The sequence below is a fragment of the Protobothrops mucrosquamatus genome, unplaced genomic scaffold, assembly GCF_001527695.2.
Source record: "Protobothrops mucrosquamatus isolate PMUCROS unplaced genomic scaffold, P.Mucros_1.0 scaffold31, whole genome shotgun sequence".
NCBI lineage: Eukaryota > Metazoa > Chordata > Lepidosauria > Squamata > Viperidae > Protobothrops > Protobothrops mucrosquamatus.
The window spans coordinates 1-135,474 of NW_015386415.1; the positions used below are offsets into that span (position 1 = coordinate 1).

The window sequence follows — 135,474 nt, forward strand, 5'->3', positions numbered from 1 at the left end:
CTCTCTCTCTCTCTCTCTCTCTCTCTCTCTCTCTCTCTCTCTCTCTCTCTCTCTCTCTCCTCTGTCTCCTTGCCTGCCTACCCAGCAAGCAGCATCGTCAGTAACTTTGGCATCCGGAGCGCATATGATGTTGCTGCTATGCAAACTGGGCTGTTTCAGCATGATTTGGGGCATGGTTTTCATTACAGCATGAGCCAAACACTCATTCCTCATTTGCTGCGCTTTCCAGCAGGCGATCTGATCTGGCTTGGGACGGAGGGAAGGCACCAGTTGCTTGTTCTCTTGGCGTTCTTTCCTCCCCGCAAAATGGGTTCCATTTTTTTTAAAAAGGGACTCTTTTTTGGAAGGATTATTCTCTTCCCCCCTCTCTCTCCCTCTCTCTCTCTTCCCCCTCCCCCTCTCTCTAATGAGAGTCAGAAACATTTCAGGGCCAGAGTAAGCAAACATTTCTGGAGAGTGTGAAGATTTCCAAGGTATTCTTTGGAGGCCACTGGAAATTCTCCTGGACCCAAAGCTGCCGGGCAAGGAAGCAGAGGAAATTCAGCCATTCAAAGCCCTGTCCTCCTACCTCCTGCACCAAATCAACTATGTGAAGGAAAGAAAAGAAAAGAAAGAAAAGAAGACAATTCAAAGAGCAGAGACCCAGGAAAGAAGTGTCTTGCTTTCATTTTCTTCAGGTGCAAACAGAAAAAGTTCTGTTGGATCTGGATGGCCGCAGGGGGATCTGCAGGCAGAACTGAAAAGCCAAGGGACATTCATCGTGCGGGCACAGAAATCATCTTAACTTTTTTTTAACCCCTTGCAAATATCTCTGGCTGGCTGGCTTTTGGAGGTTTATTTAGGTAGAAAAGGGTTTATAGAGTCTCTTGTCGTCCGGGACTAACAAAAATCAGGACTGCCTCAGTTAACACCGTCCAGTCCTCAGCCATTCTGCCTTTGTAAATCAGGGAATATTTGTGGTTCTTTCTTAAGGCACTTTGACCATGATGTGAGGGTCAGAAACACCGAGAAGCTATAACACAAACCTTTAAAGGAGGATTCATATCAGAGTTTTAAAAATCACATCCCTTTTCCACCCACATTGCATCATTGCTATATCACTGAGGTTGCTGGGGTTCCTCAGAAAGTTATGACACTAAATGTTTGCCCACCGAGTCCTCACCTGGATGTTGTGTCTCCTGAGGTTGCTGTTCACCTGATGCTTCAGGGATCTCTTGCAGAGTCCAGATAGTTTGTGATGGAGCACCATCTTGAGCTGTGGAGACTCCTCTCCATTTTCTTGAGACACCTTCATGATTTGAATCTTTCCTAGAGAGAGACCAATGACCCAGCCATATCCTATGGCTTCTCCAAGAATTCATCCTTCAGCGAGCCTCCCAAATCTTGCCAGCATAATGCCATGGTTTCTTTAGATAAGCAGTTTATCTAAATAGGGAAGGTGCAAAAAAGTCCAAAGTCTTCTTCAATGCAAGGCCCTGGAGGGCTTCTGAGCACTTCCTGTAAGTTGTCCTGGCACCCGCCTGGAAGTTACTGTTTTTTTTATTTTTGCTTTCTGGATTTCTTTTCCATTTCACTTGCCAAACTAGCCTACAGCTCTGCAATTTCCTGGTTGTCAACTTTCAAAGTCCTAATCTTGCCCAACTCAGCTTGGCTTGGCTTGTTCGGGATCATCCAAGAATAGCTAAGCGCAGCAGCCACGACATGCAGTCAAAGCCCCACCCCTCTGTGCATCCATCAACTTGGCTTGCACATACAGAAGGGCGGGGCTTTGCAGAATCATGCCCACCATCTTGGCTCTTGGCCATCCCCCATGGGCACTCCTGGCTAAAACACTGCCATTAATTGAGGCTTGAAGGAAAATTCCCTCAAGCTGAGCTAAACTCAGCCGTATGGACACCTTCCTCTGTTCTTCTTGACAACAGCAGTGATCGTTGTCTCCTTCTTCCAGGATTTTTAAAAACTTCCCATTGTGGGATTACTAGTAGTTTCCCATCATCCTAGTTTTCCCTTAAGCATCAAAGCCAATGGGTGACTTTGAGTCGGTAACTATCTCAGTGCAAACCACTTCACAGGGATGTTGTGGTAGGGAAAATAAGAGAGAAGAGCATTATATAAACTCCTCTAAGTTGTATAAAATAAAGACAGGGGTGTAAAGCTAAAAATAGACCAAGAAGGAAGGAAGGAAGGAAGGAAGGAAGGAAGGAAGGAAGGAAGGAAGGAAGGAAGGAAGGAAGGAAGGAAGACAAGTAGTAACCAAGTCTGACTCTGCTTTGATTTTCTTGAAGTCAATCAAAGTTGAGCAGACCTTGCTTGGTAATATGCACTATATTTAGTTAATTTTATTTCATTTCCACTGAAATAGTTGCTTGGTTCTCTCACCTTTTTTAAGATGTGCAGCACCCAGCAGGCCTTTGAAGAACCCAGGGTGTCTTTGGCCAAGGAAGACGATGCCTCTTGCCCTAACGTTTTGTGCAAGGGAAGGAGAAGGGAGAACCAGGATTGGAACCAGGTTAGATAGTCAGAACTCTGAGCATTTAGCCTAAGATAGCGGTTTCCAAACTTGGCAACTTTAAGACTGATGGACTTCAGCTCCCAGAATTCCTGAGCCAGGTTTGGAGACCCCTGGCCTAAGACAAAGGAGAGAGATACAGACCCTTCCTATACTGCCATATTTTTTTTTAAAGATGATTTTTAATTAAAAATCTGAACTGGCAGATGGCCAAGTGAAGCCCTACCTTCCAATCTCATCTCTTTCCAAGAATTTTTTAAAGACTTTTGTGGAAATAGAAGGAGATGCAATTTAGTCTTTTGTTTTGAAACAGTCGGGAATCTTCCTTCTTTTAAAGCAGTGAGGGCTCATATCAACTTGTTGTCCTATGGCCTGTTTTTGTCCTTTTTAAAAAAATATTGTATTTTAATTGGAGTGGTGGGATCTGGTGGTATGTTGAGGCATCAATGGATGTGAGGTGGGTGTGTTGGCCCCTTGAAGCGAGCTGGCCAAGGAGACCAGGGTTTGGAGGGGTCCATTGGCTGCCTTTGGGAAGAATTTTTAGCCAAGTTTGTGGATGTCTAGAAAAGACAGGCATCCCTGCAGGGAGGAGGTCAAAAAAGTCACAATGGCAATCGTAATGATGCAAGCAAAGTCCCAGTCCTTTTTTACATGCATAATGCATGGTTCTGGAGCCATCTTGACTTTTTCGACCCCTTCATGACTGTGGATGCGCTTCCTCTGTGATTCAGCATCAAGGCCAAGATTGCTCTGGATTCCCTTTCTTGTTTGGAAGTCTCATCGGTTTGCTTCTGCAAAATGGGCCCTGAGGCAGCTAACAAGGTCTTCAAAATTTTCCGAGGGCTGGTGCCATCACTGTCTTCCATTTGACTTCTTGGGGTAGTTATTTTTCTTTTTTTCCAGCTTCCCTTACGTGACTTTTTTTTTTTTTTGAAAAGGGTGTCTAGTGATAAGCCTCCTTCCTCTTTGCATGCTCAAGACAGCTGTTGGTCTGTGTTCCTAACTTGCCCATAACATTCCAGATGTGCCCAGATGTGGGGTTCCATTTCTTCCTATCTGGAATCCCAGTTTCAACATTTGTTTTGCAACCAACAATTTCCAGGAAGAAGTCAGAGGAAACTTATACAAACTAATGCTTTGTTTGTGCCAGGAATGAAAAGAAAGAAAGCTGTCTCGGGCCTGCGATGAAGCAAAACCGTTTCACTGAGCAAAATATTAACCCCACCACCACCTTAGCTTAACCGAGGTCCCGCCAGCAGCTCCAGACAACAAAAGAAGATCGGATGGAACGCAGGGGAGACAACAGCCGTCTTATGAAATATTCTCAGAAAGTGGAAACATGAGAGTTTGAGTCACGACAGTGATAAATGAGACCAGTGATGAATGAGAGCAGCCAGAGAGTCTCAAGGCTGGGAAAAACACACCAGGAACTATTTTTGTCTAGCTATGATTTCATGCTTCCCAGGCAGATTGTACCTACTGGCATTAATCTCCATGTCCATGCAGGCTGAGGATGATGGGAAATGTAGTACAACGCTTCTGCCTGCTTAGGTGTTCAGAAGGCCTACAGATCCAGCCTCTCACAATCAGATGTGCCAAAGTGGAAGACATTTTAAGAAGAATCTAATCTAAAATAATTTTGATAGGCCTAAGGGGAAAAAAGTATAATCTTTTCACCGGGGATTTCACGAAGGCCAGATATCTGCCCAACTCTAAAAGACATATTTGCAATATTTTCCAATATTGCAAAGAAGCTACTTTTTTTTACTCCTTCTTGCTTTACAGATCCACAATGGAAACAAAAGAAAGAGAGCGTTGAAACCTGGCACTTAACTATTAAAGTTGTTTGTTTCAATTGTTTTGTTTGAAAACTTCCCTCCTTGGTAGATGGGGCCCGGAATATTTTACAAGATTCAATTTAAAAAAATAAGAGTTTTGGAGCGCTTAAGTGGAAAAACAGGAATGGCAAGACATTTATTTCATTGGCTTCTTGTTCATCTTTTTCACTAGTTCTGCTTGTCTATTACTTAGTCTATTTTTTCATTTAAGGAAAAAGATTCTGTGAATGTGAGGACACCCAGTTCTTTAAGGGTTCATAAAGAAAGAAAATGGAAGGAGGAAATATTCCTTTGGCTTAGATAAGCAAGAGAAGAATTCCTGATGTTTTTGCACATACCCTGCACATGTCAAGCTATGGTAGAAGCATTGGTGGTACAGAGCCATATTTTCATCCTTCCATTCTTCCTGCATCCAAAGAGGACATTTTTGTTCAGTTTTGCAAATTCATCAGTCTCCCAAGGAGAAAGGATACACAGTGTTCTCCTTACGAGGCCGACTTCCTTTCCGTAGGAATTGCAAAAGAAATGGATATCATGTGCACCAGGAAGAAAACACAGTTGCCTCAGAATACCCAAGGAAGGAATGTGCTGGGGCATGATCTGTTTTTCACAAAACAAAGTCCCAAACCAAACAGATGAGAAGTTGAGAGGCTCCTTTTGGTTGTGATTATCTACTTTCCAATATTAAAAACACTCTGTCTGCTACTGCAAATAATTATGGAAACAGCAGAATAGAGTAGAGTAGAGTAGAGTAGAGTAGAGTAGAGTAGAGTAGAGTAGAGTAGAGTAAAAACAGAATAGGAGAGGAGAGGAGAGGAGAGGAGAGGAGAGGAGAGGAGAGGAGAGGAGAGGAGAAGAGAAGAGAAGAGAAGAGAAGAGAAGAGAAGAGAAGAGAAGAGAATATTCTTTATTGGCCAAGTGTGATTGGACACACAAGGAATTTGTCTCCAATGCATAAGCTCTCAGTGTACATATAAATAACACAGTGATCATAAATCATAGTTACAATCATTAAGCATAAGATACAATGTGATGATCATAAGATACCAATAGGAGAAGGTAGTAGGAAAGATGAGAAGATGACAAGGATAATAGCAATTCAGCCTACTACATGGGTAAATATCTATAGGCCCTAAGACAGTGCTGTGGGAATTAGGTGTTCAGCAGAGTGATGGCATGGGGGAAGTAACTGTCTTTGTGTCTAGTTGTTTTGGCATGCATAACAGCTTTTGGTGGTGAAGAGAAAACATTGAGATTCTTAACACTGTAGGAGGACAGCTTTGTTCCTCTTTGGTGACATCCAACGGAGTGAGCTGCTGTCCAAAAAAGCTGATCCTTTCCATAAAATTCGGTAGCTGGACTCCAAATAGCACAGAGCTCGTAACATTCTCTCCTAAGAAGACTCCGTGACTCCCGGAGCAAAATTTTACCAGCAGAAACTATGAAATTAGTAACCTCAAGCGTCTAGAATCCCAATCTGTGATGTTCCACGATAGGCATTTCATCCGATTATTTTTCAATCAGGGAGAAGCTTTCCTTCCTGGAGCAGAAAGAGTTGCAAGCAGTTTCAGATATTTTGGAACTTTAAGAAAGGGATGCTGCTTCATTTATTTATTTTGGAAGAAGAAAAGCTGGCTCTTGTGCAGACCTTTGCTATTTTTTGAATTTTAGGAGTTGCTGAGTGCAGTTGAGGTTTCCTTTCCAGCTGCCTTCCATTGTGAAATGCACACATTTAGTGGCAGCCTTGTGCTCTCAGGCTCACATAACTCTGACCAGCGATGATATGCAAGTCCCTCTCTGTCAGCTTCCCTCCCCCAATCTGCAGTGTCAGAATTATAACACTCATGTTGGGCGGTTGCGATGGTTACAGATGTGTGTTTTGAGTGCTCATTCTCAGGTTGCTTAAAAGTTGCCAAGTTGCCTTCTCCCATAAAACAAGACAGAAATGCATCTGGATAATCAGTCAAAAGAAACTGTGCAAAAGTTAAGATGTGTTTTAGTTTACTTATACCCCAGACGTGGGTAACTTCAGAATGGAAAGATTGCTTTATCTGAAAATGAAACCGTAGCTTACTTATAAGGCTGTGCTGAGAGTTACTCTTATGCACCAAGGTAGAATAGGAGATCTGCAGCTCCATTTGCATGAGCGGTGGACACTCGCCCGAGTGCGTGAAGCTCCACTTAAAAAATGTTTGGGAGAAATCTTTACGTGTGGATTGAGGGGATAGTCTGGAAGCAGGAGAAGAAAAAACCTGGACAGAGATGGAGGAGAAAAAGTGAAGAGCTGCGTCAGAGCTGGACGTGGCTATCGAGTCTCTCTCAAGCAGGGGTGACCACAGAAAGAAAGGTCATAAAAATCAAGATGGCACCAGAGCTGCATAATGAAAGCCCTGTGCATATGTTTGAAGAGCCCTGAATTTAAATGCTACAAAATAAGCGAAGAATGAATACTCTAGAATGACAACCTGGAACTTCTGTGTTTAAAACCAGACAGGCTAAAGCTGAATGATTTCACAAACATTAGGACCTCATTAATCCCAGAATTAATTAAAGAGAAGCTCTCAGCAAGTATGGCTAGATATTGTCCCAAGGCCTAACCAGGAGTTACATAGGCTCATTCAATGCTCTCGTGAATGAGCATTTCAGGAGAGGCGTGATGCTGACCCATTTTGCACTGCTCAGTGTTGGAAGGAACCAAAATGTTGCCTCTTGGGTTGGACCAGGGAAGACTTGCGGCATTGGCTGTCTGGCCAAATCTAAGGAATGGCCTTCGGTTCCAACCCCCGACATGGTTTCTGCTGAGTAGCCAAGCCAAAGTGGTCAAGTTAAATCCTATCAGGCCTTGCACAACTTGTAGGTTTAATTACAGGGCAACCTGAAGATGGATGGTGCAGTTGTGTGACAGCCCTGGAAGGAAAAGCAACAGACTGCATCGAAAGAAGTGCAGGAAGCATTGAAAAGTCTGGGTTCAGAGTTCCACCCAGCCCTGTCCTTCCAGGGCAAGGCAGTCTTCAAGTCTCAAACTGTGCACAGGGGAGCTTCCAAGAGAAGCTGGTGTGAAGGACTCTGGCACTTGGGGGGAGGGAGAAGTGGGGAGGGGAGAATCTGTTTGTGGGGGGGGGGGCTTATTTCTTNAGGTTTCCTTTCCAGCTGCCTTCCATTGTGAAATGCACACATTTAGTGGCAGCCTTGTGCTCTCAGGCTCACATAACTCTGACCAGCGATGATATGCAAGTCCCTCTCTGTCAGCTTCCCTCCCCCAATCTGCAGTGTCAGAATTATAACACTCATGTTGGGCGGTTGCGATGGTTACAGATGTGTGTTTTGAGTGCTCGTTCTCAGGTTGCTTAAAAGTTGCCAAGTTGCCTTCTCCCATAAAACAAGACAGAAATGCATCTGGATAATCAGTCAAAAGAAACTGTGCAAAAGTTAAGATGTGTTTTAGTTTACTTATACCCCAGACGTGGGTAACTTCAGAATGGAAAGATTGCTTTATCTGAAAATGAAACCTTAGCTTACTTATAAAGCTGTGCTGAGAGTCACTCTTATGCACCAAGGTAGAATAGGAGATCTGCAGCTCCATTTGCATGAGTGGTGGACACTCGCCCAAGTGCGTGAAGCTCCACTTAAATTTTTTTGGGAGAAATCTTTATGTGTGGATTGAGGGGATAGTCTGGAAGCAGGAGAAGAAAAAACCTGGAAAGAGATGGAGGAGAAAAAGTGAAGAGCTGCGTCAGAGCTGGACGTGGCTATCGAGTCTCTCTCAAGCAGAGGTGACCACAGAGAGAAAGGTCATAAAAATCAAGATGGCACCAGAGCTGCATAATGAAAGCCCTGTGCATATGTTTGAAAAGCCCTGAATTTAAATGCTACAAAATAAGCGAAGAATGAATATTCTGGAGTGACAACCTGGAACTTCTGTGTTTAAAACCAGACAGGCTAAAGCTGAATGATTTCACAAACATTAAGACCTCATTAATCCCAGAATTAATTAAAGAGAAGCTCTCAGCAAGTATGGCTAGATATTGTCCCAAGGCCTAACCAGGAGTTACATAGGCTCATTCAATGCTCTCGTGAATGAGCATTTCAGGAGAGGCGTGATGCTGACCCATTTTGCACTGCTCAGGGTTGGAAGGAACCAAAATGTTGCCTCTTGGGTTGGACCAGGGAAGACTTGCGGCATTGGCTGTCTGGCCAAATCTAAGGAATGGCCTTCGGTTCCAACCCCCGACATGGTTTCTGCTGAGTAGCCAAGCCAAAGTGGTCAAGTTAAATCCTATCAGGCCTTGCACAACTTGTAGGTTTAATTACAGGGCAATCTGAAGATGGATGGTGCAGTTGTGTGACAGCCCTGGAAGGAAAAGCAACAGACTGCATCGAAAGAAGTGCAGGAAGCATTGAAAAGTCTGGGTTCAGAGTTCCACCCAGCCCTGTCCTTCCAGGGCAAGGCAGTCTTCAAGTCTCAAACTGTGCACAGGGGAGCTTCCAAGAGAAGCTGGCGTGAAGGACTCTGGCACTTGGGGGGAGGGAGAAGTGGGGAGGGGAGAATCTGTTTGTGGGGGGGGCTTATTTCTTCTATAGATAGTCCTTGTATTACAACCATTTGTTTAGTGACCATTGAAAGTTACAACGGCACTGAAAAAGTGACTTAGGACCGTTTTTCACACTTACGACCATTGCAGCAGCATCCCCATGGTAACGTGATCAAAACTTGGATGCTTGGCAACTGGTTCATATTTATGACGGTCGCAGTGTCCCAGGGTCATGAGATCATCTTTTGTGACCTTCTGGCAAGCAAAGTCAATGGGGAAGCCAGATTCACTTACCAACCGTGTTACTTATTTAACAACTGCAGTGACTCATTTAACAATTGTGGCAAGCAAGGTCGTAAAATGGAGATAATTCACTTAACAACTAACTTGCTTAGCGATGGAAATTTTGGGCAAATAGGGGAGTTTCTCCTGGATGTGGAATTGTCTGCGTGCCGATTCTAGGATGACACTTGAGGTATGTGTGTATAAGTATGTTTATTCTTGTGAACATGACGTTATGCTGGAAGACCTAATTTAATGAACTCTGCTTGTGTTTACAGACCTTATCCTTTGATATTGGATTAGGTCTGGGTAACTTATTTGGGGTTTTGAGGAGGTTTGGGTAAAAGCTTTCCCTCTATTTGTGATTTTTATTTGATTAACTTAGTTTCCACTTGACTCTCAATTATCTAGTGGAGACGCTGATTCTTAGACCATTGTGGATTCTGTTAATGTTTCGAGGAAAGATGGAAACAGTATAAAGAATAAAATATATGTGGATATAAAACTTCCCACACCCTAATTGTTCTTTCCAAAGTTGCTTCACCTGAAACCACTTTCTCTGCTTCTCTTTCCAGATGAGAAACCCTTTGTAGTGGAGGACACCTACTTACTCTGCCCAGCACCTGTCTTACAAGAAGCTGGCATGTAGGTTTATGAAAATACAGAGTTTATCCACAATAGCTCTTTTCGTTGTAACTTTCACTGGTGAATTTTCTTTTGCTACTGTACTTTCTGATCTGCCCTTGTTTACCAAATATTAAGGTAAAAATGTTAAAAATCAATAAAACATTTTTTAAAAAAAAAAATTAGCTACCAGTTCTGCCAAAGTGGTGTGAACTGGCTGAATCCTGCCACTGCCCTTACAGAAATGGTCTTTGATTGCAGCACCTGTGCCCTCCATCTAGAAGGCTGGCTCCTGCCTGCCATGGAGGGCACGTTCTGTTGCTATTCTGGTCATTCAGCAAATCCAGTAGCCTTCTCCAGCTTGGTGGCCCTGCAGATATGATGGTGGACTTCCATTCTTCACAGCTAAAGGCCAAGCCATCTGAGGACCACCTACTTGGCGGTCTCCCTACAATACAAAGAATCTGCACCAGCCCAGATGCTGCTGTGTTTTCAAAAGAGGTGGATTTCTTTTGAGTCTTTCCTCAACAAGTCATTTCTCCCCTCCTTCCTTGTTTTAGGGAAGCTGCTCTTCAAGTGAGCATGAACGATGGCCTCAGTTTCATCTCCAGCTCCGTCATCATCTCCAGCACGCACTGTGTAAGTTTGCTTAGAAATCCACCCTTTTTGCTTAAATGTCTGTTGAAAAATCCCCGTGAATTTGAACTGGAGGGTCATTGAGAGGCCACCGATACTAGGATTTCAGGTCTGGCTTCCCTTGAAAAGCAGGTGATTAATGATTCTTTAAAAAGAAGCTGTTTCTCCTTTGCTATTTCAGTGCTTCACAAAAGGCAGGTTCCCCCTCTTTTGAGCTGAGAGTTTTAATAACATCCCTGCAGGGGTGCCAGAATTTCTGCAACGAAGAGAGTAAAATAAAGGCACTCAGAACATCTTGAACACAGGCATGCAACGAAAGAGAATGCTAATCTCCTCTAAACTATTGCGTTTTTATCCTGTTGGTTGTGGAATAGTAACTGTGTCACTAGTACCGCATTTCTTTTTAATGATACAAATAGAATTGAATTACAGCCATTTGTTTAATGACTATTCAAAGGTATGTGTGGAGGGGGGGAAAGGGGCATGAATTTTTTCACACTTACAACCGTTGCAGCATCCCCATGGCCATGTGACCAAAATTCAGATGCTTGGCGACTGACAAGTACTTATGACGGTCGGTCGCAGTGTCCCGGGGTGATATGGTCCTGTTTTGCCACCTTCTGACAAGCAAAGTCAATGGGGAAGCCAGATTCACTTAACAACCCCGTGTTACTATTTAACAACTAAAGTGATTCACTTAACAGTAGTGGCGAGAAAGATTGTAAAATGGGGCAAAGCTCATTTGCTTAGCAATAGAAATTTTGGGCTCAATTATGGTCGAGGAGTACCCGTATTTATATATTACCTGAACACGCGTGTAGAATATATTTGTAGGGTTTATATATTTATATTATACCTTGGAGGGAATCTTTATTCACTTATGAAGTGGTTTACAGAAGGATGAGTTGGGAGCTAAATTAATTTAGTTTGCATTGATGTATGTATCAAACCAGAGCACAGATATTGTTTCATATTTTTTGATCCTCTGAATTTTGCAATTTAAGAAAGCAAATTAGGGAAAGTCTGAATAAAAGATGAGTTCATAGATTGAAGAAACTAACCAACTAAATGTGTTATATGAGGGAATAGTTGAATAGCTGAAAAATTAAATAGTTGAAAAATTGTCAACAAAACACACATAATAAAAGGATCTCAACTTCGATGGAGCCAAAGTTTTATACTCCCAGTGACAAAAAACAGATGCTGAATTTGAATCACAGCATTTTCCACTTGACATAGCAGCTGTTGCTTAGATCCTCTGAAGTTTGACCTGCTATAGGATCTGACTTGTTTCTAAGACTGAATTCTTGTGAATATTAAGAGAAATGAGCCAACTATAACTATGTTTCTTAAACTACTTCGCTATTCCTTAGAAAAGTGAAATAACAGGCACTGCTTTGAGCTTTGTAGATGAGCTACCAAGGGCTATAATTCATCAGAAGAACATGGGGGGTTGTATAACAAAGCTGACATTTCCCAAAACTGGGTTTTTTATTTTTATAAGAGGGATATTTATGTCTCTGAATTTGTCTTTGATATCTGCAGATGGCTGTGGGGTAGGCAAGTGGAGACATGAGTATCCTGAAGTTATTGAACATCTAATACAATAATGAAATTTGTGCCACTCATGTTACATGAACTAACGCAAAATACAAAATTGTGTTCTGTGCTCAGTGACATCAGGATGAATGTGCCAATACTTTGATGTCATTGTGATTTTTAAGGGGTGCCAATGTTAGTAACGTGGGAATCAGAGCATTATTGTTGGGAAGCATCCAGACTGGCCAGCAGGAGGGATCAAGCATGGAGCTAAGCCTGGAGTCACTATGCCCAACCCTATCTAGGTTATTTGGAGCCTGATCTAATTGTTCCCAGGACTAGGCTGCTAGACTGGGGAGATTCCTGTATTATAGGTAGAAAGTAATAAAGTAGTTAGCTCAAAGTCTGCACATGTGATTCTGGTTGTTCACGCCTGACAATTGTTTTCCTTAAAGGAGAAAACAGATTCTTCTCATTCTTAGCCACTGTATTGATTGAGAATGGATGAGCCATAGTGCCAACCCACCAGAAGGCATCAGGCGAGGGAGTCTAACTCTGAATAAGTGACCATGTTTTCCACAGGGCATTTAAGGTCACTGCCCCACGAGAGCTAAGTCCACACATCAAGATGGTGTTTTCTTCAGCATCACAATCATGAGAGTCCACGCAAATCTCCCTGAATGCCCTTCCGTCAGATGACATTATTCTATTCTATTCTATTCTATTCTATTCTATTCTATTCTATTCTATTCTATTCTATTCTATTCTATTCTATTCCTGAAAGTCCGTATGTCTCTATTTGTTTTAAGATATTGGGCTCTATTTTCAACAAACAACAAACTCCACTCTCCTCCTCTCTCTGCCTTGCTGAAAGACAATAACAGTATAACAGAGCTGGAAGGGATCTTGAGGTCTTCTAGTCCAACCCTATGCCAGAGGTGTCCAACTTTGGCAGTGTTAAAACTTGTGCACTTCAACTCCCACAATGGCTGCCTGGGGAATTCTGGGAATTGAAGTCAACAGGTCTTAAAGTTGCCAAGATTGGACACCCCTGCCCTATACCATTCTGGACAAGTGGCTGTCCGGTCTCTTCTTAAAAACCTCCAGTGATGGAGCACCCACACATTCCAAAGGCAAGCCGTTCCACTAATTAATTGTTGACTTAAACCATAATGGAAAGCTGGAAACTGAAATATGTCACAGAAACCTGGCTGGGTCCTGTTTCAGGGCACCTCCCACAGAACAGTCGTCTCCCAAAGCCAGATGTCTCTTCGCCAAGGGTGAGAAATGACGCTAAGCCCCGGCAGCCTCGCAATTGGCCAGGGGTTTTGCTCTGAGCCATCCCACCTGTCCGATTCGAGCAGGCCTGGGCTTCATTACTAGCTGGAAACTGAGCGATTTCACAGCATGTTCCCTAATGTGGGCTTTCAAATCAGCTGCATCTCCTCTCCTGGAGTTCTTTGGCTTCAAGCGACACAGAAAAGAGAGTGGAAAGTTGATAGTTCCCCAGGCTGTCCAATCTTTAGGGATTCAGGGACTTCTATGAGTTTCTTTTTTCCCCAATCTCCTTCATCAGATGATGCCAGAAGACACTGAGAGCCAAAGGCAACTGGCAAAGTTCTGAAAATCTTTTGGCTTCTGCTGGCGTTTCTGTTTATTTAGGCCCCAAACTGTTTACATATGAACAGAATATCCAACATCCAAGGATAAATGCTCTATAACCTGCTGCAGGAAATTAAGAATATACTGTGTGTTCTGAAATAGAACCCCTGAAGCCATTTCATCCTAAGGTCTTCTTACACGTGAATCCATACTGGAGATTGAAGGTCCATAACCTGCCTCACCCAAAAAGCCTTGAAGTATCAAGGTTGGACTCCGTCCTCTCAGGATGGGCGATGAATCACATCCATAAACTGATGTCATGTGCCAGGACCGGAACTCCATTGACGGACATTGAATTGTCATGTACTTGGCCTCTTCTGGAACCGGGGAACCTATTTAATTACAACAGAATTATCTGTTGTTGGATATTTGGCAGACCTGCGGTCCAGCACCCTCATGGTCCTAATAACCCACAACTTTCTCCTATGCCAGTGCCTCAAACCTTGGGAGCTTGAAAATATGTGGGCCAACTCCCAGATTTTCCCAGCGTGCCAAAGTTGAGAAACATTTCCCTATGGCAGTGATGGCGAACCTTTTAGAGACCGAGTGCCCAAACTGCAACCCAAAACCCACTGATTTATTGCAAAGTGCCAGGGGCCGCATCAGCATTGTGGTGCTCTCAGGCAGAGCGGGGGAGCGTGGCCCACTGGGTGGGCATGGCCACTGGGTGGGCATAGTTGTGGTGATCATAGCTGCGGTGGTCACGGCAGACTGGGTGGGGGTGGCCGGGGTGGGTGGGCTGGGNAAAAAAACGAGCCTTTCCTTGGAAGTGGGACCCCCTGTTTAGAAAACAGAAGCTGTAGGGAGACTTCTGCGAAGAAACTTAAATTGGATGATCTATTGGTGTTTTGCAACTGGCAACCATTTTGTGAAGGTGCCCATGATATATATTGCTGGAGTTCCATATGTGTGCATTAGTCCAAAAGGGCAGGAGACCCACTGATTAGCATCAGAAGTTCTTCTCTTCCTCCTCTCCCTAGAAGAGGTGAACTCAAACTTCAGTTCCCATGATAGATTGACTATTGTTAAAAGGAATCTCAAAGTCTGTGAGTTCAGACAACCAGCCATGTAAAACAAGGGAGTCAGTGCTTTCAAATTCTTTGTCCCTGTGAAAGTTTAGGAAACAGGAAGCTCCTTTTGTTGCCTCTGAAGCAGCCCAGTGGGACAACCGGGGTAAGCCTTAAGATAAAGAGTGCTTAAAGCATCCCAATAAACTATGGTTTGTCTGCCACTAGTCTAAAAGTGCACCCTTGTCTCTCCATGCTGGTTTCACTTCCTTTGCTTCATATCCTGTCCTCGGCCTGCTGGGGATGGGGGGGGGGGAGCTTGCAAGGAATGGAACAGGAGCCTCCTTAACTCTCCACCATTTACTCTCTGTGCCCAGAGACCCCCCAGGCAATCTTTCGTGGCAGTAATGATCTTCACAGCTGTTCCAGCTGCTGGTGGAAACTCTGATTCCAGGTTGGAGGGAAAAGTGTCAAAGCTTTTACAGGGGAACCTGGAGACAGGCAGCTGTGTTGATCATTGCTTTGGCAACGCCTGGAGAGAAACCTGATGAAAACTCATCCCAAGGGCACCACCTCCTTGATTTATTACAGGGGGAAAGAGGTGGGCATAGGACCACCGCTGCCTTCCTTCCATGGAGATGTTCAGATGTGCTTAGGTTCCCTGTTGCAATTCCCCAGCTGTGGGCCATCCTGGATGGGGATAATGGGAGTTATGCTTTTGTAGGAGAATAGTCAAGTCAGCCTAGTTCAAGAGGGTTTGCAGTAATAAAATTTAACAACTGAGTTGCTGACCTTGTTTGTCACCCCAATGTTTCCCGAGGCCTAGAAATCTCTCTTTCTAATATTCAGCATGGTTAGGCAAACTAACATTAGTCTGATGGCAAAACAAGGCTATCCCTTCCCCCAAGAGAAAGTGGTCTGAGGTATTCCCTAGCTCTGGGCCCTTGCGAAATAAAAGAGAAAAACCCATTTAAACCTGCACAGAATGATGGAAGGGAACCCATTTCCTAGACCTCGAGACAGAGAGAGAGAGAGAGAGTCCTGCCACGCTGCGAATTTGTGGGTGTTGCCTTTGGTTCCCTTACAGCAAGGGTGCGGATTTAAAAGGCTCAGAGAGCCAGCGTGATTCCTGAAGGAGGCCAATGAACGGCAATCTTAATAAAAGCGGAGCAAATATTTCAGCCACAGAGAATCACCATAGTGATTGTATTTAATTAATGGGAGTGCCATCGCCTTTACTAAAATGAAATTTGCTCTGGCTTTGAGTCCTGGCTTCATCCGCTTCTTTCTTCTGGCTCTTCTCCCTTTTTGGAGCGGGGCCTCCAGCAGCCAAAGCCAAACAAGAGCTGTGAAAAAACCTGGACAGCTCATCCCTGCAGTTGTGGGTCAGAATAGAGGAGGCAGTAGCAGACACTCAACATAGGTTCAACCTGATTCATTGATTGTTCACTAGTCAATGGCTGGTTCTCTATTTGGAAATTCTGTTGTTTGCTAATGTATCCATCCTTCTCTCTCTCTCTTTCAGTGTGTATCTATTTAGCTATATCTCTCTATATCTGTCAGTCTGTATCTGCCAACCTATAGGTGCACACACAGAGACAGAGAAAAAGTGGCATACATTGGAATCATTTTTTTCTGGAATACCCAACCTGTCTTTCTTTAACTGGTTTTCTTCCATCATAATGAATTTTTAATCCTGTTCTGTGAAGTTTCCAGAGTTATTCCACTGAGAGGCAGACTGAGAAAGTCCAGACCCTTTCACATTATTCCTTTTCAACTTTCCATTGTGTTGGAAAGGATAGACATAAATCCTCTTTGCCTTTAGGACCAACCCACCCGCACCTCTGCAGTTAGTTTGTGCACATCTTGGTAGCAACCAGAGCCAGCCGAACAGCAGCCAAGGGCTGTTGTATGCAGAAGCTGGCCTCAGTTTCCTGCATGCACCTGTTGGCCTTCTTAGATTGCTGTTGCATTAACCATACTTAGCAGTCTATCGAGCACAAGAAATCGGGAATCCAGCCAGTTCAAACGAAAATATGTTTATTGTATGCTATTCCTATCTACAAGAATCTGAATTACTAACAGTCAAAGTGAGTTAGCGGCAGATAAAAGTCAAGGGAATTCAAGGTGGGCTGGACGTAGATCTCCTGTGGTGCCAAGGGACTCAGGACTGATGACATGTTTGACCCCTCCCCTCCCTTCTCAGCCTGGTCCTCTCCTACCTTGTCATTGCAGCCAATGTTGGCTAATTTCCTATCTTGGGAATTGGTGCAGCAGCAGGAGATGCAAGAGAGGCAGGATTCAATATTGTGAATGAACAAAATAAACAATGACATTCATTCATCAGGGCAAGGATGGATGCTGCTCCCGAGAAAGAGTGCAGAGAAGAGCAATAAAGTTGACAAGAGGTCTGCAGGCTAAACCATACAATCCCAAGAGAACTAGGTATCTGGCTCTAATGAACAGAAGGATTGGGGGGGACATGACAGCTGTCTTCCAGTACTTGAAGGGTGGTCTCAGAGATGAGGGGCTCAACCTATTCTCCAAAACACCAGAGGGCAGGACAAGGAGCAATGGGTGGAAATTTGTTAAAAAGAGATCCAGCCAATTAAGGAGAAATTTCCTGACAGTGAAGGCAATTAACCAATGGAACAGCTTTCCTCCCAAAGTTGTGGAGATTTTCAAGAACAGACTGGATAAGGACTTCTGCCTTGGGCAGGGGTTGGAGAAGAAGACCTCAAAACAGAGGGAGAGGATCTTTGCAGGTTCTAATTTGGAAACATGAGGAAATTTATGCGCTCATCTTGCTACCATTCTGGCAAAATTGCTTTGGAGCCATTTCTCCTCTAATGACTTCCGGTGTCTTCACAGCATCCCCCAGCCACACTGAGGTGACAGAAAGCCTGTCTTCATTGCTGTGATTTTTGGCAGAAATGATGATTGGAAAACGCTGAAGGTAGCAGTAGAGACTGCAGGGTCTCCAACCTTGGCAACTTTACGACTTATGGACTTCAGCTCCCAGAATTCTGGATTTGAAGTCCACAAGTACCGAAGTTGCCAAGGTTGGAGCCCCCCGATAGAGAGAAAGGAAGAGCAAGCATTCCCTGAGCAGGAACACCGGGGATGGGAGTGATCCGAAAGTGATCTTTTTCAGCTGGGCAGAGTCACTTTAAAACATCTGGCAACCTGAGCAACTTTGCTCCATAAGAAATGTGGTTCAGTATCACAGTGGGGTTGTTTCTGACAATTCCAAAGAATGCTCTAAAAATAACTACACAAGCTAAGTAGTCAGTAGAAAATGCTTTGAAACATTGCATTAAATGGCAACAAGATTAAAGTCATTCATTAACAAACTATTTTTTAAAAAAGCTAGAGTTAACGTGTCCTACTGCTGTTTGGTATGCCTTTAATTGAAAACAATTATCTGGCTCTTTTCCTGAGTTACATTCTGAATTTGTGATTTGAGAACCCCGTAGACTTTGCATCTCTTCTGGCTCTGAGCGTGGAGAATTTTGCGAAGAATTGGACCGGGGCATCATTTCTCATTTGGACTCTCCTCTTTGTTTAGTTTGGGCACCAAAGGGGTTCAAGGAGAACATTCCTAGGATGGAAACAATTTGAGGAGACCTCCAGGGGGGATAAATCAACGACAAGAAAAGAAATTACATACATTTTAGCCTAGAGAAAAGAACATTAAACAAGAAAAAAAAGAGATATTCTTTTCTACTGTAGAAAGCTATGTGCTTAGAACAACAAATACCTAAAGATGTAAACATACACTGAAGAGATGGTGAAGAATGAACTTAAATGGCCTTCTTTCCTGTAATTGTATTAAACTCATTTTCCTCTTGGAAATGAAATCACTCAAAGAATAATTAAGAGCACAGGACAAACTCATATGCCTGAGCACATGGGATCATTGAGGACAACTTGACCAGGGTCCAATCAACAAGGGTCGCATCCCTAAGCGTGCACGTTCCATGCACAAGGTCTGTGGGTTCATATAAACCAACTCAGTGGTGGCCCCTCTGAGATTAATATTGCTCATACTCCCTGGAACGCTGTGGATTGACTATGGCACTTTTGGTACACAAACTTAGGCGCTCTCATTAATCTCTCTGGGTCAGATGCTACTGTTTGAATTAAATTGAGTTGAATTGAATTGAATTGAATACTTTATTTGGCCAAGTGTGATTAGACACACAAGGAATTTATCTCCAGTACGAAAGCACTCATCACCATATTATAAAAAAGACACTGAGACTCTATATAAATTTAATAATAATAATAATAATAATAATAATAATAATAATAATAATAATAATAATAATAATAATAATAATAATAATAATACAGAGAAGAAAATTAGGGGTCTGGAGGCTAAAACATGAACAGTTTCAGGAATTGGGTTTGTCTAGTCTATTGAAAAGAAGGACTAGGGGTGACACGATAGCAGTGTTCCAATTTTTGAGGGGCTGCCACAAAGAAGAGGGGGGTCAACCTATTCTCCAAAGCACCAAAAGGCAGGACAAGAAACAAGGGATGGAAACTAATCAAGGAGAGAAGCAACCTAGAATTAAGGGGAAATTTCCCAACAGTAAGAAAAATTAACCAGTGGAACGGCTTGTCTCCAGAAGTTGTGGGTGCTCCATCACTGGAGGCTTTTAAGAAGAGACTGGACAGTCACTTGTCTGGAATGGTATATAGTCTCCTGCTTGATCAGGGGGTTGGACTAGAAGACCCCCAAAGTCCCTTCCAACTCTGTTACTCTATTAACCTTCGTATATCGACAATCCAATTCACTCTCCAGCTAGAAGGATCTTCGGCTGGCAAGTCAGAAGTTCTCAGGTTGAAATTCTAGAGAGTTGTTCCATCAGGATAGGCAGCAAACTTCCATTCTGATCGGTTTGCATTTTCTAACCATTCTTTAATGTGGGTTCTTTCAAGGTGGGGCCTTCCAAATGCTTTGGTGCTCTAGATGGGTTTTTCTCAGCCATGAAACAGGAGAAGTGAGAGTTGGGCACCCAAGACCACATCCATGTGGTGCTAAACTCTGGTGGTGCAACCGCTCGATTCCGCTTCCAGCTCCTGAGTGCTGAATAATCAACACGCATGTACACAGGAGCCTTCCTGTCATCAACCAACCCATCCTCTGGCGTGCCAGGATCAGCCAAGCTCCAGAGTGCTGTTTTACAGCAGATGTAACTTACCCGTGGGTCATTTTTGTTATTTTAAAAGTCTGGTCCTAGAAAACCAAAGTCTCTAAGTCTTGCCAGGCCTAATTTTGCTTGCTAGCTGATCCCCAAAGCCTGATGACATCAGTGAGGAATGATTCAGAAATATTAGCTGGTTTGGGGAAATGCATAGTCTGTACTTGAGATTACAGTTGGAAGCAAAGTGAAATAATCCATTTTCAGGGCACTTTAATGACAGGAAAACCTCTGGAAGAGGCGGTGAATCTGCTGAAATGGTTTTCAGTCTGGTATATTCAGATCTATTAAAATTTATATTCCATCCAGTGATTGCTGGATTAGCGCAAGCCGTAGTTTTCTGGGTTGGGAAGGAGATCTGTGAATACACACCCTCTCTTCTTCAAATTAAAATAATATATCCCGACTTGACCAGAGCAGTTTGTGCTTTCAAGCCAGGATGTCATTGCAGCTTTGTTGCTGTTCCTCTAAAACAGAGGTTCTTCAACTGATTGACACCATGAAGAAAATTAGGTTGGAAGAGATAGGAAAAATTAATGGCTGGTTCAAGTGAGCATTGCAGTTGACCCAAACTTTGGACAAGGATTGACAGATTGAACAGAATATCTAAGCCTTGTTCCACCCTGACTTAATTGTGATGCTTCCTTTGCAGTCTGATGGGACCATTCTGGCAATTATCTTGCTGATCCTCTTCATTCTGTTGGCTCTGGCGCTTCTGTGGTGGTTCTGGCCACTTTGCTGCACTGTGGTAAGTCCCTGGAATCTATTCTCACTTTGGCTGGTCTTCTGCGTCAAAAGGGGAGAAAATCACTCCCAGAGAAACCCACAAGGTTGCTTATGATGAATAGTTTGTAAGGAGGCAGAAGTCCCCCCTTTCAGTTGCGCTAGTTTGTCAGATGAGGTCATCTAAAAATATGGGTACTGTGGGTATTCCTTCAGAAGTGAGATTTCCGGGAATGTATGGGATTTAGGATTCCATCACTGGAGGTTTTTAAGAAGAGCCTTAACTTGTCTGAGATGGTATAGGTTCTCCTGCCTGAGCGGGGGGCTGGACTAGAAGACCTCCAAGGTCCCTTCCAGCTCTATTCTATTCTATTCTATTCTATTCTATTCTATTCTATTCTTCTGCACTCTATTCCATTCCATTCCATTTTGCAGTCTAGTCTAATCTTGATTAATCTCATTCTGTTCTATTCTGAATTCCCTTCCCTTCCCTTCTTCATATCATAATGAAGTGGATCCAAGAAAAACATACAGATCTCTGTTTAGAAATCAACAATGGAGCTGGAATCATAGACATCTGGATGGGGATCAAGAGAAGCAGACAAAAAACGGTGCCCCACAATTGCAATACAAACCAAAGGCCTTATTTGTGCCCAGTAGCATCCTGCAAGGCCAAAATGCAGTTTTGCACCCTGACTGTGCAATGCAACTTATTTTCAAATAACTGCAGTTTCTACCAGACCTCTATTCTTGGACTGTTTTAGCAGTTATATTTATCCTGAAGGCCAAATTCAGCAAATCTTCTCACAAAAGTTTAAATGCAAGTCAGAGCCACGTCCCCAGTTCTAAAAAGCATTATGGAAAGAAAGTGAAATTAACGAAGGCCGTATTCCAGAGAGAAAACATCTCATGGGAAATCATGTGGAAAGAAGAATCTTGAAAATCTCTGGTTTGCATTCCAGCCTTTAAGACAGGAAAAATAGGGAGAAGCCAGTGGGTCTGCTTGATGAATATTGAACGGAGCTGGGGAAGGAAACCAGGCCCTGGGCTGAATCCTCCAAAGAACCTTTCAAGATACAGCTTTCACGTTTTCCCATCAGTCTGGAGGAAATAATAATGAAGTTAACAATCCTTTGACAATCACTTTCCAGCCAGTTTGGCATTATTTCTCAATCCTATTAGGAAGCGAATGTGCGTATGTGGAGTTCTCCACAGAGACCATTCACATTAGCAGTGATCAACTCCCCACCCTTTTGTAACTGCATCTTATCGTTGCACATCCATTAAAAGGGGTGGAGTCGATTGCAAAATCAAATTGAAGCCAGTGACTGTCACCCCGTGAGGGTGCTTATGCATCTTTCCTATTGTGACACCACTGATGTCAGTGAGAACTTCCTAGTTCTCGTGTTGAAGGAGGCTGGTGGGCATGGATCTGATCTATGTGTTAATGCTTTCCTTGGAGGCAAGGCGTCAATATTTAGTCAGTACCTGAAATCCACAGATCTTAAAGAGAAGCAACCTGGAATTAAGGAGAAACTTTCTGAGGAAATTAACCAGTGGAACAGCTGGCCTCTAGAAATTGTGGACGCTCCATCACGATTCTCCTGCTTGAGCAGAGGGATGGACTAGAAGACCTCCAAGGTCCCTTCCAGCTCTATTCTAATTCTAATTCTAAAGTTGTCAAGGTTGGACACCCCTGACATAAATGAGAGGGTAGGGAAGAAAGCTGAGTCTGAGAAGATGCAACATTTTCTGTGAAGTTCTTTCTGTCAGGGCTGGGGGGGGTTAAATAATGACATTCTGGGTTCAGATTTTTCGCCAGCTCCTCAGAAGGTGACCTGCCAGATCTGTAGGTGAAGGCTGTGGTTTCAAACGGAGATAGAAAATGTTTAGAAATGGTCTTCTGAGGATGGGTCCTGAAAGTCAACATAAGGTAATATTCTGTATTCATTTCCATCCGTTTCAGATTATTAAGGAGCCCCCACCACCTCCGATGGAAGACAGCGAGGTAAGAGCTTTGATCCCTCGCAACATTTTGCTCAATGTTTTTCAATGCTGTGGTGGAATCCGAATTTTCATAAAGGATTTGGTTTGCGCAGTTCGGTTTTCAAGGTCCCTGGAAAAGGGATCAGCAGAAGACCAGCTAATTCTCCCTCTCTGGGCTGCCTAGGATTAAACCCTGCTAGCATGAACAGAAAATGGTAAATAGAGGGATGGTTTGGGTGACCCATCGCTGGGAGAGAAGCCGTTCGGAAAGTAAGTCCGAACTGGGACCCTTGGCAGGAAGAGCTCAAAAAACTCAAGATGGTGGCGGTAGCCACAGAACGGGAGTCTGGCACTCTTAATGCACCAGGCTGGTCAGTACAGGTAGTCCTCGACTTACAACCATTCGTTTAGTGACCAAAGTTACCAAAAGAGTGACGTGACCATTTTTACACTTACAACTGTTGCAGCATCCCCACGGACACACAATCAAAATTTGGATGCTTGGCAACTGGCTCATATTTATGACGGTTGCTGTGTCATGGGGTCATGTGACACCCTCCCCCCTTTTGCGACCTTCTGACAAGCAAACTCAGCGGGGCAGCAGATTCATTTAACAACCGTGCTACTAAGTGAAACTGCAGTGATTCACTTAACAACTGTGGCAAGAAAGGTTGTAAAATGGGGCAAAACTCACGTAGCAGTCTAACTTAGCAACAGGAATTTTGGACTCAATTGTGGTCATAAGTTGAGGACTGCCTGTACCCCCCCCCCATCCCAGATGCTTCTGGACCATGAGGACCCAAGGGCCAAGGCCAGAGAGCTTCATTGCGGTCAGAGTGCACGGAGGTCACCTGAGACTTCCAGTGGAGAGTTGCTGGTCCCCTGGTCCAATTACACGCTCCTCAAGCTTATTTCTTCATTTACTCCAGCATGTAAACATAGAGTAGCTGCTCGGAAGGCTGCATTACAAATGCCATTCATCATTTTCCCCAGTGACAGTCTGAAGTTAATAAAAGGGAGGCTTTCTGGTTAGATTGTCACTGTTAAGTCTTTGTTTTAATGTGCTTCAGAAATGGTTTGTTTACAGCCAGGAGATACATGTAATAGTAAGATGAGTCAGGAGTTCAAGTCCACATGTCTTAAAGCTGGTGAGGTTGAGAAACAGAGCAATAAACTAAGCTGTGGTGTGATGACACACATCGCCCTGGAACTCTTCAAGAAGTTTTAACTGTTCTGGGGAAACCAAGTATTAACCCAAAGGTTTCTCCTCAGTTTGGAAAGCGAATTGATTAGAACTGGAGCACCACTGCTTTGCTGGGTGTACTGGCTGCAAAAAGGGGTGGCCACAACAATGACCTCCACAATCATAGAATCATAGGGTCAGATACCTTATTTCATTCTTGACAAATGGTTGTCCAATTATTTCTTGAAAACCTCTAGGGAGGGAGCACCCACAACTCCTGGAGGCCAGTTGTTCAAGTGATAATTGTTTCCACCGTCAGGAAATTTCTCCTTAGTGAGACATGAGCTTAATGAGCTTCCACCCATTACTTCTTGTCCTTCTCTCTGGTGCTTTGGAGAACAAGTCAATTCCCTCTTCTTTGTGACAACCCCTCAAGTACTATAATAGAAGATAGTTATTGTGTCACCCCTAATTCTTCTCTTCATTAGGCTAAACATACCTAGTTCTCTTAAGCATTCATTGTACAGTTTAGACCCCCTTATCTTTGTTGCTCTTCTCTGCACCCTTTTTAGGACCTTGGTATTTTATTTTGTAATGTGGTGACCAAAATTGGATGTAGTATTTCAAGTGTGGCTTCACTAGTACAGTGTAAAGCGGTACTATCACTTCTCAAGGTTTTGTTGCTCTCTCTCTGTTGATGCCGCCTAGGACTGCATTGGCTTTTCTGGTAGCTGCAGCACATGGCTGTCTCCTCCTTAAGTGGTTATCCACTAGGAGGGACTCCTAGGTCCCTCTCACAGTTACTGCTGTTGAGCTAGGTACTACCTATTCCATACCTGTGCTTTTGGTTTTTCCTGCCTATTTTTCTCACCACTGAATTATTTCTTGTTGGACAGTCTGTCGATCTTTCTGGATCATGAACCTAGTTTCCAAAACGTTAGCAATTCTCCCTAGCTTGATTTTGTCTGCAAATTTGATGATCTCCCCTTCTATCATGGTGTCATCATTGTGGCTTCTACCCTACATTGTGGTTGCATGTTGGGTTTTAAGTACATATTATGCTTTGATTATATGTTGGATTTTCCAGGACGAGGTGTGTTTGTTTCCTTATAATTAGACATTGCAGCTTTGAGATCAAGGCTAAATTAATTTCCTTTCTACGGGTTTCAGTCTGAGCAAACCAACAGCCCAATCTTGCCATCACTCATGAGTCTTTGTTGACATCTGGAGACCACAGACTTTCTCACTCAGATGGTTCTACTACAGCCAAGTCAAGAACACCCACACCCACACACCCAAACACACAGAGAGAGTTTAGATCTGATATTACTCCATCCATTTAGCTACAAGACAAAGGTACTCAGCAAAGTTTTGGCAGGCCAGGATCAATCCAAAACAGAGCTCTAATTCGACAAAGATGATTTATGAGCTTCATCAAGGACATCTGCTTCTCCTCCCACATCTGCTTCTACCTTTGCAGTTTGAAAGGAACTCTTTCTGGGGGCTGCTGCTGCTGCTACTGCTCACTCCTCTGACCCAGAAGGGAGAAAATGTTGGCAGGGAGCCTATGGCATCTGCCCCCGCTATGCAGGAAAAAGGCATGGTGAATTGTTAATGGAAGATGGAAAAGTAGGAACAGAAAACCTTATGCCTTTCCTTCCTTGGGCTTTGTCCCCAAACTCATCTTTAATAGTACTAAGGAGAAGAGGGGATTCGGTTTCCGCTGGGATGGATGGCGTTAAGGGGATTTGCACAATGCTTCCTGTTAGTATGACCAAGAACTGATGTTGGAGAGGAGAAAAGGAAGCCAGCAGGCCATCTTCAGCAACCGGCCCTTAGGACTCCCCTAACAGAACCAAAAGGGAAGGTTGAAGAGTTGAAGTCTATACGTTTTAAAGTGGTCCAGATTGGAGTCCCCTGCAATAGAGCATCTTGGATAGATGACCTTCTTGGGGTCCTCTAGTGAAGGAGGTCTTATCACTGTATCCAGCAGCCAGTTCCACAAGCAAACAGCTGCCACACTCAAGAAGGTTTTGCAGATGTCTAGTCTGAATCTCCCTCCTTGTAGTTTTAAACCACTGGTTGTAATCCTGCCCTCCCTTCTGCTTTCAAAGATAGGATATAGCAAGGACTCTTTCATCTGGGGTTAACCCTGCACAAGTGCTAAGGGATTCTGGCCAGGCCTGCCTTCAGATGATGCAAATCATTTCAGATCGGGAACCAGCTGGAGGTGCACTTTTATCAGGGTTTATTCATATTTTCCAGATATATATTTGTTGAAAGGGGATTGCTAATGATCACCAGTATCAGCCCTTAATCCAGCCTAACTCATGGACTGGGGATGGAATGGAGGGGCCACAGAGGGATGTAGGAGGGGGGAAAAATGGCAAAGAGATGTTGGTAGCAAGTTGAGAAAGGCCCTTCAAACGGATGTTTTGTCTGCTAGCACCTGTCAATAAACATATGGGTCGTTTTGAACCCTTGCCAAGACAAACCCTAACTTCCTTTCTCATTGTGGGGTCTTCCAGATGTTTTGGCCTACAACTCCCGTTATCCCTCACTATTTTTGTTGGTCAGCACATCTGGGCACCAGGAAGATGGAAAGGGTATTCTGGTACCTCTTTTAACTTTAGCGACAAAATCTATTTTGGCTTTTAAAACAACGCCAAGATAAACCATTAGGTAATAGGTTCCTAGAAGGTCATTTGGAAATGGAATAACAGAGTTAGAAGGAACCTCAGAGATCTTCTAGTCCAACCCCCTGCTCAAGCAGGAGGCCCTATATCATTCCAGTCAAACGGCTGTCCAGTCTCTTAAATGCCTCCGGTGATGGAGCACCCACAACTTCTGAAGGCAAGCCATTCAGCAAAATAAGTAAACAAAATAATAAGCCTGGATATTCTTTCCCACTGGACAAACTGCATCTATGCAGGCTATGGTCAGAAACGTCTCCAGAGGAGGCAGCCAAACCTCTGAAGCAAAATGCTTTTGTACGTCTCCATCGTGGTGATGAAATTCTGCTGGCTTTGTTCTTCCAAATATTTCCCCTATGAAGTAGAAAATGGGGCACGCACAGAGGGCAGCCTGACCTGTGGCTGGATTGATGGCCCCTTTCCTTCAGTGCCACGATGGCTGGGCATTTTCTGTGCGGGGGGGGGACTTTAATTCTGAAATAACCGGGAGGCTTTTCACGTTCTGGCCAAGAGCACATTCAGGGTTTGGTATTTCCTGTTGTGTGTGAGAAAGCTGGCCTGGGCAGTGACAAAGTGAAGAAAGAGGGAAAAGAGAGGCAGCAGCGAAGGCAAAAAGATGGCTTTCCTCCCAGATTTCAGGCAGGAAAAAAAAAAAACTTACAAAAGTGTCTGGGCAGAAAAGGAGGGAATAAAGAGGTAGAACTCAGCTGGGTTTTAATTAAGGTGTAAAGGCAGAAAAAGATTTGGACCGTCGCCAACAGAGCAGGGGTCCCCAACCCCTGGGCCTTAGCGCAGTACTGGGCGGTGGCCTATTTCGAACCGGGCCCTGAGAGCGTGCACATGGCTCAATTTGCGCAAGCTGAGAGCTGGTGCACATGCCTACACGGGTGCAGCTCAATGTGCACAGGTTGAGCTGCACGCACATGCGGGTGTGCGCCAACCTGCTGCTCACACAAGTTGAGATGCACGGGTGCACATGCGCGCTATCCCATCACTCGCATAGCTCAGTTCAATGATGAAAACTGCCTTGAATGCATTTGGGTCAATATAAAAGGGGGGGAAATGACATTGCCATAGGTGTAGACTATAGGCCACCCAACCAAACAGAGGAAATAGATGAACTTTTTGCTAGTCAGCTAACTAAGGTTTTAATGTGAGTTAGTGCGCTCATAGTAAAAAATGACAATAAAGGTTTATCTTTATCTTATCTTCTTCGCAACAACTTCTTTCTGTCCGAGGATTAGAAGTTCTGATAGTTCATTGTTGATGCCTATATTTTCTCTCTCTTTCAGGAGGAAGATGATGATGGACTTCCCAAGAAAAAGTGGCCGACGGTGGATGCTTCCTATTATGGTGGGCGTGGAGTTGGAGGCATTAAGCGGATGGAGGTAGGGTGGTCTCTGAAGAGGAAAATTCCCCACAGTCCAATTTATGAATGGAGACCACACAATCCGCTTGAACCAAGTATATTTGAACAGCACAGGCTTCAATGAATACAAGGTTCAGCCCCCTTAAGGAGCGTTCAAACAACCTTTATATAGGAGTATAATAAATGCAGATATTTCCAACCCTGATCAAAGATGGCCTTCCCAGAGAGGGGTTCATTACTAATGTATCACAACTTTCACTCTTCTGTTTCTAACTGATAAAGCTAGTAATTAAGTATGTAAAACTTTCTGGCTAATTTATGTGCACCAGGAAAGGGAGGGGGGTAACTCTGAATCAACTGTTGACCTGGTTTAGTTCCTTGATAAGGCTATCTAGTGGCCTTCCAGGAATTTTAGGGCCAGGATGTGAGGTACAAGAATGAGAGGTCCAAGAATGATTGTAAACTCAAGGTTTTTCACTGGTATGTTGCTCCAAAGTCTTCAAATGTAGTCATTGCATTTGTGAACTTGATGAGATCAAAGAATCTCTGAAGCAAAATCCCACATGAAGTTACCAACCTCCACTTCTCCTTAGACAGCTCTGGATGGAGTCATTAGAGAAGAGCTTGAGATCAAATTGATGGAAATGTTTCCCTTTTAGGTTCGTTGGGGAGAAAAGGGATCAACCGAAGAAGGGGCGAAGCTGGAGAAGGCCAAGAATGCACGAGTCAAGATGCCAGAACAAGAGTATGAGTTCCCAGAGCCAAGGAATCTTGGAAGCAGCATACGCAGGTCCTCCTCACCACACAAGTGGTATTCTCCTATCAAGGTATGTCTCTTGGCTGTTGGGTTTATTATGCGAGCGAGATTCGAACAGCTTGATACAATGGTGAGATATGGGAGGTTCCATTCTATTCCATATGCTCGACGTATCTGCATTTGCGTAGCGGTAGAAGTAGAAGACTTGGCTCACATAATGTTTGATTGTTGTTTGTATAAGAGGGTGAGAGACAGGTACCTTGGTTCATATATTAAACAAATGACCCATTGGGAACCCCATATTAAAACACCATATCTTATGTGTGGCCAGAATCTGAAAACAACACTTAACACAGCACAGTACTTAAGTAAAATGGTTCGGATAAGATCAGCTTATGTGGGACTGATTGAGGTAGATTGTAGGGGTGGTGTTGAAATATAATTTTATCTTATTTTACTTATCTATATATTAAATTATTGTATTTTACTCCAATTTCATTTTAAATTATTTTTATAAGATTTTATTAATATTATATGTTTGGGACTCTGTATTCTGATATGGCCTGTGGGCTACTCAATAAATTAAACTAACACAGCTGTTGGGTTTATTATGGTGATAATAAAATTTTCATGCATATTGAGACATCACCACACAAATGATGTCTAAAAGAAGCATCCATGACTTCATCCTTGCTTATCCAGTTACTGTAACTTAATTGCTCTCTCGTCCTTGGAGGGGTCACAGGGAGAGAAGTAACCAAACTAAGTATTTCTTCTTGGATTTCTTGTTTTTCTTCTTTAGTGGTATTGTGTTGGACTGAGCTTTTATGATTGTATTTTTCAGTGTTTCCCACGTTACCTAAGTTGTTTTTCCCCTTTAGGATTTTTATCCATGGAATTTTTCTTAGGCCCTCTCTGAGTTTCTTAAAGTCAGCTCTTTTAAAGTTTAAGACCCTGGTTGAATTATATTCTATTGCTTGTGTTTGCATTATATTGAATTTCAGTATGACGTGGCCACTCTTGCCCACGGTTCCTGCAGTTTCAACTCCCTCTATCCCTTCTTCTCTATTAGTAAGAATTAGGTCTACTATAGCTTTTCCTCTAGTTCCCTCCTCTACCTTTTGGATGACAAAGCTGTCAACGAAGTTGGTTAGGAATCTGTTTGATCTCCCACTTGCTGCAAAGTTTGTCTCCCAGTTGATATCACGGTAGTTAAAGTCTCCCATTACTACTGTGGTATATTTCCTACATAAATTTGTTAATTGATTAGCAAAGAGCTCATCTATGTCTTCTGCTTGATTGTGGGGCCTGTAGATCTATATTATTTATTTTTTCCTTTTATTATATTTTATATTTATATTTCCTTTTATATTCACCCAGCAGTGAACCAGCAGCACTGCTTATAATTCATTACAATCAAGATTGTCCTAAAAATATCAGCCTCTTGGGCCAAGAAAAGCTGGATTTTGTGGCATGCATAAATTAGGCATTTCTAGCCCAAATATTTTTTTTTCATTCCTTTTCTTTTGCTTTTGGTTTTTGCTTGGCTTTGCATAATTAATTCTGCTTCTGCCAGACCTTGGAAGAAACAAGGAATTGTAAAGGTCACAAAAGTTCACTAGAAACTCGATCCAGCCACTTATTGGGATCTCAAGATTCCAATGTTGTAGAACGACTAGAATCTTATTCCTTTAAACAAGGAAGAAAAATAAACTTGATATTTTGGTAGCTGAATTCCAGGACCAGCAGGTTTTCCTATTTTTCCTGCAATAGTGTTGCACATGTCTACATATTAGCTTCCAAACTAAATTTAAATTATTTACATACCCTGGGTTCACATATCCCACTGTACTGCCATGTTTTGCTTTCGTTTTTCTGCCACATCCCTCTTCTTCTTCCCAGCCCATGCCAGAAGCAGATCTGGGGTAACAGTTTTGGAGTTCTTCGTGGTCTTCTCCCTAAAAAGCCAACAAGCTGATGTGTTTCACCAGTCTTTTTTCTGATGTATTGTCAAATGACGTGGGTGATCAACCAGCTTCTGTTGGCCATTCTAGGCCAAGTGAAGGCATGTCCCCTTTCCTTCCATTTGGGGGATGCTGTCCTCCAAGACTTTTCTGCTTGGACACTGGGAGAGTGCATCCTTCAATTGGGAGAGTCTGCAACCTTCAAACAATCCTCTTTCCTTGGATCCAATAAACTTCTGAGCTTTCCCTACCCAGAGACCTGGAGTAGCCCAGACAGCAATGAACCTGTTGAGATGTTGGACCATGAAGTGGGAGAAAAGAAGCTGCCTTTATCTTACATCATGGTTGAACTCTAGCACGACCCTGCACCCATCAGCTGTGGCTTGGGCTGTTTTGAACTCTGGTTGAGAACCTCTGGTCTACATCAGTAGATGGCTTCTTGTTTTGGATTATTTCGGGGATCCCTATCACAAGAAAGGGGTTGGATTAGATAACCCATAAGATCCTTCCAATGCATAGGTTTTGTTTTGTGTCTCTTCTCTTCTGTGAACTATTTTTTGAAGACTTTGCACATTTTCTTGTAGGCTGCTAGGTATTAAAACTTGCACTAGCAACAAAGAGAAATTTGGTACCAAAATCACACTCTGGGGAACAGGACCTGGTTTAAACTAAGCCTTGCAGATGGCTATTCTGATGAAGAGCAGCCTCTACAAGCATGTTAAAATAAGGAACAGCAAGGAGCCCATTTGTTCCCCTATCGAAATGACTTTCCAGTATTATTTTCTCCTTTATAGTTAAGAAATCTGGAATATTGCCATTGTGGGACATGCTTATTTATTTATCCACGTTTGTTTGAAGAATCTTAGTGGACTGACTCCTTCTTCAGCTGAGAGATAGAATGACAGACCCACAATCACTGTGGGACTTGCAGGATGGAGCAGGAATCTGACATCTGCTCTCTCTGGTGTGCTGTGCATCCTTTGGGCTGTCTGTTGTAGCACAGAAAAAATGAGACATGCTCTTCAGACAGGCCTGAGCTCTCTTCATGTTTACATTCACCACAATAATGTCTCTGCATTTTGGGTCAGAGTGGCCAACCAGGTGGAGCCAGGAAGCTCATAAGCATGCATGAGAAGACAACAGCTCTCCTCCATTATTGCTTCCACCTTCCTTGTACTGAATGTTTTATTTTCTTGTTTTCTGCCCAAAAGACGGAGCAGAGTATAAATACTAGAAATCAAGTCATTCAATGTTTGTAAGAGTATAGAGTGAACTTGGGACTATGATACCACTCCTTGCTGGACGGAGTACATAGAACAGATCCTTGTGAGAAAACGGAATTTGTCCATCGCCCATGAATCCCTCTGGAGGAGCAGGCACAGATGGCCCTGAAAAGGGGGAGTCAAAATGGCTCAGAGACCCTTTTCCAACTGGTGCCCCACTTAGAAATCTTAGGCTCCAATTCTTAGCATCATCAATGACTATGTTGGGGTACATAAAATCAAATGCAGATCTGTTTCCCAACAAAAAGTCTGAGGAAGACTCAGAAAGTAGCCCAATTGTTTTTAGTACATGGATGGTGTGTTTTTTCTTTCATGTGTGAGTCAAGGTGGTGTTTTGATTTCTAATTTTATCACATTAATGAAAAAGATGGATGTGTTTTTGTGCACTGGGGCTTCTGCCTCTTTTGCAAGCTGATTTATTTTGTGCCAGTCTTGTAGCAGATATATGGTACCATTTCCTTGTTTTACAGGGAAAGCTGGATGCCCTCTGGGTTCTTCTGAGGAAAGGTTACGACCGAGTGTCCGTCATGCGACCACAGCCAGGAGACAAGGTAATCCCCCTTCTCCTTCACTCACTGCATACAACTTCTTTGGGTCTCCTGCTTAAGCAGGAGGTTGGACTAGAAGACCTCCAAGGTCCCTTCCAACTCTGTTATTGTGTATTCGATATTGTTTGCCAGACAAATCCCCGAAGTGCAAGCAGCTAAGTTCCAGGGCTACTGATTATCTGAATCTGCATGTGGGAGGTTTCCTGTTCCTTTAAATTTTGTTCCATTGAAAAGCTGGTAAAAATCCCTCTGGACCAGTTTTATAACAAAGGAATGATGTAAGAATGAAGGCTAAAGAGATGCAAATGCTGCTCTATTGGATTCCTGCCAAGCATTCGTTTTGGGATTTTTGCTTCTTAGTTAACATGTATTTTCTGTGAAGTATTTTCTTGCTGCCTCACAAATTTCAAGTGCTCTGATAGAGAACACGAAACAAAACTGTAGATTAAAGGCAAACAATTAATTTCCATGTTCAACCCGTTTTGCAATCTAAAATATAACTATTGCTTAGCCTTAGCATCTTCATTGCCTCAAATTTGAAAGCAGTTCACAGTTAGCCAAATCTGCACAAGAGAACACAGACGAATGGAAACAACATTCAAAAACTGCACTTAGACAAGAACTTTGAACATCAGGCAAAATTTGCAAGCAGAATGTAAATCTTTGATGAAATATGCATAGCATACATACCAATTTAAGTGGAAATCAAGAACAGATCTGAAAAAATAAGAAACCAAGATCAACTTTTTAGGCGTAGTTGGAGAACAGTCCTGTTAGTCTATGAGCTCACAAAAGCTTATGCTACACCCCTGGTGTAGAGGCCAAAAACATCTGCAGAAAATATTATTTTGAAAACTGGTCCCAGTCAGACGCTGGTTGCATTGCACGCGAATTCTTGCCAACTGGGGTAGAATTTCATTTTCCAGAATCGCTCAGGAAGGCTGCTTTGTGCCACCAATGGAAGGAGATCCGGTAGGGGGCAAAGAAGTCAGGATGGCAGCCACAACACCTGGCAAGAATAAAGGGCAGAGCTGCCATCATGTGGTTGTGCCCCACAACTTAACTTTTTGGACCCAGCTCCCTGCAGAACCCCCTGGCCTGGCCAGTTTACAGTGGCAAAGGTGCCTGGGGAAATGTTCCTCAGCCCATGGTTCCCAGCCTCGCATCATTGAGGCAGGATTGCTCATTTTTGATTCTGCTGGTGAGGCAAGAGGCAAATCGCATTTCTGCAGCTGATTTTCAGGGATAGGGCTGAACAAAGTTGTGAAATGAATTTCCCTGAGGAAGGTTGCCACCAAGCACAGCTGTTTGCAATCAGAGCAAAGGACTATGGTCACGTGGTGGCTTACGGTCGGCTCACATTTTCAAGGGCCGAGGTTTGCAATTTTCTCGGCATTAATGAGGTTATTTTTACTTTCAAGAGGACAGCCCAAATGCCCACGTGCCTTCCCTACTTTAAAAGAGGCACGAGGGCTGTTTCCCCCCCCAAAAAAAACCAAGATTATTAATAGGATTGGGAATGGGGGCCTTAATTAATGGGTTGTACTTGTGGAATTCTGCAGCTGTGTTTTTCCTTTGCATGACAAGCGGTGGCTTTTTAAGGCGTTAGCTAGCCAGCTATTAGACGTGTTCAACCTTAAAGCTTCAGGAGCTCTTAATGCCCTTTATCTCTCCCCTCCCTCCAGTCTGTGCATTAAAAAGGGAAATTGCCAACTGCACAAACTTGCATGCAAAATAAGGTATGGAAGGAATTTCATTATCAAGAGCCGATATTCTTTGCTATATATGAATATTTATTACTTTCTATATAAAATACAGTTCTTTAACATCTAGGTAGCAATAAATACAGGTAGTCCTCGACTTACAACCATTCCTTTAGTGAAGGTTGAAAGTTACATCAGTGAAAAAAGTGACTTAGGACCATTTTTCACATCCCCACGGTCACGTGATCAGAATTCGAATGCTTGGCAAATGGCTCCTATTTACGACGGTCGCCGCGTCCCGGGGTCACATGATCAACTTTTGCGACCTGACAAGCAAAGTCAACGGGGAAGCCGGATGTACTTCACAACTGTGTTACTAGCTCAACAACCACAGTGATTCATTTCACAGTGGCCACAAAGGTCATAAAATGGGGCAAAGCTCGCTTAACAACGGTCTCACTTAGCTACATTACCAAATGCGTACGAGATCAATTCAAAACCTCCAAATTGCCATCCGGGTTTAGTTCACCTTCCTTCTGTGGATTTTGGAAATGGAAATTAAATAGGACACGCGGGACATTTTCATGTCAGTATATGCATTTATTTATGCATCCACAGCACGTATATTTGCAGCTTGTCAATATCTTTGCAGGGAGCCCCCCCTCCCTCCACACAAACAATATGTGGTCCCCCCAGTGCCAAGCATTTCCCCAAATGTGGTTAATGCTTAGGCAGGAACGGGGCCCCTGGATTTTAAAAGTTGAGCGTGTGGCACAGCCACATTCCCCCCCGGGGTGCAAATAGTTGATGTTTGTAAAACACAGCCTTGTGTTGGAGCATTCAGAGTCTCCTGTCTACTTTCTAATCCCCTCCATCCCCAAGAAGCCCACCCTGTCTTTGTTCCTCAATTCCGGGTCCAAATTCTGCTTTGTATCCCATCTGCTCTGGTGACCTCTTTGTGTTCTGGAAACATTTTACTTGATTTTGCAGGGGACCTCAGGAGCTCCAGTCAGATTAACCAGTGTTTTTTCTATCCCTCCTGAGCAGGCTTGTAGGCAAAACAAACTCAGGCATTGCTGTTTCTGGCTGGGGTTTCTGCCAGCGGCTATCATTTCTTCATGATTAAAATATCTGGACATGAAGAAATCCAACTGGACTAATCCTGCTTGAGCTGGCCTTCGGGGCCAAAGAGGAGAGGTGGGTCTGGATGGTGGAGACGCAGCTGGAGAACCATTGTGTTTAGTTTTGCTGAAGGCAAAGACAGACATGAGATCCCAGGATTATTTCCCGGATCAGAACGCAAAGGGCCTCGGAGAGCCAGCCCCGGCCAAAGGCTCTTGCGGAGCAAGCGCCAGATCTAGGGCACCGCTCTGCGTCACAAGCACAGGATGTCCTCGGCTTACGGTCACCATAGAGCCCAACATTTTTCTTGTTAAGCAAGATAGTTGTTAAGTGAGTTTTGCAGTTTTGCTGTCCTCTCCCCAAGGCATTCAGAATTGGCAGTGTGTCCTGTGTTTGCTTTGTCCTACTGGAAGGTCTCATTTTTTTTTTGCTTGTCTTTCAGGGACGCTGCATTACCTTCACCCGAGTGAAGACCTTCCAGGCACCACCCAAGTACCCGCTCAACAACACCTACCTCCCCCCCCCCCCCCCCCCCNGCTGCTTCCGCCCCCTCCTCATGCTCCTCCCCCCAACCGGGCTCCGCCTCCTTCCCGCCCCCCTCCCCGCCCTTCCATCTAAGGTCCAAGCCGCTCTCTCCCAGAAGCATTTCTCAAGCCATCCTCAACTGTACTGTTGCAACTCCATTCACAGACGTGGCCTTTGCGTTCTGGGCAATGAAAAGAAGAAACTGCCTTTATTGTTACTTTTTTTTAAGAAAGGAAAAAAACTCTGATGCCTCAACTTTACTGGAAATCTCAAATCACCTGTTTTCAGTTCCAAAAGAATTTCTGCAATTCGAAGGAAGGAAGGAAGGAAGAAAAGGAAGGAAGGAAGGAAGGAAGGAAGGAAGGAAGGAAGGAAGGAAGGAAAGAAGGAAAGAAGGAAAGAAGGAAGGAAGGAAGACTGTGGGATAAAGATGGGAGAAAATGGCATCACTGGGCAAAGCCAGTAGTCCCTGGAAAATGGCTTTCCCCATGAATTAGTGGTGGGAATATCTGGAGAAGAGCCTGCCTGTGATCACAGAATCCACTGCAGTCCAACACAATGCCCTTCCTATCAACTGGGCCGATGCTGCTGGAATTTTCCACCAGAGGGATGATAATTTTTCATGGGCCTGGACTGGGTGTGTTGCTGCAAGAGTGAGAGCTGTTACAGTGAAATACAGGTTACGGTAATGGATGGAGAGCAGAAAGACTCGGGGGGCCTTCCACTTTGCAAAACAAAAATGAAACCACATAGCTTTTCAGCTAACGACTGGCGATCGATGGAGGAAGCTGGAGAACCAGACTGGGGTGGGAAGAGTTCCACCATCCTCTGAGGATACATTGGCAGACATCCTGTGCAATGTCAAAATACCTGAGAGCGTCAAGAAGCAGTTGATTTTATAGGAGGACACAAAACAGCTGGAAATAGCCAAACACGCACTCCTCCTCAGATTCTTCTTAACATAGGTGACCAAATGGGTCAAATTCTGGGTGAAGTTTCCTGCTGGCCAGCTTAGAAAAATAACCAGCCCAGATTGACAGCAGGACACCAGAGTCAACCAGGGCGAGATACAGACAGAACTGGATTAACATTACAATTATATACGCTGAGTGTTTTTTTTTCCTTTTTTCTGAATAACTATGGTTAGACGCCGATTGTCAGAGACTTCCAGGTACAGTTTATATTATGCAATTGCTCTGCTCTAAAACAGATTCCTATGCAGGGGGGGTGGGGGGGTAGGGGCATTAAGACAGCTCTATTTCTATTTCTACATTGACCACTGGTTTGTTTTTTCATTTTTTGTTCGCTTGTTTTCTGTTGCCATAAAAATAGCAATCCAGAAGGGAAAAATGAAAGAACGAAGAGAGTTGATAGTGCTGGAAAACGATTGCCTTTTTGGAGGTGTTAACAAAGATTTTTTTTTTTTCCAGCGGGTTCATATACCAGTATGTTGACATGGTTTCGTGGATTGTGTAATGGATGTCTAGAATGAGAGCTGGGGCAGAGAGAATTTTTCTGGAGGTGTTCTAGATCTCAGTCTGAGTTATATTTTCTCGGAAATAGAAGGATCCCAGGAAATAGAAAGAGGCCAGCAGAAGCAGGGGAGGGTCTGATGATGTTGCCCTGGCTGGGTTCACTCATCAGATCAGCCCAGGTTCAAATGGGATGGAATGGGGCTGTTTTCATGGCCCCTCTGCATTTTGCCAAGGGAGGCAAACTATCCAGGTGCTCCAGGATGCCCTGATAGCATTTTGTTCTTCTTTGTGCGTTATAAATTGGGACAGGGGGTGAACCAGTTTAAGGCCACTGGTCCTGCTCAACATCACCGGCAGGAAAGCACGCAAGACCCTCCCTTGGGAGCCGAGGATGTAATAGGGAGCAGCGACTTTCTGAGTTCATGCACACCAAATGTTTGAATTTTTATGCCACTTTAACTAGTGGGTGCTTTCCGGAAGGACAACTTAAGTAAACATCGTCCTCTGCGCTCATCAGATTACTTCCAAAAGCTAAAGTTAAGCATTTTGCACTTTTATGGCTTCAGTGGTGCAACTTTTCATCCCTTGGCTTAAGCATCCTTCATTTAAGAATAACTCAATGCTACCTGACAGTATTTTACTTTGGTTGGCTTGAGCTCCTGAATTGCCACCAGGTTAGATTGCTCTTCAGGCATGGCAATGTGGGTGTTGCGGGTGGGGTCAAAAAACCCAAAAGATGATGGCTAGAACGACAGGGTTAAAGCACCACCTCTCTGCCTGATGCGTCTTGCATCCGTGTGCTTAAATAAGGGATGGGCTTTACTTGTGCAGTCATGGCTGCCATCTTGACTTTTCTGACCCTTCTTGCAAGGAGTCTGCAGAGGAATTAATAGGAACCTGCATGGACCATGTATCTCCCCGTCATATTTGTGTGGGCTCTACAGCTGGAAGATTTTTCTTGGAAAGCCTGGTTGTTAGGTGACACGTGTGCTTAATGTCAGCAGTAAGCCCAAAAAGAAGAGGAACATCAATTTGTACCTTTGCCAGGGCAGAGTTTTGCTCAAAGGGATAACATGCCCAACTGCCCTGTAATGAAATGCAGAAGGTTCTGTTGTGTGCAAAGCACACACCCATCTCTGCAAGGTGACGTGTGAAAGTCAGTTTTTTAAAAAAAGAATGGACCACTCATGGAGTCTTTTTGGGAGTTCCTACCTGGCTTTTGACTGCACATTACAATGATTAAACTCAATAGGACCTTTTCTAAGGCTGAAGCTGAAGCTTTCAACCCGATCTATTTTCATGCCAGCAGAGACAGATTTTTTTCAGTGATCTACTAACAACAAACTGTAAAACTATAAAACAAGCGATGGTCTCTGCTTATTCCATCCTCAAAGAACAAAGCATGAAAAGACATGGTGGACATTAAGCATGAAAACCCAATGTCCTGGGGGGGGAAAGTTCTCCTTTTGGGGGGACACTTACCCAGAGCTGCTTCTTCAGCACTACAGAAAGATTCAATTGCCTTTTTCCATAGATCTTTCTTCCAGAACAGATAACTGCTGTGTCTGCAGGCAGAACAGTGAAGATCTCCCTCAACACACAAGCACACACGTGCATCCCTTTGGCTTCTGCCATGTGAGATCCCTCTTGAGAAATATCCTTTCATTGGATTGCAGCTTGTGATCAATTTGATCACTGGGGTTTACCTCTTAGGGAAGCCGTAACACCCGGGTTGGCTGATTAGCAATGATTGGGCACAATCCACTTGAGTAGCTCCTTAAGTTTCTTCCAGATGGAGCTTGCTGGGTATCAAGAAGCCAGCAGAGATGGGTGGGAACTCCAGAAAAGTAGTTCCGTGGTTTTGTCGGGATTTGTCAGGAAGACGACTCAACAGCAGAGCGATATACCCAGCGGAGGTAAAATAAAGTCAAGTTGGTGATCACAAACTCTGTGACCAAAGCTTTACCTTTTTAGGTGTTATAAAAAGGTTGGGTCTTCCATTGCATGGCCTGCATCTTGACTTTGCCCCCTCCCCATGGATATCCTCTCTTCAGACTGTGCTCAGAAATATTATTGCTGTAGTCGTGTCATATAAAAGTAGGCTTTACTCACTATAATTAACAGTGCCTCAAAATGTGCCAAAATGCTTTGAAAAACAAACCCAGCATTTTTTATTGCTAACTGCATGGGGACAACTTGAGAGGGAGTTCAATTTTAAATAGCATCTGGTTTTATTAAAAGCTTTCGTCTTCTCAATTCTAGATTCAAAAAGAATATAAATTCCTAGGGTAACAGGGAAAGGATACGAAATAATAATAAAAAAAATGTAAATCCAGACAAAGATACACAAATACAAATATGCAAAAGTTCTGTGCACGAGTGAAAAGCAAAATTCCAAATCTGTGGTGTATATATTATTATTGTGTGCTTGCCATATTTTAAATGGAAGCATTTCCTATTCTGTATGGATAAAAGATCTTGTTTTTTTTTTCACATTGTAGTAAATTATTATAAAGCCAATGATATTTCATGGCATATTATTGTATCAAGCTGTGCTTGTTTATTTTTTTTCTCTTTATGGTTGTATTGCTTTTATTAATGTATAAATATTGTCTGTAAACGACAAGCACCTCCTTTACAAAGCATTAATGGTGATCACCGGCCCTCTTCCACTCAACCAGCAAGAAAGCTGCTGGACAGCAATTGAGGGCTTCTGTGGGGAACCTGCCCATTCTGTGCCCTGGACTCCCATTGATTTGGTTGAAGTCCCATTGCAGGAGAAACACCCACCCTCCATCCCCCTCCCCCACCCCCACATTAGGAGAGACTGACCCATGGCAGCACAAGCCAGAACTGGAAAAAGCCACAGGGTTTCGCATGCTGGGAAGGGCGTCTGGTGCATCTCCATTCCTTGGCGATGGCGATGACATCCTGCAGAAGCAATTCAAATGTCCTCATTCCCCATCTCAGGGACCCCCCAAAATTCAGGCAGCTGCTGTTACAGATTGTGCCCAACACTTCTACAAGGTGCTATGGATCTGAGCAGAATGAGCTGTTTGCAAGACCTGAATCCAAGCAAGGCTTGAGTAGGAGGAACCTTCTAAGTCTAAATGGAGGCTTCCAAGATGTGACCATGTCAATAGAGCAACGGGCGTGTTGGGCCAGCGCTGCCGAGAGTGCTCTTTCCCAGGGCTCGGGATACGCAGGCCCACAATTGCTAAGACGGCTTCTCTTTCCCTTTCTTAATGTTCCCGGGTGACGTAAGAGCCAACGGGATCAGCTCAAAGCATTCCAGCACCTGGAACTGAGAAGCCAAGACTGGAAGGGCTCAACTTGGGACGGTGACACTTAATGTTACGTGACGGTGAGGTTGAACTGGGGTTTGTACTATGTATGGACATACAGTACTATGTAGGTATTTTCTCTTACTAGGAAGCCCTTGGGCCTCATTATGTTAAACGATGCAAAATTAGCCATTCTAAAGAATTCTTTGCAGAATGGAACAAGATTGGATTCAACTGAATAGCACTGCATGGTTTATTTTCTCATAAAAGTTTTGGACATATTGTATTCTTTGAAAAGTTTTACAGATCAGCAGATGACAACCGATCAGTCTTGGTGAACGAATATGTCATCCATGGGATTATGAATTCGAGGAGTCAGAGTGGTCTAGGGACTCCTGCTTGAGCAGGATGTTGGACTAGAAGACCTTGAAGGTCCCTCCCAACCCCGCTATTCTGCACCCAGCTCAGTGGGCCAAACGCAGGAGACCAGAAAGGGCCACCAATCTAGGCCCTGTGGGAAGACCGGATGGAAACCACAGATGGGGCAGCCGGTGCAGCGGATGGAAATCAGGCAATTCATGATTCTTCAGCCAGCATAAACAAATTATTCTGGGCCTTTGGCTAGTTTGCATGAGTTGTTTTTTTTAATTAAATGCAGTCATTATTCTGTCAGTTCTGATGTTATTAAAAAAAAATAATCTGAGCTTTGGTTTTTATGTTCAATTTGTAGAAAAAAGGAAGTGATGGATGAGGCAGCCCCTCCCTTTCCTGCTCCCCCCCCCAAAAAATATTTGGTCTTGTATTTGTAGAGGAATCCTCATCCAATGACAGCAGCTGAATAATTTACACCAATGATTTAATAGCTTTATGGGCCCCATCGGCTCAGTGGACGTTTATGCGTGCAATTTTAATTCTAAAATATCACATCATTTAAGGGTTTATATAGAGACCATTAAGTCCAACTTACTGATCAGTGTAGAAATCCACATTCGTGTCAAAGACTTCCCAAAAAATAGCTGTGCAGCAACCTCTGCTTGAACACACACACACACACAGATTGTTAGATCCTTGTCAAGCACATATGGAGATTTTCCCAATGTTCTACCAGAACAACTTGAACAGTTGCTGGGACCACACAAGCTGCTCCATCAGCCACATTCCAGCATGGTGTCTTGTGTTTAGCCAAAGTTATCTTGCTTAGACCATTAGAGTTCATAGACCAGGCTCCACTGACAATGAACGTCTACTGGCCCAGGAGACGGTGTTTGAGGGAAACCCCCACCCCAAGAGATGAACCACATTAAGAGGCCAGAAATAGATGGTGAATACTTGGCAAGTTAGCCAAGAATGTGGGGCATGGGTGGTTTTGCCTGCCTTGAGGGGGTTCTGCAGATTCAGCCCAATTGGGCCAATTTGGGAGGTGACTGGCCATTTGCAGAGTTCGTCGAAAGCTGACCGGGTGGAATACGAAGCCGCCTCAAAGTTGCAAATATCTGCAAAAAAATTATTTTTTTTATAGCAAAAGCTTGGGAAGAAAGTGCAGAAGATCATGGCTGTAATAGTGTGAATACAGCTTTGGTCTCTTTTTTAGATGTGTAAAAACGGGGTGAGGCTTTGATAACAGAGTCAGGGCTGTTCCGTGCCTCAGTTGGAGAACAAAACCCAGCCAAAATAATATACCCTTTGCAGGGAATTCATAAAATGAGTCCAACCCATGATTGGGTCAGGATGAAAGGCAGGCCTAACCATGCAGGCCTTTCCCCTTTTACAATTTTTACCAAAGCCCACCTAAGACCAAATCTGAGTCATTGTGGGTGGCACGTGTCCCTGAAGGAACCCCAGTGATCCAAGGATGCTCAAGTAAAGAAGAGTATGCACTTGTCTTTATTCAAGGTACAAAAACAAAATCAGGAGAACAACTGAAATGATAAACGTTATACACAAAACGAACTATGGTCCCATCAACCAAGACAAGCTGAATACATTCAGAAAAAGAAAGTGAACCGGTTGCCCACCTCTTTCCATCGTCTCACACACACACACACACACACACACACAGGCCAACTTCCCTCAGCCCAGGCCAGCACTGAACTGACCCCAGGAGGCACAGGACACAAGGCCAGGTGCCCCGGAAAGCGGCCCCCAACCTTTCCGGTTTTGCGGACTGGTGGGGGGGGGGGGAGGAAAGGGTGCACACACTCCATTTGCATGAGTGGCGGGCACTCGCACGTGTGAAGCTCAGCCACTGCTTGCACAAATGGAGCTTCACACGCACGATATTGCCCCGCAGCTTGTGCAAATGGAGCTGTGCACACACGCTCGCCTGCCACTTGAGCGGCCTTGTTCCAATGTTGGCTTCCAACAGGTGTGGCCTCTCTTTTCTGTTCAGCGGTTCTCAGACTTAAGAGTAGCAGAGACCAAGCTGAGTGAAGAGCCCCCTGCAGCCCTCCTAAGGCTTCTGACTATGTTATGGCAGCTCAGATGGGAACCAGCGTCCCCTGAGAAGAATGGAGACCGAGCATCTGGACATTACACAAATGCCAACGTTGGCCAAGAAACTTCTTTTTATAATAACATTTCTGAACTTTCCAGTGTTCACTACAAACTACCATTTCTTTCATGAGGGAAAAGCATCATTTTAGGATGAATATGCGTGCTGTAGACTCCTATGCACTTAGCAAGCAGTCCTTAAATTAGCTTCTACCTAATGGATGCTGCTGGTCATCTTCCCCCCCCCCCCCAAGTGCACAGTGAGGAAAGAAGGATGGTCAATGTCTCTCTGTGTCATCCTATTAGGATAAAAAGGTGCCGAGAACAGGCCTAGATTCAGCTTACCTCTATATTCTGACACAGTTTAAATTTCTGTTAACTTTCTGTGCAATTTGCCTTTTCTCCACTCTCGAAAGACATCAATGAAAGCCTTTTTGGTGCCAATGTCTGTCCCATTAACTAATGAGAAGTTGAAGGGCGGCATATTTTGGTCACTCTGGATTTTTATTATGTTCACATCCTCTAGAGATTTCAGAGCTATATGATATGTTTCCTGAGGCATCCATTTATCTTTGGTCCTCTCCTTATGTCGAATGCCTTCCCTGCTGAATTATTCCCATTGGGGTCATTTTAGAATCATTTTAGCTCTTGCCCACCGCAGAAATATCAGCATAATATCCACAAGAACAGAGGACTGATCTAGTTTGAAAGACTGTTCAAAGCCAACACTCTGAACTGAAAGAAAAGCTGCCCGTTTCTGATAACTGGAGAAGCACGGGGCCTTGAGATGGGGTTTCGCTGAGGCCCCTCCAACTTAAAATCCAGAGGTGTTTTCCCTCTTTTTATCAGGAATAGGAATGCTACACAGAGCAGACCTAAAATATGTCCAGATGGAAAACACAACTCCCTTGTTCGTCCCTGGTATCCAGGTTCACTGGAGGACACCTATTCCGACTCTACTGCTGCCCCTGGAGTCCACCACCACGCACCTTCACGGATCAAGGGAAGCAGGAGAAGGACTGAAGGGTTGCCTGGCCAGGTGCTGGTTCGCCTTCAGCCACACCAGTAGTTCAAGACAGACTTTTTTTCTCATTGCACCTTCAAATGCTGACATTTCTCTTTGATGCATTGAAAAATAAATTCCTTGAAAAATGGAAATTGACCTTGTTTGGAGAAAAGGGATTTCTCTGCTCCTCACTTAAAAATGCCAAGGTTAAATCAACCTGCCGTCATTTGACTTGATTCCCATTAAAGAGTGACACAGGGCCTTCACCTCAGAAGGACCAGCTATGCAGATCTCTGTTTATGGATGGGGGGAGGTACTTTTACATCCTTTTGCAGGTCTGGGGGCGTAATACCAAACTCCAAAATGCAGCCTTTGCAAGCACTTTTGGGAAAGAAGGCAAGTCCTTATCTCTCATTTGCAATTTCATTTCCAACCCTGCAAGAGCTCACCCCCTCTGAATGTCCTAGAGATAACTAGGAAATGAGACAATTTTATATAACCGACGAGGATTACAACAAACAATTTAAAAGAAAAAAAAAGGGGGGGGGAACAGTACTCTTGACTTTGCTGCCACTGAACAATGCTACTAGGAGCTTATGGATTCAAATCCTAACTATCACAAATGCAACAATTACAGTATAAAGATTTTTCTAGATTGGAAGTAAGAATTGATCACAGGAGAAGGTTTAAAATCAGCGTTTTTCGGTACCAAAAGTGAAGGGGAAGGAATCTCTTGTCAACCTTGGGCAAGCATCTCATTCAACTGTAACAGATTTGGCCAAGTTTCTTGGAAAGTCAACCTGGAAGAATGAAAATGATATAAAAACTATTAAAATCTTTTTTCACAGTAAAAAATTAAGGATGCTTGATGGTTCCTCAGCTGTAGCTTAGCTCGGAAGTCACGAATGCCCGCTCTTACATTTAGCCTAGCTCAGGGGTAGGCAACCTTGGCTCTTTTATGACTCGTGGACTTCAACTCCCAGAATTCCTGAGCCAGCCATGCTGAGGGGAAAGGGAGAGGTTTCCAAGCTGAGCCAGGGCTGGCTGAGGAATTCTGGGAGTTGAAGTCCACGAGTCATAAAAGAGCCAAGGTTGCCTACCCCTGGCCTAGCTGATTCCCAGGAATTTGCTGTGTCCACTTAACCCCCTGACATCCTAGCCTGAAGTGAGTTATTGAACTTCTGGGGTTAACTGGGAAGAGGAGAGTGAGAGGGGCTTCTGAAGAGTTGTAACTTACATCGTAGCCTCTGAGCACAGCCAGGTGGAAAGCCAGCAGCTGTAAAGGAATCACACTCAGGATGCCCTGCAGACAGTCCACCGAATGGGGGACTTTGATGGTTCGCTTGTTATTCTTGATGGTCTCAATATCTTCCTTACCACAAATCACGACAGGCCGCCCCTATGAAAATTAAACAAAAGGAGTGAACAGAGAAGTCTCTACTGACTCAATCTAGCCTCAAAGACACCCATGGGGGCCATCCGTGAGGACTGGACTCAAAAGAGTCAAACTATATGGTTGTGCCTGCCATCTTGCCTTTCTTTGATGCCCAGCCCTCTCCAGGACAGCACCTCCTCTTTGCTGGTTCCTTAAGGGTCCAATTAAATTTGAATGGTTTGGGGAACTGTCTTCAATGGTGGGCTGGTTGGTGACTTGCTAGCCTTTCCGTTCCATTCCCAATGGACACCTTGACTTGGTGTCTCTGGAAGGTATGATGAGCAGTCAGCCTCCCTCCTCCCGTTCAGCTCCCTCCCCCCCACAGTTCATGGCAGACTAGCAGCTGGCGGATGCGAAACGCAGGCATAAGATGGCAGTTCTGACATCCACCAAGAAGCTCCCATGTGGGCCTCCTCCAGCTGAAACGAGGTCCTTCATCTTTCTGAGGGGAACATCTGCTTTGTTTTGTTAACAGCCTGCTATTTTTTTCATTAGAAAGCAGACAGCTTCACACCTGAAAGTGACTAAAATACAGTCAGCAGGGCTGATTACCCCATTCAATATTCCCAGGGGGGGGGAGAAGACACCACTTTGCTCACCTGCCGTGCCATCACCTGCTGCAGCGCATTCTGGCATTTGGCATAGGTGTTGTCCCTCATGATGATCATAATCACGGGCATCAGCTTATCCACCAAGGCGAGGGGGCCATGCTTCAGTTCCCCAGCCAGGATGCCTTCCGAGTGCATGTAGGTGATCTCTTTGATTTTCTAAGCAGAAGGACCCCTTCGTTACTCTCAGCTGCCTTGGTCGAGAACCAAAGTTTTCCCTGTTCTCGAACTTTCAAGACATCTACTATTTGTCAAGAGAAAGTCACTGTGAAACCTCTATGTGAATTCCTTGAAAAAAAGAGGGGCCCAGAACAACTCCTTCCCTTAAGCTTCCTTCCTTCTGAGAAAAGGGGAAACAGTGAAGGAAGAACATTGTGGTAAGGCTTCCACAGAGGATCAGCCAGAACAAACCCTTTGCTTTGTTCTCCTGTAGAGTGGAGTGGAATGGAGTAATAATAGTAGAGTAGAGTAGAGTAGAGTAGAGTAGAGTAGAGTAGAGTAGAGTAGAGTAGAGTAGAGTAGAGTAGAGTAGAGTAGAGTAGAGTAGAGTAGAGTAGAGTAGAGTAGAGTAAAATGGAATGGAATGGAATGGAATGAAATGAAATGAAATGGGATGGGATGGAATAGAATAGAATAGAATAGAATAGAATAGAATAGAATAGAATAGAATAGAATAGAATAGAATAGAATAGGACTACCAAGGAGACGCCACTTTCCGGACTGTGCCCCATCTCTAACATTTTGTGAACCAGCCCACTCAGAGGATGCTTCTGAATAAAGTTTGTCCTGCACAAGACCTATTTGAAATGAGGGCTATCTTGAAACACACTGGGATGGGTTTATCATTCCAGAAACAGGGATGACTGGAAGGCAATGGGGGGTATCCCCCCAAAAAGTCAAATGGTACAAATATGGCACTTACAACCAATGCAAAAAATCTTGATTCCCATCTGGGCAGATACACCTGCCCAGAAATTCCTCTGTGTATCTGCAAAGCATTAGAGGAGACTGAAGATAAACTCAGGTGGGGAGCAGAGCTCCAGTGTGGTCCCTACATCTTAAGTTCTGCTAGAAAAGAAAGCATCCCACCAGCTACAGAGCCTTATGCTTTGACCATCTTCAAGTGGTCAAAGTTGAGAAACCCTGGTTTAGATCTTTCGCTTTCAAAGCCTGTCCACATTCTGGTCTTTGGTACCCCTCCATGATTTATGAATGACCATGTCTGGCAGGCTTCTCTTTCACTACCACCCCCGCTTTATCTGCCCCAAGGGACTAGGAACATGTCTCTCTCCAACTGGTGCAACTGCAGCTGCCAGTGAGCCGTGTTCACGAAGATGTGGGTTCAAGAGGATGCTCACCAGGGCGCCCTCCAGGCAGGTTGCGTAGTGATAGCCCCGCCCCATAATGAGGATGGACTTCTGGTGGTAGAGCTCTGTGGCCAGTTTCTGGATCTCATCGTCCATGCTCAGCACTTCTTTAATCAAGTCTATCAAAAGCACAAGAAGAGGCAATGCGTCAAAAGCACACAACTCGCCCCGGCTACTGAGTGTTCAGAGACCTTTGAAAGGGGGAGGGGGGAATAGAAGATCTCTGAGGTCCCTTCCAACTCTTATTATTCTACGTTTTATGTTCTACCTGCCCCAAAGGCAGTTCACCTCCCTTCACACATATCTCCCTGTGCGGAGGACACACTAGTCAAAATCCCATTTGCGTGTATTTATTTAAATGTGTGCAGCATCTCGCATAATTAAACTCTGGGTGGCTCACCAGTGGAAGCAAGACTCAGAGGAATCAAATTAAAATATTCAAAATGACCTTGCTGGTCACGTGTACCTACCTGGCAACAGCTTGAGGCCTCGCATTATTTCTTTCCTCCGTTCTTGCATAGAAATTCTGTCGTCGCACATCATGAGCGCAAACATTACTAAGGACACAAACTGGCTTGTGTAGGCCTGGAGAAGAGAGGAGAATAAGGCGGCCTGTGAAGCAGAAGCCTTTAAGGGCCCCTTAAAGCCAGTTCAGGAAATGCCTGGAAGGCCAGCCGTCTTCTCCCCTTCCTCATCATTGGGAACGGAGGGACTGTAAGGAAGCCAGATTCACCTAACAATCACGTTGCTAACTTAACAACTGCAATGGTTCACTTAACAACCCTGGCAAGGAAGGTCGTAAAATGGAGCAAAATTCACTTAACAGCTGTCTTGCTTCGCAGCAGAAATTTTGGGCTCACTCGAGGTCATAAATCACGGACTACGACATTGTCAGCTTTTCTAAGAATTGTTTGGGTCAGGGGGTAGGCAACCTTGGCTCTTTTATGACTCGTGGACTTCAATGCTGGCTCAGAAATTCTGGGAGTTGAAGTCCACGAGTCATAAAAGAGCCAAGGTTGCCTACCCCTGGTTTGGGTTAACTTCCATTTCTTATCTCGAACGGTGACTCCATTCTCCAGGAATGCAAGCTCAGCTGGGAAAATAATTCAATGAGCCACATCTGGCCCTTCTGGGCTCTGGCCAGCAGGAATTGGAACGCTGACCACCCAAAGCTGCCACCAAGCCCAGAGTGCCCCCAAATGCCATCAGGACAAGAACCTTCCCCAAAGAACGCCAAGGAGGGAAGGCTGGACGTGGGTTGACCAGGCCTGGATTCCGGCCCCTTGCAGACGCAGCTCCCCGGAGCCCCCTGCCTCAAGCTAACCAGGATTGATTTGGCTTTGCTCAGCTCCTCAGAGACCAGGCGAGGCACAGAGGAAGCTACGCTCTTCTCCCGATAATGAGGGGTCAGGAAAAGGTTCAGCCCTCTGGCTGGTCTTTCGCTTTGTTCAACTGCTTTAGTCTGCTTGGGTTCTGGATGGCCTCCATCCTCCGCCAAGCCCCCTTCTCCGGGGCTCTGGGTGGGGCACCCCTGCCAGGGAGGCCCTTCTGCTGGAGAATCCGTGGGGAGTGGAGAAGCCCTGGGCCCCTCTCTCCGGGGCAAGGCAGCTGCCCCCAACCTTCTCCCTCTTTTTCAAGAACCCAGAGATCAATCTGTCTCCACCAAATTCCAATCCCCTTTTTGAGCTGGGAGGCACAAATGCATAGTAATCCAAAATAGATTTAGCCTCCCGAGTTCTGGGCTGGATCTCTCATTGAGGGTGGCACAGAGCTTGAGTTCGGAGGAAAAGACAGCTTTACATTTTGGTTCAGCCACAAACTATGAGTTACTGTTCTCACCTGTCCTGCCTTTTCTGACTACACCTAAAACAGAGGCCCTTTCAGAATGCAGGTGGAGGATAGTTAATTCTCGGGACCCCTCCTGTCCTTAAGAGCAGCAGAAGGGGCCAGGGGCCGTCTGCACGGGTACCGAGAGGGAGGCCTATTAAGATGGTGCACCTTGTGCAAACCTGCTTGTCTGAGTTCACTTTACGCACAGGATCCTCACCTTTGTACTGGCCACCCCAATCTCTGGCCCGGCGTTGATGTGCACCCCGCAGTCCGTCTCCCGTGAAATGGAGCTCCCAACGGTGTTGGTGATGCCCACCGTGAGGGCTCCCCTCTCCTTGCAGTACCGAAGGGCCATCAACGTGTCGGCCGTCTCCCCTGACGAGAGAGATGGACGTGGTCAATCAAGAAGGGGCTCCCACCAAGTGCCGAAGATCTGTCAGTGCAGGGGCCTTAGTCCTCCATTCATTGTGAACAGGGGACACACCTCAGACACAGCCAGATTAAGCTCTGCATCGGCTCTCCCAAGCGACAGGTTCTCACCCGGCTTCTTTGGGGCTGTCAGGGCTCAGCAGAAGCGCCAGGCTCTCGCTGGAGCTCAGTGCTGATCCTGGCACTTCTGCTGAGCCCCAAAGAAGCGCCAATCAGCTGGAGCCCTGCCCTTACTCTGCAGAGGGCAGATCCCCATCACCAGGGGTCTTCCTGCTGCACTGTTTCAGACAAAGGGGGGCTCCAGTGAGAAGGTGGTGAAGGAAGAAGATTTAAGCAAGGTTAGCAACCAGAGTGGGGATCCCCCCCCCAAACAAAGGTGCTTCGTGGGTAACCTCCCAGCATGACGGTTTTCGTTCTCGTGAGCATTTCTGTTGAGAATTGGCAGGGGGTGGGCTGTTTGGTTTTTATCTCCCCCCCCCCGCCCCGGTCTGCTGGGTGGTTGCAGATTTTGGTCACTTTTGTCGTGCTGGGTGGTTACCCATGAAGCACGTTTTTTGGGGGGGATCCCCACTCCGATTGCTAAACTTGCTTAAACCCTCTTCCTCCTCCTTCTCATACAATCATTTTGCTAAGAAGGCATATGGTGCAGGCACCCCCAACCCTTCTTCAGATGTTCTTGATTCCCTCAGCCCTAGACCACATGGCTAAGAGAAGGCATTCGTTATGATCTGCCATTATTGGAGGGCCGAATATATTCATACAATTCTTCTACCTTGAATAAAAAATATACTTTGCTCCCTTGGAGTGAAGTGCTAATAGAGACTTTAGCCACCGTAAAGTTGGATATATGCAGGTATCCAACTTTATGGAGGTGAAAGTTGGATTTATGCACTATCTTAAAAAAAAAAAAACAATCTACAAGATAGGCGTGTTGCTAAAACCCTGGGTGAACTCTGCACTCTTTTCTCAGCCGACCTCCTGCTCGCAGAGGCCTCCCTTGGCCGTCCCACCTGACTGGCTAATGAAAAAGCAGACGTCGTCGCGGAAGACGGGAGTATTCCTGTCCAGGAAGTCACTGGCCAGCTCCACCATGACAGGCAGTTCGGTCAGTTCTTCCAGCACTTGGCGAGTCTGGGGGAGCAAGGGGGGAGGACGACGGGGAGGGGAAGAAAGAAGCAGGACATAAGATTAAACTAAAGCATATTTTTGTGCATATTATTTATTCCACCCACAGGCTGGTAAATTAAGGATCTCATAGAAGTTCTTCCTGTTTTAATAGTTCCAGAGGTCTAACTGTTCAAAGCCTCAGAATGAGGTGCTTGGCACTAGCAAAACACCAGTGAAACACATAAAAAGGACACAAGGCTTCAGCTACATGGTTGTGGGTGTCATTTTGATTTTTTGGGACCCCCTGCCTACCATCGAAAAAAAACCTGGAGTCTCAATAGCATGACTGACGTTATCCTGGCCCAGGGCATTGCTAATAGTTCAAAAACTTTGAAATGCTATTTGAGTTCAGCTACTCACAGCAACGCCTGCATGGTAGCTTGTCCCACAAGCAATGAGGATCAGACGCCGGCATCTCTGAATCTCCTTGATGTGGTCTTTCAGGCCCCCAAGATTCACTGCGATAAATAACAATGCAAAGCCCTGAGGAAAATGGCCCAGAGAAAAGCAGGACAGCTTCAGAGCAAAGGACCCCGCAGGATTTCTTTAGCAATTCTTACCAAAGGCTCCACCCCTCACCCCAAAGAGAATTGGTCAGTAACAAAATATGCTCCAAGGCCTGCCAAAGCAACCTCCAGAGATAAACAGCACAACAGCCAGAGGCATTGATCACGGGACAAGTTGGCTCACAGCAAGTTTACTAGTCAAAAGTAAAAGAACTTTTGGAAAAAAAGAACTTGCTCACAAGCAGAGAAGCAGAGTTATCATCATGTTCCAGTGTTAGAAGAACATCTACAGATGTTCTCTGTGAATGAAATCTATCTTAAACCACTTAAACCATTTTTGGAAAGACAGGGTTTTGTGTAAAAATCTGATTTTCTGAGCAGAAGACAATTCGGAAGCTTTTACCTGTGTAGTCATCAAAGTTAACTCTTCCCCTCATGGTGTTCACGACAGATTCTGGTTGCTCAAATATTTCCTTTTGCATGAATGAACTGAAGTTACCTGGAAAGAACAAAAGGAAATTCATTAAAGAGAGGCAACATTGTCATTCTCATTTTGAAATGCAAGCCACCCTCGGTCCAACTCTACATCCATAACACAACAAAAAAAACCCATTTTGCTATTCTGAAAATGCAAAATTAACATTGGAGAGGAGGACCCATGACTGGACAATTAGGAAGAGTTCATGGAAGGATCTGAATTCCAGCTGAACAGTTATGAAAAACTCAATAGATCTACATATCAGGGCCAAATGGGTCCTATCTGAGAGCACCTGAAGGAACCTTCTAAGGATCTAGCCAATAGGTCACAGTAGAGCAAGATGGTAGCTTTACACAGGAAGGAACTGTGAACACGTCAGAACCAGCCTGGCAAACAAAACGTTTGGGAAGACCAAGCCCTCAATCCATACCCTTCATGATCTGCTGTAGCTCCATCTGCAAGGTTTGAACTGCCCGGCCAGGGTGATCTCCAGCAGTTCGCTTGATCCGATGTATGGAGAGGCGGCCCTCCACTACGGCTGCCACATCATCATCTTCTAGAAAAATCACTCTGTTGGTGTGTTCAATCACAGCGCTGTGAGAGAATGGTTGAGAATGGGTTAACAACCCTTGAAGGAACCCACAAAGCAGTTTAGAATGGGACGCGTATCAGAAAAAAAGGATTAAAAAAAAAAAAAAAGATGCTAAAACCAAGTGAGATCTAGAGAATTTATAGCATTATTTGTACTCCTTATATCAACCGTGCCTGCCAAAGTGATACTCAAATGCTTAACTTAAAATTCACGTGAAAGAAAAGTAGGGTGAATTATGAAGGAGAACCATTAATGATAAGTCTTAAATGTTCACGTAAACTTTGCTATTTCATCGAAAGGGACTTTCCAGCTTCATTTCCTACTTCTTCTGTCTCTCCTCTAAGGCAGAGTTCCCCAACCCTTCCGGCTTTGCGGACTGGCAAGGGATGGGGGAGAGTTCCACACTCGCAGCTCCATTTGTGTGAACAGCAGGCACTCATGCATGTGCACAAAGCTGCATTTGTGCGAATGGAGTTGCGCGCCTGCTTGCCTGCTGCTTGCAGGGCCTGGTTCCCGACAGGCTGCGGCCCAGTACTGGACCACAACCCGGGGGTTGGGGACCCCAGTATTAGGGAATTATCTGCCCGAGACTCTTCCAAATGAGTTATGTCACTGCTCAGAGTTGTTTTATGATGGGAGGCCATACAAATCTTATGAATGAATGAATGGATTTAGCCATGAAATGAGCTATTATCTGCAGCACGTTTTCTCTCTCCAAAATATGCTAAAATAAGAAAGAAAGGCCTTTGTGGGATAAATCTCTCCAGTTTCCACACGTGACCCCAGATCAAATGATGCTACTAACGTCCAGCCAATTCGTTGCCAAACGATACCAGCCGTGCCCTGTGGGGAAATCAGAGGGGCTGGTCTCCCTCGGCTTTCCTTCCCTCCTTCCCCCCCCAAATGGAAAAGCAGGAGCAGATCAGCCCCTTCCCTTCCTGGAAGTGGATCATGCTCTGGTACTAGAGGGGGGAGGGGACCAGGTTACAGCCCCCAAGTTGGAAAGCTGCCCCCCAAACTTTCACTAGAGATAGTCCTCGACTTACAACCATTTAGTGACCTTTAGAAGTTACAACAGCACTGGAAAAAACTGACTGGTGACCCTTTTTCACACTTACAACCATTATGGTCTCCCCAAGGTCACCTGATCAAAATTCAGCTGCTTGACAACTGGCTAGTGCTTAGGGCGGTCGCAGCGTCCCTTTGGGATCACGTGATCCCCTTTTGCAACCTTCTGATAAGCAAAGTCAATGGGGGAGGCCATATTCACTTAACAACAGTGCTAATAACTTAATTGCAGAGATTCATTTAACAACTGTGGCAAGGAAGGTCATAAAATAGGGCAAAATTCACTTAACAACTGTCTTGCTTAGAAACGGAAATGTTGGGCTCAATTATGGCCATAGGTCAAGGACCTCCTGTGCTTGAAAAGACTAACAGATCTCTTTAATGGCTGAGGATGTAGCCTCCCTCCGGGAAGGGAGGGTCCAGGCTGCCAGCCCCTCCCTCCTCTGGGAACCCTCTCCAGCGCCCTCCGCACGTGCCACAGACCTGGCATCCGAGGCAAAGTAGTACTCCACGGCCTTCTCCTCCACGGGAAAGAGGCAGGTGGTGCTGTCCATGCGAGAGAGGCTGCAGGTGCCCTTCTTGTCTTTGCCTGCAACACCAGAGACCCTCATCAGACCCCTGAACCCCCGTGGTGGCCGTGGGGCTCTTCTCACCCAACTGCAGCTCCAACATGAAGCTTCCCCTTCTCAGCCCTCCGAGGCAGGAAGGCTTCCCCAACAGGAAGAGCCTCCTGAAGACCTCAGAAGGACAGGTGCAGGAGGTGACTCTTTAATGCCCGCCCTGCCTCGGTTAGGAAGTGCCCCAGGGAGGGGTGAAGTGGGGCGAGGGGGGTGTCAAAAAAAGCCAATGCGGAGGCTGCAACGGCACTATTGAAGCCCCACCATGGCTTGGCTTTGATCACCCAGCGATAGAGGCCATTCTGACTTTTCCAAAACCCTCCCCGCTCCCCCATGGGACAATCACACCAAAAGGACCGCTCAGCTGGTTGGGACACCCCAGTCTATCTTAATCAAAGTCAGGTTGTCAGCCAAGCTCAATTAAAAGAGTTTTTACAGGGGACATTTAAAAAAAAAGCAAAGGGCCAGTTATCCTTGTCAGCAAAAAAACAACAGCAGATCCTTTGGGGTTCCCAAACTGGAATTTTGCTCAGGGAGAGTCATAAAGTCCCATCTCTGGTGGGAATTCCCATGAATGCTGATTGCTAGAGACTTTCTACAGAGATTCTCCATCATCCAGGTCACGGTTGTCCCAGAGGGGCTTTTCAAAAGGCAACTGGACTTTTTGGGGTTTTTTTCTTCGAAAATGTTTTGCTTCTCATACAAGAAGCTTCTTCAATTCTTGGAAAAAGCACCTTTGGGATTGCTAGAGAAGATGGACAGAATGGATAGTTTGTGCTAAGAGGGACAGAAATATAAAAAAAAGCCACACACCCATAGAGAGAGAATATATCAAAAGGCAGGCCTCTGGGCCAATCCCAACAGGCTTTATTTTTTCCCCCCAGAGTGAATGTTGCTGTACTTGGGAGAGTTCAAAGGCCCTGCCTCAAACGAGAAAGGAAGGGCTTAGAAGAACATGGCAAGCATATTCAGGCATTTAATGTGATTTGTGTAACACCCTGTCTGGAGGGCCTGTCTTTTAGGAGGCCATGAATGACGGGCGAGTGGGGTGAGTGGCCTGTTCTCAGATCGCCTGCCCTTCTTGGGGAGGGGACAGGAGAGCGGGGGGGGGAGACAGGTGGCCTGCCCTTCTCTAGGCAGGGCTTAAGGGAGAAACTCAAGGGGTTATCTGGGTCACCTTTCCCGATACTGGTACGGCCTCCCCAAATCAGAGAAAATATCTAAATATTTGAGGAAGCCAATGAATTTTTTTTTAAGTGGGAGCTGCTGCTGTTCCTTAAAGACAGAATACCTTTGTCCTTCACCTCAATGAATTTCCACCAAAACTGCTGAAACCTTTTCCATTTTGATCACCGTTAGCCAGCCAACAGTTACAAAGAGCATCAAGTGCATTAATGCAATCTGGAGGAAGGCATGAAATCTGTGCTGAAAGCGGCTTCCTAAGGCAGGAGGCCAGTGCCAGAGGCCGATCCAGCCCCCTCCCACCAGTAACAAACATCAGGAGACAGGAGGGAAATGAGATCAGGGCAAAGAAGGACCAGAAATGAATCTGGGAAGTGGGAAACCCCATCACAAGAACGGCATGCAAATTTCCCCCACACACGAAACCTCTTTAACGGGGTTCCTCCTGCTTTCCAGCAATTGCACAAGGTGAAAAGGGGCGCCCCTGTTCCTTGGCCCCCGGAAGCGCCACTGACGGTCCCCATTCCGGAGAACAGCCAAAGAGGCGGAAACCGAATTATGCGGTGCAGGGCCGGTTCCCTGTCTCAAGTGGAAAGCAGTAAACCACTAATTAAAAAGGTTGTCCGTGTTTTGATTTATTCTCTGAAATACAAGAGGACTGGTAAATTAAAAGTTTGGTCTCCAGCACCTTCTTCCAGTTTTTGGGACACGCCATCAAATGAATGATCTACAGACTGGGTGGCTGCAAGGGTGACACGAAAAGCAACTTCAGAAACTCATCAAGAGCAACAGGAATCTCAGCAAGGTCAATTTAGCATCCAAACCCGGAGCAGCTTCCCCAGCCGGGAGGAGTCCCTGAGACAGCAGCTGCTGGGAACACACTGGCCCACAGTGGTAGGAATTGGGGTCCCCACCCAACGTGCAAACCGGGAAAGGGGGTTTTCAGTTAGGAAATCAAACAGAAAACACTGTAAGTGGTGGAGGATGGAATTAGTACAACTACTCCAGGCCAAGAATGTCAAATTCTCTCCATACACGGATGCAAATGTCTCTGGTGATTGAAAAATGAAAGAAAAAAAAATACTGTATTTTACAAACAAAGCAATAGTTTTGCCATCTTCATTTCAGCCACTGACCTGGCAGCATTTTTCATTAGTGAAAATACGAACACAGGCAGTCCTCAACTTGCAACAATTCATTTAGTGACCGTTCAGGTTATAATGGCACAGAAAAAAGTAAAGTATGCCTGTTTTTCACACTTACAACCACTGCAGCAACCCCACAGTCACACCATGAAAATTTGGCAACTGGCGTGTAATGGTGTTGTGTGTGTGTGTGTGTGTGTGTGTGTGTGTGTGACGTGATCTCCTTTTGCGACCTTTTTTGACAAGCAAAGTCCACGGGGAAGCCAGAATCACTCAACTATCTGAACAATTGCAGTGATCCACTTAACAACTGTGGCAAGAAAGGTAGTAAAATGAAACAAAACTCAAACTTAACAATTGTCTTGCTTAGTCATGGAGATTTTGGGCTCAGGTTTAGGCATCAGGGAATTCCTCTTAGAACTGTCCCTGTCAAGTTCCCTTCAGGAGGACGTCTCCAGCAGACTCTCAGGGAAGAGGGCCTGCCCGTCATGGCTTCCAGAGTTCAAGAAGGGAAATCAATTTTGCCCTGACTTCTACCCCCACTGTGCTAATTGCGAAGTTATTTCATGCAGCAGTTCAGATGAGCTGCTACAGAGGCACTAACAACACGAAAAACCAGAGCATCCGCTCGGGGCGACATACCTGTCCGGTACAAGATCGGGATGTGGTCGGTGGAAAGCTTGTGCTCGCTCCGAACCCCGATGAGCAGAGGGCTTCCTCTCCTGGAAAACAAAAAAGGGACCCTCGGTTGAGATGGGCAGCAGCAGCCATTGGGGAGACTTACTCATAGTTTACTCCTGAGCAACTACTCAGCCCTGGTTATAGTGTGGCAGGCTCAGGTGCACCACTAGCCATGGCTAAATCTTATCAACTCTGTGCAAACCGTCAAGATGGGAGAAAGGAAGGACAGACTGGCGCTCACCTCGTGCCGACCGCCTGGCCTGGATAATGGACGCTTTTGAAGACAAGAGCGAAGGCCCCCTCCTGCGTGGGGACAGGAAAGAAAAGCAGGCATTGAATGTCCTTCCGTTCAGCTCCACGCAAAGAGACGCCCCCAATTCCACGGCACTGAACATGTAAGAAGCATGACCAGGCCCTTTCTGATTTCAAAGAAGTTATTTTAGGAAAAATAAATAGTCAGTAGAGACTTAGACTTGGCTTCCTTCTAAACAAGCACAGATGTGCACAGAAGTATGTTACACTCTTTTTAATTGTTTCACTTAATGACTGCAGCGTTCACTTAATTGGACAGCCACCTGTCTGGAATGGTATAGGGTCTCCTGCTCGAGCAAGGGGGTTGGACTAGAAGACCTCCAAGGTTCCTTCCAACTATGTTATTATGGTGTTCACTTAATGGCTGTGGCTAAAAGTCTCAAAAAAATCAGATCTGCTCACATGATGCCTCGATTTATGACTGCGACGACTTGCCACCGTATTTCCAGGCTCAATTACGGTGCTAAGTCAAGGATTGCCTGTATACAATTATCCTTAACAGTTTGAAAATAACTCAGCTAAACTGGGGGCATTTTAGTGGCCACAGCTGCAAACAAGATTTGCCCCCGGCTGGATCTTCCCTGGGAGTGAGATTCTTCTTGCATCTGAGGCTGAAGACAAAAGCAGCCATCAGAGAAGTAGAGAAGTAGAACACAGAACCACAGGACTGAAAGGGACCTTGGAGGTCTTCTAGTCCAACCGCCTACCCAAGACAGGGGACCTCATACCCTTCCAGTCCAGTCTCTTCTTAAAAACCTCCCATGATGGAGCACTCACAACTTCTGGAGGCAAGCTGTTCCGCTGGTTAACTATTCTCACACTCTTCCTTGATGGTGGGCTCAACAGAGCCCGACCGTCTATTATTAATCCGTATCAATGGTTTAGCAAAATATCTTTCACCTAGACTGTCCAGTGATTTGTGTAAAACTAGGAAAGTACCAGCTGTTGGATGACCCTCTCCACCAAGGTGGTGAAACTTATGTCGTCGCTCTCGCGGTTGTCATACATGTACTTGACGAGCTTTGCGATGGTTTCTGTATCAGTTTCCGATTCGAAGTCATAGCCTTTGCTCTCCTGAAAACACATGAAAAAGGAAAAGGAGGGCTAGTTTCGCACCTGGATCAGGAAAGAGAAGCAACAAGCGTGAACAGCGTGACAGATGTGGCTCAGTCGAGATCAACGGGGAGGGGTGCGAAAGGAGGCCCTGTCCAACTTTGGAAGAACCTTGGAGTCATTTGGGACAAGTCACCAAGGAGCAGACAAGACCCCAAGCACGAGCCCCGTTTTTAAGGGGTCACACAAAATACAATCCAAGGAGCTTGAACTTACCAAGAACTTTTTCAGGTCTTTGTAGTTTGTGATTATTCCATTGTGGATAACAATAAATTCTGAAAGGAAACGAAATATCCGAGGCTGTGATCAGAAACCATGCCACAAAAGAAGAAACATGGAAAAGAAATAACTCCTTGTTCAAAAAAGTCTTTATGCGGGGCGGTCCTAAGAGGGGGGTGGAGCACCAGGCGGCCAAAGGCAGAGAAGGGGGGCAGACAAGTGGCCAAAGAATTACAGGTGGTCCTCAAGTTACGACCACAAATTGAGCCCCAAATTTCTGTTAAATGAGACATTTGTTAAGTGAGTTTTGCCCCATTTTACCACCTTTCTTGCCACAGTTGTTAAATGAATCACTGCAGTTGATCAGTTAGTAACCCGGTTGTTAAGTGAATCTGGCTCCAGAGAATTGTTTAGGCTAGCACACCCTTTGCTACAGTAAAAGCCCCCACACCCACCCTACAAATCCTCCCCCCCCCCCAAGAAAGCCACTTTGTGATCCCGGTTCCAGCCTACCGTTGTCTTTGTCTGATCTCTGCGGGTGGCTGTTGACCGGATTAGGCTCGCCATGGGTGGCCCAGCGGGTATGAGCAATTCCAAGATGCACATCAAATTCAATGTCCAGATCTAAATCCTGCTGTTCTATGGAGAGGGGAAAAATATTTTTTCCATTGTAAAGGCTTTTTTATACTGGTCACAGAAAGAGGAAGAGGCAGCAGTTACAGTCTCTTGTCTGGTTAGGCTTAAATTCACTGATTTCAGAATTACAGGCATCAATGCAGCAACGAAGCAGGAACTCCGGAATATTTGCTGGGGTTTTTTTGTATAACGCTGATTATGCAGTAAGTAAAAAAGAGGAAAAACAAACCAAGAAAGAAAGAGAGACAGCAAGGAAGAAGAAAAACAGCCGGATCCCACAGCTGCCACCGTCCTCCCCCATCACCCGAACCACGGGAGACACACAGCCTCGGATCTTGTGCTCGTGCAAAATGCTTCCTATTACGGGTCTCGATCTTGGCTCTCCAGAGGGAAAATAAACTCTTACTCAGGATTATCAAAAGTTAAATTACTGGCAGTTGGGATAGTTTTGTTTTTCATTGGTCTTTTATGTTTTATGATCTCCGCTGCCCAGAGTCGCCTGGTGGAATGAGTGGCTACAAAAATCAAATCAAATCAATAAACTGAACGATATGGACAGCGCTATCCCTTGGCCCATCTGCTACGTCAGGGCCTTTTTTTAATGCAGCCCCCAAAATGAAAGGGTGGAAAAACGAGACTTACTGTTGACTTCTTCATCCAAAGCTTTCACTTTCCCTTTCTTCTTAATGAGCGTGATCTTGCCAGCGTTGGCCTCCCAATCTTTGTCGTTGCCGCCATCAATCCCAACACCTACCACACAACAGGGAAGGAAAGGAAGAGTGGCAGGCAAACCCGTAGCTTCCCTGGCAGGATTAGTGGTGCCCAGGCACACAGAAGGCTAAGGAAAGGCTCCCTCACATACGCACACCGCTTCTTCACATTCCAGAACACGTTAAAGGCCATCTGAATATACATGGACAGCTTTGTAGAAATATCAATGGTGGAACTAAGCACTGGGATCCAATATGGAGATCAACATAACATCTTAACATAGACCTCTGAAGGAGATCTATCCGGAAGGAGATCAAAAAAAGGGTCTGATTTTCAATAACCGCAAAGATGAAATGGTTCTATGTGAGCAGCAGACGTGAGTGCTTGCATGCAGCTCCCTTTGTGTGAGCGGGGGCACTCACACGCATGCATGAAGCTCCATCACACAAATGGAGCTTCACACGCACGCACAAGTGGCCACCACTCACACAAATGGAGCTGCACATGAGCGCCCGCCCGTCGCTTGTGCGGCTGTGTGGTCCCCCGGCCCAGTACTGGGTCACAGCTCAGGGGCTGGGGACCTCTGATCTAAACTACGGTTTAGCTTGAAATGCAGTAACGAAGGCAAAGCACGCCATGTGTAAATGGAGTTGGCAAATTTTGGTTTCTGCTTTTAATATAATCTGAACCAGGAGCCACTACTCTAATATGCAGACCACACAAAGAAGTTCAGGATGTAAGTGAACCATCCATCATACAAACAGCTTACCTGCAGAGTCATATCCTCGATACTCAAGTCTCTGAAGCCCCTTGATTAGGGTCTCCAAGATCTCCCGTCTGGTCCGGGGAACGTGGTAATTCAGGTAAGCAAAGATACCTAAAAGATTATTTAAAATGGGAACAGGAACAACATTAAAGGAATTCCTTGCAGGTCTAACGTATTCGTAGTTCGTCTCATTGGCAAGTACGTGTAAGCCTTAATAGTAGTACATCTAAGCCAGTAGTACTTTTAAGTTAGGGATCTCCAAACCTGGCAACTTTAAGACTTGTGGACTTCAACTCCCAGAATTTCTCAGCTAGGATAGCTGGCTAAGGAATTCTGGGAGTTGAAGTCCACAAGTCTTAAAGTTGCCAACTTTGCAGACCCCTGATCTAAGCAATGGCTCCTTAAACTATACAGATCAGTAATATCTTTTAATTTTGTTGAGGTGGACCCCAAAATAGTAACTTTTAATGCTTTTAAATATATATATATATATTTTTGGGGGAAAAACAGGACAATCTAATAGTCCATATCTCCAATTCACATGACACATTCAAAGCTGAAGCATTCTGGACTGGATGACATCTAAATCAAGTAAGGCAATACTTAATATGTGGGAAGAAAGTCTTATTATAAATGCAAATTCCTCTTCCAACTCTATCCAAGCAGCTCCTCCCAGCATCTGGTGCTCAAGGATGGCTCTTGCTTTGGGGCTTTGGCTTCCTGAAGATGCAATGACAAGAGTTCGCGGCCATTTTTGGCTTGGAATTAAGGACAGCTATGACTTTCTGGATGGGCAGAATTTAGGAACGATCCTAAAGATCGCTGCTTCCTTGGCTCCTAGTCCACAATTTTCTCCACATTGCATGAATTTTCTAATGAAGTTCCAATGCAGCAACATCCTCCTGGCTAGAAGCCTGCATCTTCTCATCTATGGCAGATATTTGAACTGGGTGCAATTGAGAATCTTCCAGTGGACCAACCAGCTGTAGGGTAATTTTTGCCCAGGGAAGAATCTGGAACCTCTTCCACCTTTGTTGACCCATTAAAGATGCAGCATAATGACAGAGATTTCCTTCACGATAGGCGAAGTTTTGGAGAAAATCAGAGAATTAAACAATGCACTGGCATTTTTAGATTAATGATACTTCAGAGCAATGGCTGGTCTACCAACAGATTATGATTGATCTCAAATGGAAGGATAAAACAATGGCAAGAGCTGCACAGAATTGTTGAAAGATATGCAAAGTTAATAAATAATTTTAGTTGGTTGCCAGGGTGACTGAATATACCTCCTTCACAGAACAATAAATGCTACTGAGGCAACTACACTTTACTAGAATCAAATTGCTACTTACGAAACTGTGATATATTATACAATTACAAAGCTACAAAGGTTATTTATGCATCTTTTCCATAGCATTTTTTTCCTGCTACTTCCTCCTATTTTCAGTACAGAGTTTCCCAATTGTTCCTCAGAACAGGTTTATTCTAAATTTAGTTATATGCAGTATTAGATATATAAATTCAGTTTACTTTGGCTTTTGGCTGTAAATACTTTACAAATCACCAAAGCAGCTGACACCTCAAGGCTGGGACACAACAGACAGCTCTGCATTTTCTAGCAATCCAAAGTATAAAATATAAATGGCGTAAAGCAAATATAAGATCAGCAAAACATTGAACACTGCCAGCTCCTCGCCATAGGTCACCTGCCCAGAAGATGCAAATGGTGCCCACGGCAGCAGGTCCACTGCTGTGGAAAGTGCAGAACACCCAAAGAGGAAGAAAACTGCACCGCTTGTTCAGTCTTTTTGCGCGCCTTGTAAGGTGCAGACGCAATAAGCCTTGGAAGCAACCTCCCGACAAAGACCTTCCTCTCTGAAGGACACCCCCGTCCCCCAACCTGCATAGACATTCAGATCTGCAGGGAAGCCTCTCCATGGAAATCTTTAGTAAAAAGCGAAAGACGTACAGTACACTCTATAATTTACGCATAAAATACATGAACAAATAAGTGTAGAAAATACAATGGTCAAATGTTTACCAATGTTAATAAATGCATTTCTAGATTAAAAAAAAAAGATCTGCAGGGGATCCTTGCTGAAAATGTCCAAAGGGTTCCGGAGGGGCTCAGAGGAGAGGGCCTTCTCCCCAAGATGAGGAATTGCCCTCCCCCTGCAGTAGCATTACCCCCCCCTTTTTTTTTTTATTACTGTCTATGTATTCCATTAGGAGCCAAAAGTGACATGGCACACAATCAATCATTTATTTACTCATAACTTATTTCCTGCCTTAGGAAAAGAACCAAGTCTGTCTCTTTCATCCTGCTTTTAACCGAAATTCCACTCTCTCTTATTTCACACCAATGAGTGTTGAATAACCACTGATTTAAAAAAAAATCATTCCACCTTTAATATTCTAAGAAAAACTGCTATGATGCTTTGATTAACAAGTGACTTTACAAGATTTACTCCCCCTTTTACGTTCCCAATAATGTAAACCAACCAAGACAATAATCTCATAAAGTGACTATCAGCATTAGAAAATGCTATCCACAGCATATTCACCAACAATAACATTATTAGAAGTTGTAATGCCGCACACAGCTGCGCTTCCTGTTTAGAGGAGACAAAGCCCACAACCCAGCTCTATTTTGACAGTAGCAGCAGGACTTAAAATGTATTTATTTATCCGAAACATTTATACAGCCACCCATATTACATTGACCTTTACATGGAACTCAGCAAAATACATTATGCTGTCCCAAAAGAAGCAAAATAACAGCAATAAAAATAAATCCATATGCTTTTTTAATATGCCACCATTCTATTTTCGGTCTAGCCCAAAATATTCAAATTCCTTTAATGTTATTCAAATGTATTTAAAAGGATGCATTGGGAGACAAAGTACAGCACAGACTGCCACAGAACAGGCAAGGCCTACAATGAATTTGAAGACACAATGACAGTCTACTCATAGCGAGTTATTTATAGTACCAATTGCCTCTTCTATTGTTAGCATTCTCACAGTTGCCAGTTGCCCTGGGAAATCACATCCTAATTCAACCCTCACTCCCCCCCTGCCCCCCTATTTGAAAAATAAACACAATTAAACACAGAAGCTGGTTTTGGCTTAGCTTCCATCCTGGGGGTGCAGAGGGGGGCTGCCTGCCATCTTAGGAACTCAGCATACCTGACTTAGTGATGTGTAAAGGCATGTATTGTGAGAAAATAATGGTTTATAGCTTAGTGATGTGTGAATCCAGGCTTTTACAACAAAGAGCTTCGTACAGGTAATCCTCAACTTACACTATTCATTTAACAAGTGTACAAAGTTACAACAAGGCTGAAAAGGTGACTTACAACAGGTCCTCACGCTTATAATGGTTGCAAACACAATTTGAGCGCTTGCATGTAGGCACCATGATGGGCATCCCAGGGCCTTGTGATCACCATTGCAAGCTTCCCGGCCGGCTTCCGAAAAGCAGTCAGTTACTGAACGACCACAAGATTCAGGTAGCAACTGTGGCAAAAAAGGTTCATGGAACGGGCCACGACTGAGTTAGCAACTGCCTTGCTTGGCAAAGGAAATTCTGGTCCCAACTGGGGCCATAAGTTGAGGACTGCCTGCAGTGACACCAAGTGAGCAGGACCACAAAGCTGTGAAGTCGGTAAGTAAGTGGTGATGAAGTGGGGGGAAGAAGGGTTAATGGATGCACGTAGGATCCTAAATAAAGGAGGACCGCAAGAGTAGATGAGAAAACCCAGTTCTTTTTCCCAATTCCTGTTTTGCCTCCCATGCACGTCCACACAGACACAGACACACACAAGTACACAGCCCACCCACTCACCTTGTCCCCAGCCACTGAGATGGCCCCTCCCCTCACACCTGCCCTGGCCTGCAACAGGGAGCCCGGGGGCGCTAGCCGCATATTACAGGGTCACGATCTACTAAACCTGTATGCCGCTTGGCCCAATGACTCCGGCCTCCAACCCAAGAAGCCTCCATCAAACCAACCGAAGGTAAAGGAGGGCCAGGAAGGAAGCCTTCGGTCTCGCCCTGCCTCGCCTGGGGGAAAAACGGGTCTTCCGGGCTCTTTTGAAACCACAACCCAGTGGGGAGATGCTAAATGGTGTGTTCCAATATACAACACATGCACACGAAGAGAGAGCACGTATCAGGGATCCAGTGCCTCCAGGCTACATTCCCAGGAGCCGCTCGCCCCAGGTGAAGGCTCCCGGGAGATCTCGTGTCCTCCACCCTCCGGGCCAAAGTTCTCTCCCTTTCACTCCGCAGGGAGAGCAAACCCGGGTCCTTTCCGAGCATTCAGACGAGCAGAGATCCCGGGTGGCACAAGGCTGCCGCTCTGCAAACCGGGCGCCGGCGAGAATCTTTGCCACCGCCCGGGTCGGAGCAAACCCGCAAGGGCCAAAGGACCCCCGTGCCCCCCGGGACTGAAGGGCCGACGCCGGCCGCGAGGGAGACCCTCCCCAGAAGGGCCCCCCTAAAGTTCATCGCGGGAGCCCCGGGCAAAGCAGGCCGCCGGCCGGAAAGCCACAGAAGCTCGCCAGAGCTTTGCAGACACGCGTCGGACGGTTCCCACATTTCTGGACATCCTTCCGCGGATGAGGGGGGGTTGATGCCTCCCGGGTTGACCTGCAGCGGTTGGGTTCACACGACCTGCGAGTCTCGTGTGCGCGCGAAGCTCAGACCCCTAACCCGGAGGAGCAACACTCTGCACATGCCCCAGAGGAAGAGCGCGCTGGGCCGAAGGGGCTCCATCGCGAGGACCGAGGGGAGGCCGGACCCTCCCCGCCGTCACCGCGAGGGCACTCTGCACATGCTCGGGAGACTCACCACACATAGCGCCGTCAATACTGCCTGCTGCTGCTGCCGGGCGGCGGGTCTGCGGCTGCCGGGCAGGGCGGGCGCGGGGAGCATGCGTGAAACTCGTGCCGCCATTGGCTCGCGTGCGGAGAGGCAGGCCGTCCGACGCCCCGCCCACGGCCGCCTGGCTCGCTGGCGCTGGGGACGTGGCAGCCGGATCCGCGTCCGCCGGGAGGGAGCCTCTCTGGGCGGGCGCAGCCTACCTGGTCAGGGGCTCCCCCGCTTGGGAGAGGGCATGGCCCGCCCCCCCCCGAGGCCCTCGCCGGGGATGGGAGACCTCGGGGTAATCCCAGGGCAGCGGGGGAACCGGGGAAAAAGCCGCCCGCCTCGCTCCTTGCAACCCGCGCAGTCAAACTGGGCTTCTCGGGATGCTAAAGAGGGGCGTTTCGTGCTTTTTCCTAAAAGAGGGGTGCGGGGGGGACGCGATGAAAGGGCTGGGCTCAGCTATCCGGGGTTCGGGCGGAAGCCCCCGCGCCCGCTCCCGACTTTCTCTGCCCTGCTGAGCCCTGTAGTATTGAGCCATGATTTAACCAGACATCTCTGGGCCATGAGCCATGGGCCATGGTTTAAAAATGATTGCTTCTGGTTCCAGGTCTGAATTATGGGGCGATTGCAATGGCTGCATTTGTGCGATGCCGCACTTGCACTTTGATTTTCTTAATCCAATTTTCTGAGATTGCACCATCAGTTGACTCACCCTGAAATATAGTTTGCTAAGTTCTGTTTCATCTGTCCTGCAAGGAGGACCTCTGAGGTGCAGCTAGAAGAGAGTTTTTATTTATTTATTTGAATGTTTAAGCAGCCCCTCTCCAATTTATCCATCTCATGTGTGTGCGTGTGTGTGTGCAAACTATGAATCCTCTTTCGATATCATACATCTCTTTTAAGACTGCAATTTGGTGCACATTTTGCTAGAGATCACACTGTAATTTACTGAATTTACCCCCTACTCTAGTGCAGTGGTTCCCAACCTTTCCTGCTTTGCGGACTGGGCTGTGGAGGGGAGAGGAAATGGTTCTGTTTGAACAGCAGGTGTGCAACTTGCACACACAACTCCATTTGAATGAGCAGCGGGCAGTTACACAAATCGAGCTGCACACAGTGCTTGCCTGCCATTTGCACAACACAGTTCCGAATGGGCCATGGCCCGGGAGTTGGGGATCCCTGCTCTAGTGGAATATAGGAGGGGAGACAAGGAGATTTCATTCCTTCCTATTTCTCTCCTGAATTTCCCCAACAACTGCCACCATGTTCATGCGATATACTTTCTCCTCTTTGCCCTCCAACTTCAAAAAAAGCCACCCAAAAAACCGGTCCTGCTGATCCTTTAAAGCAGGGGTAGTCAACCTTGGCTCTTTTAGGACTCGTGGACTTCAACTCCCAGAATTCCTGAGCCAGCTAAGCTGGCTCAGGAATTCTGGGAGTTGAAGTCCACGAGTCCTAAAAGAGCCAAGGTTGACTACCCCTGCTTTAAAGGCTGATCCGGGGTGGCCTGTGCTTGGCAGCTGGCCTGATGCGGATGGCAGCTGACTCAACTGGAACAATCCACACAGAAGCGGACAGGAGAGCAAACACATTTCATGCCAGGGAAACTCACTCCACAGGAGGAAGTGTTTGCTTTTGTGATCTGGAGGTAGTAGTGCTTGAACGGGCAGTCGGCAGCTAGAAAAAGATGACGAGGCTGCTGGCTCCTGGAACGGTCAGCCGTTGTTGAAACCAGTAACTCTCGCCATCTAACTTGCCCATAAATATAAATCTCGGCAGGAGAATGAAGCACTCCGGGAAAGAGGCTGCCTGGGTTTTAAATCACTTGTGAATCGACTCTCAAGGGTCAGTTTCTTGGATTCTCTGTGTTCCCTTTCCTGATCCCGATACTGACTAAACCTTGTAAGCTCATCCACCCACATGGCAGCAGAGAGCTCTTCCGTCTGTTGGCAGCCTCTGGAACCAGCGTCCACTGGAATGAGTGCTGGAGCTTATCTGATTGTCAAAGGGGGCTCAAAAGGTTTCTCTCGTATAATAAGCCTTAGTGAAGTTGGTCCTTAAGCATCCACTCTTGCATATGCATCCCCACTGCAGCTGGGTGGGATGGTGTCCTGTTCTTACTCACAGGGAGTATTTTAACTCTCCATTCAACTGACAGGTCTCCCCAGCTCCCTTCCAAAGATAAGCAACAGTCCGATCCAAAACACACGACTCCAAAGCAACATGACCAAGGTATTAGTAATAGTTTATTGAACCCATGGGCATTTTTAAAAAATGAAAAAATTTAAACCTCCTGATGAGAGCACAATTTAAAAAAATATTCTTGGAATCTAAGTACCAGGGGAAAATGCAATGCTCGTATGACCAAATCATCTCCAGAAAGTGATTACAGTGCAACGAGAGAAAGACTGCTAAATAAATAGATGATTGATACTCAGGAAGATAACTGGAGATAAACTTGAGAAAAAATTGAATCCAAGGGAGGAAGAAAGTATTTTAGAAACTGTTAGGAACATGCCTATTCTGTATGCTTTCCTCTTTTTGCTCATGGAAAGCAAAGATGGGCCACATTTTTATTATTCGCTTGTTTTCTTATACAATGAAACAAAAATTGAATCGGCCCAATGAAGAAACTGCGTTTGGGCCAATTTAGACAAACCCACCAGCCAGATAATTTCTGCCCTCGGTCCAGGGCTCTCCCTGATTCAGGTTGACTTCACTTCTTTTTCTTCATTATCATCAACAACCTGAAAAGCAACAGGCAGGCAGGAAGTTACACCAAGAATATCAGAGCCCCCCAGCGTTGAGAACCAAGCCCAGAAAGTAGGACACCTTTTAAAATAACCACAACATTGGAACATAAAGGAACGTGGTGCTTATTGCAATTCTTTTCAAATCAGAACAGGGCTGGGCAACAGGGCTGACTCGAAGCAAGAGCAAAAAATAGCAGACACAAAGCTAACCCTAGTTCTAAGGAGCCATTACAAGGTTATGCCTGACGTGTAATAAATCATGGTCACAAGCCACTTTTTAAAGTGCCGTGGTAACTTTGGTCACTAAACAAATGATTGTAAGCCGAGGACTGCCTGTACCGTAATTTTATCCTCTGGGCTGGAGTGAGGAGGGGTGGCCACCTGATTTGAAAGAGCAAGGCCACGGCATGGCACAGGTTCACACAATTTAGGCAAGGGATCCGTGCTGCTGCACTGGAGGCCAGCAATGTCTCCCAAGATAGCATCGTTCCCATCTTGCCTGGCAGTGCAGGCAGCCTCCAAATTTGTTCAAAAAATTCTGAGGTTCTGATTTTAAAAAAACCCAGAAGGAAATCCTAAATAGGTGTCAATATTTTAACTTTTTGCCCACACGGTGATGATTTGGGGGAACACTGAGAAGACAGGTGGAGCACAGCACGTGTCCTCCCAAAGGGGCTTACCTGCTCCACACCTTCCACCTCTGGAATATAGAACTGCAGCATGTTTTGTATTCCGTTCTTTAATGTGACGATGGAGCTGGGGCAGCTGGTGCACGAGCCCTGCAGTTTCAACTGCACGATCCCGTCTTCAAAGCCCTTAAAGATGACATCTCCCCCGTCCTCCTGAACGGTTGGCCTGAGGAATATTAAGCCAGAGGCACTGAAACCCACAGCCACAGGTCTGCGATGCACAAAATAGCATTACGAGTAGCAAACGCTCAAATGTTTGCATTACGTCTCGAAGTAAAGCTCAGATTCTCAGCCAACCCCAGGGCCTTTCTCCTCTCTTTTTACATACCCTTCTCTCTACCTTCCATGGGGCCTTGCTGATTCCTGGAGCAGCCTGCAGCTCGCTACGCCACCTTCCACTTCTTGCATTAGTAACTTTTTCCTAAGACATCTGAGCCAAAGCTGTGGATACTCTGTTTACCCAAAGCAACCTCTCAGCCACGTAGCCCTTACGAGAAGGGAATCTGGCAAAATTTAGTCGCGCAAATTTAATCAGCCCGCATAAATGTGCCATGTTTGCATTGTTTACTACATTCTGTCAGTGCCAATTGGGTTGAGATGGCCTGGAGAGTAGACAGTGGCTCCGTTTACGTGTTCTACTTTTGTTCCTACTGAATCCTACTCTGGCTCTGGAACTGTCACAGATCAAAAGGATCCTACTGGCCCAGTTAGAAATATGTAAAATTCATGCACTGGCTTGAATTCTGTAACTGAGAAACAGTCACTTTTCAGGTTAGTCTGTGAGCAACTGAAGAAGCTCCTTGGATGAGAAGCAAAATGTTTTCAAGAAAAAAACTAAGAAAGTCCAACAGCCTTTTGAAAAGCACCTTTGTGACTTTTACAGCAGGGGAGTCTGACTATTCAGGGAAGGTAAAACTCCATCTTTGTTCAAACTTTATTTTCCCCCCTGAAAACTGAAATACTGCAGAGGCCAAATCCCAGAGGACATACTTCTCTCCAACGCATGGAATGAAAGCAAAAATTGTTAACTCGACTTTATACACAGGATCTTTTGATACCCATTTGCGTCTGCAATGGATTCATGGATTAACTTGGCAGAGGTCATATTTACCTCCACGTTTTATCGCCTGCTAACACCTGATGCGTCACCTCAGCTGTCAGAAGCTGAAGAATGAACACACAGGGCTTAACGTGAATAATACTCCTTCAAGAATGCAGTAATTCCACTGCAATGGAAATCGGAGGCTTTCCTAGCTCTTGAAAGTAATAATGAACATCCTGTTTGCACAACTAACACATTTTAAAATCCTGTTAATGTAGGAATGTTGAGAGAAGCACCAGAATGTGATTACTGTTGAAAGAATTTTCAGATGATCTTCATGTTAACTTTTTGCTGAACAAAAGCAATTTCAGTGAAATATTTGAGACTTGAGAAATAAGGGTGAATATATAAGGACAGCAACATTTGTTATTACATTTATACCCTTCAAACACAATCATAACTCTGCAAAGCATACAATATTAAAGTTTTAAAAATACGCTACAAAGAGAAACGTCTGGGAAAAATAAAATAACTTTGCAAAACAAACAGCCCACTTTAGGCCAAGACCTGGGGAAGAGCCAGGTTTTAAACAAGGTTGGAGTGGGGCCATACGAATTTCTGGTGGCTTGTTGTTCCAGAGGGCAGGTGCTACAACAGAGAAGCATCCCCCCTTCTGTGTCCCATCAGAAGACCCTCATTCACGGATCGGGGCTGGAGCATTCTGCCTGATCATAAAGGGCGGGCATAAGCTGTGAGAAACAAATGGCCCCTCTCATTAACTCAGCAGTCTTCCCCAAAGGACTTAACCAATTGTAGTGTGGGTCAATTGCACCCACATGCCTACTGGCACCTGAAGCAGCAGTAGAACAGTATATGGGCATATTGGTGTATGCCTATGTTGCTGCATTACAGGACCAACTGCAGGTTTTAAGACACTTTCAAGGGCAGTCCCAGGTACAGCACACTGCAGAAGTCCAAATGCCGGGTGACCAAAAGGTGAGAGGCTGTCTTAAGAGGTCTTCAGGTCCACATGCAGGCATCAATGATGTACTAGACCAGCGATCTCCAAACTTGGCAACTTTATGACTTGTGGACTTCAACTCCCAGAATTCCCCAGCCAACATAAACATTGCCTTCTATCAAGCACACACAACAGACAAAGGTACCTGATTCTGGTATCCAGCAGCTCTTTTATCATTAATACAACTTCATCGTCCTCTTCAGATGGGGCTTCAGTGGTTTATGCAAAACAGAAACAATAAATCGTGTTTATCTCATTTAGCAAAGAGTAATTAAAATACAGATAATCCTTGACTTATGACAACTGAGCCGAAAATTTATGTTAAGTGAATTTTGCCCCATTTTACAACCTCTTGTCACAATTGTTAGGGGGCTTTGACTGCAGTGATGCACTGGCCATCTTGCAGATCTTGACCCTTTGGCAGATGCCTCTGTGTACAACTCTACCTTTGCAAGATGGGTGGTGCAGTGGAGCAGTGGAAGCCTCGCCCTGGCCGAGCCCAAAGGAGGTGGCTCCCCACGGTTGCCAGCATCTGAATTTGTCACTGTACCTGTATCTGTACGAGGGGCCTCTTCTGTAACAATGGGCAAGCCCGAAGCATAGAAGTCCATAATAGTGGCATAGATATCGGGCTTTATTAAGTTCCAATCCACATCCTCACTTTCCTATGAAGATTTAAAAAAACAGACCGTAAATATGGAGAAAGAACTTTACTGGATTCCTATTCCTGGACACACCAACCTCACATAAACTTCTGGGAATCTTACCAGCAGGGCAAACCCTCCAGCAGTTTGTCTTCATGCACACAGACTCTCTAGGACAGTGGTTCTCAACCTTTTTAATGCCGCGACCCCAACCGGTCGTAAGTCGAGGATTAAACCGGTCGTAAGTCGAGGACTAAACCGGTCGTAAGTCGAGGACTTTCCCTGCCCGGGAGTGCCGCGCATGCGTGGTTCCGCCCCCTGCGCCGGCCGAGGCGTAGCTGGCAAGTGGCAGAGACAGAACAGGCCGACCACCAGCTGGCCCAGCCCAAGGGAGGTAAGGCACCCGCCGGAAAAGGGGAAAAAATGGCGGACAAAAAAAATGGCAGACAGCCTTGCTTGGCGACCCCCATGAAATGGTCGATCGACCCCAAATGGGGTCCCGACCCACAGGTTGAGAACCACTGCTCTAGGAACTTGTCACTACACACACAGAGTTTCTACAGTCGTCAAGTATGATTTGTAAATGGGGCCTACCCATTTAATAGTCAAAAGGACACTGCTATTTTTCATCAATTATGTCTGGGGCTGGTTTGAACAAACCCGAAAAAAGGGAGGAGGTATGTATCACTCTTTGATCGCAAATTGCCCCGCTCATCCTTGTCCTGTACATGTCAGACTAATGTCAATCAATTCAACAGAAAGACATGAAAACTAATCTTTTGAATGTTCAAACACTTACAAATGGGCCTAAAATGCAGTCCAATCTCAAATAGTGGGGGGAGGGGGGAGAGAGAGAGGATATTACCTTCTGCCATAGCAGAACAAACATTTACCAAATGTTACACAATGTGTTTGTGTCCACTGCCAATTCATGCCCAGCAGACCAACACAGAAAAATGTTAAGCCTTGGACTTCGGCAAACCTACAGCAGGACAGAGCACCATAACTGGGTCTGTCTTTTGTTTTATATTTCAATTTTATGGGAAATATATTTTTACTTTAGGGGAAATGCACTTTCGTAGGTGTTTTCATGCTTTTTTAATTTTTATAGAAAATAGTTAAAAATTCTCAACACATTTCACTATTGAAAAGAATATTCTTTTTGAATTGAAATGTGACATGTAAACCAACAGTGCAGAATTCCAAATGTTATTCCACTGATATAAACCATCTCTGTGTTCTAATTCTGTAGCATATTGAGAGAAAAAAGTCCATTATATAGCTAGTAATTTAGACTATCAGGCTTTTAGATTTACCTTTGTGACAGTAATGAAGTCTGTTCCGAAAAATATGCTTTTAATGCCTTCAATCCGAAAGAGCTGTCTAACCAGAAAGGAAAAGAAAACGAAGACTTTGAAAAATAATGATCACCATTCAAACTGGTCATCGAAATCCCATTTCTTCATATTGGTTCACACAGGCATGTTTGTTGCTTCTTGACTGCAGCTATTATCCTAAATCCTAACTTCTTAAAATTCGTTAGCATCACCTTTCCAAGAAACATGGATGGAGTTTTAAACACATCACAGCAAATCAACTCTTTCTGCTTTATATTTAATCCAGAACCTGTGCTAGTAGCAATGACTTCTAAGCTGAAAAAACTTTGTAAATAGAGATGGGTCTTATTGTGGGCCTTCAATTTTTGACAAGCAGCTAGTTACATGCTAAGTATGAACAGCCACGCATGCCAATTGTGGGCTAATTTGGAAGACTGATTCATAAACCTTCCACACGCCTGATAATTATGCAAATGGCCTTTTCATCCAGGACTGTGATAATTGCACACCAGGAGAAAGTACATATTAAGACTGCAGCTGCATTGAATGGCACCCCCTCCCCCCTCCCTTTGGCTCAACCACCTATCCTTAGGAGATGAATTTTTTTCCTCCCTGGAAGAGCTGGGAGGAGAAACTCATCTGCACGATCCTCAGTCATATGGAAAAGGCCTGAGCATAAATATCAACTAAAAATCAAGCCAAAAATCACCCACCCCCAAAGATTTCAAAGAGAATCAAGCTGCGCTTCTCTCTCTCTAATATCAATAAGGTTTACATTAAATTGCAATCAATTTCTTAAAAGTCCTAAGAGAGGAAAGTTTTCCCTTCTCTGATTTCCATCCCTTTACAGGAATAGATTACATGGGCTACCCTCCGATTTTGGGGTCTCCAACTGCAGTCCAGGGTATCCTTGCCCCTAATCAGGGATCTGACTGGGACAGATTTCCAAATCAACATCACACTATGTGCCCCCCCCCTCCAAACCTTGCTAACGGAGAGCAGTAGGTGGAAGCAGGAGTCGGGAATTCCATCGTTCTGGACTCCAGGACTGGTTTCCCTGGAATAAACTTTAAGCTGTTTGGATTTGGAGTCTCCTGCGTCTGAATAAATAGAGACCTCACTGAAATTTAAGAAAAAATAAAATAAATTATTTCAAAACACAATCATTCACCTTGCCTGGATCAGAGTAAGCTACCTTCACTGCCCACCAGGAAGCAGTCAGAAAAATCCAGATGCTCCTAAGCAAGAGAGGATAGCAATGAAATTCTGAGGCCTTTGTCGCCAGCAATTGCGTATTATATGGCCTAGTTATTCAGATCTGCAAGACACACTTAACAGTAAGAGTACAATAGAGTTGGAAGGGTCTTAAACATTTGGACTGCTCATGGTGGTTTCTCAGACAAACCATTTTCTGTTTGCACAGGAGACGTTAAGCTTTTCATTGCACAAGGTCATCAAAAGCACCCAAGATACTAAGGATCTCATCCTAATTCACAAAATGCTCTTGTTCACACCTAACATTTCATGGGCTCTTCACAATACTGCACGATTTGGGCCATTAAAAAGAGATTAATTGGGTGGGTGACACTGCACCACCTGCCCCCAGTTTAATGAAATACACAGGCCTATCCCATTCTCTCCACTCTGAGGTTTGATGAAATGAGCAGATTTAAGATATTTATCTGGTTATTTTTCAGACGGGTTCAAATAGTAGCAACTATTATTCATATTGACTATTAAGTAAAATTGGACAGACATTAGTAACTCATGTGATTTGTTTAACCTTAACTGGTTAGTTCACAGAACAGATTTAACCCCAAACATGTTGGTTTAGTGAAATATGTGGATCCAACCTAGAAAAGAAGGTAAACATTAGACTCCTTTATTCTATTCTCATGCCTTTTCCCCAATTTATAAAAGCTGAAGAAAAGTGGCCTTAAATCTGAGAATAGGACAAACACATCTGTCCATCACACAAAGATGACATTCTTCTAACTTAGTGAGAAATTAGGCATGTGGGGCTGAAACATAATTATTCATCATGAATACATTTTAGAAAAGAATCATAAACATCATAAGCATTTTCATCGCACAGAACTGAAAATGCACAAGCAAAACACCCACCTGACATCTGTGGCACTGCAGGAAACAGGAAAGATTTGTGTGGTGTAACAAAACGCTGGGGTTGTTTAATTGATACATTTGTGCTCTTTAATCCCAAATGACAAAAGCTGAACAGAGGAAAAAAAATACAGCTAAGAATGTCATAGTTTGATTCTTAAGACAATTTAATGCAGGCATGTCAAACTGCCAGCCCGCGGGCCGGATGCGTCACACCGAAACTGCGATACGTTGTGCAACGTCACATGACATCGTGAGTTTGACATGCTTGGTTTAATGGAATTTCCCATACTTCAGCCCAAATAATAACGACTGACTCATTAAAGGCGGAAAGCCAACAGAGCTTGAATTTTGACTTGAAGCAAGGAAGAATAAATATTTCAATAAATAACACCATTGAGCAGTGAGGAAATCTGGGGACCTAAAGAATTGATGGCTGGAAAAAAATAAAAATTCTAGCAATTTTTGCTCTCCTTTCTCCTTTCGAATCTCCTTTCTCTGTTATGAAAACAGATGTTGAACAGGCTGCAGGTCCTATTTGTTTGCATGTAAAGTTGCAAAAACAGGTAAGGAGAAATCTTTCAGAAGAAAATAATGACATTTTTGGGTTACGCTTATGATTACCCTCAGCTTAGCACTACATGTGTGAATCCAGTCATTTACTTTGCAGGAACAGCCAAGAGTATTAAAGGACTCTCCAGTGATGTATAGACAAGATGAGGCTGGCGAATTCTGGGAGCCAAAATCCACACATTTTAAAGTTATTGGGGTTGAGAAACACTGCACATGTTCGCATTACAGACCAGGCAATCTAGATATCAGCAAGACTGTCTAGGAAAAACAAAATGAAATATATCTCTGACAAAATGAAATAAGCATCTGGCATGTTTGGGTGTGCTAGTCTTTGCATTCCTCCTTCACAAAACTACACAAAAGATTAGAGCTTTGGAAAGCATCTTTCTGGATATTCATGCGATTCCTTGCCCCTCCTGTTATTGTTTTTTTTATTAATGCAATCAGCAGGAAACTAACACGGTTCAAAGAAAAATGCTAGCTTTTGGCTCCATCCTTCTTTCTGTCATTGCCTTGGAAGTCAGGCCTGGGCAACAATCCAAAGAGAAAAAGGTGGCTCAGAGCCCTTCTAGGGACACACCTCTTCCCTTCAGCAGCACCTTAAATCAACCGTGTCTTTAAGACATTGCTCAGAAGTACGACATTTGCATTCCTGCATGCTTTGAAGTGCCCTCTCCCCTTCAGATCTGGATGGCTGCTCAGCCCCATTCAAAATCCTTTCCCCCACAGAAGCTGAGACCCTTGGAGAACAAGGAAGGGTGTAATGCAAGGGGCTGCTAAACACCTGTGAGAGACAGTTAAGCATGAAGTCTGTAATTCTGTCCTGCAACGACAAAAACAGTGACAAACTAATTGCAGGTTTTTAAACTAATCATTTAGGCATAGGAGACCAGGCATGGGGATCTGGATGCGCAGCAAAACATCCTCCGTAGTTGAGTGCAGATTTGTTTTTGTGTGTGGTTTTTCTTATTAACCTGCATATCCTTTTATATGTTTTAAGATTGCTTTGGTTCTTTGTGTAGTTTTTAATTGCTACAAGCTGCCCAGACTCATGCATTCAATGGAACAAACGAAGGTCCAGTATACTCCAGACCGCCCTAAAACTAAGGCACAGCACCCAGTTGACCAAACCTCCAAAAGAGAGAAAAAGCTGTTAAGAGCCCATTCAGCAAATTCAATGCAGGTGACCTTGCTAAGCCAGATCTTTGCTAAGCCAGGTTTAAACCTGAGCTGCTCGGAGGGGGGGGGAACAGAAGTGACAAAACTCCTGCAAAGAGGACCAGCCAGTGGTGCCATCTCTTCCCTACTTCCTGCACTTGGGGGGGGGGTCTCCTGGGGGGGGTGTCTCCAAACGTGACCACTTTTAAGACTTGTAGACCAACTCCAGCTGGCTGAGGAATTTTGGGATTTGAAGCCCACAAGTCTTAAAGTGGCCACGTTTGGAGACACCCCCCCCATCCTACGAGAAGCATCAGCACCTTTGCAGGTGTCCTATTTTCCGCCTCCCCCAAAGGGATGATTGACAGCTTCAAAGCAGTTTAGATGGAGCCTGTCGGGGAGGGGGGGGGGGTTGAACGATGAAAGGATACCCCTCACCCCCTTTCCCACCCCCTGCTGTGGGGTGGACTACAACACCCATAACAGGAAATAAGGGGGGACGCGAAAGAGGGCAGCGAGTGAGGCAGGCCAAAGTTTCCAAAAGACATCGGCTGAAGGGAGGGGGACAGTCTGGCTGGGGATAATGGGGGGTGGAGTTCAAGACTTCCCAAGGAAGATCCAGGCGTCGGCGTTTCCACGGGGCAGCGGGCTGGGGAGGGACGGGGGAGGCAGGGACGGGCAAGGGCGGCTGAGGATCAGGGGCGCTTTAATGCTGGGGAGCCCCGCGGAAAGGCCGCCTCAGCCCCGGGAAGGGGGCGGCCTAGGCGCCCCAACTTGGGGGAGGCGTCAGACGCTGCACCCCTCCCGCCACCTACCGGCCCCCCAGCGCCGCACCCAGACGCCGCGCGGCCGCCATCTTGCCGCCCTCCGAGGAAGGACCGTGAAGGGCTGACTGCGCAGGCGCCTGATGAGCCCTCCGCGCCCGCTATCGCGCCCAGAGTGGCCTCTACCGGCGAAAGAGGGCAATGCAGGCTGTTTGATCCGACGCTCCCTGGAGGAGCCGCGCTTGGGGGCCGTGGGAAAGTGGGGGTCCCGCCCCCCCCCCGGTGGGGTTGCAGCAGCTCCCCGGCCGTGGAGGAGCCGAGCCAAGGAGGATCCTTCCCCCCTTTTCCCTTTTGTCAGGACAGGCTATCCCGATTCTATCCCTGCGGCTGGCTTTGCCTTAATTGTGCCGTATTTATTTATTTATGGAATTACTTTTTAAACATTGTATTAAGATGTAAAGTAAAATACAAAGCAAATAATAGGGCACAATGGGGAGGAAAAAGGGAGAAGATAGTGAAGGAAATAGGGAGGGGGATTTCTTTTGGAGATGGACAGACTCCCTCCCAGCCGGTTCCAAGGCCTGGTGCACTGAGAGTGACCTATTACCTGCCCAGCACCTCAGTGTTCTCAAAACCTCTTCTCCACATTGCATTGGCTGCTGAGGGACTGGTCAGGAAGAATTGCTTTGTGCTTTGTGTGGGACTTTCAGATTCCATCCAACTTTACTGCAACCACTTTCTCTCAGTAAAAGTTCTTTTGATTCAACACAATGGATTCAAAAGTCTTGCTTTCCTGAGGGACTGGCTGAGGCAGGTCCTTACAGTATTGGGTCTCCTGCTTGAGCAGGGAGAGAAGACCTCCAAGGTCTCTTCCAGCCTTAAGATTCTATGATATCTATGAATGGGTTGCTTCTTCACTGCAATCGCTCACGTTTTGTTTAGCTGGAGAGATATTTCCCTGGCCATATTAAGATATGGTCCACTTTCTGCATCAAAGAGTGTCTCACAATACATCCCTGCACTGTGCCAATGGAAACTAGCCCTGTGTAGAGCTTGAAGTAAGAGTCTGACAGCGGATCCTACATAGAACAAAGGAGGCAGCCATCAGGCTCACGAAGTAAAGTGATACGGGTAGTATCTTCTGATCAGCAACCTGCCATTGTTACAAGGTCTAGTAATGTAATCCTGGGCAGCAGTCCAAGGGCAGCAGGAAAATAAGACAGACCAAACACTTGGTATGAGCTTTTGTCAATGTGTTCAACTTTTATTTCATTTGAACGCTTCAGAGAATACAAAATGCTTACATTACAAAAGGAAAGAATTCCTGACTATCGTATAACTGATTGTCATCCCAACGTTTTCTGACCGTTATTGGTCCTCTGGAAGTAAGTCCAAAGCCTCCGTCATTCCCCCTCATCAATATCCAAGAGGGCTCTCCCAAAGACTCTTCTGTTTCCTATGGAAGATTAGAGGAAGCCCTGCAAGTCAAAACTTCTCAGACTGGGTTATTCTAGTGCAGGGCTCTCCAAACTTGGCAACTTTTAAGACTTGTGGGCTGGCTGAGGAATTCTGGGAGTTGAAGTCCACAAGTCTTAAAAGTTGCCAAATTTGGAGACCCTGATCTGATGTGGGTACAAAAAGGAAGGGGGCATGCCCCCACCCTCCCTGCTTTGCCAAGTGGCTCATGACCAAGCTGGTTGGCCCCATAGGCCAGCTCCTCTTAGAATAGATGAATAAGCAAAGAAAGGGTTGTGGTATGCAGGGAGGAGAAAGGTGCCAATCCTGCTTTGTGGGTCACGATCCTGCCTTCAACCCATTCCCACAATGCAGTTCTCTGGTCTCCTTGGTGCAAAAGGAAGTTCCTTCCAAAAGGATTGGAAGTTTGTGTGTGTGGAGGCAATGGAGTGTGGTACGTGTGTTTGTACATCTAGCTCACTTGCATTCCCAAGCCACAGTCGCCTTTCCCCACCACAACCTTCAGCAGCTGCTATTTAAAAAATACAAACAGATTAAACGTGTTCACATGTTTAATGTTGCACCTGACTAAAAAGCCGAACACATGACAGAACTTCATCACCTTCCCTCCGTGCATCTCCATCAGGAATGACAGGACTTGCATGGGTCTTTCAAGAGTCCTATAGGAACTCTACATTTCAGGAACATTTAGCAGAATATTCCCCAAATTTAGATGACCCCCTTTTTCATCATTATTATGCAGCAATGGCATGAATTTAAATCTCACAAAATAAGCAATAAGAGATAGTAGCTCACGCATGCATACAAACACAAACCCAAGTGATTACTATATCAATACAGATATTATTACTCTGTATTTCAACTTTGCATTATTTGGCTCATAATTTTATTCTCCTGCTCTTGGAAGTATAGAGGTTTTTGTTTGTTTGTTTTTTTAATTTATGCCTACCTTTTTCCATCACCATCAAGATTAAGACAGGGACAGGGGCAGATATGAAAGGAATGCTTTAAAATGCCAAATAAATACAAGAAATCTATTAAGGTCTACATGTGTTGTGTTCTCAGACACTGATATGAACAGAGAAATATCTGCACCCAAAGGACTAATTAGGTAAGCTGGAAAATTGCAGAATTTTGGATTCTGTATTCTACAGTTTCTCAACCTCAGCAACTTTAAATCTTAAAGCCCACCGTGGGTGAGAAAACTGAACTACCGTACTATTAAAGTACCATCTGTCACACGTGAACCTTTGTAGAACTTTTAAACTATTACTACTACTACAATAATAATAACATTAATATTAATAATACTAGCCTGTTCAAAAGCATTTTCTTTGAGGAGTGATTTCTGCAATGATTTTCAAAGCACCCAACTAAAACTAGTAGCAGCTGAGTTAACTGATTGTAACAGTGATGTAAACATCAGAATTAGATCTGAAGGTTCTGCTTATCACCAATATAAAATGAAAACATTCCCACTGTCTTCAAGAACCATATGAAGAGGCCAAATTTCTATAGATCCCTAATGAAAGGACTATGGAAAATTCAAAATGGACATTTGTCTGCAGTTGAACACAGATCACAGGTATCTTCCTCAAATAAATCCCTTCCACATGTATTGGATATTCATGCTCCCAATCTGCTAGTCTGGCCAAAAGACCAACACATCTGGAAAACACCAGGTTGGAAAGATTGTGATGTTCTGATTCATCAAATGATGTCATCTTACACAGATGACCTCTTTGCATTTCCTAATTTTCTCACAATGGACATTTTGGCCTTAAATTATATCTTCCAGCTTATGGCCTGGGGGACGTTCCTAAGAGCTATGGTTTCTTAAGAGTGGGTCTTCCTGATGAGTTGAGGAGCCCTCTCAAACCACAACACGTAATATTTAACTTAACTGAAGAACACAAAACAGCATGGCAGTGCTCATTCAGAAGCAGAGGTGCAAAAGTTTTCAGAAGCAGAGGTACAAAAGTCTGCATCCGTGCTTTTGACAATTACCTCTCCCTCTTCCAAAAGATATCCAAATTTTTGAACAATTAAATTTCTTCCTGTAAGCTGTAATTGATATTATAAATTATGCAGCAAAAATTGGATTTAAAAACAAAGCAAACCAAAACCAGAAAAAAACCACTCCAGCACCTGCTTAAGAGATGAGGTAGGTGCACAAGGAGGGAGTCCTGGCCAGGAAGTGTTGTAAGCCCCATCGTGGTATTGGGCCAACCTACAGCCAACCTCCTTTTTTAGAGTCCAGGAATGTGTCAGCAGGTAATACCAGATGAGATGCTTCCATTCATCCAAAAATCATATCCAGCATCTATTTCCTAGGAAGGACGAACCATAACGTCTTGTGGGAAAAGCCTTCTGCACACGCTTAGATGGGTCTGTTTAAACAGAATACATGAAAGGTTGCAGATCCCAGCAGTCGACATGGGAAGACTGAATAAAAACGGGTCTCCTTTAGGACAGGAGTCCCCAACCCCCCAGGCCGTGGCCTGTTCGGAACCGGGCTGCACAAGCAGCAGGCGCACACTCAAGCACGCAGCTTCATTTGCACGAGCGGCAGGCACTCCCACCTGCACGTGAAGCTCCATTTGTATGAGCGGTGGACACAAAACTCAAAAATGGAGCTGCGAGTGTGCACACTCCCCCCGCCCCGCCGGTCTGCAAAGCCCGAAAGGTTGGGGACCATTGCTTTAGGAATCATTTTGTTTTTAGCATCTAAATTATCTACGTCCCTTCCAGCAGTTTCTGCTATCATTCTTGTAATACTCGTCTTTGAAAGATGCATTTTATTCTCCTATGATCATTTTCAAAAGTGCAAGTTCTCCCAGCAGACCAGAGAAGCTAGGGAATCCAGAAGCTAAAAGTCATTTGTCCAAAATGCTAAGACTGTGCATGCAGTTTACAGTCTTTTATAAAAGTCTCAACAAAATTGGAGCGTGTTATTTTCCCCGACTCGGGTCATGCCACTTCCCTACCAGATAAATGCAACAACACAGCATGGGAGAGTGGTAGAAAGTGCGTTCCCCCCCCCTCAAAAAGGAGACATCAAGTGAATATACTCCCCATTGCTAACAGGTTCAAATCTGAAGAAAAATACAAGTGTGATCTTTCATACGTTTTCAAGAGGTAAAAAATATGAGTATCTTGCCTCACGAGCTCAGCAAACACGCAATAACATTTTTTTCTAGAAAAGGCACATTGCAGCAGGGTTCACAGCTGAAAGTCAACCTGTGGCCACCAACTGAACTTCCCCAGCACGAGTCAGTTTGAGAATAGATCACAGTCTCGGTTCTTCTGGCTGGACACTGAGATTGTCCTAGCAAGGATTTAAACAGTCAATAGTCTTTTACAGAATCAGATTTCCACTTTCAAACGCTGTCAAAGAAGAGAAGTTTGCAGAAGGAAGACCTGCCCTGCGTGGAATCCCGGGACTGTAGTTAGAAGGGCAGGTGATTGAACGACTTTAAAAAAATATCATTCCGGATGAAACATTTCATTTGTCAATTGTGCAATGCAAAACAAAAACAAGGCTACTTGGATCGACTCTGAACATCCCGGAGATGTAACTGCACACAAAGTTGTGAATTGGCTCTCCTGTGAATCGAACAGCCATTCCCAAACACGTGCACCCTAGGTGGGGTGAGACAAGTTGGCTGGAGATTATGAAATTTGAAATCTAGCACAGGTGGAGGATATCAATTTGAGAGAAACTGGTATAAAAGGGGACTCATATGTGCCCTCCTTGTCACATCTCTTCCACCAGGACAGAACAAATTCAATGAAAGGTAAAAAGGTCTGAATCACCATATTCGATGGTGGAAAGTAGCACACCCAGACCAAGTGCACCAATTTTGGGGTTAGACCTACACGTGAACAGAGGGATGAGGGACATCTGATTTTCCTTTCCTCCCCCCCATCCACTGATGAGGGGCAGAAGAGAGGAGGAGGTGGAGAAAGTGGAACAAGGCTTATCTCATGGTTCACAAAAGCTTAGAAAAAGTGCATCGTTCCTCAGACGTTCCTCAAAGGTTCAACAAAGGACCTTCATTCTGCAGAGTTGGAAGGCATGACTGCTGGAGGCAGCTAAAGCAATTTTTCAGATCTGGGGACTGCAAATTCAGGGCTTCAGCGGCAAAAGAAGGGAAAAACATGCTTTGAAAGTAGGAAGCTAGGAAAACTCAGCCCTGGAGAAAGTGGAGTTCAAAGCCAAGGAAATGGGAATTTTTCCCTTAACAGTTTTTTGATAATCTCACCGGTCTCATAAAGAAAAAAAACTGGTTTTGCAAAAACTTACAAAAACTCCTCTTAAAAAGTCAGCAAAAACTCTTTTAAACTACCAGGCTTCCCAGGCTTCTACGAAGAACAGAAAACAACAGAAAGTGTCTATAGTCTACTCAATTGTCTGTTATAGTGTCAGGTAAGACTATAGCCTAAATCCTAGCCAACATTTGCCTAGAACAGGCTTAGGATAGGAATTCAATTCAGATAAAAAGAACTAATGCACATTGTAGAAGAAGACTTGTTTCAAATTGATCATTACTCCAGAACCAGTAAACAGTATTAGCGTCAACCAGAAACACATGCCGAGTCCTCTCAGCTTCTTTGTGGGACAAACAAAACAAAATCTGGTTGCCATTTTGTTTCCTGGTGCACATTTGACATGATGTTGAGATGTTCTGTTAACCTTCAGTTGAGGTAAAACCAGTCCTATCTATTAGATTCCCTGTGGGATTAGTAGCTTAAGGACAATATTTACCCAAACAGCTTTAGACTGGAAAATGTGTTGGTCAGTGAAAGTGGCTGCAGAACAAATCAAAAGTCTCCATCCTTGGCTATTAGTGCTTGGAGGAGAGGACTTCCTGGGAGCCAGGAGGGGCCCGCCCCAGCAAGAGTGTTGAGCATGATGGCCGAAGTAGAGTGCCTTCCGTTTCATGGGGTCCGTTTGCAATTTCTTGAAAAAAAGATACCTGTCGGAAGCCACAGACTGGACGTCATCACAGAAGAAACCATTTAAGGCTTCTGCTTCCCCAGTTTGGAGGGAAAGGGGGCAGATGTAAATGGGTCGCTAGTGGGCAGTTCCTTAGTCCTGGAAGAAAGAGAGGCGATAGAAACGGACCCAGCTATCACCTGCTTGTTGGTCTGAGATACAACTTTGTAAGCTGCTATGGGTTGGGCGCTGGTCCCCTGCCTGCCTTCTGGACTGTAATGTCGGGAGTACTTTGCTAAGGACTGTGGGTGGAAAGGCGGGCTGGTCTTCGATCCCAAGAAGCCTTCTTGGAGGACCAAGTGTCTTTGGAGTGTATCGTTGGAAATGGGACCGAGTTCTCCAGATGCACCTTTGGGAGGGTGGGCATCTGGACCATCACTTGCTCTTGAGGGCTGAACCAAGGAGGCCCCTGAATACTGACCTTGGGGAAGAAGGGAGCCATGGGTTCCCACATCCAGGTTCTGGAATGTAGGGGCACGGGTGTGCTGAGGAGCAACTCCAGCTGAGCCTAGGAAGGCCCCAGTGGGAGGAGGTTCCTTGACGACATTGTGACCCACCAGCTCCTCCTGGCTTTTCTTTTTTGTGAATGGAGCTTTAAGGAACACATCGCCTTCATCCAGCTGCGTAGAAAACACTTGGCTTTTGGAGAGAAACGGTGCTTTTGTGAAAATGTCCAAGTCATCACAGTGGCTTTTAGAGTTTCGGAAAGGAGCCGTGGCAAAAACGTCGGTCTCCTTTTCAGACGTTTCTGCAGGTTGTTGCGGAAAAGTGTCGAACAGAACCGACCCTGGCACATTCTGGGCTGGTTGGAGGTTCAAGTCCTTTTGGGAACCACGTCCCCTTTCCTGAAGCTGGGGGTTCATTTTACAAGCCTCTTCTTCCTCTTCCGAGTCCATCAGCAGAGGTCTGGATCCACTGCAGTCCAAGATGTCTCCCTCGTGGTCAGTCCCTTCTCCTTCGCTGCTGTGGAAGGAGCTGTTGCTTGAGAGACCATCCCTCGCCAAGGAGTCAGCTTCTCCTCCAGGTTGACTCTGCTGATGCTTATTCAACGGCAAGCCACTGGTGGCCCCTGGCCTTCGGTCTTGCTCAGTGCTGACCAAGAAATATGCAGCCGGGTTCCCCTGCAGTCCTACAAATTGTAAAACAAGAGTATTACTTGCTAATCTTAAGATATTCCAAGTAAAACTAAACCACAGAGGTGTAATGATGTGGGATTTAAAATCAGCAGCACGCATGTTGGGGTGAGGAGGAAGGGAGATGGAGGGAGAAATACATATAAAATAAAAACCATACAAAAGTGAAGCCAGATAGTTACAACCAACAGACACACAACTCGGCATTTCTTCACATTTCAAGAGTCCACAAAACGTGGGTTAGAGAGAGATGGAAGGTGTTAATAAAACAGACACACAAGCCTCACTCAAGACTTGGGAGGAGGATGAGAAGGGGGAGGAAATGATTGTCCCAGACATCACGAGCAGAGGGCGAGCTGGGCTTTCAAGGAAGGCAAGGTTCTAGATCTCATGATCCCAAAGGGGAAAATGGGAAAATAAGGAGGTCCATTTCTTCGCACAGACAAACTGCATTTCTGCTGTCTTCTCACAGGGTTCCCTTGCTTTTCTGTCTTTTGATCTTATAGCCTATGATTTTCACCTCTCCTGCATCAGACTTTAAGGAAAAATACTTGGGGAAATAAAGAGAAGATTCAAAATAAAATGTGTGCTAGCTTGCTTTAACCAAATCGTGCCTCCTTTGGGGCAAAATGTTTTAAATCTCATCAGTGTTAGAAATGAGGAAGCTTTAGAAATCATCTGACTGTACCGGCAAGCCCCTTTGGGAAAGGCCAGTTGGAATGCCTTCCGCTCCGGAGAGCTCTGGAAGGATCAAATCTACCCATTCAACGCTGCTACTAGTCTGGGTCTGTGGGTGAATGGGGCTCAATCAATAACCTGCCTCTTTGGGCTTGCCAGCTTTCTCAAAGAGAAAAAAAAAACCCTCTTAACTCAGGGGGAACACAAGTCTGTGGTGACCCTAGTTTGCTGGTGACAAGGAACAGGTGACAACGAACAGAGCTGCTTCAGTCCAACCCAAAGCCTGCAGATCTGCCCACCTTCCAAATGGTGGAAGGCACAAGCAGAAGACCTTGCTCTTGCTACACACATGGAAGATGAATCACACACATAGTTATTAGAACACGAGAGAGCTTACCTTCCACGAAAGAGTAGCAGGTTACAATGTTAGCGAGAGAGCAGGAAAAAGGCACATAAAAGCTAAACTTCAGAGAACCCATGTTTGCCACCATCCATAGAAATTATGGGGCATAATTATGGGTACCACTCAAATTCAGAAGGAGGGGGAAGAGGAATTTCTGCTAACTTAGGGAAGGCAGAGGATCACAGTTCACCAAGGGGCCTGGGCTAATTTCTGGCGGACCCTTCTGAAGTTGATAGTGATGTTCATCTGGTCCACACAAGGTTTGCAGTGTTCTTTAAGCAAACATGAATGCTCTACATCACTTCTGAAGCCCCCAGTGTGAAGAGAGGGCTCTTTATAAATTTAACAAAGGTCTGGAATACAGGATCTCTAGTTCTGTTTATAAAACACTTCTTAGCCAAGGTCATCAGCTGTTAGGATATTAAGCTGCTTCTCATGATCAAAGATAGGACTCATAGAACAAGCATCGGCATTTTATTGACAGAGCATTAAAACCTAAGTTACATGATAAAACAAAAGCCATGCCAGATAAGAGGCAGACATTTCTATGGCATGATGCTTAAAGTTCTTGATTGTTGATTTCTCAGCCATCCCATTTCTCCATTTTTGATTTGCTTATTTGCGCTGCAGATCCCACCAAGAAAAATCAGAAATGAAAACCAGCCAAGAATTTCCTCCTTTTCAAGAGTCATTTGTAGTGGAACAGGCAGTGTTATATAATAAGATAGCCTTTATTTTAACTTTCTTAGATGAATCCTTACTATTCCAAGTCTTTTTTAATTTCTCTGAAATAACACGAATTCTTAAATCAAATTTCAGCTGTTTGTAATTCTGTAAGCAGGAACTAAGGCCCTAGAATTATTTTAGACACAGGAACTTTTCACCAGTTTAACCCACAAACACTCCTGCAACCAGGCCCTCCTAACCAGAGTTCTTGGCAGTGTGCACTAATATGGCCCTGAAAATCTCTGCAGCCAATCTCTTTCTGCTCAAGGCTATTGTTATAATCTGGGGGAGTGAAGGGCTAAACATGTGAGGGGACTAGTGCCATATCAGCCAATAAGCAAACCAGAATTTGGGATTTTCCTCCCAATTGTTGGAGTGCTTAAAGGGCTTTGCTGTTTCAACCAGGTTAATTTTGTTTGGGGGAGGGATGTCACTCAACAGAACAGTCAACTCTGCCATTAATTTTTTGGCAGCAATAGCTGGTGGAAGGAGAGCTCCTAGGCTGTTAAATTGTTCTACAACAGGGGTATCCAACCTTGGCCACTTTAAGACCTGTGGACTTCAACTCCCAGAATTCCCCAGCCAGCTAGGGAATTCTGGGAGTTGAAGTCCATAAGTCTTGAGGTTGCCAAGGTTGGACATCTCTGCTGTACAACAAGAGCATTGTAGAAGCTGATGTTTCCCCTCTCGTTTTCTTTAAGCCACACAGATGTTTAAAAGTTGAATTTTATTTAATTTTTTTAGCCTGAGCATCATAGAGAACAACTTTCTCCACCACACAAATTGGAGCACCAGTCTGGTTACACTGCTGAAATATGACATGGGTAGAATTTGTCAGAGTGACTGTCTTCTGTGGCTCCTTTCTAGTATTACCTGAAGACAACCTCGCTGCGAATTCAAGCTGACCAATAAATTTTATCCATAGAGCCAACAACCATTTCCAAAATGATCTCTTGAGCAGTCCAGATGCTTGCTATCTTCTGTTGTCTTGAGCAAAATCTTCTTGCCTGTGATTCTTCTCTGGGATTCCTTTTATGAGATGGGATTTCTTATGTCTGTTACCCACCCACCCCTTTGGCAGAAGATCTGGCGATTTTTCCAAAAGGCAACTGGACTTTCTTGGTTTTTTTTAAATGCTTCGCTTCTCATCCAACAATCTTCTTCAGAACTAATATTCTTGGGTATATGCATATGGAAACACAAGATTAAACACTCACATCTCCACACTCTTCTCTTCATCCATATTTGCATCTGGAGTTCCAGATAGGGGATTTTGTGGGCTGATGTTTCCCAGCCGTTCTGCTCTCAGCTTCCAGAAGCTTGGAGCGAGGCCTTTCTCAACTTTTCTGGAGGTCTTTCAAAGGTAGAAAAAAAAAAATATGAAACGCAACTGTTTGATATTTCTCCAATTGACAGTACTCAATCAATCGGAGTATGTACCGGATGGGTGAAAAACAAATTGAGATATTCTAGCAAATGTTTGTACTAGTTCCAGTGGATTGTTAGCTACAATATCAGGAATTTTCTGCTTTAGAGCCCAGGTTACTTGGATGGCCTCTGTACCTTGACTTGGGAACATTGAGGAAACATTGGTACACTACTAATGACAAAATGTCTTAATAACAGCGATACTAATCTAGAAGGCATCTGGAACTTGGAAGTTGAAAATTATGGTTCCTGGAAATCTGGGGTATGTGCATGTGCATGTGCACGAGATGACTTCTAAACTCAGTTCTGATTGTGATCAAAATAGTCTGAGCTGAGCAGGACTAAGCTGTTCCTGAATTCTCAGCACCCCCCTGCCTGCAACCCTATTCTGCCCCAACTTCTAGCAATGCGTAGAGGAGTCCAGCAGACCTCCTGGTCTTGTCCCACCCTGGTGGCAAAGTGAGGTTCAGGGCAGGGCAGCTCCTCTACCTCCCTAGGGAGCTGGCATTCAAAACCCTTTGGCACCTGCAAGTCCATCTGCAAAGTCCTTCAACTAAAAAGGTTTAGCCATTCAGAAACAAATACACAGAATGCACCAGCTCATCTTTCAGTGTGACGTATGCCATCGGTACCCAAAACAGAGTAAGCAGGCCAGTCCCCATATGAATAGTGTATTAGAAGTTGTATCAGAATGCTGTAGGAATGAACCATAATTAATATAGCATCAATAGAAGAGAATATTTGTAGCTCAAGGTTGATCTGTGGAGTTGTTAAGTGCTCTCAGCTTGGTGTTTCATAACCCAACTAGTAAACTGATGATGTTATCTAGCTGACTAAAGAAACATCAGCAGGAAAACAACCAAGCTCAGAGAGCACCAAGGACTCCATGATTAATATAGCATATCATGTCTAGCTCCTTGGCTTTGAAAAAGGCATAAAAAATTATCACACACATATGCACACATATGTTAAATCTGCTTACCAATGCACAAATGCCCCTATTAGAAATGTGTTAATTTTATTTTTCCTTTGTCCTCCTTAGTCACAACTCAATCCCAGTCGTGCAATTTTTATCTCTAATTAGAATGGGATTAAGTTTGCAGGAGAACTAGGAAGTTGTGGTGGTGAGTTGTGGACTATCTGTATTTAGTAGATGACCTCTGGCCCTTTTAGCTAATCTCTGGTGCTCTGTGGATAAGAGAACTGGGTCCAATCCCAGATAGCAGAACAGGGAACCATTTCTTATGGGACATTTGTGTGATGTCCATCACACTGCAGAGTGCAGCTGAGGGATTGGGTATCTCTTCTTCATTCCCGAGATCTTTATAAAATGCTAATCTACTGGGCCTGGAATCTACTCTTGCTGGGCACATCTTCAGTTGCTGGGTGATCCAGAGGAGGCCTGTTTGGCTCAACCTGAACAGGCTGCTGTGATTATCACCACGGATCAGTGAGCTACTAGATAAGAACTACATGAGATCATTCTAGTACTGGAATCCCTGCAGTGGATCGCTGTCATTCATTCTTCAGATCTCACCCCAGGAATTGGGAGTCAGGACAAATCTTTGCCTTGGTCATCAATCGCAGTTGCCGGGAGGGGCAGAAAAATTACATCCATCCTAACTTGCCCTATGGTAAAGATCGGAATGGCCATTAGTTGGCCTCCCATGAATGAGGAACATCATTAACCAAGCCAAACGTTGTAAGCATCTATTTCCCAGGTTGCAATATGAAGAAATTCCAGGGACTATTATAGTGAAATGCAATAATCAGTGTTCTACATTTACTGTCTCTCTTCCTTTTGTTTTTCTGCTCAGAGACTATAAGCAAATGACTTTTGGGCAGGAGAGGGGGATTCCATCTGCTCCTTGTTTTCGTAAAAAAAAATATCAGGTTGTGTCCTTTTGGTCAAACAAATACTACTTTCACAAGGAATAGTAAGAGGCAATGATAAAACATGGCCAAAATTTTCAGCCCACTTTTGGGCAAAGAGAACCAGATAATGGCGCCTTTGATCTAAATACACCAATGGAAACATTAAGACAGAGCAAGGCCACCACCGACGCTCAGCCCCTCTGAGTTGGATCTCCTTTTGAAAAACAAAAACAGCTTTTTACAGCTTCTAGCAATGAGCCAACAATCCACCATTCCCAGGTCAACCTTATCATGGTTTGTCACTGAAGCATTTCCATGGTGACTAGTAAACTTTAGTTTACGATATCATTTCAGTTATCCAGCTAACAGGAGGAGTCATTTCTTGGGTGGATGGGAAAAGACCCACCCACCCCCCATTCATACTGATTAGTTAACAGCACTATCCTCACACAACCAGGTGCTTCTGTAAAATTCCTTCCAAAACTCTTCAACAAGTTAATTAAACTTAAAATGTTAAAACATTCTTTTTTAAAAGTACTTTAATTCACAGGGGGGGGGTGTTTTTTGGTTTCTAATATACAGCAGGTGGTTACTTTGTTTAAAAAAATCCATTCTTTTTTCCATATATTTTCAGTATCATCTGACTATACAATAACGTTCTATCTAAAGCTCTGTCCATGTGATCCAACTCCAGTTGCCTGCACTTCAGGAATCAAGAGTCAAGACAAAGAATCAAAGAGTCTGCCCCAAAATGTAAAGAACTATCGACAATTTTGCTACAATCGTTTTCATACTTTTGTCAGGTAAGTCAGGAAAGTGCAGCAAAACGACCTATGGACACACACATCACACAGAAGCAGTAACTGTTTTATAATGAAGAGCGTCAGCAAGTAGACTTTAGAAAGATTCAAGAGAGGATTGACACGACAGTGAAATTCTATTTACAGAATTTGTTGAGCTAACTTCTGGAAGGCAGAGATTTGAATGGGGTTCTTGGGAAAGCTGGAGAAAAATACTCAGGGTTACATCAGAAGGTCTTTCAATCTTGTAGGAGAGGCTGATACACCTAGAAATTGAGCCATTCATACACTCACACGTAGGGAAACTGCACTTTTTGAACTACTACAATACATTTGCACATACACAAAGTTAGCATTAAGCTAGTGATTATTCCACTACGGAGTAACAGTCGTCCTCCTTTTCAGAAGAACATCTTGGAAGGGACCATTAATTTTGGACTTGAAGATCAGAAGCCAATAAAACAAGTTTACCATATCCAATAGTTTGAGGAAACTGAGCATATCAACATGAAAATAAAAGATAAAACTGTTCAGACACACCTAAGCTGGAAAGCACTTACTGAAAACCGGTTGGCAAGGAGTTCATGCTAGTTCAATAAAGAAAGAAGGATCTAACTTAAAAAGTACAGTCTGTCTATCAAGAAGGGGGGATGGCTTCATATTACTGTGTTAATACAATATGCAATTACAGAGAAGAATAGCAAAAACTGAGAAAGGAAAACAGAACAAAACACCAGTCTTACCTTCAAGAAACTCTGACATGTGCATACAATTTATACAAGTCCTCCATAAACCAAGCACCCTAGTCGCAAAGGCCTCCCCCCCTCCTAATGTTAGTTCATCCAACAGAAAAGGTCTTAGCCATGCTGTTTGACACAATATTATGGTTCACATTAACCATTTTGAGTAGAATAAGTTCCACAGCTTTAGTATCTTTATTTATTGATTGATTTATTTTAAGCACAGTCCATTCCTAAGCAGATTGCAAAACAGGAGTTTATGGCGCAAAACTGTCGTCTTTCAGGGCTTGAAATGTCTTTTATCTAAAACCATCAGGCCTCAAACTGAATTTTGTCTTTGGAAGACCCTCTGTCCAGGCCCCAATCCGTGATAGGACTTCCTAGCACGCTCCCCCTGCACTGGAGAAGGACAACACTACTTCTCTTCACTGCCCTTAGCCTCCCAGGTCTCGCTTTTTTTTTTTAATCAAGAAAAAAAGTTTGACAGACAATTTTAGTTAGCATTATTTAGGCAGATTAGTCGTATGTATTTCTAGCAAGGATCATACATAGATTACATGGGTTTTTTTTTTTACAATGATAGTTTTGGTGGCACTAAGGGATAAATCGTAGCAAAGTGATTAATACATGGTAGCACTCCCTTAAAGATAGCAGAGAATTGCACGAGAAACTGTCGCAGGCTGCATCAAGGCTGCGCTGGAAACAAGTACAGATAAATCCTAACAGAGGGTACAATTTCAGAGCAGGGTCCTTCCACCGGGCGTTATTTCAAACAAAACAAAAGCAAAAAACCATCCAACAACTAAAGATTAGCTCTGTTAGGAGAAGAAAAAAAAAAGGAACGAAAGGATTTTAGGTACGTTACAGAAACCGCCTGTTACTGAGCGACTGCTACAGGTCTATGAGCTGATCCACCAGCAGAAGAGACCTGGCTAGGTTAGGAAGACTGGATTCAGAGCTTCCACTGCTGTTTCTAGAATGCCCACCTGAAAGTGTGAGAGACAGCAATTTAGTATCCGGCAAAAGACACAGGTGTAGAAAGTTAGCTTTTTAGTTAAAAAAAGAATTAGGAGAAAGTCATCCACACACAAAAAAGAAGAGCCAGATAAAACTGAAGGGACCTCAAGTCTAGGTGGCATCTACCCAAGCTTTGGCTCTGTTAGAATTGCTGTCTGGAGGGAGAACTTTTGCAGAGCTTCTCCAACATTGAGACCAAAGAGGACTTTCCAAACATCAAGCCATCAATCAAAGCAGCCACCGAACTCAACATCAGAAGCAAGAAGAGGAACTGGAGGCTGGGTCTGCACCTTCTTCCTCCCTTCAGCAATTTAACTGGTTTTTCTGGCTCAATCATCACCACAGACATTAATTAAGTAGGGCAGGATTGACACTGGCTTTGCAAAAAGGACCCTACCCCGTCACTTGATGGCTTGGACTTGTTCCTCTCAGAGGAAAGAACAGAACCCAAATTTAGAATCCGAGTGAGGAGGATGGAAAATCCAATGGGTCACCTAGGGAAACAATCTCACTCTTGCCTTTTACGACAAAAGATCCTGCCCTGGGAATCCCTCTGATAAGACTCATTCGGTGTCCTGCTGGAAGCCCCTAGGTAGGGGATTCATACTCTAGACCTCCCCCAAAGCCAAGCAGTCAGGATTCTGATCAGCAGAAAATTAGCACAGAGGTCTGGTGCAGGCTAGATCTGAGAATCTCAACCACTTGGTGGCAACATTGCTTTTGAGAATGAAAGGATCCATTCAGTGATTTCAAGTAACCAAAATATATGGCCCTGGAAATGTTATTCATCTTACAAGCACGGATGAATCAGAACGAAGGACAGCTGGATTTTTTTTCAAAGCTGTAGACTAGAGTTGCAACACAGAGTTTCCCTATGTCCAAGAAACCCAACAGAAGACTAGGGAATGCTCAACTCTATCTTTGCCCCATAAACAGGTTTGAGAATTGAAAACAACCTGGTACAACCGGACGCTCTAAAGCACGGGTGTCAAACTTGCTGCGTCATGTGACATGGTGCGATATATCGCAACTTTTTTTTTTTGCATTGCCGGAGCTGGGGTGGGCGCAGCCTCCGCATGAGGCAACCGGCCCACGGGCCGGCAGTTTGACACCCCTGCTCTAAAGAAATTGAAACCAACGAACACAACACAGAATTCTGGGTGGGCAGGAACAGTGCATGCAAACACGTGACCGTAACGCATTGCTTGGGCTTCTCACTTGAAATGTGCCTGCTTACCTTGTGAATTTTTGGATATTAACACAGGGATGGGGTCAAACTCATCTTCTGCCACTTTTTCAGAGCCATCAAGGACATCAAAGCCTGATATCAGGTTAGTATCTTCTGCAGCATGATGGGGGAGGGTTGAATTTTAAAAGGATGAAAAAGAGCAGAGAAAGCTGGTTAGAAACCACCGAAACAACATTTGCCGTATGTGTTTTGCTGCAAGGGACCGTTAAAGCAAACTGGGGATTTAGAAAGCCAGGGAAAGGAGAGAAGTGGATGAATATATGAAAATTATATGGAAGGGAAGCAGCAGCGGAAGAAGCTTGTCCGAGAGGAAATAGCCAAGTTGCAGCAGAGGGTTAGTGATGAAAACATTTCATAGGGAGCCGAGTTGAGATAATGGAAAGATGAAAAGACTGGGATTCTCATCCTGATTAGATGACTTCCTTTGTACAACTGATCTCACTCTACTCCTCAAATGCACGTGAGGATTTATAACACAGGAGTTTCCCACCACAGGTGCTACTTGTGAAGGGCTGGGTACCCCTTTCAAGATGCTGCAACTGCTTCCCCCTCATGGCCAGTTCTTGAGACTCTTGGAAGAGCACTGCTGAGACATCAATTTGCAAACATTTAGCTCTGCCTTCAAGGCTCACATACTGAGGATGAACTGGATTCAAACATAATGGACTGACTCAGTGAACTGATTTGGACAACAAAAAACTGGACTTTTGGCCACCACTGGAGCCTCAACAATGCCGACTGAGGGTGCAGTGCAAACTTACACAGGCATAGCTCAGCGTCAAACTCATGAAGTAACTGCATTCATACAAGAACAAGTTTGTTTAACTCTGCTTGACTAAATAATTCACAGTAGCTGAACAGCATTAACACTCCAAGCCAAAAACAGTCGACGAAGAGCGAGTAGAATGTTGGCTGTTCATTTGTCTTTTATTTCATATTTTAAAATGTGACTGAAGGGAAAGATGCGCTTAATGTTATTAGAGTAAAGAAATATAGTTAGGGACACAGAACATAGAATCATAGAACTGGTAGTCAACTTAGAAGTCTTCTAGGCCAACCTCCTGCCCAAGGCAGGCATCCTTATTCCATCCCAGACAAATTTGATTTAGCAAAAAACAGCAGAACTGTTAAGACACATTTCCATATTCCAATGGATAGAGAGCCATCAAAGCATTGAGCAGAAATCACCAACCCAGGAACATTCTTACATACACCTGCCTGCCTTCCATCGTGATCTATTCAGACCTTTGGGGGTTTTTTTTGTCTCGTCTCTTCGTTCAAATGACACTCTAAAAAGGAATTTACCTTTGTGAGTTTGGGATGAAACAGCCAAAGGAGCGAACTCATCCAGGAGGTCAGTGCCGGGGTTAGAAAGCAGAGAGCAGTCAAGCAGGGACTCCTCCGCAGTGATTGAATCTGGAACCAGGAGAGCAAGCAGATCACAGCACAGAGAGGAGCAAGGAGACGCACCGTCCCTTGGGTGGTGGAGGCTCATTTCCAACTCTATAGAGAGCCATCCTTTGGTTTTTTTTAAAAAAAAATAATGACCTGAACTGGGGCTAAAGTGCCATATATAGAAAGATTATTAGTTAAATTCCTTCCAAAGTCAGCACTATATAAAAGGTGGGGCTTTGATTGCATATCTGTGGCTACCAGTTTAAGTTTTTTGACCCTCCTATGGGCACCCCTGGACCTCACCTACAGGAAAGGTATAAGCTGTTTTAATTTATTGAAACAAAGCTAAGAGTTCCCCCCCTCCCCCATACTGACTTTGGAAGGAATCTTTGAAATTCCTCTTAACTTGGGGCAGGTTCTAACAGATTTGTCTCCTAGAATGTAAGAACTGGGATAGTAGCAGCTTAATGTTTTGCACCCCTGAAGGGCCCATCGGTATTAGTCCTACCAGCAGAACTTAAGGATGCGCTGAAGGTTAAAGCGAAAGGCTGTCAAGAAAGGAGCCAGGTTCAGTTCCCAGGAAAATCCCAGCGATGGGAAGGGAAGGTGGCTGCCTCCATTCCTTCCCAGATCACCACATCAGGGACCGAGCCCCAGCTGTCTCACCAACCTGCTCTGCTGGAAGCCACCGAATCTGCCTGGGAGGATCCGAGCTGGGGCACAGGAGCCTCAAGGCCCGGGATGAGACTCTCAGCGGTCAGCTCAGCTTTTCCTTTCCGAAGGCACAAAAGAAGGAGGAGAGCAGAAACCAGGATTAGCAGAGGCAGGAGGAAAAAGAAAGCAGCAGGCTGGGAGGGAGGACCCTCCCTCACTCAGAGGATCCGTTTCAGAATGTTTGAAAGGAGCCCTGGTGGCAGAGTGGTTAGAAGGCAGCGTTGCAGGCTAATTCTGCCCACTGCCAGGGGTTCGATCCTCACTGGCTCAAGGTTGGCTCAGCCTTCCATCCTTCCGAGGTTGGTAAAATGAGGACCCAGATTGTTGGGGGCAAATAGGCTGACTCTGTAAACCGCTTAGAGAGGGCAGTAAAACACTGTGGAGTGGTGTATCAGCCTAAGTCAGGGGTAGGCAACCTTGGCTCTTTTATGACTCGTGGACTTCAACTCCCAGAATTCCTGAGCCAGCCAGCTCAGGAATTCTTTTAGAAAAATGTTTATTGGCTTGATTTTCAACAGTCTACCTGTGGTTTTGCTTTTATAGACATTGAGCCTCCTGGATTTGTCAGATTTACCTGATTTCCTTGGGGAGGAACGACCACCAGCGTTTTCTGTTCACCCCCCCCCCCCGGTCACATCTCCTGGGGTGCCATCATTTGGATGCACTGCATGTGTGTGTAAGTGTGCAAAGCATGCAATCTAGACAGGTCAACATGCAGGGTGGGACAGGAAAGAACAAAAAGGGTTCTAGGTTTTACCATTCATAGCATCAGAGGTGCTACCGAAGGGATCGGCCAGAGGCAGGATATTGGGGAGCAGGAGCGGAGGCTCAGGAGATTTGAGGCCTTCGATCAGTTTTTCTGGTAAGGAAGCAGGAAGGAGCGAGAAAGAGGAAAGAAGCAAAAAGAAGTAAAGCAAAAACACAGTAACAAGAGCTGGTTCATTTTCAGGGACGCTGCTCAAGTGTCACAAGCAACTCCGGGAAAGTCCTCCTCCTCCACGCTTGGTCATCCTTTATCAACATTTACTGATTTTGACAGAAGAGAATATTTGTAGTTCAGGGCTGAAATGAGGTGTCCTTGGTGTTCTCTCAGCTTGGTGGTTTTCTTGCAGACAACCAACTAGGTCAGACCTTCAGTGCTAGCAGAATGATCCTACTTGGGTAACCTAGTAGACACGACCTTCTTGCACTGATAATGTGACCTAGTTGGGTAATGAAAGGTCTGCAATAAAACAACCAAACACCTTTATTGATTTAAACATCAAGCAAGCATCTTTTATTAAATTTCCAAAGCTTGATTTCCTCTGGATTAAGTCCACTGCTCAGTGGGAAGCACAAACATTTCTCTATAAAAAAAAAAAAGACAAGAGGAGACATTCTGATAACCCAGAGTCCTCCAGAGAGATGGATCTTGTATGATCCAATCTGGGTCGGTCAACGGGACCAGAGGTTTCGTCTTCCAAGCTTTCAGACTCGTGTTGGAGTCCATCTCCAGGGAACTTCTCTCTAGCCTAGGGTGAGGTTAGAGAGACGTTCCCTGAAGATGGGCTCCCATACGAATCCAAAAGCTCAGAAGACAAAACCTCTGGCCCCGTCGACCGACCCAGATTGGAGCCCACAACATTATCCTGGGACTCGTACATTTGCCTTCAGATGAACTTGTGGTCATGAAGGCTTGGAATTAAGAGAGGTGGTCCAGGATCTTTGGAAGGCACCATTTTTGAGACGTTTGAGGAAGGCATTTCCAGCTATTTAACTCTCCCCAAAATGTTGCCTATCACTATTCATCTTCCTGAATGTTTTGGGACTCTTACTCTTAGGGACCAAGGCATCTAATTGGCCAATGAAAATGGGATAAAATATGCTTAAATACAAAGTGGTACCTCAGTACTCAGCGTTAATTGGTTGTGGGAGGTGTGACTAGTACTAAAAAGGATGAGTCCCAAACGAACCATATGACTTACCTTGTGACCCTTTTTTCGGCCGGGAACAACTTTCTGTCTGCCCCTTTTCCTATGTCAGCGCCCTTCCCAGAATGGCTGGCTTCCTGTCCATTCCCCATGGCTGTCCCCCTTTTCCTATTATAGCGTGCCAAGTACTAAACAGCCAGTAGTACTGGGACAACATTTTCACATCAAAATGTGTCGAGTATCAAATTCAATGAGTTTTGAAGCAGTCAAGTTCTGAGGTACCACTGTACTCCAAAACAAGGTTCAAAAACAGCAACTGTGAGAGGAACCTTGGAGTCCTAGTGGACGATCACTTGAATATGAGCCAGCAGTGTGCAGCAGCAACCAAAAAAGCTAATACAATCCTGGGTTGTATAAACAAAGGCATAGAATCAAGATCACACAAAGTATTAGTACCGCTTTATAAAACCCTAATAAGACCACACCTGGAATACTGTACTGTAGCCAATTTTGGTCACCATATCACAAAAAAGATGTTGAGAGTTTGGAAAAAATTCAGAGAAGAGCAACTAAGATGATCAAAGGCCTGGAGACTAAAACATATGAAGAACGGCTGCAGGACTTGGGTTTGGCTAGTCTAAAGACAAGAAGAAATAGGGAAGACATGATAGCAGTGTTCCAGTATTTGAGGGGCTGCCACAAGGAAGAGGGGGTCGCATTATTCACCAGAGCACCAGAGGGAAGGACGAGAAACAATGGTTGGAAACCCCCCCATGGATGTATGGCTTCCAAAGGGGTGTGACTGAATGGCGATAGAAGCAGGTGCAGTTATTATAGCCTTCCTGAGCTGCTCTTCCTTATTTTCCACTGACAAGCAAGTAAAGATGCATGACTTGATTTCTCCATTTGTGACCTCTGTAACCCCCCAAGCTGACAAGAAATCTTTGCCTTTTGTCCCCTTCAGCTAAAATGCATAATTAATTATGCAAATCAAGTTGCAGAAGGGCTACAATTAACTGGGGTCTGTGAAGACTCTTCCAGCAGCTGTGTGCAAATTTCTGCAGGCTGATTTGCTGAGGTTGTGAAAAATGGAGAAAAGCAAGCTTGAATTGACCTAAGAATCCACCTACCCCCAAAATAAAAGGGACATCATCAGACATCTGAACATGAGACATTTTTCCAGAATGCAAGGCTCTTTAAGATCAAAAGCTCCAATGCTGGTGCTGAATTCAGTCACCTAACTCAGTCCCACTGACTGCAGGTAGGCAGAGGGTTGTTGTGTGTGTGTCTTTGAATAATATGAAGGGAAAGTGAATCTGAAAGGTTCGGACCACTTCCAAAAAGCTCTCTTTTCTGCAGTGGTCTGAAATATGGGGCTTGTAGCAAAGCAGCTGTCTTCAACCCTTAGGACCCACTGGGACCACACCTTTCACGTTTCAAAGTAATTGCAAGAGCTCCAGAAGAGACACAAGCTGGGGAAGAACTGACCCTTCTGGATCCTATTCAAACCTGAATTTCATACATTTCAGAACCTCCAGAAAATAAAAGGGAACATTTGGTTAGGAGAGAAGGGTTAGGACGTCATGCTGAGATTGACATACTCCGTTGGCACTCAGGAAGAGGGTTCATGCAAGAACAGATGAAAAACTGGCTTCCCCGGTTTTGTGGAACCAGATTGACAACTGAGGCTTGGAATTTCCTTATTGCACTTGATTAAGAGGTTTCTAGTAACTCAACAAACCAGAGTCAACAAACCTGCTATATCATTACAGCATTCTATCATAGGCCACCCATCTATATACCCACGGTCTGAGCCTTAAGTTAATTTTCATATTTGGAAATATAACAGAAGACCTTGGAGGTCTTCTAGTAGTCCAACCCTCTGCTCAAGCAGGAGACCCTATACCGTTTCTGACAAATGACTATCCAATCTCTTCTTTAAAATCTCCAGTGATGGAGCACCCACCACTTCTGAAGGCAAGCCCTTTCACTGGTTAATTGTTCTCACTGTCAGGAAGTTTCTCCTTAGTTCTAGGTTGCTTCTCTTCTCCTTAGCTTCCATCCATTGTTTCTTGTCCTGCCTTCCTGTGCTTTGGAGAACAGGTTCATTATAGGAAGGATGTATCTTCCCAGGGCAGGTGTAGGCAACCTTGGCTCTTTTATGACTCGTGGACTTCAGCTCCCAGAATTCCTGAGCCAGCATGGCTCAGCTTGGAAGCCTCTCCCTTTCCCCTCAGCATGGCTGGCTCAGGAATTCTGGGAGTTGAAGTCCACGAGGCATAAAAGAGCCAAGGTTGCCTAGCCCTGTCCTAGGGGTTCTTGTTCAACAAGCCCCTAGAGATAAATTTCACCTCTCTATCAAGTACCCATCTGTCAACGGTTTTTTTTCCTATGTGAGGTCACAGGGGCCAACGGGGCTGGGCGGGAAGTGTGAATGCACATCCCTGACAGCTTCAACCATTTCTACCAGCCTAATAGATCGAAGCTACAGCCAAAGTAAAGCTCAGAAGAAAGTGAATCCACACACATCTCCACCGTTGCCTTCACCCAAGGCTTCAAAGCAGGAGAAGGAGGGTCCGTTTCAATATTTTGGTGCTGTTAGAAAAGTGTCTGACAAGCTGCTTCAGCACAGGCTGTTGAAATACACTCACAGCCACCTCCCTTGTTTTATAGCTGCCCCATGCTATCAAGATGCCCTAGCAAAAGATTCAATGTAAATAATCCATAAACACAAATGCTGGGGGTGGGGGGGACAGCGAGCGAGCGAGATGCAATCCATTCAGCAGCTGTTCCACTATTTGGTTCACTTAGAATCAAGTGCACCAACAGACTTTGCATACAAAAACACACACTTCAAACTAGATTACTCACTCTGCAACTACAGAAGGTAAAAAAGAGGCAGCTAACCCAGTACACACACACTGCAGCAGAGTCCTTTTCTTTGGACATCAGCTGAAGAGGAGAAATTATCTCATCAGAATCCAGTCCAATAACACATTTGGGAGAGCTAAGGCCCCAAGAGGATGCCCTCAGATAAAATGTCCCGAGGTTCAGAAACAAAATGAGCAGGAAGGACAACATCTACTTCAGAATGATCAGCATCAAGGAACAGCTGGACTTTGCCTTTGTAGAAATCATACATAATCCCATTTTTGCATATATTACTATGATTTTGCATCATTTACTTCAGTTTTGCTAGTCTTGGGTAGGCAGTGCTGAGTTGCGTAGCAACCATGGAAACATGAAAGCTTTGAAAATGTTCTTCAGCCACCTAGGTGGTCTCCAAGATTTCAGGAGATGGGCCTGATGCAATTTTAAGCAGGCCCTTCAACCAGCCACCAGTATTAAGATGTCCATAATTTGCACCAAGGTACCAAGGACGTCTCAAGATTTAGCTAAACATCCACAAAAAAGACTGAAAAACCGGTTCATGACTGCACAAATTCACATCTCCTTACTTCAGGTATCTTCAAGAAGAATTGGAACTGCTTTTTATTTTGGTAGTCAAGAACAAAAATCTGGATTTGACCAGCCCTGTGTGATGTGCACAACACTGAATCAAATTCGCACTGGCCGTGGTAGATGCGCTGACGCCCTCGATCAGTGGGGCAAAATACCATCACTGCATTGTGACTGTGGGGCCGAAAAACAAACCATCCAGCACACAGTGACAGAGTGTCAAAATAGAACCTATAAAGGAGATTTCACTAATTTCCTGGCTGTGGCAAATGAAGTAAAAAATTATATTTGCAACTTAGATATAAGTTTGTAATCTTCCTGTTAAGGTTACAGATTTTATATTTTATGTTTTGAATTTTACCCCGTTCCTTTTTAATGACATCTTACGTGAATGTGCCATACAATAAATACAATAAATAATAGGCTGATATTTAAATAGGCTTTGAGATTAACCTACCATTGCCTTCCCCAAGACCTTATGATATGATGCTCCCAATCCCTTCCCTTAAATTTTGCCATCGTACAAGAGCTAAGAAACCAGCCTTTTTGTGACAGTCCCTGCCCTATGGAATACTCTTGCCCCTGATGTTTGGCAGGACTCTGCTCTCCGAAAAGCAGTGAAGATCCAGCACTGGCAAAGGGCGAGAGGATTTAATATGGTATTATGTTGTCTTATTTTTTATATGGTTTTAATTGTTCATTGGTAACTGCCCAGAGTTCTCTGTAAGACAGATGACTATATAAATGTTTTAAATAAGTAAATAATAAAAATGGATAATAAAGTAGCCTATGTTAAAATATTACAATACTATTTAAACAACCCTAAAAATCTTATCAGTGTCAAACATAGATGGAAGGCCATGCAAACAGATATATAGCGAAATTGATAAAATTAAAAACAGAAGTCATACGTGAAAAGTCTAGTATCTACTGACCAGCAAAGAGGAAACAGGATGAACCTTGAGAAGAATGATTTTCCACAACTATGCCACCAAGAGGGCCCTGTTACTTTTGCCCCCTTGTTGAGTGGCATGGCATTTTAACAGGCCTAAAAGCATTTTGCTATGTCATCTTGTTCATGTAAGTCATAATTTACCTGGTGTATCTGACAGTGGAAGAGGAATGAAAGGGTCAGGAACAGCCAGAAGTGGAGGGCTGGTATCCAGAATATCTTTTGTTTTTTCAGCTGGAAGGAAGGAAGGAAGGAAGGAAGGAAGGAAGGAAGGAAGGAAGGAAGGAAGGAAGGAAGGAAGGAAGGAAGGAAGGAAGGAAGGAAGGAAGGAAGGAAGGAAGGAAGGAATTGAGAATGAAAAAAGGAGTCAAGCAAAATAGAAGACAGCAGAGAAAAAACTGGATTTGTTCAATGCCTTTTTAATATGCTTTTCTTCTGGATATCTTAAGCTATATTTCCAGACACAAACAAAATAAGACTCGCTTCCCATCTCAACATTTTGCATCATTAATACAGGAGTCACTATGTATTTGTCTAGATTTTTTCTTAAGATTTCAAGATTTTCTAGGTACACAAATAAAGCCCTGGGTTGACATAAAAGCCAAAGAAAGCTGCATCACACAGGTAGAGAATGAGGGTGTAGATTTCCTTTTTGATTGACAGCATTAGAACAAGTGCACCGGACTCAGAAGGAAGCTAGGAAGACATGCAGAAGAGGCACCCCTAAAATAATCTCAGCAGTTTAGAGTTTTAAAAATCCAGAGTTCTGAGTTATATAGAAGCAAAATGACATTCAGGAATGAATCCATCCATCCAATCTCCCAAGAAGCAGCTTCTGTGCTAGCTAAATCAGGAGCGTCTAACTTTGACCAATTTTAAGACTTGTGGACTTTGGGAATTGAAGTCCATAACTCTTAAAAGTTGCCAAGGTTGGACACCCCTGAGCTAACGTTTCCAAAGTAGCCATTGTTGAAGCACTAGATGGCTGTCACGTTGCAGGATGTGTACCAACTGTCTTTCACAATTCTTCTCTGTGGATTTGAAAGTTGGTACACAGTTTATCTTTAATCTGTAAGATTCCCTCTTGCAAAGGAGATCATTCCATCCCATTTCACTTTCTTGGTATAGCTCAAGATGGGAAAAACCTGTGCACCTCCTAACGCTGACAAAACAAACCTCCCAGTATTTTATTCACCGTGATTAACTAGGTTGGCTTAGGCTGATGGGAGCTGTATAGCAACATTTGGAGAGCCACAGGTTCAATAATCTTTCTACAAATCCACCATTCCCAACTTGACATCTGCAGTGATGGGACTACAGTTCACATGTCATTTTTAGCCAGCATGGCGGGACATCCCCCAGCCTCTTTCTGCTGCCGTCTGTTTCCTCCAATGGCTACTCACACAATTCGTAGTTGTGCTTGAGACGAGAGTCAGCCTGACAAAAACCCAAACCAACTTACCTGATATGGGCGCAAGAGGAGAAGAGCCAAATGCGTCTGGCTGCGCTGCGGAAGGTGCGGGCTGAAAACCTGGGATCAGGTTCTCCGTTGAACTGTCAAGCTTCTCAGGAGGCTTACCTGGAGTTCAAAGAGCTCGGTCATTAAAGGTTAGGTGCACGACTCGCCACTTCGGGGTGGGGGTGGGGGTACAACTACACGGAGATCAGGGAGTGAGAGACGAGGACAACCTGCAGGAATTCTGTGGGAGAGTTCCAGTGAGGAAAGGTGGAGCAAAGGAGGGAGGAAGCGCCAAGGAAGGGCTCCTTGCTCCTTGCATGCAAGGGGAGGAGGGCCTCCTGCTAAGCCAGGGGAAGGAGTTTCAGGGCATTCATCAGGAAGCCAGTTGCCAGAGAAGGAGCTACTAAAGGAGCAAACAGGGCTTTGCAGGGGAAGTCCAGCAGGGACACACACACAGGGACACACACACACACTCCCTCCTTCTCTTTCTCCATCTCAGCCCAGAGGATTGCTTTGGCGAGTGCAAGATACAAAAAATGGGGGCAGTAAAAAACAAAGCTTGTCTGTTGTGAACCTTTCAGTTACTAAGAGCCACCAAAATGTCTCGCTTTGCCTATCATCTTTAAATAGCCAGCTTTGGTCCAGCTTCTGTACCCATCCCAAACTAACCATCACTTAGTTTTGCAAAATCCTTATTCAGCAGCTCCTCTGCGGTGAGCTTGGAGAAGTTGTCATCATCAAAAGGGTTCCAAGTAGAGACATCTGGTGGGTTGTAGACATTTTGCTGTGAGGTCCTCGGAGACCCCGAAGGGGTAGTTGAGGCAGACCTAAAGAAAGCCACCCCAAGAAGTCAAGAGCTGGGAAGGCTGAGTCAATGGTTGACTGTTAACTAAAGCCACTAAGCCACTGCAAGAGTTACAGACAAAGCCAGACCTGCCCCTGAAGCCCTGTCAAGGCTATATACCCAATCCACTCAGAGTCACCTGAACCACAAAATGGCAAATAAATTGGATAAATAAAGTAAAAAATAAATACAAATTGCCCACAGCAGTCTGGAGGTATATTTGGAAAACCAGGAACAGAAATTAAGTTGATTTCCATATTATCTCCAGTGACGTCAGACACATATTTTTAATTTGGGACATAAACAAAGAGAGCGCTAGGTTTTCCCAGCTCAGAACAAAAGAACGTGTTAACTGCACACCTTTTAACACTTCAGCTCTGTTCGACAAAGCATTGAAAGCACAGCTGAAAGAGAATCTCTTTTATTATGCATTTTGAAGAAAGGGGGAGATAAAAGACACCCTGGGTCTTTTAGTTGGTATAAGAGCAAGTCCATTGGGGGTAACACCAGGATGATCCCTTCAACTTTTTTTGTATAATCAGATTCTCATTAAAACTTGGTTGCCTGGTGAAGTCCTAAGAGCCCCCTCCCTCCCTCCCTCCCTCCCTCAATGGGAGGAACACTCCAGTTATTTGTACTGCAATCCAAAGGGAGGCTTTGACCCAAAGCAAGACAAAGAAACCACAGGCTACACACATCCACACCTGCTTGGAGCAATCCATCTTTCTCCAGGATTGTTGTTTGCGAAGTGAAAGACAGTTTCATTTTTATCCTGTTTGCACTCTCATGAACTCACGGTAAAGTTCATAATGGCTTCCCCCTCTCACTGTTTCCTTTTATTTTTACAACATCCCGGTGAGACACATGAATTCAAGACCTTGAAATTGACAAAAAAAAACCCCTCTCCATGGCTTTTACAGCCAAATATGTAGAGATGCGAACCCTCGGTGCTCTATTGTCACAGCCGTGGGCTCTTCCGCATAGCTTGTTAACTGCCCTGTTCCAGCCCTGGACTTGGCATCATTTGCGCTACCTGATGGCTGAGTTCTAATGCTGCTCTTTGAAAGCTGCCTTGGAAATGAAGCAACAGAAAAGTCAAGAGAACACCAAAGCCAACAAGCCAACAAATAAAGTATCTGCCTCTGGAGTGGTCCTCTCCTTACAGCAGGAGTCCCCAACCTTTCAGATTGAAGATAGCTGGAAAAGTATGGCAAGATGACTTCTTCTGAGGGGAATATGAGAAAATCTGGACTGGATTATCTGCTGTCACTTCCCTTGTTCTCCCCTGGTCTTACGTCTACTATAAACTCCTTAAACTTCCCATTACATTACTTTCAGTGTCATCCCACTCACACATGCTCCCCAAGAAGAAGAGACGATAGCCCCAGACTTACTTGGACTTATTGAGGCTGGCTTCTGCAGCTGCTGCCTGTAGCAGCAGTGTTGATTTACTGGCTGGGACCCCAAAGACGGTGCTGTGGGTCACATCACTTAAAATCCTCCGGTGTCCACCTCGCTGAGTCTTGGGGGAGGATGGTGGTGTGAGAGACCCCACCTTCTGCCCCTGGACAGCCGATGGAGGAATAGTTGGTATCTTTTGTTGTCTTGGAGGTGCTTGCTTTTAGGAAAACAAAATGGGGAAACAGGGATGAGAGAGAAGAGGGAGAGAGGGAGAGGGAGAGAGAAAGGAAGGAAGGAAGGAAGGAAGGAGAGAAGGAGAGAGAGAGAGAGAGAGAGAGAGAGAGAGAGAGAGAGAGAGATGGAACATGGATGCAAACGAAGGTGTGCAGAACTTATGGAGAGGTATAGAAATGCTGCTCATGTGAACTTAACTAATTTCCTTTTCTCATTCCCTTGTTTCCTTGTCTCAGTATTTTTTACTCCTTTACTGTTCTGTTTTCCCTAAATTCAGTGCAAAGAGTGCAGTGTGTGCCTCTCTCCCTCCCTCTGAGCACTGCCCATACACTTAAAGCTGCCCCTTCTGTTTCTGGATGAATCCTGGGGGATCGTATTCCAGGCTCTTGAAACCACACACAGCCTTGATGATCTTGACCGCGTTCTTCTGCCCTGATGCCCATGGAATTAATAAAACTGATAACTGAAGAAATCTTTTCACTCGGGCACATTTTACTTCCATTAGCAGGAATGTCTGGGGGAAGCAGGGAGGGGCTTTCCCCCCAGACCGGCTCTTGAAACCAGATGGTTTCAGAAACTCAGAGCTTTACAAAGTAACGGGAAAATTGTGCGCAAAGACATCCAGCTCTGGCTGGAACACATTTTTTTTTTTTTTGCCATTTTTATTTGAACACATGCAAGAGCCAGAAAAGCTGCATTTCAAAAAGGAACAAATGGGAATGATTACAGTGGAATATAATTAAGAGTCAGTCTATAGGGGAGGAAGGGTGTGTGTGTGTGTGTGTGTGTGTGTGTGTGTGTGTGTAGGGATGAGGAAATTTACTTGCCAGCATCTGCAGGGATGGGAGTGGAGACCCCTGGCAAGTCTCCAGGCCTTTTATACAGAGGCAGCTGCTTCCCTTGGTGCAGGGAAAGCCCTGGTTTTCATTAAGCAAAGAGCTCTTGTTGGAGATAAGCACACAGATTATAAACATTAAATGGAAGGTTTGTTAGGATGGGGGGGGGAGGGTGCCCTGGAAGTAAGAAGCAAGCAGCAAGAGCTCAAAGGCTCCTGGAAACTAAGGGGCTTCAGCACGGCTAACCCTAAGAGTACATCCCCCCTCTCCCATGAGCTTTCCCAGGTGGCCTGGGGGATTCTTAGTCCCTCTAAGAACCTGGTTCTATTTCCTGAGGGTTCTGGGTGTTGGAGATAGACTGGTGAGCCAGGGGAGGAGTCAAACAGGGAATTAGTCTAGAATTCCTACATGGGTAGAAGAGGCGATGTCTGACCCCTCTTGAATGCCGCTGAGCCTCATCTGGTCTGAGCCAGTCTGAGATTCCTGTGTACAGGGCTTGGGCAATATAACAGCTGACTGAACTCTTCAGATATGGATCTGGTTATTGGATGCCTGCTACTGGGCATCCAAAAGACGCCTCTTGCCTCCCTCCTGGTCAAGCTGCTGTTCATTGTGGAGTGTGGAGGTGAGAAGCACTGTGGATCATTTAGCTTTTCCTGTCTGCAGATCTCCATGTACCTCCCTCGCCTCTACTTTTCAGAGAACAGAGAAAGCATTTCCCTGCTGAAATGGTTTCTCTACCCCCATTCCTTCAGAGGGCTAAGCTATCTCTGGCCTGACCGTTGTCTAGGCTGCGTCTCTTCCTCTCGTCTCCCGAGGTTCTTCTCACAGCCCATTATGCAAAGAAAGGCAAGGGAGCCCACCAGCGTTTTTCACTGACTCTGGTCAGAGGGGACACCAACTGCAGAATAGGGACCCCGGGAATCCATGTAGTGCTGGGCCCTCAAGTTGGCCCCCTCTGAGCTACATGAGCCCCAAAGAGAGACCTCCAGCAAACCTCTCCGTGCTTCTGAAGCCAGCCAGTTCTTGCTGTGTGCAAAGAAGACAATCTGGGCAAAGACCAAGGACTTCAAATTCAATCCCAGTTGAAGGGACGATCAGCCACATTTCAAGAGGTTCTCGCTGGAGTGAAAGACACCTGGCTGCATTTGCAGATCATGCATCCCAGAATAAATACGATCAAAGTTTCAAGGTTCACAGAGAGGCATAAACCAACCATATGAGGTTGGTCCATACCCCGTGCTAGGCTAATTTGCAGTTGCCTGTCGTTTAATGAATGGTTTGGTGTCTTCTCCAAACACAACTATACTTGTCTATCCCTCTGTTCTGGAGGGTCAAGGGTTCTTCAGTTTCCCGTCTTCTTTGGCATTTGCTCCCCAAAGCCTGTCCTATTTCCAACCAGGGCACTGCCAACAAAATGAACATTTATACAACTATGTAATGCAGAGTAAAGCCTAAGGAGGCCTGCTAAAGCTCTCCACTGAAATTGAACTAACTTCAGTTTTTGATTCCAAATATGGAATCAACTCCTTCAAAATTCTTTTTGAGTAATTTGGAATTTTGCAAACAATCCTGCCCATCCCAGCCCCTACTGGCTCTGCTAAATGAAGGCCTTCTTCCTCCCTTGTGTCTCCAAGAGCCGCTCCAATCTGTCCTGGCCCACCAGGCTGAAAGGAAGCCAGGCCAGAAAAGAGATGCTGCCTTACGCAGGAGAGGCTTCATCCACCCCGCTTTCTAGCACAAAGCAGGGTCAGTTGATCGGTCAATGGTTGGTCAAATAATTTATTTAAAAGCATTAATGTTATGAGGCCAGAACTTATGCCAATTATGAAAACAGATACATGAATTATCTAGCTGTAGTTATGGCAGAACTGTAATATTTATTTTGATCAATCTTTATCCGCCCTTGCTTCAGGTTGCCCATCAAAATGAGTTAGTCCCACAAATCTCATCGACTGAAGCTTGTGGTTGTGGGTCAATCTGAGCCTGGTTCTAACGATTCACACCCAACGGTAGCATCTGGCACTGATGGAGTCTGTATTCCTCATGTGGGAATCCCTGCAGTGCTTGTAACTAGCTACAAAGAGGCACTTTGCTGCTCTTCTACATTTGCCCCAGTAGGAAATCTACCCCGGACTCTACGCTCACATGTCCTCCCATAGGTGACATCAAAAAAGAAAGAAAAAGAACCCTCATTTACTGTACACTGGTCAATTGACCAGCATCCTCTCCAGCCAATGAACGGTTGCTAAATGAACGGTTATAAGTCAAGGACTACCTGTATTGGTAACAGACCTTCCCAGTGCCCTTCAAGGCCACTCCTTCTGCCCTCCACAAACACAAGTCACAGCTGCTACATGTTCAACACAGTGCTACTAAAAGCACATTTATTAGTGCCTTTTGCCCAACGGTTCCACAGGTTTCACTAGCTGGAGTAGCCTTTTGCCCCTGGACCTCGCAGACCGGTTCACATGGCATCTTCCAGAACAGCACCGGGTTGACCTTAAAGAAGGTTAGCTGGGAGCCCCTTCACCAGCAGGATCTAGTTCCGGTTCAAGCTACTAAATGCTTGCTGGCTACCTTCAGACTATGCCTAGTCAAAGATCTGGTGGCTGCACTCAGACAACATGCCAAACTTGGTTAGCGTTCTTAATTTGCCTTTCTTCTTTATGGCGTAGACCCTGAGCACCAGTTAGCCCATCGGGTTGCTCTCACGGTGCAGAACATGGCGGGCGTGGCGTCCAAACCCCTGGTGGGAAAGGTCTACCTGTTCCTTACCGGGTGCTCCTGGTTGGGGGCTGCTGGTGCAACTGAAGGCGGCATCTGCGGTTGGGGCAAGAGCTGCGCAGGGGGCTTCTGCTGCCCGGCAACAATCTTGGGTTGCATGGTGGCTTGCTGAGCCAACAGTTGTGGCGGCAGCGGCTGGGTGGCAGTCGCTGTTCCCTGCTGAACCACCGGGAATGGCGGCTTTCCGGACGTCTGGGCAGCCTGTGGCATCTTGTGGGTCTAGGGGAGGAAAGCAAAACCTTCATCGCTGCCTGCCATTTTCTGGAAGACATAAAGCTGAGCGCTGCGAGAGGTTCACCCCGTGGCCATCCGTCACGGAGGCTGCAAGTGGGATTAAGTCCCAAATCCAAGAGTCTTTCCAACCGATTCTGCTCTGGTCTACCACCTTCTTCCTTTTCTTCCTCATTTGCGAGAGGATGGTGGAGCAAATGCAAGCAAAGACTTTGAGGACTAAAGCAGATGCGATTTGCTTTCCTGGCCGAACTGAATCCAGTGGGGCACCAGGACTAACCCAGAGAGCCTGTGTTTGCACAAGGACACTCTGTGGGCTTGGATGACCCTCTCCCTAACAGTATAAAGTTAGTTCTCTTTTAGCCACCACAATTGTGATCAACAATTTGTTCATTAAACAAAGCAGTCGCTAAGCAAAACCTCAACTGTGCTTCTGATCTTACTTCAGCTTTCCTTTGCTTGGCAGACTTATGAAGGTCAGAAGCAGGAGGACTGGTCACCAAGTTACTTTTGTGCCACTGTTTTAACTGCAAACAGTTGCTAACTGAGGCAAATGGCTGCTCAGTGAGGACTGCCGTAAGCAGGGCTGCTGACTTTCATTCTGCAAGCAGACACGCCAGCCCTGCTTTGCCTCTCCGGCCCTCGTGCCAAAGGGAGAGGGACGCGGCTGACCAAGCCAGGAAAAAAGCTGGACCTTGCCAGCCTTACCTGTTGAACCTGCAGCAGTGGCATCTGGGGGGGCTGCTGATAAAAGAGAGCAGAGACCGGCGGCTGCGGCTGCTTGAGGAAGAGCTGATGCTGCGGCGTGGCCTGGGCTGGAGGGAGCTGGGCTTGTGCGGTGGCAGCGGCAGCCACCGGCTGTGCACCGCCAGCGGGCTTGGGCTGAGTCGGTTGAGGCAGAGAGTTCGGCTGAGGAACTGCTGCAGGGAGGGGAACTGCTGCCAAAGGAGCCGGAGCTGCAAGCGGAGAGCAGGATGGGCAAAAGGTTAAACGGGGCACAGGGGAAGCGATTCCTTTAGGCTCACCTCGCACATTTGGGAGCAACTGCACAAAAGCCAGACTAGGAAGGGCTGCCCAGGGAAGGAATGTAAACGAATGGGGCCAGAAACACACCCCCCCCATAAGACTGGGAACCCTTTGGGACTCAGAGGTCCCCATGGATGACTTCTCAACCAGACATTCTGGCAGGAGAACTCAGGCGGGCACCTTTGTCCACAGGATGCAAGTAGCAGGATGCCACCACCGCTGCCCTTTGGAACAGCATGCAACATTGCGATGCACATACCAAGGGGGAGGGGGTTGCACTGCAATTGTGTAACCTGGCATATACTGTTTGTCCTCCCCACCCTCTGTGCAAAAGGCCAGGCCCTCATTAGGAGTCAGTATCGTTTCTAAGCCTCTTTCGCCCTCGTGATTTTCTTCATTTTTATAGGCTATCATATTTACAGCGACCACTGGGTATAAGACTGCTTTATTGTTTTATTGTAACTTGGTGGTTTTAAAGATCTTTTCAGGGCCGAAAGGACTGGGGCATCAGTGACACGGCGCTCTAATAGAGGCATTCATCTGGCTAAGCCCACGAGGCGGAACTATTTTGGTGCCGGCCTTGCTTGTGGTGGAACCCTGCCCATTTTTCAGAGCCACCTCCAACCCAGTGTGATATTGACACAACCGCTTCCCACCCAGCCGTGGGCTCTGAAGCACAGCCTTTAGGAAAACAACAAAATGGGAGGGGAACAGCTACACAAGAGCACAATCTCTGCCCAGGCTGAGGGAGAAAGAGAAATAGAAATAGGGAGTCCACCTGTGGTAAAGCATCCAGCTTTCTACAGTCAGTGCTCAAACCCAACACAGGACACAAAAAAGGCCTTGGATTCGCTTCCTCTCCTATTCCAGAGAGCACCAAAGAGTTCCTAACCTACGTGGGTTCAGAGATGTTCCCAGAAGCCTGGGGGGGGGGATGCCTGTTAAGGCCTCAGAATCCAGAACCAGATAAAGTATCCAGATCTGGAGAAGTGGAAATTAAACATTTTGTGTCCGCTTGCTCTCACCGAGGAAGGCAAGGACAGAGGAATTAGGCAAAAGCTGACAAAGCTACACCAGGACTAGAGGCTAGAAAAAGAAGCCCACAGCTCATCTTAACAAGAGACATGGGCTGCCTTGGTAGATAACTCTCATTCTCCAGGGTTCTGCACAGCTCTAGCTGTAGAAATCTCTGGGCCTGTCAAACTGGTCTCTCCATAGCTTTCTGCCCCAAGGGGAAAGCTCCTCCCCCCCCAAGGTGAGACTGGCTCCCACCCTCTTGTCAGAGCTTCAAAAACTGGCTCTACCAGATGACTTGGAGAGCCAATGGGGGAGTTCCACAGTGGAAGTGGTTGGCTAATTAAAAGCTAATTTCCCCCCCTCCCCCCCCTTCAGCTCTCTCTTTCACCATCCTGCGTTAATGATCTTATCTACTCTGCCATTTTATGTCCGATGATCTTAATGTTTTTTTAATGTCTTTATACTGTAAGCTGCCCAGAGCCATTTGATACGAGATGGGAACCAAATACATTTCGTAATAAATACTAAATAAATAAGGATTCCCACCTTGTGGCTGGACACTGGCCTGGACTGCAGGCCTCTTCCTGGGAGTCAAGGCAGGTTGGATGGGCAGAATTCCTGGATTTGGCTGAGTTTGCCCAGCTTTGGGTCTCTGACGTGGTGTGATGGATGTTTCTGTTGTAGGAATAGGATCTGTCAGCCTGTCAACCACCGACACACAAAATAAAAGGTTAGAATAATATACTGCTTTTGAGGAACATCACTGTGGGCCCAAGTGTTTAGAGAAACTCCTGGTCCTGCAGATGGCAACAAAGATGTTGCCCCTAAGACAACTAATTCCCTTCTTTTTCTGGAACAAAAGGATCAAATCGAGAAAGCAATGAGCACAACATTCTACAATTTACAAGGGAATTCCACAAACGATAGAAAGATGCAATGCTATACATATAATTTTCGCTGGTTTCTTGATTCATGCCAATTGCAAGATCCTACATGTTCACAATCCAGAAATCTGAAGTGTGGAATCCCAGAAGGAAACTACGCTGCTGGCTTTGGCAACAGTGGCCAAGAAGGTGAGGTTCCACAAAAGCAGGCTCTGAAGGACCCATGCAGTTGTCCATTCCTGGAAGTTTGCCTTTCCTAGAACATATTTTCAGTCCCATCGAAAAGACCTGGGACACTTTAAAGCAGGAGCCTCAAAACTTGGCAACGTTAAGATTTGTGGACTTTACCTCCGTTGGGCTGGCTGGGGAATTCTGGGAGTTGAAGTTCACAAAAGTGGCCAAGCTTGGAGACCCCCCTGCTTCAAAGTCACAGAATGCATTCACACTTTGAAGGCCATCTCCTGTTTCATATGGGCACTTTTACATGCAGGGAAGGGAAGACAAGATGATCCCAAGTTCACTCGGAAACAGCTGCCGGAGTTGAGTGCAACTGTTGTTGATGCTTCTATAAAAAGGACTTTTGTCCAGATTTGGCCAGATTGCTCTAAATTGCTTTGGTTCCCTTCCAGTTCTATGAATACACCACAAAGAGCATCTTTCAGCGGTCACGGAGACAAGCGAAACCTCCCAGAAACATTCAACGCAACGAAGACCAAGCAGAGACTCAAAGGGGAGCGGCTGTCCTACCATAAGGAGCCCCAATATTAATACTTGGTCTTACATGAGCACACACCAGTCTCCACTTCACCCTCTTTGGCCCCAACCCCCAAGAGAGACCAAAGGCGAGCTCACCTAGCTTTGGGCTGGGTTTTCTTAGCAGCAGCTTCGCTAGCTTTCACAGGCTCTGGAAGTTTGGCAGGAATTGGAGAATTCTGAAAATTAAAAAAAATCCTGTGCTCATTAAAGCTTAACAGAACAAAACAGAACGACAAAGTTGGAAGGGATCTTGGAGGTGTTCTAGTCCAACCCTCTGCTCGAGCAGGAGATCCTACACCATTCAACTAATGAAGGAGAGAAGCAACCTAGAACTAAGGAGGAATTTACTGACAGTGAGAACAATTAATCAGTGGAACGACTTGCCTCCAGAAGTTGTGGGTGCTCCAACACTGGAAGTTTTTAAGAAGAGATTGGACAGCCATTTGTCTGAAATGGTACAGGGTTTCCCACTTAAGCAGGGGGTTGGACTAGAAAACCGCCAACTCTGTTATTTTGTTATTTCAGACAAATGGCTGGCCAGTCTCTTCTTAAGAACTCCAGGGATGGCGCAACCACACCTTCTGAAGGCAAGCCATTCCACGGGTTAATTGCACACCTTCACACCACAAAAGTGGTGTTAAAGTTCAAGTTAATAAGTTAAAAGTAAAGTAAAAAGTTAAGTTAAAGTGATGTTAAAAGTTAAGGTGCACACCTTCATGCCATAAAGCTACCGGTCCCTGGTGCCCAAAAGGTTGGGGACCTCTGTTCTATGACACGAGGGACCTTTTCATAATGTCAGAGCGAGGGGCTTTTAATGACAAGGGGTGCTGTTGTTTTTATGGGATGTGTGGCCTCTCGGCAAACCATCCTCTGCCTTCATCGTCCTGTGATGTTGGGGAAAAGGCCTGCAGCCCCACAGCAGAGAGGCGTCACTCACCTGAGTGTTGGGGACAGGACATTCCCTCTTAGCAAGCTTGAATGCAAAGTAAGAGACCTGATAAATGTCAGGCCTCTTGTCAGGATCAGGTTCCAGCATATACCCTAAGAAAGAGAAGGTTGGTTGAGACCAGACGAGATGGCCGCATCAATATTCAACTGGATTGCTCTACAGTAGCCCCCAACTTTGGTACGGGGAGTGAAGCAGGTTGACCAGACCCCTCCCAAGGACTTGAAGGCCTGCGGTTGCCTCCTCTCCTGGCTTCTCCTGCTCCTCTGGTGCAACCAGAGAGATGAAGCAGAAACTTCCATTTTGAAATAAACCAAGACAAGGTCAGTCTCATAAAGAAATAAATCAAGAGCAAGCTATCTTTCAGAGTGTGTTTCAATAAACAACTTGTAAATCCCAAACCAAGAACCGGCTCCCCTTCCAAACTGGATACTCACTTATTAGGCAGTGCATGCCTTGGGTGTAGCGCGAGTTGTCAGGAATGGTGAAGTTGCCATCGCAAATTGCCACTTGGCTCTCCCCAAATGGCAGAGTAAAGTAGCAGAGTTTGTAGAGCAAACATCCCAGGGCCTGAAAGGAGGAGATAAGCCAGTCTTCAGAGTCTCATAAAAGCAGCCACTGCTCATCAACACCACTAAACAGAGCTTCCCCACTCTTGCCTTGTTTTGATTCTCAAAAGAAGCTTTCTCCAGAAGACAACTGGATTTCCTTCATTTTTTTCTTTGAAAACATTCTGCTTCTCATTCAGTTCTGAAGACATTTCTTGGATGAGAAATGAAACATTTTCAAAGAAAAAACCAATAAAATCCAGTTGTCTTTTGGAAAAAGTACCTTTGGGATAACCATGACCTGGACAATTCAGAATATCCATAGACATTTCGATTCTCAAAACAAAAGGATCGTACTAGTTTCATCTGAATTTTTACAATGGTACTGAACCTGGTAAGATATTTTCAAAATATTCCCGAATTACAGCTCTCAGCATCCTAAACATTTGCCAGACAGACAGAGTAACACTGTTGGGAGTTTTAGTTTAACAACACTAGTTGGATAAAGGATCGTCAACTCTGATTTAAAAATACAAAAGTGAGGACCTTCTTTGGTCACATCATCCAAAGAGCTAAGAGCTGAGAATCAGGAGATTTCTGATCAATTTCTGTCCTTGGGACCTCAGGACACCCTTGGCCCACCATCCCAAGGCTACATACCCAGATATCAGCTTTTGTGGTGATCAGTTTGCCGCTGTAAAGGTTGACCATCTCTGGAGCTCTGTATGAGAGCGTGGTATACCTACAACAAAACCCAAATTCATGTTTTTGCAATCAAAGAGTAAGCTGCAACACTTTTAGCAACCTCAGGGTGTTTCCCTCACATAAAACCAATCAGTATTTTCTGTTCCTTGAACAACCTTTAGAGTTAATATCTGAAATGGCTGAGCAGGTTCAAAAATAAATGATTTCAAGGAGACATTTTCTCCTACCAGAAAAGAGGACCACTGCACTTTGGATAGTCAAAACAACCCATAATAGTTAGATAATGTAAGTTTTCCCTCCTGGTCCTGAGATAAAATGTCAGGTTTATGTAATTACTGGTGCCAAAATAAAAAGCAGACTGTATGGGATTATTTGAACCTGAACTATATAATAATGGCCTCCAATATAAGCATGATTATTAAAATTCTAGGAATCTATCAACATCTTTATTCCAATTTCATATTCATTTTATGTGCATGCTAGAAATTCCACCAGCAATAAAGAGCAACCACACAAAGGATCATTCTCAGGATCTCTTATTCAGTGGGAATAATTATTTATTTTAAACTTCTGCCATGTGGCCATCAAGTAAATCTTTCAAACGTTCCATCAGAAAACTCGGCAGTTCCTAGCCTGAAATAACAGAGTTGGGAGGGACCTTGGAGATCTTCCAGTTCAATCCTCTGCCCAAACAGGAGACCCTACACAGTTCTGGACAAAAGGCTATCCAGCCTCTTCTTAAAAACCTCCAGTGATGGAGCAGCCACAATTACTGGAGGCAAGTCGTTCCAGTGATTAATTGTTCTCACTGTCAGGAAATGTCTCCTTAGTTCTAGGTTGGATCTCTCCTTCATTAGTTTCTCATCTAATTCTCAAAGCATTCAAATATTCTCAATTTGCTGTAGTTTTTTCAAAGTTCCTCAAAAGGTACAAATATTTGCTTTTTCTGGAATGTCTGATGTCACCATTTGCTCTTAATTTCTAAATCTTGCTGCTTAATCCTCAGCTCTTACTATTTTTTTTTTCCTGATGAAAGTTTACTTAAAATCTTAAACCTTTGGGCTATTATAGCTGGTACTCATATTCAAAGCTTGCACAACTGGGGATTTGGGATTCATATGGATGTGGTGGATCAACGCAGCCGTGGAACACCCAAGAGTAACTGTGGTATTATTTTGAGTCTGGTAGAGGTAAAATGTTTTAGGTGCAAAAAGTCTTTTAAAAAAACCTGGAAAACAGACAGACTCACTTCTTGATTTCTTCCTCCACTACGTTCACTCCTTCCAACTGAGGATTCTGTGATTTATTGGTGGCGCTCCCAAAGTCACAGAGGACATAGTGGCCACGATCGTGTAAGAGGACATTCTCCACCTGGAAACAAAACAGGCAAGTTGCTGTGATAAGCTCAGGGCAAACAAGTGGGCAGTGGCTTTTTGGATAATGGATAACTCCTGGAGCGCATGCTGCCCAGAACCAGGTATTTCAACAGACAAACATTTCAAGCCAAACCAGTTTATGTGATACTCCAGTGGTTTCTACTTGAGCTGGAACAGATGGAGGTTGTTGGCCAAGAGCAGGGGTAGGCAACCTCGGCTCTTTTATGACTCGTGGACTTCAACTCCCAGAATTCCTGAGCCAGCATAGCTGGCTCAGGAATTCTGGGAGTTGAAGTCCACGAGTCATAAAAGAGCCGAGGTTGCCTACCCCTGGCCAAGAGCTATCTTTGTAATTATTGCTGGTGCTCTTATTCTGTTTTTCTCCTCTTTTAATTGTCAGAGTCATTCATATGGAATATTATTCACGTTCTATATGAGATGGGCAGCTACATAAATGTAATAAATAAAGGCAGGAGATCGGCTGTCTCTAGTTTTACAGAAGTATTTCAGAATTTACTTCCTGCAGGGGAAGCAGGCAGTCAGCAATTTCACTGTGATGAAAAAGTAGCTTTGCAACCAGTCTATGCATTGATAGCTTTTGTAAAGCAAAGGAAAGCAGAAGGAAGATGGTCAACACCAATGTGGTTTCACTTAGCAACCACTTTGTTTCACTTAATGCTCAATGACCAGGTTGCTGGTCCCAATTGTGGTTGCTAAACAAGGACTATCTAAATGCTTTAAAAAGTGGTCTAATCCACCACTCCCGGCGTTCTTTGTGTAATCTCTTGCCAGCTGGATAAGACCCTTAAAGATTGTCCAGGTTGAAAGGCAACGACAGCTATTGTGCCTTTTCATAAACACATCCAACCACCCCAGGCCTTTGCACAAGACCCTCAGCTGCTACCTTCAGGTCCCTGTGGACGATGGGGGATTTGAACTGGTGCAGCCTGGCCACAGCTTCACAAGTGTCACAAAAGATTTGCAGAACTTCATTTTCCGTAAATCCCATCTGCAAGCGCTGGTTCATCAAATTCACTACCTGGCCTCCTGGAGAAAGGAAGAAAGAGAAGGAATGCCAAAGCCATCAGGCAGATCCATACAACACCTTTTAATCCAGGTTAACAAAATGTTTCCCATGTTCCCTTGACCCAGAAGCAAGCCACTGGGGGGGTCTGGCTTGAACGAAGTCACCAAACAGAACAGTAGGGACTGCACACCTTCAGCTATCCAGTCTCTTTTTAGCCTAAGCTGGCATGTTGTGCAAAGCTGGCCACCAACTCTGCCAAGGCATCAGGACACCAAGGGATTGGGGGGGAAAAGGGACAAGCTGAAATGTCCACCCTGCTCAGAGCTCCTTCTTTCCAGAGGCTGCCTGCAGGCTGTTTCTGAGCCAGGCTGAGAGAAGACAAGAGGCCCAACTGCACATCTTTGGCATGCAAAATAAAGGCCCTTGGATGCATGGCGAGAAGAATGCGTATTGCTATTTCTAGCACAGAGAGATATGAAGCCTTTAAGAGGAATGATTGATTCTCTGTTCCTCCTCCATCAATTCAGACTTCTAAAGAAGGAAAGCTGGTATTGATGGAAGCTGATGCAGAGATAAATAAAGCTGCTGTCAAAAGTCCAGGTGACTTCACTAAATGAGGCTAATTCCTGGATCTTTCCCCATTTCTCTTCTAAGCTGACCAACTGATGATTCCCAGAGGCAAGAGGCAAACGTTTCCCAAATGTTGCCTCAAGTTAACCTGGAAGCCACAATTCTCCCCTCCAAATTCTACTGTACACAACTACAAAGGACTTGGATGTTTTTTCTATATTGATCTCTAAGAAAATGGGGAAACTTCCCCTGAAAGGACCCCCCACCCCACCCCTTCCATGCAAACAGCAGCTACTTTATTAGCTGGCAGGAAGCCAAAACTGTTTGCAGGGTGTCTCAGAGCTGAAGATTTGGGGTTAGAAATTCACAGCTATCTTCCAAAACCAGGTTCCACCCACTGTTGGCAGTCTGATTATCTTTTTGGATAAGTAAGAACTTTGCAGAATTCAAGGAACAGTAGACAGCTTGCAAATATGGTTCCCATGAATGTTTACATACCTCGGCAAAAATCCATCAAGATTAGGACTTCCCATACATCTCCGCTGCTCACTGAGTTTATTGTGGAGTCAATGTAGCCAACAATGTTCTTGTGCCCCACGAGATCCCTCTGGGGAAGAACAAAAAGGCACCCTTTTGCGGTAAGCCACAGCCATAAACAAACCTACATGCAAGACCACTAGTTTCTTAATTGAACAACGAAAATCCCTGGGTTTTTTTTCCCCTTTAACCAGCCTGTTTGCTGGTTGTTCCTTGACCCTTAGCTTTACATCTGAACTCCATGCCCCGATTCCAAGTTGCTGAGTTTAAACAAGTCGCTCCTTCAAGGTTTAAAAGATCAACTAGCATTGCACAACCTCGCTCAATAATCGTTGTTTTCCCCCGCTGTTAAAAATCCTTATCGTCCCATGTAAACATGCAAACATATAAAGCGGGATCCCAAGGGCTGCACACACCTACCATGATCTGGATTTCCCATTTGCAGACTTGTAAATCGTATTCGTTGTTCACGTACATTCGTTTGAGAGCACATTTCATCCCATTGCTGGTCTTTACCAGAAATACAATAGCGAAGCCACCTGCAAATGCAAGCGAGAATCCAGTTCAGCTAGGATAACCTAAAGGATGAACTACGGACCTGGCCCAGAGCGAGGAACGACGTGAATTGGTGTGGGAATAGCGGAGTAGTCCGTTTAGATGCCTACAAGACCTAATGTTCTGGGATTAGAAGACCTGGTTTTGCCAATGGGCCTGGGGAACCCAGAGAGGGAAGAAGCTTATTAGATGGCTGATATGAGCGTGTGTTGTCACTGTTTTATTGTTTTTATTTCTTCTACATTGTGTTTTTATTTTCTGTAAGCCGCCTAGAATTGCTGTGAGCAAGTAGGCTGGCGATATACATTTTCCAAAATAAATGAATTAAAAATGGGGGTAAGCAACTCTTGTATACTAACTGTAAAAACCACCCCTGCCCTACAGAATTGTTCCTCTATCATTCCCACATCCTGCAAAAGCTTCCTGGTTGCCCAGAGAGGTTCAAGACAGTCTATAATCCAAACCGGAATCAGACGTCCTCGGGAATAAAATTAACTCAATTCATCTAGTAAATTTGTAAATGGCAAAAGTGTATTTCTGAAGCAAGATGCATCCTTCGTCTTAGAGATCTGTGTTTTTCAACGTTGACGGCTTGAAGATGCATGGACTTCAACTTCCAGAATCCCCCAGCCAGCTTGAAAAACATTGCTTTGGATGATTAACATTTTGGAAGAGGCAAAATGCCTCTTGATGATGCTCTCTATAGTTTTCCAAGATTAAAATTAGATTACTGTAATTGCAGTATTTTGCTTAAATAAGAAAGGCTATTGCCCAGTTAATTAGAGCATCTTTTGTATTTCACAATCCACAGAAAATAAGAATTTTGGAAGCAGAGTCAAATTGTCAACCCCGCTGGAAGACCCAGTTTCTCGGGCTCTTCTTCCACCCTGGAACAGGATCCAGTTGATTAGTACACAGGAATTCCCTTTTAGTTTGAGAACAGGTGCCTGAATTATCTTTTTCCCCCTGCTTTCTTCTCCATTCCCCTCCCTTTGTCATTTTTTCAGGCTAAAACTTTTCACTGATTGTATACAACTGCCTTACATGCCATTTTCAACAGCAAAATTCAAATACAGAAGTACATGTGCACGTGTTTTAAATCAAATAAATGTGAAAATGAATACTATGAATTCAAGCAGTTTAAACCAATTTTTAAACAGTTCTGTTTCCAAAATGGCGAGAAAAACAATGGAATTTGTACATGCTTTTCCCACACGTGAAGAGTACATTCGGTTTAGCAACTCCCTCCTTCTCTAAAGTAGCTACCGTGATATTCTGAGAGCCACTACAGCTTCTATTGTGCTGTGCCACTAACTCACACAAACATGTAATGGTTATTGAGTGGGTTTATTAATATTCCCCAGCAACTCCCTTCACCAAAACCCCAGAACTGTCCCAATTAAGTCCGGCCAAAAGCAGACCAATGCTAGTCCACAGAGCAATGGCCGAGGAGTCCACAAGGCACCTGAAAGTTTCCCAAACAAGATAAATCCATCAGGCAAAATTAAATCCACAACACAAGAGGGTTCATGAGACAAGAAAAGTGCAGAATCCATGATCCAAAGCAAGGCAGGAATTACAACAACCAGGAAACATGCGGCTAGGAAATGAACACGTTGTTCCCCACATCATCTCCATCTGTCTGCTGTGCTAAATAGCCAGCCTCTGGTGCAGCCCATCAAGAAGGATGAGGCTGCCTCCTCACAAGTAGTCGGGCTGATCTTAGCTGCTCCTGCTTTTTCTCTTCCTGACATGTCCTCAGATCAGGTGCAGAAGGCAAGCTCCTCTTTTTCATCACTCTCAGCCAGCTGCTCACCCAGTTTTTCTCCCATCAACCACTCCCCCTCACCTGGGCTGGCAGCCCCTGCCTCAGAGCCATTGACCAACTCCCCTCCTGACGGGCCTGGGGCTAGTTCATCCTCCTCCAAACAGACATCTTTTTTCCAGAGATGCAAGCCCACAAGGAAGCACCACTACTCAAGGGGACAGGTTTCAATCAGAAAAATCAAAGACAAGAACATATTACCGTAATAGGAACAGACTAATAATAATAATAATAATAATAATAATAATAATAATAATAATAATAATAATAATAATAATAGTAGTAGTAGTAGTAGTAGTAGTAATAGTAGTAGTAGTAGTAGTAATAGTAGTAGTAGTAGTAGTAGTAGTAGTAATGATAAAGTTGGAAAGGACCTTGGAGGTCATCTAGTCCAACCCCCTGCTCAGGCAGGAAACCCTATACCATTTCGGACAAATGGCTGTCCAGTCTCTTCTTAAAAACTTCCAGTGTTGGCGCAAGTCAGAGTTGCTCCACGTGGTGTTTTCTCGCTCCGTTAATTTGCATTAGGCACAGATGCTTGGAATTAGAAGAGAGGATCAAAGCCGCAAAGACAACATTTCCTCTATAGCAGACATGAACTTTTCCCCCATTGCCGGCAATGGGGTGGGTGTGACGTGTCCGGCCCGCAGGCCGGCAGTTTGACACCCCTGCCCTACAGAGTCGGTTTAATGATGGTGACTCATGAATTGCAATTATTAATCCTACCCTTTCAACGTAGATGCAAATATAGCATAAGAACACGCACGCACACACACACACACACACCGAGAGAATCTGGACTTCCAAAATGATCCCCAGGGCTTCATTGGATGGTACCACTTTGGTTCAACTGCTCAATTCCACTAAAGAGGCCACAGTCCTTCGAGCCAAGCCACAATTAGTGTTCCCACCATGCACTGTTTTATCACACTCTACCATGCAAAGGGTGTGCTGGAGGGAACCAGAAGCCCAGGGCTTCAGTTTGTTTCAGTGCAGGTAAATTCCCCCAACTTACAACTATAATTGAGCCCCACATTTTCATTGCAAAGCAAGAGAGTTGTTAAGTGAGTTTTGCCGCATTTTACGACCTCTTTTGTCACAGCTGTTAAGTGAATCGCTGCAGTTGTTAAGTTAGTAACTGGTTGTTAAGTGAATCTGTCTCTCCCATTGATTTTGCCTGACTGAAGTTTGCGAAAGGTGATCATTTGACCCCGGGACACGGCGACCGTTATAGAGATGCCAACTGAAAGTGTCCTGGAAAATTAAATTTTCCAAGGGGCCACCATGAGAAACTGGGATTGTTCTGGAGGGCCAAACGAATAAGCTAACTTAATTCTGCTCAATTGCATGCGTAATGTACACTTATTTACTTTTGATTTCTAATTTCCGACTGATGGGCCGGACCAGGACAGCCAAAGGGACAGATGTGGCCCAGGGGCCATAAAATGCCCATTTCTGCTTTAATCCCACCTCAACTCCTGGAGAAAGCTTGTCAGGTATAAATTCTGCCCCCAGCAATAATTCTCCCAGAAGTCCCTTCTGACGCTGCCATAGGAGGGGGACGTGGCCAACTCTTTGCTGGCTTTCGTTCCCTCTGCAGCTTAGCCAGCAGGTTGTTTACATAAATCCCTTTCCAAACTAGAGCAATTGCTGCAGTAAGAATCCAGGTCCTTATTGTGTTAAAAAATTAAACAGGAATTTGAAGAAGAGAAGAATGGTGATTTTTGAAGGAGTTATCTCAGTTGCTGTTCTTTCAGTCGGGAACATGCACAGGCGCACAAACAGCGCGACAAAACGGAACAAAAGTACTGTAGATGAAATGATTTTAAACAGCAAAAACTCTCTTTCATATCATCAGTCCACCAGTCCCTAAGCTGCTATGTTTTTCCGGGATCTCCAACTCAGCCTCTTCATCCGGCTTGGCTGACATGGCTTTGAGCCACGGGCTCCCACTCCTCTCGTAAGAGGAAAAGGTGAAAGCAAAACGTCACCCTGTCCGCTTCCAGAAGTTCAGCCTGGGTGAATGCCGAGAGCTGGATTCTTTCTCCCAGGCTCTGAAGGTCTCTGCCCAACACCTAGACCAGGGGTAGGCCACCTTGGCTCTTTTATGACTATGCTGGCTCAGGAATTCTGGGAGTTGAAGTCCACAAGTCATAAAAGAGTCAAAGTTGCCTACCCCTGACCTAGACTGACAGATCAGATACAGGGTTTTGTTTCAACCTTTCACATCAGGAGCTCTTCCCCATTCACTGCAGACGCGTGGCTCATTCAACCATAATCTGGTACTGAATGTGCTCCCTGGCAACATCCAGGAATCAGCACAGTGAACAAGTCACTTGTGGGTGTTAGTCATGAATGACACAAGAATGCAAGCACACTTGCCCCAAGAGACGTCTACGGAGATCCTCCACCATCCGGGTCATGCTTGACCCAAAGGTGCTTTTCCAAAAGGCAGCTGGACTTTCTGGGTTTTTTCTTTGAAAACATTTCAGTTCTCGTCCAAGAAGCTTCTTCAGTTGACGTTTTCAAGCAAAAAACCCCAAGAAAGTCCAGTTGCTGTTTGGAAAAAACACCCCTTTGGGGGGCACAAAAGGATGAGAAGGTCCTCACACCCAGCTTCCTTCAGAAAAAAGTCTCACATTCACACGTTCACATGCTGAGCTTGGCTAGACCAAGGCGGCTTGTTAGCCATACCTACTCACAGGCGCAGCGAGTACTTTCTCTCAACAAGGAGGACCAGGTTGGTCACTCAGGCATCCATATTTAGTCACAATTCCAATATAATATCTATGCCTCCTTCACAGCACGTGAACACAATCACTGCCTATTCCAGGAAGAAACAAGCTTTTTGCAGGGTGGTTTAATCCATTGTTGTGACTCCAAAGACGAGAGCAGGAGCAGCAGCATCACAACTTTTACAGCAGCGGCCCCCAACCTTTTCTATACCCCGCACCCCTGGAACACTTCTGATATATTCTCACACCCCTTACAAAGGTTCGAAGTAACGCATGATGCAACCCCCTGCTTTACAGCATGTTTAAGAGACTTTTACTAGCACCCTCAGGAAAGCAGAAGTCAGCCCGAAGTTTCAGCTGCTCGTTCAACAGAAAATACAGTCATTAAAAAAAATAAAAACTAGTTTATGCACTCCCAACAATACAAATTCGCGTTTCTACATCACGGGAAAATGATTAGATTACAATGCATAAAACACACGACTGACTTATCAACTTGCCCTGGAAAGGAAAAAAATGCCACTCTGCGGGCCCAAAAGCCACTACAGCAATGTATCCAAAGTCCCATCTGCCCTGAAGCCCCCCAGAGAAAAGGGATCAACACAACTGGGGGGGGGGAGAGAAGGCAGAGGCAAAACATCCTGATTGTACAGATCAAATAATCAACAACAAGAAGATACAAACAAGTTAACCCAAAATTCAGCAACTATCAAATCACAGAGGGAGGGAGGGAGGGAGGAAGGGCAGTAACCCCAACCCTTAGTACTTCAAATGGTCTGGCCTTCTTTGACAATGTCATGGTCCTCATTTGCCCTACGCCCCCTGGGCACTGGAAAGTAATTTATTGATTATCAATGAGATTGTTTCAGAAAACAAAATATAGAACAACAATAAAACCACATGTAAAAAAAAGCAGAACTAAAGTATTTCTGGATCACTTCTACAATTTATTCCAATCAGATCCACAGATGCAGCTCTCAATCGAGAGGTTAAAAAGAAAAAAAGTTGGAAATGGGTATCAATATAATTGCTGTGTAATCGAAAGGAATAATCACTGCTCCCAAAGGGAAAAGAATCCTTTGCAGATTCTTCTACAGTTTCCTCCTTCACCTTGAACAGAAGACTCCAGCCCAAATTCTCTCTTCCAACATGCATCAAGGGAGCCACATTAGTCAACCCATCATTTTCACTCAACAGGACTAGCCACCTTGCATAGCAAAGGGGGACCCCTCTGCTACTATTTAGTATTCATCCAGAGCACTGGAGTCTATAAAGTCTAGTCCTAAAAAAAAGGTACAGGTAGTCCTTGATTTAGGCCCACATTTGAGTCCAAAAGGTCTGTTGCTCAGTGAGAACTTGTTAAGTGAGTTTTGCCCCATTTAATGACCTCTCTTGCCACAGCTGTTAAATGAATCACTGCAATTGTTAAGTAACATGATTGTTAAGTGAATTTGGTATCCCCATTGATTTTGCTTGTCAGAGGTCACAAAAGGGGATCACATAAACCAGGGACACTGCAACCGTCATAATTATGAGTCAGCTGCCAAGTGTCCGAATTTTGATCATGCGACCAAGGGGATGCTACAGTGGTTGTAAGTGTGAAAAACAGTGATCGGTCACTTTTTTCAGTGCTGCTGTGACTTCAAACTGACATTAAACAAACTGTTGTAAGTCAAGGACCACCTGTACAATAAATTAGGGGTGTCCAACGTTGGCAACTTTAAGACTTCTGGACTTCAACTCTCAGAATGTTGGCTGGAGAATTCTGGGAACTGAAGTCCACAAGTCTTAACATTGTCAAGATTGGGCACCCCTGCAATAAATGCTTTTAAACGAAGAAGAAAGCCAGTGGTGCTGAGTTCAAAAACGTGCCTTGCACAGTATGCTGTGAAGCATGCCATCCTGCACAGGGCTTTCCAAGTTTATTCCACTTGAATCCCATAAAAAAATTCCCATGGCCAAATAGCCAGGACATCAGCTGAAGGAAAGGAATGTGAAGATTGAGCCAAACCACTCAATTTCCCCTATCTACACTAAGAAACGTGATCCTGTTTGGAACCAGACAGCAAGTAAACAATTGGTATGCTTTCGTAATCAAAGAACACTTTTCATCAGTTTGTAAGTCTACATAATGAAATAATTAATATAATTTCAACTACCAATTCTTGAATTGCTGTGTAAAAAGATGCTGAGAATCAGCTCAAAGAGACTTCAGAAGAATAAAACCTTCCCAGCTGACTCAGAATAGTCACCTGGGGTCTATTTGGCTCCTAGTCCTAAAGCTGGACTATTCTGCTTTAAAGAAGATTAAATTACCAATTGGAGGGCAGTTAATAGGATGAAGTTCCTTTCATGCCTCAAATTGTGGTGCCACGCCTCAAAGCCTGTTGGTGCCAGATCATATCTCTGTGTGAACGGTGGTGGCATCTCGACATATAGCTTGGAGCGGTTTCCACTTTTACCCAACATCCTAATGGTCTTTTATGATGGCTCTGCACATTTTCCCAGCATGCTCACATTGAGAAACACACTGGGATGCCAGACAACACTGGGTTGTTATTCACACAAACTTTACAAGTTGCCACTCAGCTGAACAGACTTCCGCAGGGAGACTTCCTAAGAGAACGGTGCCCTGCAGTTTATCCACATGTGAATTCTAACCAGAAGGTAATCCAACAGCTGAAGGCAAACCCTACTTAGACTGTCCTGAGCTGTTGGAGGAAAGGCAGGGTGCCAATCTAGCAAATAAATAACATGGCTGACTTTTCTTGTTCCAAAGCACCACTTTAATTGTTCCCGGTTCTTTTTATAGGGTTGTGATCCATTGGGATTATGATGGACCCCGTGCCCACCAAGTCTGGGTGGGTTCACACAACAGTCTTAGCATGGTTAATGAAACAACTTAGTTTCTCAGGCTACACCATTCCAAAGCCGAGCAAACAACTGACACATCTTGCTGAACAACAAAAGTACCAGCTCAGCTGAATACAAACCAATCTTAGCATATTGTTAAATGCTAGTTTAGCTGGCCTGGAGCTGCTCTGCCTGTTTCATGAAGAAAGAAAGCCAGTGATTCACAGACCTGGTTTCCACCGAGGGAATGAACCGAGCCCAGATGCAGGCGCCCACAAGCCAAGGAAGCCAGTGAGTCACCGAAGGGCAGTTCTGGTAGGGCAGAAGCAAAAAGTCCTGCAATCTTTCTCAGGCGAAAGAACGACAACAAATAACCGACAACATCCGAATTGCAAGGAAGAGCACAGGGAAAGTGTCAGAGCAAGCGAGCATGTCCACAGGAACATGACTCAGCTGAGAGAAGTGTGCAGTCATGAGACAGCCAAGATGTTTGGAAAAGTTTCGCTCTTTTTAATGCTGACCTTCTTCCTTTTGATCATTTTCCCAAGAAAGCAAGCAAGGCAGGGCACAGCACTGGGATCGGGGGGGGGGGGCTCAGCTCCCCTCTCTTCCTTCGAAGGGGTACTTCTCTTCCAGTCAGAGCCATCCTCCTTAACTGATTTTAATCCTATTCTAAGAGGAAGGCACTAAGGTACACATCAGGCCAGCTGGTCTGTATTGGTGGGGAGGGGACTGTCTGCATTGCAGAAGGGAAGGGAACAAGGGGAACTGAGCCATTCCCCAAACTGGCTCTGCTTATTGCACTCCATAAGGGGCCAGTTTAAAAGGAGATTCCTTGGCACCAGGGTGATGCCGGGATCGTCTTACTCAGGCGGCTCCATGTTGGCAACTTAAAGACTTGTGGACTTCAACTCCCAGAATTCCTCAGCCAGCATGGGAGTTGAAGTCCACAAGTCTTAAATTTGCCAACGGGGAAACTCCTGGTCTTACCCAACACGATTTTGTCCATCCAATCTCACTGTCAAGAGGTCCCATTCTTCAAGGGATGCAGAGAAGAGGCCGTTCCAGTAGCAATCTGCCCCTCCCCAAAATATGTCCACCTCTGTCTGTCCTTTTGATTAGAGAGATTCTGGAGCCTTGTTCAATGGTCCTTCTGACCACAGAAGATTATTGGGTAACCAATCTTATTGTGTAAAACAGAGGTCTCCAAACTTGGCGACTTTAAGACTTACAGCTGTTTTCATCATCAGAAAATCACCAAAGTCCTTGGAAGACCTGAATACTAATCTGGTTTTCATCAGTAATATTTCAGTGTTGTTTAAGATGGGCAGCCATATAAAACTTTTAAATAAATAACAGAATAACAGAGTTGGAAGGGACCTTCCAAAAATGGCAATTAAATGGTCTCCTTTATTTCAAATAACATACATAATAGAGGGAGATCTATTTGATTATCTAAAAGCACTGATATGGAAGCCTAGTTGGCAAAGGAAAAAAGCCAGAATAAGGCTGAAGAAAATTGGGGTTTTGATTTATTAGAGGGGATTTCATATTATTAATTAAGAGGGTTAAAGGGAGAAGTTGAGATAAGGGGAATTCTGGTCACTAAATTTAAAATATTTGGAAATTAGTTGAAAATAAGGATTTTACCTGTTTAATATTTAAAAATTAGACCTAAAAGAAAAAAAATTATGAATATGTTTGATTTATTGATTATCCCAGGTAATATATATAATGGTTTTGATTTATTAAAGGGGATATTGTATTATTAAGTAGATGGTTTAATGTGGTGGGAAACGGAAAACTCTTAGGAAATAGAACAATATTACATTCAAATAGATAAAATGTGTATTTTGGATATTATATTTTGTTAGAAAGTAAGAAAGTTTTGAATATTGTGGGGAAAACAAATTTAAATAAGAATTTTGTAAACAGGATCTATGACGAGGCAATCAAGATGATCAATTAGAAAAGAAGCTTTATATTGATGTGGTTATTATTTGCAGAAACATGAGAAAAATGTCTATATTTGTCATTTATTCAAATAATAAGAAATGTATTAATTTAAGGTTGGCAAAAGAGAATATTATTGGAAGAAGAGAAAAATCAAGCAAAGCCATAATATGGCCTATAGAATTATAGAAATTGTTATTGTTTTGTAAATACGAACCCAGACAACACGCCGTTTACCAAATATTAAGGTGATTATGTTAAAAATCAATAAAACATTTTAAAAAAAAGATTAACAGAACACTAGAACTTGAATGTAGAAGGGACTTGAGGAAGTGATCCTGGAAATCTAAGCCCACTGGCAACTCAGCCCACTGTCCAGCCAGCCCTTCCCCCAGGAAGTAACCTGTCTCTTTAGCCCAAGCTTAGCTTAAGTTCCTGCTCTGTTCCTCCCTGATCTACCCTTTGACCCATCTCCGCTTCAGCAATCATAATGTAGGTCTCAGCGTCCCCCAGGATGGGGAAGGGAAGGAGAACAACACCATTTTTTCCAATCAAAATAAGCCATAGTTTAGAGGGACCAATCAGATCGCCCTCGTTCCAAGCTCACTATATTGACATGGAGCAGGCAAGTTTCGGGGTAGGGGGGGAAGGAATGAAGGGATCACATTCTCTCCATCAGGGAATCTACTGGCAAGCAGCTCATGAGGATCGCTCAGCAATTACTTTAACCACAAAGAAGGCCTTAACTTCCCTGCAGGGCCCTACCTCCCTAAAGCTTCCTCCTGGGATCGCTGCACAGACTAGGTCTTCCCTGAATCAGCAGAATTTACCCCGTCCAGGATCAGCCGGGTAAATTGGGGACTCAGCATTTTGTCCTGGTTTCATAATTGTTGGAGCAAGGGGAGAGACATGAGGAGGTCTGGCTGCTTGCCCGATCCCTCTGTATTCTGTGTCATGTCTGCGGCAATCTACCATGACCAGCAGCATCTCGGAAACTTGGGCTCAGAATCAGAATCCCAGCTGATTTTGTTCCAAAACCCAGCGTGGAAGATGCCCCACTTGTTCCCTCATATGCTGGAGTGAGAGAGAATGGCCCATCCCTAAAGCCAGAACCATCTCTACTGCATTCTGCCAAGCAAAAGCCCCTCTTCCTCTCTCTGGGTATTTGAGCATTTGCGATGCATTGCATAAGATTTAACTCTTCCCCCCCCTCCCCTCCCCATGGTGCTGCTCCATCACAATGTCAAGGAACAAAGAAATCTGGAAGGTCGGAATTTGCTCTCAAGCTTTTACCGACAAAGTAACTGAAAAGTGCATTTTAGCTCAAACGTAAGCCGGGGAGGGGGGCTGCATAGCCTATGGTAAGTGTGCAATCTTTAGGGAGCCCTGGCCATGGTTAAAAGAGAACCACAGCTTTTGGAGCCCAGAGCCCCTGGTGACAAACAGGCCACCTTGTGACGCAGCAGGCACTCTTAATACAGAGAGGAAATTCCAAATGCATTTAATTATCCCTTTATTTACAGCGGCGGCACCAGAAGGAGAAGAAACTGATGCATTTGCATCAGTGAAGCCGAGCACATTACGTAACACCCTTAAGGAAGGGGAGTGGGTTCGTAAGTTATTAGGTGGGTGAAGGAAATGCCAGGGCGGTTGGCGGCACGTTCTCAGAGGGACTATTTCTGGACTGCCTGTGGATTGGAAACTCAAGACTGGGGTTGACCCCTTATTACGAGGGTCTCCAAATCTGGCAACTTTAAAGACTTGTGGACTTCAACTCCCAGGACTCCTCAGATACCTGACAGAGGAATCCTGGGAGTTGAAGTCCACAAGTCTTAAAGTTGCCTAGGTTGGAGACCCCTGCTGCCTAGGCCAGGGGTAGGCAACCTTGGCTCTTTTATGACTCGTGGACTTCAACTCCCAGAATTCCTGAGCCAGCTATGCTGGCTCAGGAATTCTGGGAGTTGAAGTCCACGAGTCATAAAAGAGCCAAGGTTGCCTACCCCTGGCCTAGGCCATTCATCACTCTTCGCCCTCAGCACTATATATATATATATTTTTAATAAGCAATGGTGATCTCCGCTCTCAGGAGCAGGAGCTCTCCCGCAACAAAACGGCACGGGGATGGTGGGGGATCAATGCCCAAATTAAATGTAAGCCTGTTTCCCCAGATTGGATTAGCTAAGGCGCTTAGCCAGAGGAGGAGGAGGAAGACGCGGGCCTGGCCTTACCTTCTGCCACTACCTCCTCCACCGTCACCTGCTGCCTTCCCACGTTGAAGACCCGGCCGACGTATCCACTCCCAGGCCCGGTGCTGCTGCTACCGCTGCCGCCAATGGTGCCCGAGCCGGCTCCGGATCCTCCCTGCTCCCGGCGAGAGTCGAAAAATTTCTTCATGGTCCCCGAAGCGCCCCCCCACCTTGGCTCCTGCTGCTTCAGCTGGGGGGGGGTGCCGAGGGAGAGCAGGTCTGCCCGGCGAAGGAGGAGGCGAAATTAATTAAGGGCTCTGCGGACGCGGCGTCTTGCGCTGCCCCCTCCTCCTCCTCCTCAAAGGGCGGCCGAGGGGGGTTCCGGTCTCCCCGTCCAGGAAGGCAGAGCCCGGCTGCGATTCGAACTCAGACCTGCGGGGGAGGGGGGGAAGGAGGAGGAAGAGGCAGGTTATAGGCCGCCCGGTCCCCGGAGCTCCAGGTGTCAATACTAGGCGGGGATCCTCGCAAGGGCCGGAAGCGGCCGCAGGGCCCAACCGGAGCACCCCGGAGCCGGGCAGCGGTGGGAGCGAGAAGCGGGGAGAGCGAGGAGGCCCCGGGGCGCCTTCTTAACCCCCCCCCCCCCCCCNCTGCCCGAGAGGCCGCGGCCTCCCTCCCTCCCTCCCTCCCTCCCCCCCCGGCCTCCCGCGGGCGCAGCTACCTGGCCGGGCCACAGCGTTACGATCGCGGCTTCCGCTGCGGGCGCCGCGCCGGCCCTGCAGCATCGCTACACGGTAGTGGCCCGAGGAGGAAGAGGCGACGGCGGCCGAGGAGCGAGGGCCGCCGGGCTTGGAGGCGGCCGGGGGCCGGCAGCGGGAAGACCATGCCGAGCAGCCGCCGCCGCCGCCCGCTCCGCTCGCCGCCCGTCCGGCCAGGAAATGAACCGTCGCAGGGAGGGCCGCTTCCCCCGAGCCAGCCGGGAGGGGGAGGGGGAGGAGGAGGAGGAGGGAGGGAGACGTTCGCCCGCCCGCCCGCCCGCCCGCCTGGCCGCGCGCTCCCCGCTTAGCCCCCCCCTCCCCTCCCCTCCCCCCCCCGCAGGCCCGCCCGGCGCCCTGAAAACCCGAAGCGGGGAGGGGGAGGAGCTTCGCGAAGGGGCTCGTTTTACTTTTCTACCCCCCCCTCCCCGCTCCGTCCACCTTCTTTTCCAAATCACACCAGGCGTTCTTCCGCTTTGCATTCTGGGAAGAGTAGTTTCCCTCCGCCGTCGAGGTCCGGCCACCTCGGCCGGCCAGGAGACTACAAATCCCAGGTAGAAGCGGGGCGCTCGACAACGCGGCCCGTCGGGCGCCCGGAGGAGGGGATTAGGGGACGTGTAGTCCACAAGGTGCCTCAGGTTGAGATTCCAGGCCGCGCTCTGAGAGGCGAAGCTTGAATGTCGACTCTCGGTTCCCCTGGTCGTTTGAGCCCCGCGAAGGGAGGGTGGCGAGGATAAATTGATGCCTTTCTAGTTCCCGACCCTTTCCTAGCCATTTAGTAACCACCATACACGGCTAATTCTAAGAAAGGCAGTTTCATGCAAGCTTATCCCAACCCTACTTCAGGTTCTCCCATTGAGCGCTTACCAAGCGTTTGGACTTCAGTTCCCATAATCCTCTCCCGCCAGCATGGACCCGCAGAGGACCCCAGATAGGAGTAGCCCTGCAGGGAGGAAGAGAGGGTGGAGTTTTCAACTAATAATGCCACCCAGAGGCATTCTGGGAAATTCAGAGGCCAATCATGGATTCCTGGCTTATATCTATCTAGGCTTACTGGTCTCCTCTGAGGGGCAAATGACATGGGTTTTGTCATTTGTTAACTAATTGTTATTTTGTATTTTAATTTGATGTATTTTCTCTCTTAAAATAATATTGGTTCATTACGGATTGGAATGTAGGATAGCTATATGGATTGATTAGATAGGTTGTAACATTCCTAAACTGAAAAGATAAATCTTCAGATTATTTCAGACAGAAATTTAGGAATAGCTTTTAACATTCCTAAATTGAAGAGATAAACAGGCTGAAGATTATCTGAAGATAAGAAAAGGCTTGTTAGTACAAACCAGGTTCTCAGACTCGCATCACACCAAGGTGGAACAACAGTCACTTTTCTGTGAAGCATGAATGTCTCCTGCAAATGCTGGTGGAATTTGTACTTGCACAACAACCCAACATTAACCCAGCAGGTTGATTCTGTATGACACACTGAGGCAGAAGCTAGCTAATGATATTTTAACCCAGTGTACAGACTGTATCCATGATTGGTTTAGCTTGGGATTAGAATTGCATGAGCCCAGCTAATTGTGTTTTACAAGTTGTTAACAAGTTGTGTCTATTCATTTATTTGAATTTAAATGTTGCCCTTTGGGTACAGCAACCCTATGAAGTTCATGAGAGAGAGAGATCCAGGGAGTTTCTAGGACCAGAATTACAGAATTGCTCAGTTGGAAGGGACCTTAGAGGTCTTCTAGTCCAACCCCCCTGATCAAGCAGGAGACCTTATACCATTCTAGAGAAATGGCTGTCAAATCTCTTCTTAAAACCTCCAGTGATGGAGCACCCACAACCTCTGAAGGCCAGAAGTTCCACAGGTTCTGGAGACCACAACTGGGGATCCCCCAGTCCTGATCCAACATGTTCACCATTATACTACAGTAGCAGAACAATGGGTTAAAAGCCTGTCAGCTTGTTTGTGTCTCACCCTTGTGTAAATTCAGGGCTTAGTCAATGGTTTGGTGCATTGTTCCATCCAGATGAAGTCGCACAAACACAACCAATGGCTCTCTGCCCATCTTGGGCCATATTCTATGAGCTGCCCAGGGGTTCGAGGTTTGGAGAGCAAGAGATCAGGAAGCTGGGACCCAGAAGGAGGAAGCGACGTTTTGCTAGCCAGGGTCAGACCACCAGCCCTTCCCTCTCTCTTTCTGAGTTCCCTCTTGGGACCAAGCACCCCGGCAGCTTTGGGGCCAGGTCAGTATCTAAGGATTCTGCTCACATGCAGGGCTAATTGTGAATGAGGATGTTGTCCTGCAAGTAGAAGCAAGACCTGAGTAGGCCCAGAGGGGTCAATCCCCCCCCTCAGAGATGCTGCCAGTTGATTTTCTGGTGAAATTCATGGTGCTGGGTGCCTCTGAACCAGGGTTGTCCAACCTAGACAACTTTAAAAGTTGTGAACTTCAGCTGTCAGAATTGCTCAGTCAGCTCTCACATAGTGTTGGAAACGTGATTAAAATACCAACAAAATTGGATTGGTAAGAAAAAGAGTTTATTCTGCAGAAAATAGAAAAGCAGTTTGCAAAGTGCGGTGGATCCTGGTGAGAGACTTCAACAGGAAGTTCTAATCCCAGAGACCACACCAAAATATTCAAACTCACAACATTATATACACTCCTATCGCGACGCCCCCAT

At 45.1% G+C, this 135,474-nt stretch overlaps 5 protein-coding genes across 5 annotated transcripts; 1 reads left to right on the forward strand and 4 right to left on the reverse strand.

Annotated features, from left to right (window-relative positions):
* Positions 1-9,736: 9,736 nt before the first annotated feature.
* On the forward strand, positions 9,737-35,788 carry ANTXR1 (ANTXR cell adhesion molecule 1; the record flags this gene model as incomplete). The annotated part of the gene is given in 9 exon segments (XM_029283175.1): positions 9,737-9,806; positions 10,346-10,424; positions 20,492-20,587; positions 22,529-22,570; positions 27,717-27,812; positions 28,453-28,620; positions 32,268-32,348; positions 35,613-35,673; positions 35,676-35,788. Coding segments are annotated over 9 exon segments (806 nt in total), but the record flags the coding sequence as incomplete, so codon positions are not given.
* An 8,804-nt stretch (positions 35,789-44,592) lies between these two features.
* On the reverse strand, positions 44,593-65,684 carry GFPT1 (glutamine--fructose-6-phosphate transaminase 1). Its single transcript, XM_015811124.1, has 20 exons — positions 65,670-65,684; positions 60,816-60,923; positions 59,978-60,085; positions 59,213-59,338; positions 58,697-58,755; positions 58,307-58,441; positions 57,297-57,358; positions 57,017-57,096; positions 55,918-55,971; positions 53,914-54,019; positions 52,201-52,364; positions 51,696-51,791; positions 51,147-51,244; positions 50,630-50,750; positions 49,408-49,565; positions 47,831-47,945; positions 47,352-47,479; positions 45,985-46,152; positions 45,188-45,349; positions 44,593-44,750 (listed from the first exon to the last, which is right to left on the reverse strand). Exons 1-20 carry the CDS (start codon positions 65,674-65,676, stop codon positions 44,706-44,708), a joined length of 2,100 nt encoding a protein of 699 aa, XP_015666610.1. The 5' UTR covers positions 65,677-65,684; the 3' UTR covers positions 44,593-44,705.
* Positions 65,685-67,910: 2,226 nt separating this feature from the next.
* Positions 67,911-77,895, reverse strand: NFU1 (NFU1 iron-sulfur cluster scaffold). The gene is made up of 8 exons (XM_015811155.1): positions 77,838-77,895; positions 75,295-75,401; positions 74,155-74,290; positions 73,150-73,216; positions 71,740-71,854; positions 71,335-71,398; positions 69,118-69,292; positions 67,911-68,431 (listed from the first exon to the last, which is right to left on the reverse strand). The coding sequence occupies exons 1-8, from the start codon at positions 77,876-77,878 to the stop codon at positions 68,390-68,392; spliced, it is 747 nt and encodes a 248-aa protein (XP_015666641.1). The 5' UTR covers positions 77,879-77,895; the 3' UTR covers positions 67,911-68,389.
* A 6,332-nt stretch (positions 77,896-84,227) lies between these two features.
* Positions 84,228-85,496, reverse strand: LOC107283227 (uncharacterized protein FLJ45252). Its single transcript, XM_015811100.2, has one exon. It carries the CDS (start codon positions 85,494-85,496, stop codon positions 84,285-84,287), a length of 1,212 nt encoding a protein of 403 aa, XP_015666586.2. The 3' UTR covers positions 84,228-84,284.
* A 5,551-nt stretch (positions 85,497-91,047) lies between these two features.
* Positions 91,048-132,239, reverse strand: AAK1 (AP2 associated kinase 1). Its single transcript, XM_015811101.2, has 21 exons — positions 132,074-132,239; positions 120,345-120,463; positions 119,886-119,994; positions 118,695-118,837; positions 117,664-117,785; positions 116,370-116,451; positions 115,599-115,731; positions 115,153-115,256; positions 114,312-114,391; positions 113,122-113,276; positions 111,241-111,488; positions 110,293-110,520; positions 106,438-106,661; positions 104,869-105,026; positions 104,203-104,319; positions 102,885-102,974; positions 97,177-97,278; positions 96,376-96,477; positions 95,616-95,726; positions 94,299-94,403; positions 91,048-93,030 (listed from the first exon to the last, which is right to left on the reverse strand). Exons 1-21 carry the CDS (start codon positions 132,237-132,239, stop codon positions 92,936-92,938), a joined length of 2,793 nt encoding a protein of 930 aa, XP_015666587.1. The 3' UTR covers positions 91,048-92,935.
* Between the last annotated feature and the right edge of the window lie 3,235 nt (positions 132,240-135,474).

Coding starts and splice junctions, on each gene's coding strand:
- GFPT1 (XM_015811124.1), bottom strand. Junction 57,359..58,306: donor AGAGGGTCATCCAACAGCTG/GTACTTTCCTAG, acceptor GTCCCCACGCAG/GAGGGGGCCTTCGCTCTTGT. Junction 51,245..51,695: donor TAACTTTGATGACTACACAG/GTAAAAGCTTCC, acceptor TATTTATCGCAG/TGAATCTTGGGGGCCTGAAA.
- NFU1 (XM_015811155.1), bottom strand. CDS start 77,878: ATGGCGGCCGCGCGGCGTCTGGGTGCGGCGCTGGGGGGCCG. Junction 74,291..75,294: donor TGCAGTGCCACAGATGTCAG/GTGGGTGTTTTG, acceptor CTTAAATTTCAG/TGAGGTCTCTATTTATTCAG. Junction 73,217..74,154: donor TACTGCTCTCCGTTAGCAAG/GTTTGGAGGGGG, acceptor CTTTCTGGTTAG/ACAGCTCTTTCGGATTGAAG.
- LOC107283227 (XM_015811100.2), bottom strand. CDS start 85,496: ATGCGTGCTGCTGATTTTAAATCCCACATCATTACACCTCTGTGGTTT.
- AAK1 (XM_015811101.2), bottom strand. CDS start 132,239: ATGAAGAAATTTTTCGACTCTCGCCGGGAGCAGGGAGGATCCGGAGCC. Junction 106,662..110,292: donor CCCCCAACCAGGAGCACCCG/GTAAGGAACAGG, acceptor TTTTCCTAAAAG/CAAGCACCTCCAAGACAACA. Junction 102,975..104,202: donor TCCTCTTGCGCCCATATCAG/GTAAGTTGGTTT, acceptor CCTTCCTTCCAG/CTGAAAAAACAAAAGATATT.